General features: G+C 37.7%; 8 protein-coding genes across 12 annotated transcripts in view; 5 read left to right on the top strand and 3 right to left on the bottom strand.

Annotated features, from left to right (window-relative positions):
- Positions 1 to 4,147, top strand: part of LOC6648043 — a 15,654-nt gene extending 11,507 nt beyond the window's left edge. The window contains exons 2-4 of one of the 2 annotated variants that reach the window (XM_047013521.1): positions 3,497 to 3,579; positions 3,647 to 3,823; positions 3,878 to 4,147. In XM_047013521.1, the coding sequence (XP_046869477.1) occupies positions 3,499 to 3,579; positions 3,647 to 3,823; positions 3,878 to 4,054 (435 nt within the window). In that variant the 5' untranslated portion in view covers positions 3,497 to 3,498 and the 3' untranslated portion in view covers positions 4,055 to 4,147. Of the gene's footprint in view, positions 1 to 2,505; positions 3,580 to 3,646; positions 3,824 to 3,877 lie in introns of those variants that run through there. The other variant, XM_002070485.4, reaches the window with a different exon arrangement.
- A 7,550-nt stretch (positions 4,148 to 11,697) lies between these two features.
- On the top strand, positions 11,698 to 12,646 carry LOC26529513. Its single transcript, XM_023178251.2, has one exon. The coding sequence runs from the start codon at positions 11,711 to 11,713 to the stop codon at positions 12,614 to 12,616; it is 906 nt and encodes a 301-aa protein (XP_023034019.1). The 5' UTR covers positions 11,698 to 11,710; the 3' UTR covers positions 12,617 to 12,646.
- A 36-nt stretch (positions 12,647 to 12,682) lies between these two features.
- Positions 12,683 to 13,625, top strand: LOC26528976. Its single transcript, XM_015177456.3, has one exon. The coding sequence runs from the start codon at positions 12,719 to 12,721 to the stop codon at positions 13,595 to 13,597; it is 879 nt and encodes a 292-aa protein (XP_015032942.2). The 5' UTR covers positions 12,683 to 12,718; the 3' UTR covers positions 13,598 to 13,625.
- Positions 13,626 to 17,393: 3,768 nt separating this feature from the next.
- Positions 17,394 to 19,899, top strand: LOC6647963 (putative polypeptide N-acetylgalactosaminyltransferase 13). Its single transcript, XM_002070483.4, has 7 exons — positions 17,394 to 17,551; positions 17,607 to 17,758; positions 17,824 to 17,999; positions 18,052 to 18,521; positions 18,837 to 19,006; positions 19,234 to 19,419; positions 19,485 to 19,899. The coding sequence occupies exons 1-7, from the start codon at positions 17,420 to 17,422 to the stop codon at positions 19,882 to 19,884; spliced, it is 1,686 nt and encodes a 561-aa protein (XP_002070519.4). The 5' UTR covers positions 17,394 to 17,419; the 3' UTR covers positions 19,885 to 19,899.
- A 5,413-nt stretch (positions 19,900 to 25,312) lies between these two features.
- LOC6647962 (allatostatin-A receptor) lies at positions 25,313 to 33,252 on the top strand. Its single transcript, XM_002070482.3, has 4 exons — positions 25,313 to 25,946; positions 29,052 to 29,330; positions 29,394 to 29,552; positions 33,041 to 33,252. Exons 1-4 carry the CDS (start codon positions 25,365 to 25,367, stop codon positions 33,134 to 33,136), a joined length of 1,116 nt encoding a protein of 371 aa, XP_002070518.1. The 5' UTR covers positions 25,313 to 25,364; the 3' UTR covers positions 33,137 to 33,252.
- Positions 33,253 to 37,296: 4,044 nt separating this feature from the next.
- LOC6647961 lies at positions 37,297 to 75,425 on the bottom strand. Its single transcript, XM_023178758.2, has 29 exons — positions 75,295 to 75,425; positions 74,670 to 74,927; positions 74,395 to 74,611; positions 74,210 to 74,339; positions 70,178 to 70,897; positions 69,283 to 69,822; positions 65,439 to 65,765; positions 64,434 to 65,374; positions 62,187 to 62,864; positions 60,571 to 61,182; positions 60,248 to 60,431; positions 56,362 to 56,672; positions 55,348 to 55,905; positions 54,964 to 55,121; positions 54,276 to 54,903; positions 51,512 to 52,219; positions 51,144 to 51,311; positions 50,805 to 51,052; positions 50,640 to 50,718; positions 49,681 to 50,544; positions 49,395 to 49,576; positions 47,490 to 47,741; positions 46,385 to 46,727; positions 45,956 to 46,093; positions 45,603 to 45,865; positions 44,348 to 44,522; positions 43,012 to 43,234; positions 39,392 to 39,660; positions 37,297 to 38,534 (listed from the first exon to the last, which is right to left on the bottom strand). The coding sequence occupies exons 1-29, from the start codon at positions 75,360 to 75,362 to the stop codon at positions 38,118 to 38,120; spliced, it is 10,659 nt and encodes a 3,552-aa protein (XP_023034526.1). The 5' UTR covers positions 75,363 to 75,425; the 3' UTR covers positions 37,297 to 38,117.
- A 1,160-nt stretch (positions 75,426 to 76,585) lies between these two features.
- On the bottom strand, positions 76,586 to 99,294 carry LOC6647960 (ABC transporter G family member 20). 4 transcript variants are annotated; one of them, XM_002070480.4, is made up of 10 exons: positions 99,092 to 99,294; positions 81,350 to 81,559; positions 79,222 to 79,738; positions 79,015 to 79,163; positions 78,698 to 78,839; positions 78,350 to 78,631; positions 77,840 to 78,288; positions 77,722 to 77,782; positions 77,329 to 77,660; positions 76,586 to 77,262 (listed from the first exon to the last, which is right to left on the bottom strand). In XM_002070480.4, exons 1-10 carry the CDS (start codon positions 99,211 to 99,213, stop codon positions 77,088 to 77,090), a joined length of 2,439 nt encoding a protein of 812 aa, XP_002070516.1. In that variant the 5' UTR covers positions 99,214 to 99,294; the 3' UTR covers positions 76,586 to 77,087. The 4 variants fall into 4 exon arrangements, with proteins under 4 accessions (XP_002070516.1, XP_023034041.1, XP_015032904.1 ...); XM_023178273.2 differs by having other exon boundaries at positions 76,587 to 77,262; positions 78,698 to 78,803; positions 99,092 to 99,290; XM_015177418.3 differs by lacking the exon at positions 99,092 to 99,294 and adding an exon at positions 85,933 to 86,206 and having other exon boundaries at positions 76,587 to 77,262.
- Positions 99,295 to 103,006: 3,712 nt separating this feature from the next.
- On the bottom strand, positions 103,007 to 103,826 carry LOC6647959. Its single transcript, XM_023178776.2, has 3 exons — positions 103,567 to 103,826; positions 103,313 to 103,489; positions 103,007 to 103,260 (listed from the first exon to the last, which is right to left on the bottom strand). Exons 1-3 carry the CDS (start codon positions 103,819 to 103,821, stop codon positions 103,090 to 103,092), a joined length of 603 nt encoding a protein of 200 aa, XP_023034544.2. The 5' UTR covers positions 103,822 to 103,826; the 3' UTR covers positions 103,007 to 103,089.
- Between the last annotated feature and the right edge of the window lie 30,094 nt (positions 103,827 to 133,920).

The following is a 133,920-nucleotide window of genomic DNA, read 5'->3' on the forward strand; positions in this document are numbered from 1 at the left end:
TACAATCAAATTAGAAACGAAAACCACTGGAGAAACCATACACTAGATAGCGTCCAAGCGGTACTAACAATAAGTGAAGCAAATGCACTGCATGGCATTTCATTTCCATTTCAATTCAGTTTTCCTGCTGGAAGTTTTCCTGCCGGAATTGCACAAACACACAAAAAAAAAAAAGAAAGGTGTGCCTAGGCCAGTGGCAAAATCTGACGCTGTTTATCCTGGGATTGATTGTGTGGCATATATACACAACACACAATGGCAAATAATCAGATTTTTGTGAAATGCACGAGGCATGAACTAGGTGCTAATGTTATTTGATACACTTCCTTCGCTGTGTTTATTTGTCGTTACTGTACCAAAGCGAAAAGTAATGTTTTGGTAAGTGAGTTGAATTGTTGTTGCCTACTTTCGGGAGCTAGGCTGACATGAAACGGGTTAGACTTCAGGCTTAATCGAATGCAGACCAGGCCAGAACCGAAACCAGATCCATTGTACACCCCTCTCGTGTGCTGAGCCCACTGTGGTGGGCTGGGGCCTCACATTGCGCTGTGGCTGTGATTTATTTACCGTTGAAATTATCTTGTTTTGCGGTTTGATGCATCGCATTGCCAAAGTAACTTTATTTTGCACTCGAAAACCTTTTTGCACTGCACCGCGTAGAGATAAAAATTTACGTTTTCTTCTTCCATTTCGAATTCTTTTTTTTTTTTTCTACCTCTCCAAATTTTTCTGTTTTATTTTTTTTTCTTCTTCTTCTTGTTGCCACTCTTCTGTGTTTTTTGTCTCTCTCTCTCTCTGGGTGTGTGTGTGTGTGTGTATTCGTTGGCTTTTCGTGTGGCTGGTAACTTTTTAACTTGGGTGAAAATTGACTTTGGTTAGATAGTGAGAGAGATGGGATAGGCGTTCTTTTGTAGAGCATAAAACTTTTGTTTTAGACCATCAATATTTGCGTCTGTAGCAGTTGTAGTTGTAGCAGTATGGAAAGCTTAATGTTTATCTAGTTGCAGTTTGTGATGGAAGTTTCCTTCTGCATGCTGCATGAGGCGAATTGAGCCAAGGATTTAGTTTCGTTGCAACACTTTAGTTTAATTGGCAACCCACGCGAATTGTGTACACTTTTTAAGTAAGAGTTAATATTTAAGTGCTGCCTGTCTCTCTTTCCCTTTCGCCCTATCTCTTTCTCTTTCTGTTTACTTAAAGTTCTTTGCTAATCTGACACTTGAATTTTCCATCACCTGAGAGCTAAGCAAATTTTTAGCTTTTCTACATCGACGATTCCGTAAAAAAAAAAAAAATAAAGAAATTAGTTCATATTCTAGTTGGAGTTAATTTTTTTTGGTTAGGCCAAGTCATGGACATGAAAAACCAATTTCATAGCCAACCACATGTCACACACACACACAAACACAATGCCAACCATGAATTTTGCTGGCCGCATTGCGGGTACAGAAATGTTTATACACAATGGAACAAAATAAATTCAACTAAATTTTAGTAAATTTTTGTTTATTGTTCACGAAGTTTAGGCCCATGGTATTTAAGGTTTTGTTTGATAACTAGTATACTCTACTTAAAAGTATGCAATGCACTGTAAACCACATTTAATCGAAATGATCATGAGAAATTGTATGTTTTAACTACTTTAATGTAGTGTCTTAGCATGGGGAAAAAAGTCTAAAAATGTTCAATACTATAAGTCAATTATATATACATAGAGTATGTTATATTCGTTTTACTCAAAATAGATAAAGGCATTTGGTATCTTTTTTGCATTGTAATTCATTTGAAAATTGAATATAAATTATTTACAGAAAACTAAAGCAAAAAAAAAAGTACAAAAAGCACTAATAACAGATATGCATATAGACATGTCCCTGTGTAATTTTAATTAAAACAAACAGAAACCTTAGTGGGAGTTGTCAGCTATTGTGTGTGTGTGTGTGTGTGTATGTGGCTGTAAGTATATATGCTTGTCGAGCTGATTATGTTTAGTCCTACTCGCACAACTTTTGGCCATAATTGTAAGCCCTGCTTTGTTGGTGTTTATTTCAATGAGTTTCGGTTTGTATGTTTGTTTGTATATATGTTTCTGTGTGTGTGTGTGTGTATATCTTTATTGCACATATTATCTTTGTTGTAGCTGTCATTATAAATTTCATTTATGCCAAACGGAAGTACATATAAAACTCGACGCATTTCCACTTTTAATGAGGTGAAAACAGAAAATTTTTACACCCCTTTCACAAAAACCACTTCAAAACAAATACACACACACACACACATTTTGTGGGACAAATCAATATTGCAATTAAATTTCATTAAATTTCCCCATAGAATTTAGTAATTTAACAATTCTAGACATTGATTGACTTACAGGTGTAGTTTCATTATGATGATAATGATGATGATGATAATTATAATTTGTCGTTTACATGCATTAACATACATACTTATATGTATATGCATCGAATTGTAAGTATTTGCACATTAACCAAATTGTAATCATGAATTTATATGTGTTTAGTATATTAGGCAACACAAAACCAATTTGCAGTTCTGTAAATACATACGAATACTAAACGTTTATTAAGTTACCCAAATTGCAATCAGTTATTACAATGTATGCAGTTTCAGGTTAGCCAAAGGGCTTGCCAGAATATGAATCGGTTTTTGGCCTCTACACAAATGCAATTCAATTGGTCTATAAACAGCATAAAAACCACAAATGTTGAGTTAAATTTTGGTAATTTTGATGCCAAGTACTTTGGTTTGTTATTTCTGTTTCATTTAAGACACTTTTATTTTTAGAGCGCTCAAATATTGCTTAGTTATAGTTTGCAATCCATGAAGATAATAACTATCAGGCACTTTGATTACCGTATAAGAGATAATAAACAAAAAGATATGACCAAACTCGATGGTTTCATCCTTGTCCTATTCCGTCTTTCCTTTCCATCTTCTTATCACTACGTTTCTACCCTCTTAAGCCTCAATTGTAATCGAAATTGTAATTCAAGCTTATAGTTGTATTACCCAAAGGGCTATACTTATAGTTGTATAACCAAATACCGTTTGTGTTGCATGTAATCTTCTATATAAAATCTTTTATTCTCTGCTACACCTAGTAAATTAACCTAGTTAATAAATTGATTAATTAATTAACCAGTTTTTGAATTCATGAAAAACGTAACAGACATTATCTAACAATATACTTGGAAAACAATATTGTTAAGAATCTGAGGTACGCCCAAATATTGTTCGTTTTTATTCAACACGTTAAAAGGCGTTATAAATACCATTAGACCTGAAACCCATTTCATTTAGAAAGTCATGGATTACCTATCAGTAGTAACTTTTGTGCTGTTGTTTGGACAAAGTTTACAAACAGAATATGAATTTTTCTTCGAGGATCCAGATATATTCAGCGATTGTCGAAATCAACCAATTGATGTTATAAAATGGCGAGAAGAGTTCGACTTATCGGATCTTTTTACAGAAATGCACGACGATGTTATATCAGTTTCTGGAAATGTAACCGTAAATTCCATTTGGAAAATTGATCCATCTGATCGAATTGAGGTAGATACAAATATAATTCTAAAAAAACATTCAAATAAAGTGTCCAACTTCATTGTTAATAATATAGTTACATATCAATACATACCATTGGGAAATCGGCGTATGGCAACCAACCGTTTATAACTTAATCTATAAAGATTTCTGCCTCGCAATGTGGGACAATACAACCTACTTATACAACTTCTGGAGTCAGCATATAATCAATGTGGATGAAATCAAAGAGAAATGTTTCAAAGTTGCTGGTGTAAGTAGGACCAAAAGTCACAAAGAATTCACATAAATTTTTACTACATTTTAGACAATTATTTATTACGAGGATTGGGTTAATCAAATGGTTCTGGATGTTATTGGGCCAACATTATATGGGCGCTTTCAAATCGAACTAATACTTATGGCCTTTGATAACTTCGGAAAGCAGCGCCCGAGGAATGTATGTTTTCAGACTACTTGTGAATTTCGAAAAAAGAAGAGTTAAGTCTATCATTAGTTGGTAAACATTCCATAACACGACATATTCTTTAAGAGGTTTTTAATAAATTACTTCGTTTTGCTCGAAATTTTACTACAATTATTCATTTTTAAGATGTCTTTTATCTCTTGAGAATAATTTAGATATTCTTGATCAGAATCAACAGCCAAATGAAACACCAAGATTTCAAAAATTATTGTTTTGACTTTGCTTTAAATTTCCATGGTGGACATGTATATTCCATTCAAGCACAACTTATCTAGATAGCAAATAAAGAATACTCTACAAAACCAAGCAGATCAGATTTTATGTTAATCAATTTAATGTCACGGAATTTTGCAAAGTGTAAATATTTTTAGTTTGAAAAATAATGCCATTGCACTATTAGCTTCTAAATATCGTAACCACAAAAATGTAACTAGTTATACAAGCCCAGGTCCTCTAACTCACTTCTCTCGCTTTGCCTTGTTCATTTCATTTTGATATAATGAGTTTTTACCACCATAACCACGCCCCATGGGTGGACCAAGCCCAAAAGCTCATCATCAACTTGTCAGACCAGGGTTGACAGGGCGTCCATTCCCCCTTTGGATTCCGCTTCCAACTCTAGGACCACCCATTATCCATTACCCAGGAATGACTATTGAAAAACGGTTGACCAAAAATGACGCGCAAATGTTGGCAACATTAAATTAAAGCGTCGTAAACTGGCGCAAACCGCACGCGAAATTTATGCATATAAATCAGACCGCGCTGATTGACGTGTGCCAGAACCCGGTCAGAACAGGCAAACTACTGCTAATTTGTCGAAGGGGATGGGGGGGACGAGGGGCTTTATTGGTATGGGGACAGCAGCCCATGGCCAAAAGCGAATAGCCAACAGCCAACAGCCAATGTCCCCTCTTTCACTCTCTATGAGACGATAAAGAAGAAAAAAATGTGGAGAGAGAAAAAAAGTGGGGAAAAATTGTTGAAAAACACCAAAACAAGGCAAACCAAGTCAAGCCAAACCAAAGCAAACAACAACAACAACGGGAGCAACGAAATGTGCCGAAATTCCATCAAAGCGACGTTTTACGGATAAAACATTTGCATATTTTGATTGGACACGCCCAGTTTTGTGCGCATAGTGGGCGAACGTAAACAATATGAACCAACGGATGGTATACATACGTACGATTTCTATGTACATATACACATATACACTGAATGGGGTTGAGTTTTTGGGGATTGCAGATTGATGGAGGAATGGAGAGAAGGTTCGAGACTCGGGGGTTGGGGGATTGTTTTCGAGGTCTGCCATTTTGGCATGCTATGTGTACGCTAGGCTCAGACAACATCAAGCACAATTGCGAGCAACTATGACGATAAGGCTGCTCACGCCCCCTGACTAGACTGGACTGAACCAAATTGAACTCAACTTGTCCCCGGTCTCCGCCTAAGGTCCATCATCATACGGTTGAAATGGCGCGGTGACGCGACTTTACTCATTGTATTTACGTGGTTTTTTCTTTTTAATATTTTGTAGATACCCTTGAGAAAAATTAAAATGGACAGAATAGATTGATTGATATCTATTAAATTTCTTAATAAAAGTAGTTATAGTTATCTTTTTTTTCTTGGAACAAAAAACATATCCTTAAAACTGAAATAGATACCTATGATCCGATAATGCCAGCACTGCAGAACAGAATGTTTATCTTATCGTATAACCTTGTAGACAGCTAACGGCAGGCCAATCCGTTTGACTGTTTTATATTGGACCGCGGTAATGGTAACAGACCAATGATTTTTCCGGGGATTGCTTCTCTTCACGCAGCGAAATCAAAGAGCATTTGAATGCTGTTTACGGTGATTTGTGAGCTTCAATTGCTAGTATCAGATTTTGGTTAAAGAGATTTTAACGTAGCCGCACATCGTTTTTGGATGAGACGGGATAAAAGCCGGGAACCTCTAAATAAACAGGGTGGGGTTATTCTGCAGGAATTGTTGATGCGATAGTTGCTACGTTTATTCACTGTGGACAAGGATCAAGAAAAAATTGAAACAATTGACTTACCTAGCAAAACTGCTCTAAAAAAGGCCAAAAAGGGCAACTGGACTGGAGACTTTCCTTAATATAATAATATGGTTTGAAGAAAGATTTTTCTATAGATATATATCTATTTACTATTTTTCACAAAATTTATACTAATAATTTAGATTTTTAAAACACTTTTAAAGGGTACATTCTCTCTGTATCTCTCTCTCTCTCTTCGCATATCTGCCACCTTTTTGGATAGCCTTCTTTTATTGGATCATATGGGTTGTGTGGGTGAGTGTATTTTATTTTATTTTCGAACGCGCCTTTTTAGACTGAGCTTCTGAGTTTTTTGTGGCACATTTCCAACCAATGTCATCCGGCAATAAATCTTCATTTTCGCTATTAAAATGTTGTAATATTTTCAACGTTTTTGTTTTTTTTTTCGTCAGTTTTTTCTCTGTTTTTTGTTTTTTTTTTAATGCTTTGCTGATGTCCTTGTCAATGTGTGCGTGTGTATTTCTGTATTTTCTTTTTTTTTACGGCCCATAAATAAAAGAAAAATAAAAATTGAATTGCTTGCCTGCTTTTAGTTTTGCCTTTTATTTTATTTTGTAGAATTATTTTTTATTTGTGGGTGTGCGCTTAGATTTTGGTTTTTTCCTTTGGTCATCCTTAAACGGATTTATGTGTTTACGTAATTGATCCTTTAGTTGGGAATAGCCATAGCGATAAGTTTAAAGTTGGTTGGCTACTCAATTTTTATAGAGTCATTTATTGGGGCCGTATTGTTGGCGGTTGATGTCACCATGGCAACTCATATTACGTATACGCAGTGGGTTGTTGTCATATATTTATAATGGACCTTTATGCCGGGCCGTTGAATGCATTTTGTCAGTTTTTGTCAGATTTCACACTGTGAACTTTATTGAATTAAATGATTTGTCAAGCATTGAAAGCTATGTGGCAATTTGTAAATGGCGTTTGCCAGAGCTTAAATTCATGAACTGATGCTCGAGCATGCGGAGAGGATGGTTGGCCTTTGGCAGGTGTCCCATTGTGAGAGTTCTGGCATTTTGAATAATTTTCATATGCCAAATGCAACACGCATTTGTATCCCGCATCGCATGCAAGTCAATCATATGCATTTTACTTACTCTAACCATAATGGAAGGGGGAGAAATATTGAAAAATAATTTTCAATTTCTGTTAAAATTCACTCACATATTCACATTTGACGAAGCATTGCATTAATAATGGATTGGAAAAGTTTTCATACCTTTGATTAGGGTTAGTCAATGTTGAAAGTTCACATTTTTTTCTTTTCGATAAGACAATAATCAAATCTCATGGGGCCTTAAAGTTAACCTATCAACAGGTAAAGATTTATTTTAATTTCACACCTGTGAAATTCTTTCTGTATCTACCCAAGAGGCACCATGGCCTGATGTTTGAAATAACTTCGTTGAAACAGATTTTACAAGGACTAAATCTAAATCTGAATAGTTAAAATCATAACTATTCAGAAATCATAGTCTTATTTAAACAGTGACTTGACTATGTTGATTGAATTCAAGCTAAAGTTATGGTAAACGTGTTTTATTTTTATAACTTTCTTAGAAGTTTGGTCATGTCACAGTCAAAATTCGAGTGAGTCTTCAAGTTAAGTTTACAAAATCTTCAAAATACATATACAAATGTATAGGTAACTTGAAAATTAATAGTCCCTCTATGAAATGTTTTCTCATCTTAGTTGGTGTCAGTTTGACTAATGGAAGAGAAGAAAGATAAAGCAGAGCCTCTCCCAGAACAGGAACTAATGGTTATGTTTATTATTTTTAAGATTTAACTGGATATTTATATAAATTTGCATTTGACTTAAAGTCCATATATGTACAAAAGATGATGTAAAGGGGAAATAAAGTTGTGCAAAACTCAACTCATTTAAGTCGAGATCATAAATCAAAGTGTCGAAAATGGCATACATAAATTTTCATACTGAAAAAGGTATATTGCGATGAAATTAACACGCCAAGGCGTTAGGACTAGGCATACAATACACAAGCACAGACGCACACATACTTAATACATATACACATCAACACAAATGTGGGTGTGTGTGTGTGAGTGTGTGTGTATAATATTCTAAGTGTATCGTATGTTTTGTTGCTGTGATTAATGCAACGCGACTCGTATATATCGTAGATATATGTGCGGGATTGGGCTGTCTTTATTAATGGACGCTGATTTGCACATAAAGTAAAATACAAAATACATATGTACATACATACATATCTGTACATATACTTATATAGGTGTATGGGATACATGTATGTATGGTCTTAGGGTGGAAATTAAACTAGGCATGGCGGCTTCTTAGCTTCTGCTCTTTGACTTCTGGCTGTGTATGTAGCTGGAGCTGAAGTTGATGCTGAAAATGAAGCTACTGCTCCTTCATTTATTCCTTTGTGCTTAAAGAGCAGCCAGGGCATTGTTGTGTAGAGAGTCATTAAGGTGTAAATTGTACTACTAATTAGCCATTAAGTAGCAAAAAGGGAGAACTAGAAAATGCTAAAGAGAAAGAGCTTATGTGTGTGTGTGTTTGTGTGTCTTTATATAGCATGTGGATTTTACAAGAACAACAATATAATTTAATGATGCTCATATTAGATGGTAAAGTAATAAAAACTTTAAGTTGATCACGTTTTTCTCTTTAGTTTTTTTTTCTTTCTCTTTTATCGTTTTGTTGCCACTTAAAGGTGCAGGAAAATCAAATCAAAGATAGCCAGCAACAAATATGCGGGTTGAATGGGCATGGCCCGGTATTTCTATGTGTATGTGTGTGTGTGTGTGCATGTTTGTTGCATCCTTTTGGCCAGCATATATGGGGCAGCTAAAGAACAAATACAACAACAAGGAATGTGTGAGAAATAGTTTGCAAAAAAATATTGAATTCTTGAGAAATAAACAAAGGGAAGTGAGTCAAGCAAAAGATAGAGAAAGACACATAGAGAAAGCGAGAGAGAGAAAGAGAGAGACATAGAAAGAGGGACAGCGATCTAGCGAAACCCAAAGACTATTGAAGCAGAAAATCGAAAATTTATACAAATATGTTGAAAGAGCAGAGCGAAAAGCGCTGCGGAAATGTGCAACGGCAACGGCAGCAACAAAAGGAACAGCGCGCTTTCCTCTCTATGTGTGTGTGTGTGTGTGTGTGTGTGCTTCTGTGTGTTTGCCATGGCTAAATTTGCATTTATTTTCTGAGGGTATGTTCAAATGTGCAACGAACTGTGTTTGAGTGGAAGACAACTAAAGAGAGAGTCAGTGAGAAAGATGGAGAAACAGAGGCGGTTAGAGAGACAGAGAAATACGGATGGCGAGTGGAAGAGGTAGAGTAATCAAAGAAGCTGCCGCTGCCGCCGGCTCTCCGTGTCCATTGCAGTGCACTTGCACTTCTAAAGCCCGTGTGTCCATGTCCAAATAGCTTAAGACAAATGTGCAGATACATGGACACAGAGAGGGAGAGAGGGGGAGAGAGATGCAGAGCCTGCAGCCAAAACCTGTAACTGAGATGCATTCGAAACTGGCTTTAAACTTGAAACGTTTGGCCATGTGTTTGATGGGAAAATTGAATTTGCCATTAGCCCTTTTTGGATTAATATGAATGAATATTCGAAATGCCAGTAAATCAATTCAAGTCTCAGCGGCCACACCCAGACGCCCACCATAACCCACACATTGCCAGAGTAGTTCAACCTTTCGTGTGACACAAATACACACACACACACTTAGAGGGGTAAGAGGCTTGTGTTTTTGATTGCGTCATGTTGCATAATGAGCTCTAAAGTCTCTACGCTCGGATAACATGGCGTATGAGTGACATTTAATTTGCTGTCGACAACAAGGACATCATCTGACGGAGCATTCCTCTCTATGCATAAAAACAGTTGGGGGCAGACTTTCATGCAATCAAAACTGAATATAAAATGCTTTCTTCTGCAATATTAACCACAAAAATAATTTGAGAGCCACAAAAACAAAAACAAAAACAAAAACCAAAAAAAAAGATGGAAATCTCTCAAATATCAACTAAAGTGCAGGTCGAAAACTTTCACAAAACAAGACATTCTTTTACATACATATATATATCTAGGTAAACTATATTTACTTAGTTTGTGTCATCTCCATCTTATGGTCCTTTTTTTTGGGTCGTGGGTCTCATTTTTCTAGCATACAAATGGCAATTATTCATTTGATGGGGGCATATAAATTTCTCAAAGGAAGCTCCACTGAAAAAACCAAAACTAACATAATGCAGCAAGGAAAAGAGAAATTCAACTAGAGTGTTGAACTGGCTTTTTTGGGTTAGCCAGGCACGCATTTTACAGCTAATAATAAATGACCCAAGGTTGCTTGCCGTCGTCGGTTATGTTTCTGTTTTTGTGCGGCCGTTGGTTTTTTTTTCCTGCCACCCGTTTGCACGTACGCATAAATTTTCAGAAAGGACAGACTGCAACACGTGTGAGGATACCTTTTTAGCTGCTCCTGTTTTCTGGCTACTGCCAGGAGGCAGGTACCACTCCTGTGTTGGTGTGTGTGCAGTGATCCCTATGCGTTTGCCCATAAACATAATGACCAGCTATTAAGGCAACTGACTACTCAGCTTACAGGCAATCCTTGTTTGCTATAGCTCTTGTTGTTGCTACTGTTGTATGGCATATGTCAGCCAAGTTATGTGCCAAGTGTAACATATTTTAAATAATTGATGAGCGAATACGAACCCAACTGAAAAGAACGTTCCTTGGGTTCCTTGCGTAAAAGGGTCTCATCGTGGAGGGAGTGAGGTAAATATACGTCGAAAATGTAAAGAGAAATACGCAGAAAACATTTGCATGGTAAAGCCTTTGGCTGCCCATCAATTAGACGCACTCGTCGTCGCTGTCGACAACGATGGCAGTGATTCCTTATCCACGCATACATTACAAACACTTCAATTTCCGTCTGCCAGTCAGGAGCAGTAGCAGTAGCAGTAGTCGGCCATTTTGCAGGCAACTTTAATCAAAGCAAATTAATTATCTATGTTCCCTTTATACCCACAAGCCTTTCATGTCGGGACAATGTTGTCTGCTGCAGTCAGGCATCGTTGATGCCATTTGGTTTTCTCGTCTTTTTTTTCTTTTCTTCCCCGTCATCCTTCGTTCAATCTGAAGTATTGCTTATTCCTTTCACCTTCCACAGAGAATGAGAGACAGAGAGAGGGAGAGAGAGATAACTGTATGGCATAAAGCAAAAGAAACTAAGCGAATGATGAAAACAATGACCAAATGTCTTTCATAAGCCACACTCCGCATAAAGCAAAAAATAGTCGAGAGGTTTGCCTGCTAGTCACCAGAGTCCTTTTAATTATTCCTGTTCTTCTTTGGCATGACACTAATTTGCTTAGGTCTCACATACACACCATAGGAGTAAAATATTTCAAATGCCAATTGATTTAGGTGAACTTTAATAACTTTTTAAGCTTGTTCAGTTTATCACTTTACCCGACTGTATTTGTAGTGAGACAAATTGGAAAACTAAGGCTTGACTAATGAATTTCATTTGGCCGTTTAGCAAATAGTTAGTCAAAGAACTTAAGTCTAAGCATGAGGATGTCATTCTGTTTATTGGCGTTTTTTGTACCTATATTTGTTTTCGTTGTCGTTTCTGGCAGACAGCCTAATGAGCATTATCATCGCTATATGCTCTCCGATTATAGGCCACAGCATAATCCTAGAACCCAAATGGATTATAAACGTCATAAGGGTCCAGTTTATCCCACAGATGAAACGCATAATAAGAATATAAGCAACACCATGGGACCTTTAATTAAACTTGTCGCAAGTGAGCAAACAATTCCCCTAAAGGACCTGCTCGTTCGCATCTATATAAATGAGAAATTTCATTGCATGGGTGTTGTACTAACTGAAATGCTAGTACTATCAGCTGAAATCTGTTTTATAAACATGAGTCCAGAGAAATACATGGTTAAAACATCGGATGATAGACTGCACGAAGCTTTTAAATTAAATACTACTTTTTATTTTAGAAGAGATCTGGAACTTTTAACTGTGTTGCAATTTCGAGAGCCAGTCTTTTTTCCACAAATAGAAAATGGCCCTTTTAAAGCCATGATGTGTAACCATGTCTTGGAAGAAAACTCACGAGCCCTTCTAACAACCTACATACGTTGGCGTCGCAGTGTCTATACCCAGAGAACTGTGGTTCTTGCATTAGAGGAATGCCGCAGACGTATGCACGATCAGGTGGGTAAGGTATTCAACGAGACAATGTTTTGTGTGAAAAACCAAAAGTACACTGACGATTGCCAGCCAACATTTGGTAATCCACTGATCTATGAAGGCGCAATCTGTGGCATTAATGTCTTGGGTCATAATTGTCCAAAATACTTTGGCGTCGATGCCTATGTTCATGTTTATAATCCCGACGATTATATAATCAATAGAATCGAAGCCATTAGAAAATTAAGAATAGAGAACGCCATATTCTAAAATAAATGTGAAACGAATTTGGCAAATAAATTGATTCGTTTTATTTCACAGTCATCCAGGAAATGCAAATGATTGTTTTGCACATTCACTTAGAACGCTGAAATGCCAACATTTTGCGTTTTATTTTTACTAACTTTGGTTAGCTTCAACCATGCTGATGAATCAACTTCTACCAAGAATAAGAGCCATCGTCATCACAAGTTCAGATATGTTGTAGGGGACTGGAGGCCACATTTTGGTTACCATCCTAGCCACATGGCCAGTGATCATCTGTATCGTTATCAAAAAACCAAGCCAACCACCACACGCATTCCTCAAGTGTCTGCTATTCCAGAAGTTCCTCTGGATCACTACGTAGTGCGTTTGATGAAAGAGGATCAACTGGTCTGCAGTGGCATCATAGTCAACCAGCATCAGGTATTAACAGCGACAACATGTTCTGCAGTCACCTCGGGGCTTGTGGTAAAACTCTATGACGGCTCTACATATACTGTGACTGATCATATTCCTGGCAAAGGTTACAGTATTGGTGTGGGCGTAGAACTGCTAACGCTGCTAAATCTGAATACGACATTGGAGGATGCGTTTTCAAGGGCACCCTCGATTTGCTCCCATCGTCTGGCTATGGGAGAAATTGTTCAGCTTTGGACATGGAATTCACGCAAGACGGGTCTAAGGAAGAAACGAGTGTCGCAGATACCCGATCGCCGATGCAAACAGATAATCAATGATCCCGAAATGTTGGTCCTGAGCAATGCCACTAGCTGTTTATCAAACACTGCTTGGAGCAAGACATGCCAGCCAAATATTGGTCTACCCTATGTGTATAAGCAAAGTTTTTGCGGCCTAAATATTTTGGGGCACAATTGCCCAAAAGCTAGTGAGGCCGATGTCTATATACGTTTGCTTGATGAGAAACGTTTCATTAGTGAGAAAATGAATCAAGTTCGCTTGGCTCGCCTTGATAGGTTTCTAATTTAAATAAATATTCCAAAAAGACCAAATCAAATGACAAATATGAAATTAAATTTTTCTGCCTCATTTCCGCTATATACCTGCAATCAAATTAATGAAAAATCGTTCCTCCTGTGTTTTCATTGACAAAGCAAAATACGACAGCAAAAAAAAAAGAAGGAAAGAAAATACCATCGGATGAAAAAACAGAAAGAAAAACACAACTTGAAATGAAGTGCCCCAGCCACATTGACGACATAGGAGCCGAAAGAACCTTTTGTATATGACAGAGCATAGCGATAATGTCATCAACTAAAGTACTCCGTCGGGCATAGTGAAAAGTTCTAGTCAATCGCAATAAAGCACATAATGTGAGAGGCAGACAGACAGACGTACAGACGGACAGAGACGGGATAGACATGGGAAACTGTGTAAACATCATTAAAATGAATCTTTCTATTTCTTTTTTTTTTTTTTACATCGAAACACACAAAAAGTGGAAAATGAAAATGGAAAATCATTGAAATTATTTCTTGGCATGTGCTCTTTTTACTTTTTTATTTGCCACGTTTGTTTGTCCCAATGCTTTCAAGTTTAAGCGCATTTACAGATGAATATTTTGTTTGGCTTAATAATTGGGATGGTCTCCTTCCCGGCTAAACAGGTGCTGGGCAGACTTGAGCCAATTAGACAACTTGGCCCCAAAATTTGCAGTTGATGTGCGAGCACTTTAACAAATTAAACTAAATAATTCAATAACAAATTTTGTGGCTTGGCATATTTTAAACTGCACTTGGAGCAAAACAAAAGGCAAATAAAAACCGAAAGCAAAGCCAACTAAAGCAAGGCTAAGAAACGGGAAGAACAAAAAAACAAAGAAAAAATGTCCCACCAAAAAGCATTTATACATTGAGGGCACGTCCTTGGCGGCCCACTGTATATACCAACACACACATACATACAAATAAGCACATGTAAGTCTGGTGTGTGTGCGTGTGTGTGTACGCGTCTGAGTGTGCGTAAAATTTTATGATAATACGCAACAATTTCGAAATGAGTGCACCCTGCCAGGAGGCAGTTGGCTGCCAAGTAGAATTCCGAGTGCAAAGAAAGCAATTTCCTCAATATTCTTTATGACCAGCCAGAGGGGTAGAGAGATGAGGGGGAGAGTGAGGTAGTGTAGGGGATGGATAGGTGCCGGGGCCGGTGCTGGTGCCTCTGATGCTTTTGTTATTATTTTGCAAAGTTCCATAAGCCGGCTGCTAATAAAATTTTAGAAGCTTGGGCTGTTAACATTATCATAACACACACACACACAGACATACACACTCATCCAAAGACACTCTCATGTGTGTGTGCGCCCATGATTATTATATGGGCACTCACACTCATACAGAGACTCACATTTACATGCCACTTAGGCATTGTCGCAAGGCGCTTTTGACTAGCGTTGCGTATACGCCCGGTTGTGCGTGAGCCTTATAATTCATTTATTGGCATAATTTCATTTTATTTTTATTTGTTTTACGGCTTTAGCAATTGCCTTTGATGCCACAGCTAACAAAACGGCAAATTGAAAACATATTGAATATCGAATTTGTGTACCTACTTGAGGCTGCTTCTGCTGTCTCTCCCTTACAACCCTCACTTTCGTGCTCCTTTCCTTTTTCTGTTTAATTGCCCAACATGTCTGCATTCATTACAAAGTACTTTAATCCCCAGAGAGCATAGATCAAGTTCAGCTTAATAAATTCCCATGCTAAGCAACCCAAAAAAGAAAAAAAACGAAAACAAAATGGAAATAACAAAACAAATCTTGCCAATTTTTTGTGTGTTTTATTTTTGGCCACTCAGTTGGAGTTATATTTCTTACCTGTGGAACTGGCAGTGTCTGTTCTATTCTTCTGTTGTACCGTCTGTCTGTCTGGGTGTACGTCTGGTCGACTGGTGGCGACGTGACTGGGAAAATGCATTTCCGTTGCACGTAGAACTTGGGCAAACCAAAAAGCGAAGCAGCGTACCAATGAAACAAAACAGGGAAAAACGAGGGACACGTAAGTCAATCAGCAACTGAGTGGCCGAGCCAGCAGCACAGGCCCAGCCCAGGCCCAGCTACAACTATAGCTAAAAAAAAAAACAGACACACAAAACTAACTAAGTATAAACCTAATGCAATGCGGAAGTCACACTCCAATTTAGCAAAAAGTAGGAGGCGAAAACATGGCGTCTGATTTAGTTTCTAAGTGAATGAGTTACTTCCGTTTTGGGCCCTCCACCAACAATTTTCAAAATCAAATTGCAACACTGGAAAAAGCCACTGTGTGAATAGGTACAATTGTACAGGGTAGATAGAGTATGGCTATTTTGGAAAATGTTTCATATACTGTTTACAAATCGGTTTCAGTATATTAATCCTTGCCGATGTCAATTTATTTGCCATCAACTGATTGGCATAGATTGGCATTATTTATACTATTTGGCAAATTTTTGCATGACAGGCAAATAAAACAATTCGAAATGTGATTAAATTTCTGAGTGAGAGTGAGAATCCTCACTCACACACCTTCAGCAAATTGTGAATAACCACACGGCAAATAGTGCAAATCATTACAGTCAATTAAGTTTGCCAGCGAAAAAGAATAACACAAAATATACATACATATATACTTATCGGTCTACATATATAAAATTGTACGTATGTATATTTATGAATTGCATAATTTCAGTACACACAAATGAAAATAATGCAATTATAATGCAAAAATAATGTAAACATATGAGGCGAGCGGAGGAAAAATCAGAAGGCGAAAACAAAACAATTTAATTAATGAACTTTTACGGGCCATGAAATTGTGAAAAATAGAAAAGAAAAAAAGTACAATAAATGTATTACGCGAATAAAATGATTTTTGTTAATATATTAAGAAAATTTTTAATTAAGCCAAGTAAATATTATATGGGATATACTTCCAAAATAAGAAAAGAGCAAAGAATTATTTATTTTAATGTATACCATATAGGACAAATTTGTTATGCTTGGGACTCAAGAAAAGAAGTATATTCATTAAAACATTTCAAAATTTTATTATCATCTTTTAATGTATTAAAAATAAATATTAATAACATATTTGTTTACATTAAAAACTTTCATATATTTTGTTAAAAAGCAATACGATTTGGATCCATTAGGAAGTACTTTAAGTATGATATAAATATCGCAATTCATCTTCTTTTACTTTACGAAATTTGTGAAGTTTAGCATTGCTTTTCGATATGCTTATAAGTATCGAAATTTATTTCTAAAAACTCTGTCAATTACAAGTTTATTGGAATTAGAAATCCAAGCACAAATCTTTTTTTTCCATGAGACATTACATTCTAATTTCATCTGCGATATACATTTCCTTACACTTTTTTAATTACAAAGAACGATTTATCAAAATATAAGTCGATAAATTTTGGCTTCATTTTAGTTTTTTAATTCGTTTTTTTTGTTTGCGTTTATTTGCTTCAATAGAGAAGCAATCCACAAAATTTGACAGCTCATTGGTAAAAGATAGTTTCCATGTGCTGCAATTAACACCTTGCCAGCTGCAAACAAATATTTGCTAAACTTATCGAACATTTATCAAAATGACAAGTGCGACATATCAGTGAAAGAGAGAGACAGAGAGTTTCACAAATATATGTGGGTAGTTACTCAATCGCAGTGATAAACTTACAGTTCGAGTTGTTTAAAAACCCGTGAAGACTCAATATTCATGGTTTATTTAATTTAGTTTCGTTTCGATTTCACCATTTGCTTGTCGCTATGAATTCGAGGTGGCCCGAAATCAGTGTTTCTTTACCATGGCCAGAAATATGTTGCGGCTAGAACGAATGCATTGTTGCACTATTAGTATCTTGGCCTTTGTAATATCACAGATATTGTTTGTGTGGCTAGTGATGCGAAATAATCAAGTAGATCCATCTACAAGCAAGGTTAGTATTGAATCGAGATGGATTAAAGATTCATTAAAGTGTTTTTCGTTCTTAGCTTTTGTTTCATTACAATTTGATTGACAAAATGGGATGGCGTAAATTTATAGTCGGTACTCCCGATCATTCAAAAGAATTTTATCAATACAATGTTCAATTAAGCGATAAGACGAAAATTCTACGAAATTTGCCTGAAACAAGAGATAAGAGGTATTTATATGTGTGCCAAGTACTGAGAATATTCTTTAATTAACAATATCCTTTCATGGCCCTAGCTGCGGTAGTCGGACTTATAGTTTACCCCCCGCCTCACAGGCCAAAGTCAGCATTGTTATCAGCTATCACAATGAGGCACGTTCAATGTTATTGAGAACTGTGATATCTCTAGTTAGTCGCACGCCTGAGGACTATTTCCATGAGCTAATCCTTATCGATGATTTCAGTGAAGATGGTAAGACAGAGAGTCAGTGTATATTTATATCTAAATCTATGTGCAATTACAGTCAACTTGCTAAAAGAACTTGAACTATTAATGCATGAGATGTTTGCGGGAAGAAGGCGCAGTCCCACACTTATATTCCTACGCAATTCTCAACGAATGGGACTGATTTGGTCACGCAATAAGGGCGTCAGTGAGGCTAGCGGCCATTACTTGTTCTTTCTGGACAGTCATTGTGAGGTCAATGATGGCTGGCTGGAACCCCTGCTGGATCGATTGGCGTTGAACCCGACTCGAGCCGTTAGCCCGCTGGTGGACCCAATTGACCCATCGACCTTCGGCTATCAGCAGGCGGACAATGAGTTACTTAAGGGTGGCTTCGATTGGAGTCTGCACTTTCACTGGGTGCCCCGTCAGCTGGCCAAGGGGGAGCTGCCTCAGCAGGCCTATTCTAGTCCCACATTCGCCGGTGGCATTCTGATGATCTCACGTGAATGGCTGCTCAAGTTACAGGGTTTCAATCCACACTTGAAGGTGAGGTGAGGGAGAAGTGACTTAATTAACTTGTGTGCCAAGTGCGCTAATTGCTAATGTCAGGCCGTGACAACACAGAACACAACAAAGCACAACACAGAACACAACACAACCGCGAATAACAACAACACGAGCAAGAGTAGAGTTTTCATTTCATTTTCCATTTTGTCGCATTTTCTCAGTCATACCCTTTATCAGTGGGTAATTCATCTATCACAGATAAGTTGAAGTGAAGACATTATTTAGTATCTGGTAGGGTATATCGTTGTCGGTGTATTGCATAGCTATCATGAGTCCATTTCCTCTTTCTTGCAGATTTGGGGTGGCGAGTCCATTGAGCTTGCCATTAAATTGTGGCTTTGTGGCGGACAAATTGAGATCGTGCCCTGCAGTCGAATCGGACATATCTATCGCTCTCGCCATGCCTTTCGGTTCCCGTCACTATTCGAGGACCAATTGGTGGCCGCCCTGATGACACATTTGCTGTAGGTGGTCATAGTGGGAGAATGGGTCTTAGGTGTGAACTTTGGAATTTTTCAATTTATTTCTCTCCGTCGAGTTCCCTTTTTCTTGATTTTTTTTTTTTTGTTTTTTTTCTCATCCTTCTGTTGTTTAATATAAACATTCCTATCACGCAATGACCACATGTTGATAGTGGATTCATTCATACATTCTTTCACTGAATTTTTTCCTCGTTTTTCTATGCCGGCAGCAATTCAAAAATCATAGCTGAGTCTTGGCTGGATGAGTACAAATATTTGTTCTATTCGCTAAAACCAGATGCCATAGCAACCGTTATGAACTACACCGACCAGGGCTACGATGTGCTCTCCCTAAAGAAAAGACTGCAGTGCAAAACCTTCGATTGGTATCTGGACCATGTATATAAGGAGCTTAAGTAAGTTTCCCAAACAGAATGAGTGCGCATGTATGACTTTGTTTTCTTCTTGTAATCTCTTTTAGGCCAACAAATGCTGACTCAAGTGCCCTGGGCACCTTGCGTAATGGTGATCGGTGTGTACAGGATATTGATTTTTATCCAGTACTGGTTAGCTGCTATATGCAAAATATTAGCCATTGGGCTCTAGATCGTCACACTGGCAAGTTGAGTTCCACTGAAGGCTATTGCCTAGGCGGAGTGCTTGATGAGACGGAAAGAAAGACGATAGTACAAATAGATCCGTGTCTCGATGACAAATCTCAATATTGGCGGCGGCAAAGCACACAACTGGTACATGAGCAAACACAACTTTGCTTGGATAATACGATCCAGAATCAATTAGAGTTAAGCATTTGCCGGCAACGGCCAATCCCTGCCTCTCAATCATTTCAATTTGCATTGGAAATGGAGAGACAAACATAATCAAGCAAATGATAACAATAGCGTCTTATTGTGGGGAGGGTAAGGGAGGCAGTTGCTGGTAGCGACTAAATCACAATGTTGACATGTTGTGCTAATCTCTGTGAAATATTTCCGCTGCAACAGTAGCAAAGGGAAGCACTAAATTATGACAAAAGGTGTGGGCACTTTTGCCTGATTGTGCGTATTCTTTTGCTTCTTTTTGTTTTGTGTTTTTTTTTTTTGTTTCTTTTGGTTGGGGTAGTAGTGACTTGCTATCAAGTCTTGTTGTTGTGCATCCTGTCGCATCCGTCACACGCGACACAGGACACACAATGGACCATCCAGATAAAGGGCAACAGCAGCGGCAGCAACAGCAACAGCAACGACACGGCGCGTATTGTGTGTAGTCGCTTAGAGAAGGCCGAACAATGGCGGGGAGTTGCAAATGTAATTGAGTTGACGACAACGATGCCAACTACTGGCTCACTTACTGACTGACTGACTCACTGACTGACTGACTGTTGGCTGGCACAACAGGCTTCCGGGTAACTTTGATGGCCTCCGGATGCAAGGCAAAGCAAAAACGATGGCAACAATGCCAACACTATGCCCTTAGTACACAAAATGGTTTCGAAATTTTCATCAAGATGTCTTAATTAATGACGAAATTTTTAAGTTTTCAATTTATTGAATGATCTTAAAGTTGAAGCAAACAAGAACACAGAGAATAAAAATCTATAAGAGATTTGTTAATAATCAAATCAGCCAAATTGAAATTAAAGTGAGCTAAAATACATGGCGTATACTTGATATTATTAACACGAAAATCATTCTAAGTGAATTTGATACTACTTACATTGACTTATGTAAAATGACCAACAAGGCAAATGCGTTTTATTCTTAACAACTAAATTTGGGGGTCTTTAAATATTTGTAGTAAATATTTGCCTAATAAATATTAATTCATTTTTAAAGCAATTAAATATACTATACCTTTTGTGTACTCTACAGACGCATTTTCATCTGTGTTTTCTTTAACCAATTGAGCGGTAATAAAGCATTAAAACTAATTGTGGGTCTCTCTCAACAATGACCATAAGGCAACATGTCCAGAGGCTTGGCTACAAGTAGTCTCTCTCTCTCTCTCTGTGGCTATATTTACACATTTTCTATGGTACTTATATTTAAAAAAAACAACAATTTGTTTCCACCACAATGAATAGTAGCATCTAGTAATAGTTTATTCTGGCAGATGCATTGAAGTTAAGCTGATTTAACAAACTAAAACCCTGGCTAGGGTACTTGAGTCCTTGACATCATCGCTGTTATGGGCTGTTTGGTTAATTAAATGGACTGATTCAGCAAGAGTTAAGTTACTTCCAAGGACAAACCTTAATTATGAACAGCGACTGGGCACCAACCTCTTTTACAAAACCAAAATAAAAGCAGGGCGGCAAAAAACGGAAGAAAAAACTTGATTATTCATTTGAAGACTCATTTTATTATCTGCATAAATCTTTGCCATACCAACTTTCTGTTTACTTTTGCCTGGACGCGCGAGCGCTCTCTTAAAACATAAAACGAAACGAAAAGAGGGAAAACTGGACAAAAAAGAATCCATCATTCAGTGGCGTGGCCGCATTTAAAACATCTTGATTAAAAAACTAAAAAAAAAAAATTCTGGGAAAAGAAACGGGAGAGCCAAAGCAAAAGAAAAAAAAGAAGACCTCTCAGTAAAATGGTAAAATGAAAGCTAAATGCAAACTCAGCGCATTCTAAGTGAGCCAGCGGAAAAAACAAAAAGAAAATTGGTGGCTTGTGCGAGGAGAATGAGCAGCGGCTAAAACTTATAAGCCGCAAGCGTAAAGCAAAGTTGCGGGCTAAGCTCAGACGGTAGAAACGTGGGGGGGGACATGAGGATGCGTTTAAAAAAGGATTTCAAAATTAACGTCCATTGGGCGCAACGGACAACAAAAAGAAGAAAAAACCAGGCAAAAAAAGTCAATTTAAATGATTAAATAGCAAAAGCTGTGCAAAAGTTCCGCTCGGCCAACAGACACTGGCATAAAGAAAAAAAAAAGGCGATTAGCGTGCTCTTTTTCTGTGGCTTACGTATCGTGTCATTGTCCCTAACTGCCAACCTACATATCTACCTTTTGCTAGACCAGTCAGTCTCTTTGTCAATTTACATTTAATAATTTTCAACCCCGCCCCAAAAAAAAGAAACGACCCTAAATGAAATACATGCTACTAAATGATAATCCATCATTGTACGGACAAGTTGACAATTTTACCAATGGCAACGATGCCATTTTCTACCAATAAATGTCATACCTAGCTTAATGCCTCATCTCTTTCTCAAAAGTTGCCACACACACACACACACACACACACACACAAACACACAAAATGGTTGTAAGGTTAACCCACTGCCTACTAATTCTTCTTGACATAATAAAATGATTTTGTGTGTGTGTGTTTGGAAAATGAAAAAGCATTTCAATCATGGCAAAAGTCTTCTCCTAACGTAATCAACAGAAATTTTATTCGGCCAAACCTTTCTATCAGTGTCAAGGGCAAAGTTTTCACAAGCTCACCTTAAAAATCATATTCTAGAATTGAATTTTTGTATAAAAGGATGTGAAGCCTATACAAGTGTATAGAGTACTTCAATTCCGCCTGGCTGACAATTCAAGTATTCATATGTTAATTTGAAATGAAAATTTTTGATTTCATAAGTGGAGTCTATGTCAGGAACTAACAAATTACACTAGCCTACAGTTTTTGGTGTTCGGAAACCCCTTTTTGTGAACAATTGAGAGCGTACGAATCCCGCAGCTCAGATTCTGCCTTTTATATAAGACAGGTTTGATTTCATGGTCTGACTATTTGTGAAATGCTTGTCAAATAGTTTCTTTCTTTGGTTTTAACCATAAAGAAGATTTATACAAACTATTGTATTAGGAATAAAATTTATTTTTAAAGTCTCCAGATTCTTTCTCTAATTGTAAAAAGAAAAACCAAATCTTGTAGTAATGTGTAAAAATCTTAATTAATATGCATGTTTTGCAATAATCTGACAATTGTGAAACTATGGAAGCGTAAAATTAATTCAATTTTTTCACATTTCACTTTAAGCATCTGTGCAGAATGAAGCTAAATAAATACTGCAAATAGGTAGGTGGGCACATTTAATGGTCGGCCCATTCAAATAGTCAATGAACTAGCATTAAAAATTAAAGACTGTGTTAATCTTGCACATTAAATAAACATAATTCCATTTTCATTCCATGATCCTTGTTACTGGTGTTGCTATTGTTATTGTTGTTGTTGTTGTTGTTTCTGTCCCAGTAACTGGCAATGTCTTGGTCCACGATTTTTAACATTTCGTTTAATTTGCTTTTAATCTCATCAGGTTGTTGAGGCGTGTGGCCCCACATCAAGGTAACGTAAATGCTGAGCGACAGCTCGGCCGCAGGTTTGATGAGCCACAGGTCTGGCAATAAGGATATGGAAGTGACGTTGGCATCGCTGCCAACGCCACAACGTCTCTGTCTCTGTCTCAGTCTCTGTTTCTGTCTCGGTCTCTATCTCAGGAGCTGAGCTGAGCTGGGTCTGTGGGTGACAGGTGAGGTGGCATGTGGGGGCTGGCAATGGCAATAAAAACCATGTAAATGGGTTTTGCAGCTAGGCAAAGGCTGCTTGCGCTCTGGCACTGCGGTTATGTAATGTTGTGACATGACTGAGGCGCCCAAAGGTGTAAATGGTGTATTAACCAAGAGAGTGAGGAGGTAAGGGTATGGTGGGGGCCTACATTCATTGGCCCCCAGTCGAAGAAGGGAACGATAAGAGCATTGCGATAAGCACACCAGACAATAAACGTAGGCCGGACGCATAGAGGGTGGGTGGGTGTTTGGTTGCTTTGGTAGGGACGGCCTGGTGGGTTGGTGGGTGGATTGGGTGACTTAGAGGTTAACGGGAGGTGGGTAAATGCTTTATTGAGGCGTGAACCGAATGAGTGGGAAACTGAGCGCGTGCCAGGCAAATTGTCGTTGTGTTTGCGTTGTTTCGTTTTTTTTTTCTTTCAGTTTTTTTTTTGTTGTTACTTTGCTTTCTGCTTTTGTTTTGTTGTTGTTTTTGTTTTTTTTTTTTTTTTTGCACAAACAGTTAATCAGAGAAATTAAGCACAAAGCAGAGCAGCGACGCTGGCATCGACGTGGACGTCGACGTAGAAGTCGACGGCGGTAAGGACGTCAAGCTGTGCAACACAATGGCGACATTGACAGCGGGAGTAAACCAGAGAGCCATCCATTGGAGCAGGAGAAGATTGGCGACCAATTGTTGTTGCAATTGCTAAAGCTGGAGCTGGAGCAGTTGCCCGCCAGGTCAAAAAAAAAAAAAAACAACAACCATCAGCCAAGAAGATGGCGGCTACCCATGCTCTTGCCACATTGCTCATACGCAGCGTACGCCGCCTGTGTTTCTTGTTGTTGTTATTATTTTTGCTGCTGCTGCTTTAGTTGTGGTTGTTGGTGTTGTTGCCGGCTTCTCTGTTGCCGCTGCCGCTGGCATCGTCGTCATAGTCATCTGTAGCCTCAGCCAGCAATCAGTTGTTCACTGGAAACGAACGCGTGCAGTTTGAATGTTTTTTCCGATTCTTAGATTCTTAAAAAATATCAAATATATAGATACACACATACCTACATTTATGTATATACATATATCCATTCTATCTATATTTTTATGGAAACGTTGACTTCGTCAATCAAATTTTGTGCGCGAAATGAAATTAGGCAATGTGAAATGAAGGCGGCAACGGCAAATTTGTGACATTTACTTGGCGCAGAAAAAAGCAAACAAAATTATAAGATTTATGGCATGGGCGCGAGTGTATATGTGTGTGTGTGTGTGTGTGTGAGTGAGTAAGGAGCCAAAAAGGATATTGGATAGTCAGTGACACAGTGACAGGGAGTGGCCTGCCCAGAGGGCCCAGCCATTGGCCTTGTGTATCTTTCGAATTGTTGTCTTACCTTGTTACAATTACCTTTATCGTTTTGCCAGTGAGTGGTACACCCCCCACCCCACTTTTGCTCTGTCGGTGTGTCGGTCCTCTCAACCAAATTGCTTTCGTTCTCGTCCGGCTTGTGCATAACGATTTTTCTTTTTTTGTAGGATCCTTTACAGAGTGCCTTGAACACACGGACTTGTAGTCTGGGCCAATATTGTCGCCGTTCGTATCGTTCGATTATTGCGCATGATAATTGAATTGAATTTTTGTACATTCTTTTTCTGCGGCTGCTTTGTGGAAAATTCTTAATAGGAAATTTGTTATTTGGAAATCAATGAACTGAAAATATAAAGAAAAAACTTACAACAGCAAAAAGAAAATTGCAAAAACATCCAAATGAAAATGAGTGTGTGTTTGTGTGTGTGTGTGTGAAATGAAACAAATGCCGGTCAATTAAAAATTAATCGAAGCACCTGAAGAACTGTCACAAAACATGGAGAATACAACACTTAGCGCACTTGCCATCTGGACGACCAGCAACAGCCTGGACATAAATCTAACCAGTCTGGCCAATAGCAACAACAGCAGCAACGAAACCAGCTCCGAAATGACCTTGGAGGAGGAGATGGCCGTACAGAACGTTGTACGTTGGCTTGTGCCCTTCATTTTCGGCATCATTGCTTTAACCGGATTCTTTGGCAATCTATTGGTCATATTTGTTGTGCTGCTCAATAAAAATATGTACTCGACAACGAATCTATTGATTGTAAATTTAGCCGTGGCAGATTTGCTATTCGTCTGCTTTTGTGTGCCATTTACAGCAACCGATTATGTTACTCATCATTGGCCATTCGGAGCCATATGGTGCCGCAGTGTTCAATATTTAATTGTGGTCACGGCCTTTGCCTCGATCTATACTCTCGTCCTGATGTCCATCGATCGTTTTCTAGCCGTTGTTCATCCCATACGATCACGTATGCTGCGTACTGAGCATATTACAAAAATTGCCATTATAACACTTTGGACGGTTGTCTTGACCATCTCTTCGCCGGTGACCTTTACTCATGATGTGTTGGTAAGTCTTAGTCTAGCTGAGCGGGGATGGATTGGGAATGGGTAAAAATTAAGATTTCCGTAGCCCACTGTGCCGTAATGTGCTGCGAATAACACAGGCCAGGTCAATTTATTGCTTTCCATCATCCACACCTCGTTCAATCTATCGAGCCGCTTGAGCTACACGTCAATACTGCTGCTGTTTTTACCTCTGCCTCGTGTTCGATGCCCAATACATACATCTATAGAGAGATGGTCAGGTACATAGATGGTAGCCAAATCTCTCTTTATGTCTTCTTTTGTACGCATTGTGTTTACATATGGGGAAAATGTGGGTCTGGGGTTGTGTATCTGTTTTGTTTTTGTTACTAATTTGCTATTTTAAATGCATAAATTTTAATTATAGAGCAGAGAAGCAGCCAACGAAAATGCGAAACATTTGCCAATATATGCGTAGGATGGAAATTCACATTTCAGTTCCTACACGGTTCTGGCATAAATCAAAAGCAGCCAGTCAGCCAGCCAACCAACCAACTAGCCAGCCATTTAGCCTTTCAGTCGTAACAAGTGGTCATAATGGGAACTTTGCACTTGAAAACTTTTTAAATAAGTTGCCAGCATTCTGCTTATGATAAATGTATAGTCTACCCCATTTGCCGGCAAAATTTTGACTCTTTTTGGCCTTGATATATCAGTTGAAGACAAACAAGACGCAGTTGTGGGCTTCGATTGGCCAATGGCCATTCTCCATTAGGGTGCTAATGTTTTTATGATCAATGCACAGAGTGTGAAGAACAAGTTAATTGTTTAATAAGCGCCCCTTCAAAAACGAAACAAAAAAAAAAAAAAGAAAACAAAAGAAGGCAGCAATTCATGTGGGAATAAAACGTCTTGCAATTTGCGTATTTGCTGATCTTGTTCAACGATCTGTTTACTTAATTTGAAGCTGCCAACATTTGGCATAAATCATGAATCAAAATTCATATATCTAAAGATTGCCATCAAAATATATAATTCAAATTTGTTCTTCCATTATGAGAAATGTGTTATTAAGGCATTTAAAAGCACTTAAAAATAAATAGGATTTTGATTGAGAAATATATATATTTACATATGAAACCATGTCCTATCGGAGAAAAAGCCTTTAATTTTCCCAACTCTGAATTAAGTTAATTATTTATTATTATCTCTTGGCACTAAAATCCAGAAAATTGTCAACACAATTTAGTTTTATTTTAATGATGTAACATGTCATGTAATATGTGCTCTTCTGAATTGTTATTACCTTGGCCTTGACCTTGTAAATGGAATCACAATACTTTTAAAGTTCGTCTAGTCAAACTATTACACTCTTGTTTTTGAGTTCGAATTTCGTAGTTCGTTCTACATTTTGCCTATCCTTTTCTTTTTCTTTTTACCACACGTCTTCTTTAGCTTGCCAAAAATTACTTTGATGGCATAGGAAGAAGAAATTGATAATTGATTCCTTATGTGATCATTAAATTTTCTTCAAAATATTTAGTAATGTTATTAATATACTTAACTTAATACTTTGGTATTAAGTTAATACATAAATGTCTAAAGATACTTTTCGTTTTTTCTTTTTATAGACTTGTTAAATCTATATTTTATTTGCTTTGCCTAGAAGTTTAACACTCTTAACTTGGCATTGCTAAAATTTTCCACCCAACACAACTCACACACACACGTCAAGGAAAATTCTTGTTGTTTTCTTTTTGGCTATAGACATTCAATGGTTTCGCTCATAATGGCATTATAGTTGCTTGTAATTAAATGTATCTTATCTCGGCTTTTATCTTTGAGATGCTCCATTGGTTGTGTTAGATGAGTTTCAGTTGTTTTTGGTTGTTGTTGTTGTTGTAATCTAATACATATACACATGTACGTGTATGTGTATTATTAAATGGCATTTCACGCTTCTCTTTTGGGTCATTTTATTGTTTGGCAGTTTTGTGTTGTTTATTTATTTGTTTGCTTTTACTTTGTTTAAGGATTAAGCCCGAAAAATATCAGCCACAAATTGAATAGCTTGTTTGTGTGTATGCGTGTGTGCAAGAGTGTGTATTTGTGTATATAGATAACACGTATAAATACAAATATACACAGGGAATACAAAAGAAACGTACGACAAAATGACATAATTAACTCATGTTTGATCAACATATTACTTAATTAAGAGTTTCCTATTAATTATTTTCATATTACAATTGTTCCTACACACGTACATATGTACATATACATCTATATAGATATATGCAAATAATAAGTAATAAAAATAACAATAACAGACACCAATTATTATTATTTTTTTTTTTTGGTTTTGTCATTATCTTTCGTTATTAGAAATCGATAAGTCCATAATTTGAGCTGCGGCATATGTCGTTTGGTCGGCATCGTCTGTGCAAATCCCTCTAATTGTCTATGCTTGATATATAAATATATATATATAATATATATACAGATTGGCCAGACATGTCAAGGCTTTGATTTACAGCTGGTCGTGCGTTTGGTTTAAGTGAGAAAACTCTTGTACATGGCAAACGCATTAACATCTCTTTGTGTGGTACACAAGAACTCAATAAAATCATAAAAATATATATATACAATATATACGTATATATACATATATTAAGCACACATAAATCTGATTTGTCTACACTGAGCTGATGCTATACAGATTTTCAACTCAATTTTTGTTGGCTCAGTGTAACAACAAAAGAGGGCAATAAACAAACAATATTTCTGTAAGAATTTGCTCGCTTTTTAAACGAGCACGACAAAGAGGGACGATGGAAAAGAAAGAGAGAGAGAGCAAGAGCTATGATTGTAAACAAAATGGTAAACAAAATATATGGCTAAAGGCTGCAAAAATATTTTTACGATATATGAGACAAGCAGACAGACCGACCGCCAGACCGCCAGACCGCCAGACAGTGGATCGTTTTATGGCCTAGCCTCCTCCATTAGTGCGTCAGTGGGGCCCGTGCGGTCGCGTGATCTAAATAGTAACTTTAACTATTTTTTATAGAGTTGTAGTTGTAATTTATGTGTATTATCTGTCAAATACTTTGTCTCTATCATTTTGTGTATTTTTTTTTTTTAACAGGCCGGCTATGATAACAAAACGGACATCAGTTATTCCATGTGCATGTTCATTGAGAATCCCCTGTTGAAGAGAAGCACATTTCAGGTTAGTTTCTTCATCTCTGCGTATCTGCTGCCCCTGATGATCATCAGTGGTCTATATGTGCGCATGATAATGCGTCTCTGGCGTCAGGGCAGTGGCGTACGCATGTCCAAGGAATCGCAAAGGGGACGCAAACGGGTCACCAGACTTGTTGTTGTCGTGGTCATAGCTTTTGCCTCACTCTGGCTGCCAGTTCAGGTGAGTTAAACTCAATTGGAACGACGAACCATAGAACTAATTGAATGTATTTTCTATTTTCAGCTTATCCTGTTGCTGAAATCATTGAATTTATATCATGCCAATAGCATGTTCTTCGTCATATTGCAGATTGTGTCACAGACATTGGCCTATACCAGCTCGTGCATCAATCCCTTACTCTATGCATTTTTATCTGACAATTTTCGCAAGGCTTTCTACAAGGTGAGCTGAAGGGAGGGGAGCGCATTTGAAGGGCTCTTCAATTGCTGGCCTGCTGAGTGCTTGGTCAATATATTGATGTATTGACTGTTGGCAATTGTTTTTATTTTCTGTGGATGTGTTTTTTCTTCTTCCTTTTCTTGTCCTCGCCCCTTTTTAACCTGTTATATATATCGGAAGTGCCACAAATCCTTCATAACAAACATATACACACGTTTATTAAGCAAATAATTGCAAATTTTCCTACATCTCTATCTTCTCTCTCCCTCTCTCTCTCTCTCTCTGCATAAAGTAATTTTCCATGGCATTATAAAAACGTCAAGCAATTGCCTTAATTTCCGCTCGATAGCATTTTCAATTTTCCATTTCTAATGTTTTTTTTGTTGTTTTTTTTTTTTGAAATGAAATAATTTTTAATTTCAAATCAAAAATCTGAAATGCAATTAAATAATTTACGATAACAACAGACAAGCAAGCAAGCAACAAAACAAACACACAACAGCAAAAACTAAAAAATACAACATATGAATATAAGAAGAAAAATATATAATTATATATACACCTAGAAAAAAACAAAAAAAGAAAAGAAACAAAACAAAACTGGGCGCGTTTCCTCATTAATTTGTTTGGCGTGCAGGCGGGCCTGATTTTAATGAGTTAAGTGCGAAAAACGCGCATACGCCGCGTGGGCCGAATATGGATTCACATGAAACGCCAAAGCAAATAGCAACAAGAGATATCCAAATATATATAGATAGATATCTTTCTCTCTACATATATAAATAGGTAAATTTTACAGCGAAATTCCTATCAAATGGAAACAACAAGCCATGACCATCAAACCAAATGCCGTCAAAGCAGCACAGATCATCACTTGATCGGTCATCTAGGTATATAAGTCTATATGTACATATATTCGATTTAAACAATGGACAGCAGCTGCAACAAATCTGTTTAAGCATTTTCTATAATTTTATTTGCCTCTAATGGACAAATCACTAAAAATAGGAAGAAAAAAAAACACAGTGAACATTTTTTCATGTCGGCATTCTAGTTAAATGCCTTTAACTAGAACAACACTTAACTAAAGACTATTAAAACCAAGTCACGGCAATTTTTTCTGGTATGTAGTGCCACCTGGTGGACATTTCATTTTCCCTTGTATTCAGTTTATTACTCAGTCTACTTTTTGATTCTTGTTAATACTGAAAATAAATAACTTCCTTTATTATGGTCATACAGCTTAGAAATTGAAAGCAGGCAAAACAAAAAGATATTCAAAACTTGATGTCAGTTTTAGACATAATCCTGTAAAGATTTAAGTTTCAAATTTTAATTTTAAATCCTAGATTTTCAAATTTAATGGACTGTATAATATTAATATAAAAATTTGTTATACAAAAACATCTTTAATTTAAAGACAAAATAAGACTAACTTTCGAAGAGAAAATTTTCAATTGAATAATTACTCCTGAAATCACAGTCTGCTTGTTGAAATTTTTGTTGGATTTTACTTTTTTTTTATTTTCGTTTTTTTGTGATTATCATTTTTAGCATTGTGATTTTCACAAGACGACTTTTTCCAGTCTAACAAATTGTGGATACCTACTATCAAATTAGCAGGCACATTGAAGGAATAAGAAATTATAGCCTTTTCGACAACATTTTATGCAAATTCAATGAGGCCGTCGACATTGGCATTTGGTTCGGTGATGTTCGTGATGCCACGCCTACACAGTCGCAAGTCGAGACGCATTTTTTTGCCACAGCATCGGCTCATTCCAATTCAACTCACTTTCGGGACGCATTAATTCTTTTTGGTCAGCGTCCATTTACATAAACATTAAAAACACAAAGAAAAAATCGTCCAAAAATACACGAAAAACGTTGCGGAACGCAAATCACTGGACTTTGAATTCCTTTCCCCGAGTTGATGCCTTCACCCAAATCGCATTCCGGCAGGACGATTTTGGTTTACTTACTTTTAATTACTTTAGGGACAAAGCAAAAACAGACACAAAAACAGGTCGAAGAAAATAGGAAAGAGAAAGTCCTTCAATAGAGATGGAAAGAGAGGTTCTCCATTTTTTTTTTTTTGTTATATTTAACATTTCCTTTCAATCATTTTGTGGCTTAATTTTAATATTTTAATTTTGTTTTTCCTGCTGCTGCTGCCGCTGCTGCTGTTTCTGTTGCTGTGGTGCGTGAGTTGGCGTTTCTTTTTGCTATCTCAGTTTCAGTTTGAGGGAATATTTTCCATTTTGTGCAAAGTCTTTGGCACTTTGCATATAAATTGCGTTCCGGACTGGTCGTTCGCCTTTTGCTAATTGATGTGTTTGTCAAGTCATTAAATTAGATTAATTACATTAATTAAATTGCCATGCCATTGCTGTAGTTGCTGTTGTTGCTGTTGTATTGTTTATTCGGCCATGTTATGTTGTGCTAGAAGCGTGTGCTGAAAACCTTATTTCATTTTATTTTCCCAGAACTTTAGAAAGTTCCCCCAAAAAAAAAAAGGCGAAAAATTGGCGAATGAAAGAGAGTGTATATGTCAATTGTGACTAATTGCCTAGCTGACTGACCTGTCCATTATACAATTAGTCAAATATGTTTCACACATACACACACACACACTCACACTCACCTGACACCGCTGACATAATGTGATTTGAGTCAGTTAAGGCAGAGAAACGATGCCTCGTCTTTAATGTGGCACAGATAAATGGATATTTCTTTTTTTTTTTGTTCAATTATTTATCATACTTTTGCCCATGTAATGAAATTATAACAAAAAAGACATTTCGGGTAACGTTTCAACTCGCTGATGGTTGAAAAAAGGTTCATATCTCTGATGGACCTAAAATCGTATTTCATTTCCCTCGAGTCGCGTTCTATCTGCGACTGTATATGGTTTTGGTACAGTTGAGTTGATCCCGCAGGTCGATGCTGTCATTATTGTTGCTGTTCCTATGACGAGGCACTAATCAACAATTTCAGGCAGTTCAATCAAAACACAAATTCATAAATCATTTATATGCAAACGCCTCCATTCCCCCATACCAATGTGGCCAGCCACCCGTCCCCGATGGGTGGGTGGGCATTTTGCTTGGGTGGTGGTGACAGCAGTCTCTAAGCCGATGGCAGTTTATCTCTGCTGGCATTTCAACACCTCAAACCACTTAAATAATTGAATATTGAATCAAATCTAATCATTCGAATGCAAAGCTATGTACACACACACATACATACACAGACCAAAACAGAGAGCCAGAGTCAGAGCCAGGGCAAGACTCTTGGCCCCCTTGGAGAGTCAGGCAGCTAACGGCTGTGCAACAAAACACATCATTAATCAAACATTTTGGGACCATTGGCCGCAATTTAGTGTCTTTATTTGATCTACCTTCAGCATTAGTATTAATATTTAAATATCTAACTTGGGTTCAATTTGCTTATCTAAGAATTTGCCATATTTTATTTTTTATTTTTTGCAGGCTATAAACTGCTCGGATCGGTATAATAATTATACATCTGATTTGCCACCGCCACGAAAGACGTCCTGTGCCCGAACATCGACAACAGGATTTTGAAATATTTACGGATCATTTCCGTATTGTGTATATAGGAAAAGTAATTTGAAACATTTAATTGTAGTTAGTGATTAGTTTTTGTGTGTAAACTATTAAAGTATTAATAAAAACAAACCAAAAAACCAAAAAAAAAAAAACAAAAAACTGAAACTAAAAATTGAAAAATCAATCTCTTTTAAATTGACGCTGCCAGGGGTGGGTGGGTGTTGATGGAGCGACGGAGCGAGGGGGGCGGAGGGTGTTGGCGGTGACACACTTGAAGCGTTTTCCCAATATAGTTTGCGTTTGCCAAAAACTATTGCAATGCGCATATAAATTTCGCTGCTGGCATTTGAATGGGCGTTAAGTGATGCGTAAAACGTGAAATTGAAATACTTGTCATGGATATTGCAGTGCCTTATAGCCCCCTCCAGACAGCATGCAGCATACTTCATATCCTCCTGGTAGTCATCGTTGACGACGTCGTTGTAACCAGCACAAACATTTGGATTGCCATCGATGAGAGTGTACAGAGAGTAATGGAGAGAGAGAGAGAGAGACACAGAGAGAGTTGCAAGTGTGCATTCACTCGTACTTGCATTCATTTATACACTCACTCATGCATTTATTTATTCTAATATCCTGCCAGCAAGCACCTCAACCCTCCTTTTACCACAGACTCCCCCTCCTCCTGTCTCTGTGTCGTTTTCTGTCGTGGGAAAACCACTTGAGGCATTTGCCTTTGACTCTTGGTTAGCTCATTTTAGGTTATCAAGGCATCTCTCTCTCTCTCTCTCTCTCTTTCTGTCTCCTTTCGAGACTGCGGCACCTAAGCCTTGACTTTGGCCGAAAACCAAAGATGTTGATTGCATTGGCCGCCCAGCGGCTACATGGTATTAATTATGCCGTGTCCATCTTGTGGCTGTGCGCGTACTTTTGCATAATTTATTCAATTTTAATAAGCAGTCTTCAGTCTTCCTTAGTCCTTACACCTCTCCCTTGCCTGCCACCCACTCTGCCCAAGCCGACACTAGGTAACGCTGAATGTAATTAATGCGTATCACTCTAGCCGTGATCCGGTCGATGTCCTGGGCCATGTAATCAAAATTTCAAATTAGCTGCTAAAAGACCAGAAGCAATGGCCAAAACAGGTGTCGGCCATTCTCGGTGTTTTTTTTTCTATATGAAATGGAAATCAATGTTGTTGGTCAACTATTGGCGCCATAAAAACTCACGGTTCAGTGCTCTTAACTTCTTTGGTCCTCGAATCAGAACAACAACAACAGCAACAGCAAGTGCTGACATTATCATAATAACAATAATCATAAATATGAGTATAACATTTAAAGCACACACAAACAGACAGAATATCATTGAATGCGAGTGAAACGATATGGAATGGAACAAGGACTTTCACTACTGACCTATTACAAAAAAAGAGCCGAAGAGCAATACAGAGCGAGAGAGACTGCGAGAGAGCTCGACTTGTTTGAAGATTTAAGAGAGTCCAGACGCAAAGAGAATAACTCCGAAAAGTGGTGAGTTTCATATTTAACAGTGTCAAAGAGAAATCTAACGGTAAACGCTGTTAAGATGAAACAAAATGGAATTTGGTTCAGGTCATGGGCTCATCCACCTGAGCTCAGGTGGACAACAATCTGTGCTCCTTCTTGGCTGTGGCTATGGCTATGGCTGTATGGCATTTCGAGGCAAATGGAGCGTAACCAATAGCTGATAGCCGAAATGTTGCAGTTTATGGGCCAAAGCATTGGCCAAATTGCCACTCTTACCTCTTGGCGTGCGGCATAATGGCGCGACTATGACGATATTGTCTTGACACACACACACACACACACACACACATGGAAACACGGAGACACATGAACATGCACAGTTAGTTAGACGGATGGAGACAAGGACTTAGACTCGGACATTGACTTATACATACATATATATATATATATATGTTTATGTATAAGTCACACCCACCGCGTTTTGCGCTCGATTGCATAATGCGGTCGCGCCAGCCCAGAAAAACAACTTTCAACAGCTTTGCAGTCCATTTTCGGGGCTGGTTGTGTGTTTGTTTGTGTGAGTGTTGTAACTTTCTTTTTTTTTTAACCGTTCATTTTTGTTGTCGTTGTTGTTGTTGTTGTTTTGTGGATTTGCGTTGAACTGGCAAATTTTCGGTATGCTTTGTATGTACACAAAAGCCAGCACCATCCTGAGCTCCCACCTACCAACACATTCACATACGTCCCGCCCACACGCATGAAGCAAAAGTTTATCTGTCAATTTCAGCACACATACACTCTCTCACTCACACACACACACACACTCTTAGTCGGTATCCGCATATTTTTTCCTACTGCATTTTCTTTTTCGTGTAAGCCAGCAAGTTGTTGGAAATCGTTCATCGTTTTTCCTTCAAATTTTTTTTTCTCGTTACTCTGAAGGAAATGGATCCATTGGCTAACTGAGAAGCAGAAACTAACTGAATCAACGGTTTTTGCCATTAATTCATTAATTTGTATTGTTAACAACCCGATGTTGCAATAGAATATATGAACCTAAGCTGTGTTATTGGCGTATTACAAATGCATAAACCTATCTTTCATCCCAATACATATTTAAAATGTCAACCCAAATCCTTGTATGAAAAAATCTTAATTTGCTAGGGTCAACGCAAAATATATTGAGAAAATTATTTTGAATAAGAAAGTAATTAAGTTATAAAACTAAAATGAAAAGAAATTATGGAAATATCAAAGGACTTTACCGAACATGAACAGAAACAGGCAGACAGAAGGTTCGATCCTATATTAAGCCAAATAAGGAATAAGAAGGATAAATTGATTTGCTTTTGCTTTTTAGTTAGTTCATGTCATATTAAATAATCCATAAATTTAAAGTCATTTATAACAAACTGAAATAGCAAATCACATAGCCAGCAATTTATGTCATGGCTTTCAATAATGTAGAGTTTTTCAAATTGAAATATTGTGTAATTAAATGGAAATCGTAAATAACAGTTTAGAATTTGTTATTAATTAGTTTTAAATTATGTAGTAAATCAAGAAGTGATACATGTCAATGGTTCGCACTATAATTTTGTTTTTGTTTTATTATTCATTTTTTGATTAGACCTCTGTAGTAAATCTAGAAAAGCATTATATACAACCTGCACCCGCTTTTTACCATTAATTAAGAGATTATAAATATTCTATACTAATAATTTTGTAAAAGCATTTATGTATATAATTTGAATATTCTCTTTTCTCCGTTTTCGTTGCAGTGCTGGCAATTTAGCTAGTTTCAACGAATTTAGCGGGTTTCACCGGGTTGTAGCATCTGGCAACACTGTTCTTTTTATTTGGCACGAGACGTTTTGTATGTTTAAAAGTAAATAAAAAGGAAATAAATAAGATTGACATGAAAATAAAGGAATCGGCGTTTAAATGTTCCTATTCGCATTCATTTCAATGCAATGCTGCTTTTTTTGTAAGGAAAGTCAATATTTCGCGAACAAAAATGGGACAATTCTGGGGGCTCCGCTGGCCCCCGTAGAAGCCTCAAAAGGATGGCGATTATAGTGTTTGTATTTGTGACTTAAATTTTTAGTTTGAAGTTTTAAGTACATAAATTGCGTGAAGGAGAGTGTAAGCAATTACAAGGATTAAGTAACAGAAAAGCACCCAACATACATATGTAGGTACATATATACTTCTTAATGTAATATATGGATTTCATTCTTATTTTAAATGAACTACCTTTAAACACAAATAGAGTAACTAACTTTACTGCTTTAAAAAAAGTAAAAAATAAATAATATTACAAATTTCACTTGATGCAGTTTCATGTTGGCAATTTTCTTTAAAAAAAAGGAGTGGCAAGTGTATCTACTAGTCCCTCACAGTTTCTTTTAGCACTTGAAACTTTCGATACCAATTTCTTTTTTTTTAGGATGTGACATTTTGTCTATTTTAATGCGCTTTGTTGGCAAAGGGCCCAAAAAAAAAAGAACTGTTACCTGCAAGACCAGGTAAAAGTGCAAAAGTTTAAAAAGATTTGCAAATAGAGTTCAAAGACGATTATTGCCTTTTGTAGTTTTGGTTTGCTTTATGTTTAAGATTAAAAACCAGAAACAACTTACGTTTGTGAAGAAAAAATTTATAGTTTGATTAAGTGTTAATATGTTTTACTTTATTAAAATTGGAATAAACATGGGCATACATACATATAAATATAAGTGTGAGTGGAGTGTGGGTGTGTGTGTTGTTTGGAAGGTGTTTAATTTAATTTCGTATAATGGAATTTTTAAGTAAGTTTGTTTTAACAATTAACTAGCAATTGGTTAAGCAGCATACTAATGGCTACTTGCGACCCGAAGCCAAGTTCACTCTGTGTCCTTTTCTCGCTCACTCTCTTGGCTAACAAGCAACGTCATGATAAATAAATGATAAACTTTATGCGAAAACTGACAAGAACATAATTTCCGCATGCGGCTTTCCCTCTCTCTCTCTCTCATTCTGTGTGTCCGGGTCCGACTCAATGTTCGTGTGTCCGCATCCGTATACGGCTGAACCAACCGCAGGAATTAATTGCGGGTGGTCTCGTTAAACTTTCCACCAGATTACGAAGAAGTGCCAAATTGTAGAGGGTGTTGGAGTGGGTTGAGTAGTGGTTGCTGCTATTCGTTTGCAATAATTTAAATATTAGTTACACATAATGTAAAGCATAAATTAATTTTGTATTCGGCAACTATTAAAAAAGTTTTTTGTGCCAAAATCGGAGGATGCATCCGCTTGAACTTTTGCCGTTGGCAATTAGTTATTCACGCTTGCGCTTGTCTTAGGAACAAGTTTTCGTCCACGGTGCTTGTAGGAAATCCGCAAACGATGCAGCGATTGGAATTAAACGTAGTAGTAGTAGTAGTAGTATAAATAGCCAACAAGAAGAGTGAAGGCGGGAAGGGATAGTGATTATTAGGGGGCTATCACAATCAAAGGCTATGCAACATCCTGGCATAGACTTGACTCTGCTTAAAATTGCCAAAGGCATCGCGGAAACGTTGCCGCTGCTCGCCACTCAATTTCGCATGGAAATCTTGTGCAGCTGTCACGAACAATGCAATTTCGTGTTGACCCAATTTACGAGGTGGCAATGCTGCCGGCATCGCTGTTGCCGTAGCCGTAGCCGTTGCCGTCGAGTTACCGGCTGCTGCTGCCGCTGCTGGCCCAAAGCCCACAACCAACGGAAATAGTTTAATCAAATGCAGATTTATGGAGGCGGATAAAAAGATGACGCTGAGACCCCAGACACCTTGCTGCTCCGGCTGTGCCAGGAACGTTGGCAATGTGCAGATCAACCAGTCTTGCAGCATTTCCAGGTACGAAGAGTCAATAGCTGAGCGAAATACCTGCAAAAGAGTGAAAGCGAGGGAGAGAGAAAAGAGAAGGCGAGAAATGGGTTAGTTACTCTTACCAAAAAATATTTAACCAACAATAAGGAAATTAAATTCTATTGTACAACAAACTAGAGAGGGGTGGGTGTCTCGACTTTCTCGACCAGAAGGTGTCTGAATGGTTGGTTGGGTGGCACATTTTGTGGCAAAGAGTTGACTAATGAAATTCCTGTAGCATGGGATTCAGTTTGGTGGGGCTGCTGCTGCTGCTGTCTGAAAATGACTGTGCAAATTGCGTTGAGTTGGCTAGAGCGGCTTAGTGGTTTCATATTTCCACCGAGAGATGAGACAGTTCCTCTCCTTTGGGTTTGTTTACTAAATTATTTCCATGTACACGCGCCCGCCAACAGACTAGCGGGGGAGAGATGAAACAACCTTGAACCTAATGAAAAAATTTTATCGCTCTGCCAAAGGGCAGCAGCCCACAATTTCGCCTCTTATTGACCCACATACCAGGGACTGGACAGAGGCCAAAGCTGTAGCCATGAATTCCATTAATTTCTAAGCTGCCAAAAAATTCTCCAAGCACACACACACACACACACGAAGACAGACATGTGTGGCACCTATAGGGCCAAAAAGAAGCAGCTGGCCGAGTATTTTACCCTTTCGACTTGTGACCAAGGCAAACATTAGCGCTGCATTGGCCCCATTCCGTTCCGGTCTCCAGGCGCAAACAGAGGGACCATAAAATCAAAAGCATATGTGTGTGTGTGTGTGTGTGTGTGTGGGGGCGTGTGCTGGTGTATGTGGGCACGCACGACTAGCCCAAGACTTAGAGGAAAGTAGCCAAGATCTTGGCCACTACTCACCTGATATACAATCATGGCAATAACATCGCCATGCGGCTGATTTATGGCCAGAAACTCCTTTATGACCTTCGTCAATATTTCATTCGGTGGCACTAAATCACGAATAATTTGGCACAGCACTTGTCCATAAATCCAGGCGGCATCTCGACTCGATGATTTAATACAATGCAAAAGTATATCGACTTTATCATTCTGCTGGGCAATGATCTCTGGATCATCTTGAACAATGCCATTTGACAATTCGGTGGTCTCTAATTGTGTGGATGAGCCTGAAACGAAGAAGAAACCTCAATCTAATTAGTCATTTCATATAACAGGCAATGTCTATGAATAGAGAAAAACTCATGAAATTCGTGTGTTCGTTTCAGTTTCAGTCAGGTGCAAAAATAATGGCCACTCCCGGGGAGCTAAGGGTGGGGGGCTAAAGGAAAAGGTTGAAAGTGCCAAAAGCCACAGCCGCAGCTCAACTTTGACGGAAGTTTGGGGTCTGTATGCGGAGTAGACTGTGTTTGATGCATGCGAGTGTGTGTGTGTGTGTGTATGTGTGTGGTTAAGTAAAGCCATGGCTGCTTAATGTGGTTTAGCGGCGTCGAATTATTTACAATACGAACCAAATCCATTCCCCACGAAATCTCCTCGCCTTTAACCAGTTCTACCTCATCGCGCTAACTTTGGCCTTTGTTTTCCAGCTTAACATTGTTGGCCATGGCTGTTGGCCTGCGGGTAGCTTGTTTGGCCTGGCTGTTGCCAATTTGACCATTGTTGTTGCCAAAGTGTAGACTTGGGGAAGATGGAGATGTGGGTGAATGGTATCGGCCGGCGCCTGGCCACAATTATGCACGCCACAAATGCCGCTAGCAATGCCCAAACACACAGAGAGAAAGCGAGAGAGCGAAAAAAGGAAAAAACCTAACAAACTCTAAAATTCGTTTAAGCAAGCGCAAGAAGTGGCACAGAATAAAAAAAAATATCTGTGAAAGAGAGCTAAAATAACATAGATCCACAACTATAAGGAGCCTACTCCACCAAAATACAACGAATATTTAAGACCCTCTATTGTATTGGCAGGTCATACTTTTTGTCTGTTCAATAAAAACCACAAAAATTATCCACAAGTTTAAATTGTTCCCAATTTCAAAATACGATTGCTTTAATGTTGTAATGTTAAATTTTAATATTAAAAAATTTGTTTCAATATTTCAATTAAAATTTTTTAAGAAATCTATGTTGAATGCTAATTAAGTGTTCTTTATAATTAATGCCTATCCTAACATTTCCTCTTCCAAGGTATAGGGTATAAAAAAGGTTTTTGCAGTTCTTAGTATTAGGCTGCTTCGGTTGGGTCCTTAGAAAAGCCGCCGAAAAAACGGGTGCCCAATATTGCAGCAAATATTTATCATGGCCTTCTTGTGGCATTTTTGAAGGAAGGTTTTTTTTACTCCTTTTTCTTTTGTGTGCTCGTTGTTATGCTTTCTCCGCGATTTTTATTTTCACTGTTTTCTGTTTTCTTTGTCGGTCGATGGGCCGTGTATTGTCTTGGGCGACGTGGTTTATTAAAAGAGCTTGAAGGAAACGGTCGCCATACGCAATGGCCGACTTCCGTTTGGCTGCGTTTTGTCAAGAGCCTGGGCTACCATTTTTGAAATTTGTGTGTGTTTGCAAAGGAAAAAAAAAAGGGAAAACTTTGAAAAATGAAAAAACCCATGGATGACATTGGCCATCGCCATTGCCATCGCCATTTAGGAGGGTGCACAAAGTTAGCATCGTACAAACATTGACACTGCTCAAAGGATTTACGTGCTGTGGCAGTAGAGAAAAAGGGACACAGCTAGCCAATTCCAGAGACTGACAAAGTGCAAGGAAAATACAAACGTGCGTCCTGTGTGTAGTGCTGCGACATATTTGTGTCCGTTTTGCGAATGGCTTGCATAATTTCTGGCCGGCTGAAAGCTGTGCTTAGTTGGCCAACATTGAAAGTTGAATGGCCAAAAACTGTTTTCACAAAAACGAAAGGAGTCAACGATTGCAGATACACAACAGCGACAGAGCAATCATTTTTGCTTTCTCTTCTGTTGTTGGCCCACCATCCCATTCTCGCCTTTTGTTTTTTTGTTAATGGCTTAACCATCCATTGCCTGATTTGAGTTTGTTTTTTGCCCATGCGTGCGGCTATTGCAACTAAGCGGATTTCAGTTCAGTTCTATTGACCCGTTGACCAAGTCGGTTGCCCTTTAAATTTCAACCGATTTCAGTCAAATGAGCCCAAAATTGGCTGACCGGTCAAAAGGATTACATAAACAATACTAACCAGCAGACAAAATCCACTTCACTAGCATTCTCACTAAAAACAAAACAGAACAGCGAGAGGCGACAAAAAAATCTGCGTAAATGACATTTATTCTAGTCAGTGTGAAGACAACACTTGGCAAATGGTAATAATTGCCACGAAATGGCGCTAATAAAAGCAACAGGGATTATTGTTAGCCAGCAGAGAGCAACAGTCAGTCGAGAAATAGCAATTACCAAAACCCAAGGACTCGTACAGAGATATCTGCATATACATATATATGTACATATGTATGTATGGATACCTATACATATGTACATATACAAGTACATTGTGGTCCAACTACAATTATCAGGGACAAACCAGGTGACCTGAATAAGAGGAAACCCCTGGTCGAAATTAGCGAAATTGTAGATAATGTGAAAGAAGAAACTACAGTTAGTAATTATGTATTTGATCTATTTCAAAAAAGTTCAAGAGATTTAATGCCAAACATTACGACATTTGGCTTAAAGAATGGCAAACTCTCAGGTATGTATTTGCATAGAAAATGTTAACCAATGTTAACATGATATATCCTTTAATTGTTTTATATTGGAAACCTTCTAAGGGTGTTTAATCTTGACAAATAAAACCATTTAAGCAGGCCAGATTCTCTTATAGGGAAATCCTAATCAACATTAATTTGCTGTTAATGCCATCGAAAGAGCTTTTTGTATATATGTAGCAAACAATGTCCCTTAAGTTTGACTTTGACACAGGAAATTTTCAACAGTTTCTACATGCGATTTGCCATGAATGAAGGAAAAACTTTGTTCCAAATAAATAAACTTTGTAGAAAAGACAAGTCAAGTATACCCAAAAAGTGTTGGGTCAAACAAACGACTTCTTTTGAAATCTGAAAACTTTGATACTTAATATTTTAGTTAGTCTTTGCAAAAATTGATGATATGTGATGGATATTTCTAGAGCAAGTAAACAAAAGTTAATTAAAATGTAATCAAGTTGTTAATATATGTACTTATATTTATCAATTGTTTGATTATTGAGATTGCGAGGCATTCTGAACCATCTAAATTTAGTTTTTATCCCCACCCTAACAAAAAGCTTATAAACTGGTATTTGTTTGCGACATTAAATGAAATTACAAAATGTATACTTTTTGGGGTTCCCTCATTTATTTTGTTAGTTTCATTCAACAAACCCACCAATCCAATACTTACTAACTATAGAGCACCCCCAGTATTGTTTGTTTATCGTGATGCTATTTTTTGTTATTGGTATTCTTATTCTATTGTTGTTTTTTGTTGTTGTCCGTTCATTTTATACTCACCCACATAGATGCAGGACAAAAGCAATTTCAATGCCGGAATCGAAAATTTCTCATTTTCCATTTTCAGCGATTCGAGTGCAAGTTTTTCAATTTTATGTCGCAACTGCGGTGTGACCACGACTCCAGATGCAGCTCCAGTGGCTCCACTTTTGGCTAGGCTCCCATCATTCCCCAACGCTGCTGTGGGCCGACTTCCGCTATTGACCACCATGCGCTCTAGACCCTGTTTACAGGGGGGGAGGAACAAAAGAAAGTGCAAGAAGAGAAACAAATAAATACAATAAGCAAAATATTTAAGTCTGAACATAACACAGAGAAACAGAGAGAAAATGGGAAAATGTGCCTCCTAGATGTCTATGGGAGTTGGGTGGGGCGGACTACTTGGTTGGCCTTTTTTGGTTTGGCTTTCGTTGTTGCTCGATTCGCTTTTGAATTTTTATCATTGCATACTTAAGTGGGTTTTTCAGTAATGGCCACGCTAATTGAGTGGCAAATTGTTATTGTTATTGCCGCTGTTGCTGATGCTGTGCGCCATTGCGCTTTCACTTACTCTATGAGTGTATGTGTGTGTGTGAGAGTGTTTGTGTGGCTATCAAAGCAAAAAACCCAGTGACAACAATGACAACAAAATGGACGGAATTGAATTGCGTGCAAATTTTATAAATTGCTTAAAAAGTCGAATTTAATTTGCGTTCGCACACACTCACACATACATACATGGGAACTGAGTAAGTGAAAGCTAAATAAAGTTTTTAATTACAGTTAAAATGCAATTTAAATGCCTGAAATTATGTATGGCAAATTTATGGAATGTGATGCAATATTTAAGCTCAATTTTCTATACTTTTTCATTACGCCCAATTGACGATACACGACAATTGGCCAACAACAACAACAACAACAATGTTTATGTATGAGTGTGTGTGAGTGTGGCCAATAAACTTTTTGGCTGCTCCTCTGTCAGTTATGACAGCAAAGATACGTTTTTTGTCCTCTTTTTTTTTTTTTTTTTGGTTCTTCTTCCACGTTTTTCGTTTGCTTTTGGTTGCCATGCCGTTTTTGGAAAATTGTCAATCAAAAAACCAATTAAGCGCAACATGGCTGGTCTCTGGCTCTGGCTAAGCGCCGAACCAAGTCGTGGGGCGTTTAGACTCCTGTCAGTGGCCAATTTGCCAGTGGCAGCAGGAAACCGTCCGTCTCTCTGTCCCGTCTATTTTGACTGACTGCTAGATGGCGGCTAGACACTGCACTGATGACCACATAAATGGTCATGATCAAGATCCTATACCTACATATATGGGTATGTATGTATGTATATGTATGTTAGTTAACTCACATGCAGTACACACAAATAGAGCTCCTCATTGTGAGTTGTCTTTAGGAAATTATTGGCTGCAATGATTGCATTAGACAGCAAATGGCATTGCGGTACAAATTTCGAAGTCCATTCGATCAAGCTGTAATTGAGAGTCCAGACAAGTTTCGTATGCTCCTCGCTAAATTGTAATGGACTGAAAAGAGAAGGAAATACGTAACAAACAAGGGTATAAAAATATACATATGTATGTATGAATGGCCATGCAGTAAATGTTTTTTCGTATAAATTAATTAGAAGTTTTCTGATAGCCACACAAATGTGGTATATGATGTTAGCGTTTGGCTTCGAGTTGGCTAAAATTACAAAATAATTAGATCAGGCAATTGGTAGGTATCGAAATAGTTGGAAATTTACTAATTAGCAAAACTCTGCCTATGGAGGCTATTTTATTGGAATGGCATCCTCCTGTAGCTGAGGTTTTGTTTGGCATGATTTGGGTTTTTAGATGGGAGGCACACGTTGCGTATGCGTAATTTAAATTTAATACGAATTGTTGGTGCAGTTTACACTATTGTTTTGTTGGTTGCTTGTGCAGGTTGTTAGTTTTTGGCAAGTTATGCCATGCTATCGGTACAGTTAAAAAGCAACAACAATAGCATGAGCTGCTACAGTGCCCTGAGCAACTGAAGTGCTGCATATGAAATTCTCTCTATCAAAAGCCACAAGCGTGGAAATTGGGTAAGATAAAGATGGCAGGAAGCGGGTGAGAAAGTTGTCTAGCTGCCACCTGCAATGCCAATAATTAGAATTTTGCTAGAGTATATGCAACAACAACGTCGATCAAACTCAGCAGTAGAATTTTGTGGGCGAGGCAAAAACCCTATCGACAGGTTGAAACTTTTTGTGAATATACACTGCACGTTGCCGAGTTATGCCACCTGGAGGGCTGTGCATTCCTATACACTTCCGGCGCAGTCCTTGAAAACTTTTTTTGATCGAAAAAAAGTGCCCAGGCAGGTGGCCAGCCAAAACCAGACAAGACCAAGAACAAGGAAGTCGACCATCTGCTGATGAGACACCAGTAAACTAATGGGAAAATGAGAACTTTTGCCATTTTCAGGATATGTAGACACGAAAGGTTTTTTGTTTTTTGCGATTTGAAGTCAATGAATGGCAAGTATTTGCAACGATAGCAACAACAAAGGATATTAACAGCCAAGCCAAGTCAATTCCAACACTGATGTGGTTCATGATAATTTGCGGAGAGACTTACCTCTCATCAATGATGCCATGTCGATTGATGTAGCCCACAATTAGTGTACGCAACATGGCCAGCTCCTCGCTCAGCTTGCCCATGGCAGTGTTGGTTTTGCTGCAGCACTCCAATAGATAGAGCAGACCTCTTAATGTGGCCGTACGTATGAAGCAATGCGAGCTCTTCAGATAGACATTACCAATTAGGGAGCACAAGTGCTGCAGTTCACCCAGACTTGGTATCAAAAGGGCTTGCGTACGACACAGCAGGTAGATTATATGCTACATAGAACAATGAAAACATCTCATTCAAAGGAATTCAATAAGATAAAGAGGCGTAGTGGGAGAGATAGAAATGTTGTGTGCGTGTACCTGATGTGAAATGGTATCATCCATGGCCACTTGGTCCTGTAGCTTAAGAATTCGTTCTTTTATCCATTTGATTTGATCCCGACTTTCGCAGATTTCACAAAATTTTACCAGATTGGGCAGCACTAGAACGTGGTTAAGCTGTCGAGAATGAGAGCAGAATGCAGAACAAAGAATATGACTTGACAGTTTTCCAATTAGCTGCACAGATTCAATTTTTGAGGTCCACTTGGGATTCACTCAAACGAATTCTAGATTCGTTCGTTCGTTCGTTTTTGGACATGTAATGTCCGCTAAGGCAACTTGCAGCTTCTTGCATAATCAAATTAGATATAACCGACAGTTGCTGGCAATGCGTGATACGTGACAGTTGGCATAACAGTCTGCCTGCCATACATTTGGATGAGACAAGCAAGCCGAGACTACACTCACCTCGATCATTTGCTGCAGTACATCGAATACCAACTGGGTGCTGCTGCGAAAGTCAATGCCTGACAGCTGTGTGAAATGGCGATAGTTACGTATGGCCATGTCGGATGCAATATTGGACGATGGCTTTACATCTGGCGCTTCCCCTTCGGGTGTGGTAGCGGTAGATGAATTGCCTTCTGCGTATGCTTCCATTTGGGCCCAACAGAAATGTAGATCATATTGATTCGCAGCAAAGTTGCGTGTGCCAATCACATTGTCCCGGTCCAGCTGACGCTCTAGATTGGCCTGATAGAAGATATTGTATGCGTCGACCAACAGCTGCACTTTATGCAGTTTCTTCAAACTGCAAAATACACACACACACACAAACACACGCAGATATATGTATTATCAGTAGGTAGTTATACGCATATTGCGTATACGCCGGGTTGGTTGTAAAACAAAAACTAGTTGGCCATTGCCGCCATTAAAAACTAATTTATAAAATCAACAGCAGACAACAAACAAAACATTTATGTACCAGCCAGAGCTAATAACCAGGGGCGGCCCGAGGGTTTGACAAAAGAATATTTGTTACCACTTTTTAACTTTGCTGCTGAAGTTTTTACATTTCCATTGTGGCTGCCGGCAATTGAAATTGGTTGACCGCGCGACACACATAAAAAAAGGGTTTCCTGTTGGTTAACTTTTTTCAAATTATTTTCATAAATCACAAACATGCACACACGAGCACACACACACACACACACACATAAACAAAGTAAGTACTTTTTGCTCCACTTTAATTAAAAGCGCAGACATTGTAAAATCAACTGAAAAACTTGTTTTATCCAAAAAGTAGTTGTTTGCCCGCTCGTGTTAACAAATTAGTTGTACAATTTAAAAAACAAAAAAAAATGTTAAAGTCAAGTTGAGGAAATCAGAAACTACCCCAATCACACACACACACATAAACACACAACCAGAACTTTTGTATCTGGCATTTAATTTGTGAGGGTTTTTTTTTTTGTATTTTTGTTTTTGTTTTTTATGTATTACACATTAGAAAACTTTTTCATTTTAATTTTCCATCACAACATTTTCCCACACACACTTTTTTACTTACCTAATGCTGTCACAAGTTATGCGTTTCCAGCGTGTTGTATGATGAAACTGGCCAGTGGTTTGTAGGCCAACAATGGGAAAAGTTTTATGCGACATTAAAAGTTCCATAATGGCCAGCAGACAGACTTGCTTGATCTGATATTGCTCCTGATGATCGACCATATGCTCATCATACACTTTATTAATAAGCAACAGAAATGTCATGAAATATTCTTCAAATTGTTGCCTTGTTGTATAGCCAAAGATCGATAGTCTAACAAGAGAGAGGGAGAGAAAGAGAAAAGGGGAGAAAATCAGTTAGTTGGTGTTAATTAAATTACCAGACTGCTGTTAGGCAATCAGCTAGAAAATCAAATATATATATGTATATAGGTTGAACTCTAATGCTTGAAAATTTCATTTAATTAGTTGAACTCTTGAAATATGCAAAAATAAAATGCATTTGCAACGAATGACCAGAAAACTATTCAATTAGGTTTCGATTACTTTGATTATTTTTGGGCTAAAGGCCTGCAGGGAACTATGTGATTTTCCTATGATTTTCCAGCGTAAATTGATTTTCCAAATATGTGTGGGTGGGTGTGTGTGTGTGTGTGTGTGGGGGGGGGGGAAACATGTTGATGCCTAGTGCCAGTCACAGGCAAAGAGAAAGAGCAATCTGTTGTTGTTGTTGTTTTTGCTTTTCGGTGCTGCTTGGTGGCTTTCTGTGCAATTAGCAACAATGTAACTCAAGCTGCTTGGCAGAGATTGAGTCTGGTATAGGGATGCGCATCCTATTTTGCGATGATGTGGCTTTGTTTGTATATGTGCGTGCACACACAGACAGGCATTTATCTCACTTTGCTGCTCATAATTTGCTTATATCGTACGCTGACTATGTCCCAAAATGTTGCATGTTCCTCACTATGATCCTACCCCCCACCCTCTCGTATATGGTAGTCGCTCTCATCTCATCTAGTTGACTCGTAGTTGTTGTTGATGTTGCGCTCTGTCAGCCCTTTGGGGGATTTTGACGTTATCATCGTCGCTGTTGCCTTTGGCTTGGTTGCTTATGCCGCTGTTCCTGTTGCCGTTGCTTTTTCCATTTGCTGTTGGCAGCTCTGATGTGGTTTTGATGTTTTGTGCTTTTGTCAGGCAGCCTCATGTATGGTTTTTAGTTGGCGCGCCTTTAAGGATACTTAACTTTTAGGCTGGTCAGTTACAGACCACACACACACACACATTTATAGACTTTTGCAGACAGATAGATAGATATTCCGTCTTCGTCCTCGAGCCCGCCAATTCCTAGCGGATAACAATTCAACTGCTGACAGCGTAATGATGACGACTGCCATAGAAACAACAGTCAATGTGGAAGCTGTCAACCAACAAGGACGAGGCAAACAAGCAGAAACCCAAGCCAAGAACAAAGACGACTTACAACCGCCAGACGAAACATACATGCAATGGGCTCTAGGATTCTCTGTGTGTGTGTATGTGAGTGTACGAATGTTTGTAATAGAACAACAGGATGTTGATGTTTCCAGTTGCGGTTTAGCCATCATCGTCGGCATCGCTTCATGCGCTCGTCAACGCTGTCAGAGCATTGTCAGCAACTTTTGTTGTTGCCATTGCTGTTGCCGTTGTCGTTATTGTTGCTGGTGTTGCTGTTGCTGCTGTTGTTGATGTCAAACACAATGACATCTACATACAACAACAATGGCAGCAAACTAGTGTCTGTTGGCTTATTGATAATAGCTAGCCTAGCCAGGGACAATTGAAATATCCTGTTGATGTGTCCATGACCGAATTTTCCTTTCTCTCTCTTTAATTAGGTATATTTTGGGTTACACAACCTTTTATGTGTAATTTAATTCGTTAAAATATTTCCTGAGAAAGTTTCTTTTTGCTTTTTCATCACACTTACCGCTTGACAAATTGCCGCAGGACATCCACATCACTTAGACTGTCCACAGGAATGGTGGGCAGTTTGCCATCTGCCTGTTGCTGCTGCTCCTCTTGATGTTGCACCAGCTCATGAGGAGTCACCGCATAGGCATAGAACTGATGCGTGCGCAGCAAGGAGATACCAATGGACGCTACCAAAGACTGTGCCGAGAAAAAAAGGGGTAAGAGAGAAAGAGAGACGTAGGGAACATGTCGACACACAAGTCAGACTGATAAATGACTACCACAACGTGAATGTCACTTACCAACGGCACTTGGACTTGGGACTGGGCCAACTCATGACCGGCAAACTGCAAGCGTGCCTCGTTGCTACTGCTGCCTAAGGCGTCAGTATCAATTTGCGTTTCAATCAATTTGGCCAAGAAAATGGCCTGTGGAGCAGTTGTGTCCTTGTTCGTCGCACTCGTCGAATGGCGCTGATAGAATATTGTGTCCTGCAGCAGGCATCGTCCGGTCATGGTCAAGACCTCAAGCAGTTCACTACGTACGCCAGTTGTACTGGCGTTGACTTCACGCCAAATTCGTGGATGTTGCAGCAATGCATCAATGGTAGCCAATAGTATCCCCAAGGCATTACCATTGCCTTTTGTATGGTCGTGATTCCTGCTTGCTCTGGCCAGCCATCCCAGATAGGTGAGCAGTTCCGCCAAATGGTCTGGACGCAAGAAATGCTCCACCATAAATTTCTCAATCACCCTGGCCTCAATATAGATGAGAGCTGTTTGTTCAATATTCGTAATGGAAGCCAGCAATGTGGTCATAGCCTGAGCCACATGTAGATCCTCCAAACTGGCGTGGTTATCAAATCCACTGGATGTGGAGAAAGCCCTTACTCTGTCCATAAGTAAAGAATGGGATACCCGTGCCAGCGGTGGCAGTTGCATGTAGTTGATGTGTGGTGCATGTTGAATGCATTTTTGGCGAAATGCAACCAACATGGCATCCAGTGAACCGGCCAGAGCATGGCGCAGGAGTCGAGCTTCCTGTTCGGGCCCAAGACTATTTAAGAGTCGTTGCAATTTCGGCTCGGACTGAATTTCCAGTAAAAGATGCATCAGTTGTTGCTGCTGATGCGGTGCATCCGCATGTTGGGTGGCAAATTTGATTAACTTTAACCATGAGTAGAGAAAACGAACAGGTAGAAGAAAAGGACAAATTAGCTGGAACTGTGCCATTATGGCCAAGTGGTTTGGCCCCCACTTACCTGAGCAAAGAGCCAGCTCTCATCAATTATGCGCGGCGTTGCAGCCCCATTGTCCGCTGGACTCTCCAAGTCCTTCAATCTATAAAGGAATATAAATAAAAAGGAGAAAATGCCGTCAAGCCAAATACTAGCTACTCTTTTCCCATTTGCGTCGTTTTTACTTACAACATCTCTTGTAGCTTCTGCTCGCCTCCCATGAGCCGCAGATAGATATTATTCCTGGCTGCCGGTGCCATCTGGGAGATTAGACGACGCGCCAACCGTTCGAGGGGCAGTTGCACCGAACGCTTCTCATCATGTAGCTGATGCAATCGACTAAGCAGTTCGACTGTTTGCCATATGCAATCATCATTCTCGAAGTTATCCGTCTCCGAAAGACGGCTGAGAAGTCGCACAACAATGCGAATTGAGTGCTGGCAATTGAAGAAAACGAAAAAAAAAAAACAACCAAACAATATAATCGAACCTCTTTGGCTTTGTTATGCTAAATTTGTGTGTACTTACTCGATTCAAGCGATTGGCATGCCGATGCAAGGCTACGAGCAATAATGAGCTGCACTTAGGATGTCCTTGGGACAGCTCGCCAAGGAATTCCAAGTGGTCAGTAATTAGGAAATTCAGATACTTGCCAGCCAGCAGGCGTTCCACTTGTTGCGGACTCCAATCGAATGCCTGTAATTAGAGAGAGAGAGAGAGAGAGCGATAAAATCTCAACTGGAGTGGCCCTGCCATTAGGCAACAAGTGGCGCATGTTAAAGTGGCAATCAATTAAAATTATACGCAATCATGATGACCGTAAACGAAATCGAAGCATAGCCACTCTTCACGAATTCAAATTAAACTAATACATGGTAGGAGATATTACTACTTACCCCATTTGCTTGGCAAACCTCATGCAGCAGGGCACGCTTAAGGGTCCATTTCAGTGGCATTTGGACTGCCAGTTCCAGCAATATCAACGGTTCCACTAAACGCATCGACAACATCAATTGCAGGCATGCCAGTAGGACGCCTTCCAGGGACTCATGGCCAGCAGCACTCAGCAGTAGTAAATTGGAGTATTTACAGAGAAATTCAGATTCGGCCAAAACCAAACGGAATACTGATTGAAGTGCATCCTTGTGCCGCGAGCGACAGCAAACATTGTACAGAGCGTTAACGAATCGCCCGGCCAGGTGGCAATAGGCATTGCCCACTAAACACGGCTCTGCATCCGGATACGAGTGAGGGTCTAGACCATGCAGCAGAGCATCCAGACATCCAAGCAATTTTTCGCTTAAAACTTTGGCAAAATAGTTAATTTCGCTTATGGCCGGAGATTTGGTTACAGTGATACGGGCAGAGGCGGCAGCTCTGGCGGCAGCTGCTGCCGAAGATGTCGATGGGGCTTCATCCTGCCACTGCTGGAGATGGAGAGATGAGGCGATGCCGCCTGAAGACCGCAATAGACGCTGTTCGGCCGTTGGATTATTTTTCAAATAAAGTTTTATGTGATTCACTAAATAAATTTCCTCGGTTTTAAGGATTACATTTGCGAGCATAACCATTGCCAGAGCTAAATCACCAAAGTTGCCAACATCCTGCAGAGGAGAATCGAGAGAGAGAGAGAGAGAGTAATAGTAAGTAACAGTTAGGTTTAGCTAGTTGGGTGATGACTCCTTCAGTTGTTGGTCGCCAGTGCAGTAAAGTGTAAAACTTTTGCATAAATTTTGTCCCCTCTCTCTCTTACGTTCTCTCTCAAACAAAGTTACAGGCGACATCAACAGCAACATCAACATATTTTCCGACTGTAATTAGAAAGGATACCCGCCTAACAACCACACACCACCTTGCACACACACACACACACACACCCACATAGGAGGGTCTGCCCTGTTAAACCGGGGGTAAATTGTGGTAAATTTTAAATAAGCATTTTTCTGAACGCCTCTTGGTCTTCTTTCAGTTGAATATTTACACGCAAAATGTTATTTAAGTTGCGGCACATTTTCAATTTCAATTAAAATTTGACGTTGCAACTACTGAGAGTAGGGTGTAGATTGTTGCATCGACTTATACCCGACTTAATTACTCATGCCACGTGGATGGTAAAAAGTGCGTGTACTTTGTGCGAAAAATATACACTTTTTTCTATATACATACATATATAGTGGGTAGGTACATACATATATCAAAATTAAATAAACGATAATTAGTTAAAGTTTTTAAGCTGTGTGCATAAATTACAAGTTAAATGAAGTTGTATAGCCAAAGGGGGCAAAGGCAAAAAAAATAAACTCGACATTAATGCGACTCGAATGATGGCTCATGGCCAACGGCTAAGGCATCATCAGCATGAAGGGTTTTAGCCAGGTGAGATGAGGGTGCACCAGATGCAGCATGCCCCGACTCTCACTCAACTGACATGTGGGTGGGCAAGTGTGAGTATGTAATTAAGTTGGTTTTAACTGTAGCACAACGGTTGACTGATCTCAATGGTTTAAGGACGAACTGTTCGGGGGAAGTGGCTTGCTCTCGCCTAGAGGGAGGACGGGGACAGTTAATGTACGAGTGTGTGTGTGTGTGTGTGTGTGTGTGTGTGTGTATGAGTGTAGCTTAAATGTACACTAATAGTTGAAAATGTGCGGCGTTGAAGCGTAGGTATTAAAAATGTCACGTAGACGACATGTGCCACATTAACTACAACGCCACATGCATCACCAAGACCATACAGCAACAGTATGGGGCATGAAAGAGTATAAAAAAACCAACAACAGGAAAATGCATAGTAAGTGCAATCGTGTGTATGTAAATGTCTACAGGTGGACAGGCAATGACAAATCGCGCTGATGACGACATCAGAAAAATGCAACAAACTCCTGCCACATCAATAAAAAGGATCAAGCAACAAGCAAAGACAGAAAATGAATTGTCAAATAGAAGGGACTTAAAAATTTTGACCGAAAACAAAAGTGCTTTCTCATTTGAATAACTAAACTTATAAAAAATTTTTTCATAATTTTAATGCCCGAAATTTTAAAGTGAAATTTGTATTGATGATTGGTATTTGTAACGATATTTAATATCAATAAATTTGACAAAAGTATAAACCAACGTACATTATTAATTATTAATTACATCAAACATTTTTATTATACAAAAAATATGTATTAGAATAATTTCTCTTTATTGTTAAACTCAAGCAAAGAGGATCTAAGTAATTGAAACTTGTGGCATTATTTCAATTAGGACTTCAAGTGGATGCCAGACACGTTAGATAGGAGTAACGACACTTATTCACGATACACACACGCACACACACACACACACATATAGAGACATTCCTTCTTTCAATTGCCTGCCACACACTATTGATTTGCCATCATGATAGAATTGATATTGAGAGCTCAACTTGTTTCATTTTACATGCCATAGTCACATACTTGATTTCAAATTTTCATTTACATCTATAAATATTTCAAAATCACTTTGCACCTGAAACTCTCTATAAGCAAAAGGTTCACAGAGACAGACGGAGACAGAGACAGAGACTTAGACATCATGACAGCATAAGAGTTGGAAAATTTATGCAATAATTAATTCAGTTATCTGTCTGATATCTTCTTTGGTTAACTTTTTTATTGAATAATCACTCACCTGCTCGATAAAGAGTTGCAGCAATTGCAAAAAGTCTTTACTATCGGCCAGGACATAGTTGCCATTATTGCGAAAACAGCTCTCAACTAGGCGCAAATCTCTGGGCGTATGCACACGCAATTGTCGACCGTAGAGTGTACGACAGAGTAAACCATAGATGGCATCCGCATCATGAGCACTGCGATATGAAATCTTTGCCATATCCACATCCACCAGATGCTGACCACTGCGTTCGTAGAGCACTAAAAGTGCCAACACCTGTTGACTGGCTGTGGTATCAATAAATTTCTCCAGCATACCAAGGACAACTTCTTTTTGTGTGTCCAGTTCGCGTTGTTGGGCCAGCAGAGCTTCTCGTGTGTCCGCCGTTGGCTCTGCACTCAAAGGACTCGTTGAGTTATTATCGTCGCTGCCGCAAGTGATAGCCTCTGCGTTTTGGCTCTGCATGAAGAAGAGCTCGTAACTGAGAGTCTTGAGGGCAATTAAAGCCACTTCACGTACTGAACCATTGGCCAACAGATTATTGGTAATACTGATAATCTTTGGTATGGTTATCAATTGACGATCACTCTTGTGTGTTAGTTGCATCAGAAATTTCATCATATGCGGCACTATGATGCAGGCATTCCTGTAAAATAGTAATGTAAACAATATTCAAATTTCAAATTTATAGGATGAGTGTACCCACCTATCCATGCCATTTTCAATTAGCTCCAAATTGTTTAGTATTTGCTCGAAAATAACATTTTTCGAATCCAATATGCTATAGGTAACATTTAAATCCAATAGCTGTGATAGCAATTGCAATATTGGAGCCTGAACCAACGCATTGGATTTCATAAAAAGCTGCAGGTTAGAGAGACAGAGATAGTGAGTGTGAGGGGGCAAAATACAAGTGCTTGGCAAATGTTTGCCATAAATAAAATATCAGCAAATGCATCCTCCAACAGGATGGTCGGACGGTCGGGCTTCGTGTCTGTGCATTTTTAATCAAACAAATTGGCTACAACTAAAATTAATTAGCCATTGCTAGGTTACACCGATTCGTGTATGTCTGTGTGTGGTTACTCACCGTCAAACAGTAGATGACCAGCGGCTCAAATAGCTTTATAAGCCGTACACAGTCGCCTGATGGCGGTGTGGCTGGTGACAGGCCCTGAACAAACAGCATGCCCAGTGAATGTTGTTGCTGGTTACTGCTGGTATAGACTAGTGGAGAGGCTTCAATTAGTCCCTGAGTTGTTGTCACTGGAGATGCCTTTGAATTTATTGTTGGCAGCAATATGCTGCTGCTGCTGCTGCTGCTGGTGCTGCAGTTTGAGCCAGAGCATAAGCCCTTGGCCACAAAATAGGGTACTGTAAATGTGGCATGATATTGCCCATTTGCTTCACTTTGGACTCGGCTGGCATAATTTTGGGCAAATAAATATTTCAACAGTTGCCGCAGACATGCAACGCACTCGGCGGGCGCATAATTTATGAGTTTGGTCAAATAGCGGAGTATTTCTTCAATTAATTTCAACTCTGTTGGCATTGAAGGCTTCTTTGCATCCAGGCAAAAGCTCAACGCATTGAGGCAACTCTTTAGCAGGCAAATTAATAAGCTGCCTGCTTCGTGATTTATGGTTATCTGCAAAAAAGAACGAACAAAAATGACAGAGTTGCCTAAAAGCCAGCCACAAAACCAAATGGCTTGAACTCCCCAACTGCCAAGTCATAGTAGTGGGCGGAGTCTTGGGTGAGCAGAGAGAAAGGAGAATGCCTAATGCAATGCACACATTAAGTCACTCGCAGCCAACAACTTTGAGTGGCAAAAGTCAAGCGAAGATGCTACGTTGGCTGCATTTCGTCGCGGATTGCATTTTTACAACTCATTGCTAGCGCCAGCCCCGAAAGTGTTGCATACATATATATATACATATATAAAACGACGCAATGCACTGTACGTGCTGGTTTGGCAAATCTCAGTGCACGTGCCTCAGAACTTTTACCATTCTCTCTTAGCGACTTAATGGCCCCCGCTTGCTTGACTTTGGGTCCGTGGTCCCTGTTCCCTGGTCCGGGGTGTCCGTGTGGCTTGACTTACCTTGTAGCTGTCATTAGCACCTCTTAAAATGTTGTAAAGTTTCATGTAAACGTAATCGCCTCCAAAGTAACCTAGAGCCTGAAGCGCTACCAGTTCTCCAGTTCTCCCGCTACTGCTGGGCAACGTGAAGAATTCGCTTTTGTGACTCTTGGAGCTGGTGGTGGTGCTGCTGCTGGAGTGTGGTGGTTGTTGTTGCTGCTGCAACCGTTGATTGGTGACCAAGTGATAGTAGATGTTGAGCAATTTCATGCAGTGACGCAGCAAAAAGTCCAACTGGCTGTCATTTGTCTCACCGGTGGCAAGAATGGAACCTGTGTTCGTTGAGAATGGATTTGGTTATCAAGGCATATTAATAGCAAATTAATTGCTGATGCTGCTGATGCGGCTTTTGGCGGCTAATTGTGTTAAAATTAAAATGAGAGCACTTCAAATTATTATACAAATGCCTCACGTAATTGCAGATCACAAAATTAAAAACACATTTTAATGGATTTGCAATTTCAAAAAGTATTTAATAAAAAATCGCCAATGATTGCTATGGCAATCCAATATACGCTGCATATATGAATGCATCCTGAGTGTATATGTTTGTAAGTATATTTGCAAAAGGCAAACAAATAATGTGAAATTAAAACAAAAGTTGCATAGGTAACAAGCGGAAAACGCTTCAAAGTATGCTATGATTTATATGCATTTATTATTGCAATGTGTGCGTGGATCTCTGCATGTGTGATTCTGTATGTGTGTGTGTATGTTGCATGCAACATTTCAATTTATGTGTCAACAATGGCAATATAAATTTTTATTTACGCTCGCAAAAGAAAAATACTAGTGAAAAAATGATTATTTGCAAATAAATTAAATTGTCTGCGCATAAATATTTATAAAAATTAAGTGTTAAGGGAGCCATTTAAAAAAAAAAACCCTCCCACATAGCCCAACGCCTGGACCCCAAAACCCACCCAATTACCCATTCCACTATCGCTTCCCCAGCATAGTCGCGGCCATTCTGGGTATTGGAGATTGCATTACATTTGCTAATTAATTGAAAATTGTGCATAATGAGACGACGCCAAACTTCCCGTAGCCAATTTATAATTATTTATAGCATGATTTTTCGTTCACTATGGCGCCTAGGGCAATGTTCCATTCACTACTCCCGAAAAAAATTTCGTTAGGCAGCTATATTGCCCCTAACGTTGAGGGAAATATAATTTAATACCCATATTCAATTCAATAGAGACGAAACACAAGATTCGGAAACTAAAAAAAAGTCATCTTGTGAACCCAGAATCATTAAAATTGCAACATTGTCAGTTAATTATTACTTAAGCGCCTCGGGATTTTATATTAATGGAGGTATGTGGCACAACTGTTTTTAAATAGAGGAATACCAATTGAAAATGAAAAAACATATTTCTGATATTACTTTTTATAAATCTTTATTACATAGCGATTGGTAACTATTCCAGACAAGAAACTTATTTAAGTCAACAAATTGTTTTGTGGAACAGATTAAAGAAAGAAAGAAGCCACAAAATTTTCGCCTAGAGCAGCTGCTAACTTTATCATTTGATGCCAATTGATTAATTTTAAAATTAATAACCAAGAAACACCTCTCTATCCCAATGGACATCAGGCTTTATCTGATTGTTCGTTGTAGTTTTCCAGCACAACAAAAACTCTTTAAAAAAACAATCTAATGATTATAAAAAAAATGAGAATTATTCTATTATTTATTTGAACTTTAATTAAATATTGCACCAAATGGTAGTTTTGTTAATTAAAATTATCCTAAAGACTGCCGTCAACTGGCTGTCAAATATTTCAAAAACAATTTGCATGTTTAGAGGCAACTGTCAAAACTTATCAAAAGAGAAAAAAGCAAACCGAAAAATGTTGAGGCAAACATTTGGCGATTTTGTTTTCAAATGTTGATGCACATTGTACATAGATAAGCCTGTCGGCCGCCTACACATGACAAGGCTGACAGGGCACAGTTGGTAACCAGATGAAAGAGGTGCAAAAGTGCTTTAGGGCTAAAAAATGTTGAATAATTCCATGTGTAAATGCAAAATGTAACGATCTAACAACAGGAAGTGGGAATGAATAGGGGGGTGGCAGGGAGACAGCCAACCTGGCGACGTTACTGACACGAAAAGTTATTTAACATTTAATGGTTTATTAATAATTTAATTACTTTTTGATTATGGTGGATTACATTAGCGCATGGCAAATACGCGGCTGGCATAATAAATAAACTATAGGATACCATTGCCCGCCCCCTAAAATCGGTTTCTCCCCCGCCCACTTTGTCGAAAATCCAACTAAACCACCATTGCACCACCTTTAGCCATACAAAAATTGCCCACAAGAGCAAAGTTTTAAGTGTGAAATTCAATTGAAGTTTGGGTTTTGTTTAAATTTTTTTTGTTGGTTTTTGTTTTTAGACTGAACATGTAATTTTTCGTAAATTGAATTGAAATGTTTATTAGTGCAGTTATTGTTGTTGTTGTTGTTCGTATAATGTATACTAATATATGTATGTACATGTATCTATATATATTTTTTTTAATATCCCTTTTGGTGCACTTTGTTAATGATGCTGTTGAAAATGATTTAATTAAAAAACTGTTTCCATACTAAGTATGTAAAATAATATGTTTGAATGTAGTTTAGTATCCTGTTTCATTTAGCTTAACTTGGATATGCTGAGCATTAACGAATGCATGGTTATTATAATAAATATTTTGTTCAGGGTAAATGTATTATCCACTTAAGACACAAATTTCTAGACATTTTAAATTTAATCAAACGGTTAACTTTGTTGGATTGAAACGGAAAGTATTTGCTTCAATTGGCTTTTTGTTCTCTTAATGGGCATTTTATAAGTCGAGATTTTCAATTTCATATATTTATATTATTTTTTCAATTTCGCTGATTGCAAATTGAAATAAATGCACATTTTATGTTGTTATATTAGCACTTTTAGTGAGTGTGAAGTGTAACTAAAAATCAGCTAAAGTATCAAGGTTATGTAACAAAGAATATTTTTTTAATATTTTCCTTAATATATCTTAATCACATGACACTAATGTTTAAGATACTGTTAAAATTTAAGAATTTATTAAAACGGTGAAGTATAAAAGAAAGCCAAACGATTTTGGAAGTTGGAAGAGCAAGTTTTATTCGTTTATCCCTGACAATTTTTAACAACATAAAACGTAAACTTTCATACCAAATGGAAAAAAAAGAAATATTATGTATATGCTAATATTACATTTTGCCTGATTAAAATTATAATCAATGTAAATATAAAAAAAATAAACTATAGGAAAAAAAGGAAATTCAAAGCAAAAAAATGCAACGTTACATGCAGTTCGTTACTTATGTATATCGCAGTACGAAAATATTTATGCAAATCTATTTAATGACAAACAATTAATTAAAATGATTTATGCAAACGTTTTCCACAGCATTTATTACACCATAATGCAATTAAATATGCAATTTTTGGGTGCACACTCACAGTTAAATTTTTCATAATTTTACTAAAAAATTAAATTAACCAAAACTGACCACATTTGATGACTGAACTTGGACACTTGAACAATTTCAATAAATATCAGCATGAATGTCATCATAAATATTGAGAGGGCATTCAGGCACGCAAAAGCAATCATTAGGCCTATATGTATACAGACATAACTATGTAAATGGCATCCAAAATGGCTAGCAGTTGAAATATGCTAGACGGATATATAGTGAGGGAAATATCTGGACAAAACTCGCTTGTAGGAGGACGTAGGCGGAGGACTTGTGAACCCCTTAATAATGCGAATCGTTGAAATAGGAAGGGTGCTAAGGGGGGATTACTACTACTCACCTGCCATTAATTTGGCCATCACATCAATCAAATCATTCTGACAACTCAAGTCCGCAGCTGTTGCACTGTTGTAGTAGGCATAGCTCATGCAAATTTCAATGAAATTGAATTCCGTCCATGCCTGTTGATAGTCCACAAAATTGAAGTGCTTCAACAGCAGCCGTAGCGCGTAAATTATGCCAAACTGTAAGAAAATTGTGTAAGAGAGTGGGGGAGAGAACGAGTGTTGGAACGTCGTGATGAGTTGGGTCGATAGATAGATAGATAGATAGAATATTGTAGCATTTCTTTTGCCTTTTGCACAAACCAAAATAAATATTTACCTGCAAATTTTTATCATTCAGCGTCATCAATTTATTTGTCATGCGATACAAAACTTTGGCCAAAACTTTTTCCTCTTGCGCAATTTGACGTTGAAACGTTGTAGAGGCAAAAACATGGCCATCGGCAGTCGAAATGCCGCCGACGCCATAGTAACTGCCATCAAAGTAGGCCGACGCCGTTGAGGCTCCTCCACCACCCAGTCCTCCGCCACCAAAAGAATCAGAGGATGTTTCGTTGGCTGTAGCAAAAGAGGATACTGCATCTGGATCTGCCAATGGCGGGCCAATCGTCGAACTGGTCCGGAATAAATTACGCAACGTCACGGACATGCTGCCAAATATGCGATAGTCGAAAAAATCCCAAAGCAAATTGAAATTAGTTTGTTGAGCTTCGGTTTCATCGTTGATGTTGATGTTGCCCGCCATGGCACTGCCACCCATGGTTTTTTGAGGCGACTGCTGTTTCTGTTGCTGCTGCTGCTGCTGCTGCTTCTGCTGCCATTGATGGCGCGCCGTTTGCATTATAAAACGGCAGAGACAGCAGGCGGCATGCTCCCTTACTCGAACATCATCGTCGCCCAACAGATGCAAAAGTTCGGCCAGAAATTGCGTCTGTAAGGGATCACGAAAAAGCATTTGAGAGAGCGAATCGGACAGAGTTCAGCAGGAGTAACAACATGCTACTACCAACTGCAAGTTGTAAATCAAAAAGTGGAAGATGAAGTTTTCATTATGCACTTTTGGCAGGTTCTAGATGAGTTTTCGCGACCAAAAACTCTTTGAGCCATCATTATGCCAGATATATGTATGTATGTATGTATCTATTTCCGTTCATAACTTCCGATGGAGTTTGTTTGAAGTAAAAAGACCCTCAGACTAGGAATGCAATTAAAAACAGATGCCAAATACCTGATAGCAAGTCAATAGAAGTTACAAGTCTTAGGGTGAGTCATTTTCATGACAAAAATTTTGGGGTTTTATAGCATATTTGGGCTGGTTTTGACTAGATGCAAAATGCACTTATATTTGTTTTACTTTCTTCGATTAAAACTTGTTATTTTTTCTGCGTTATTCAATAGTTTTGCATTATTTGAATAAACAATAAAGTTGCTGCAGTGAATAAACTATTATATTTTTAATCAATTACTTTTACTGGCCGTATTCAATCAAAGGATCCTCAGTCTTTTGTCTGTTTGCAGGTCCTTGTCAATTGTTGTCTATTGTTTGTCTATTTTCAAGTATGTATTTATTTTTTTTTTTGTGTACATTTTTTCTTCTCCCTTTTGCCATTTAGTAAATTGCTTTGGCTTTGTCAAAATAATAAATAAACAAATCCACCATGTGAGTGAGATTGCAGATCGGGGCGGGCCGAATGCACAGGGAGATGGCGAGGAAAGTGAAGAGCCTGGCCACACTTGAGTGCACAAAAGTTCAATAAGAGAGAGTCTCCGGCTCTTGAATTGCTTTCGAGGCAAAGTGGAATAAAAGAAGCAGCAGTGAAAAACATGCTCGGAAAATAATCTGCACAATAAACAAACGCTCTGAATGTGGCGAAAGGAACAATGTCTGCTTGTACCTCTATCAGTTGCCTGTAATAAGAAGATTTAGCCATTTACCTCATAAGTGCAGGCAATGTCCTTGTCTCCATCGTTTTGCTGCTGCTCCTTGTCCTCATCGTCATTGTTAGCCAAGCCACAATCAAAATTTGCGTAGTAAGAACGTAGTAGCACGTAATTTAAATTCGAAATAACTTCGGCGTATTTATTCTGGACCAACCAATATTTATTGTGATGGCATAGTCGAAGTTTGCTCAAAAGCAATTTTGGGCAGATGGCAGCAGTAGCAGCAGCAACAGAAGGCTCATTACCCAGTTGGGTATGCTGCTCTACTTTGCCAGTCTCTTGTAAGCTGCTAGTCGATTGCAATTGGAAATCATTCAAAAGAGCAGCCAGTAGCTCATCATTATCAGTGGCCAAAGACCTGGCACACATCCTGCCTGGACAACCCAAGTTGTCATCGTTAGATGTCCTTTGTTGCTCGTGCTCATACTGCTCCTGCTGCTGACTGCTTAAGGCATTATCCTGGTCCTTTAGAAAAGTTTGGCCTGGCATCTTTTGTTGTCCACTTGGTTGCTGCTCTCCCTGCTGTTGCTGCTGCTGCTTCTTCTGCTGCTGCTGATGAGCTTGATAATGACATGGCGGCGATGTCAAATATTTGGACACCACATGCGGAAATATCTTATCGAATGCATTCAACGCTTGTATGGCCACTGTGTGTATGTCATCCTCAAGGCCCTGCAAAAGATGTGAAGGGAAGAAAAAAGTTGAGCTAAATATCTTCATATGTATGCACATGGCCTTAGGAGATAGTTTTTTTTTTTTCTTCCTCTAAGGACGAAGGGACAGAGAGACGTTAAACGAATTTGTGTCTTATTGTTTGCAGAAGTAAAAAAGTTTTTTCCACAATCACAACTGTCCGACCCCACATCGCCCGACTCCCGTACTCTGTCCATCCCTTGGTCTGCCCATCTGCCTGTAAGTGTGTGCATTTTTAACGAATCTCTAACAAGCTTTTCCTTACCCTAGTCCCAGTCTCAATTCCAGCCAAAAAGTGGTATTGTTATCAAAGTTGCTTTGGCCTGGCCAGTACCCTCACTACTCTATCTCTTTTTCGCCACTTCAATTCTGTGTGTGTGGGTGTGTGTGTGTGTGTGTGTGTGTGTTAGCCAAGTGCCATTGAGACGGATTTGCAGGCATTATACGGCAGGCATCTAATGTGATTTTCAGCTGGCACGTCCTCCACATATCCCCCCCGTTTTCTACTCTTTTTGCATTGCCATTGCATACCGTTAGAGGCAAGCGGAACAACATTGCATAATCAAATTGCACTTTTGGGGTGTGGGGTTGGTTAGGAAGTTTTGCCAAACAGCAATTTGAATGTTCGGAGCTTCGGCTGGCCACTAAATTATTGAATTCAATAAGAAACTCTCCATACGAATCCATGCAACATCCGCAGCATCCCATGTCCAATCCCCAAGAGTGAAATCAATGTGCAAGTTATGCGAGAACGTTCAGTTGGAGTTCGAAATGGGTTTTGAGAGAAAGTGAACTAGCTGGAATAGATGCGCGCCCAAACTCCCTTTGGGGGCATTTGCACTTGCACATTGCGAAGGCGATAAGAATTTTCCTTCTTTCGTTCGTTCTTATTTTCATATGAAAAACAACCCAACAACCCAAAGCTCACAAAATGCCGTTGGCTAAGCTGCCACCACAGCAAAGTTGAATGCAGAAAAATATTCAAAAGGCAGCGAGCGTTGCCATTGATATGGACACGTGTCCGTATCCCTGTGTGTAAATGCCAAGAGAGAGTGTGTGTGTGTGCGTGTGTGTGTGTGTTTGTGTTTGCCTGCATGTGTTAAAATATGTTAGCTTGTTGGCTTAACATAGAAAAAAGTACAGCAAAAAGGTGGGGGCCCCATATTTATAGAAAATGCATACTACTACTCTTCTAGTAAAGGAAGCCAACAAAAAAAAGTTATCTATAAAAAAAAAAAAAACTAGGGAAAGCGAAAAGAGAATGGGTTTTAGTCATGACACATCGTTACACCTAATACACTTTCTCAATCAGGTGAAGTAGATATTGTCAAGAACATTGAGTTTTATGTTTCGAATTAACATGTTTGAACTAGAGTATAGCAACAATGTGAGCCCAAGTGGCACCCTTTGTCTTTATTTCTTAGCCCAAAAAACTAATACTTTATGACCCTATCTGGGTCTCGAGATCACGAGCATCCTTTACTTTAGTCTACATATTGAGAGTTCACTCATATTATATTTCATAATCTTTATTTTTTTTACACTTACCTTTAGTAAAATGGCCAGCAAATGTTGTAAGCTGAGACTGCGTGTCAATTCTAGATATAATCCTGCTCGGCTTGCCTGCACAAAGTTGCCAACAATTTGCTGAACTCCGCCGCGCAGCATCGGGTCACTGTGCGTATAGAAGAGGAGGACATCTGATATGGCTTGGCTAGAGCCAGTTGTCGCTGGTGTCGAGTTGAGGCCAGCTGTGGGGCAAATACTGCTGCCAGTTCGACTACGCATTGATTTGGTACGTTTCGGTGGGCGTGGCGGTAGAGCAAGTGGCGGAGCATCCTCTGCTGCAATGGTCACAGAATAAGGACTAGAAATAATTTCGGATTTGGAAAGATGATTGTCCGTCTGAGTTTTGTTTGGCTGTGGCAAGGATGTTGTTCGTGCTTCAAGCTGTCGGCGCAGTAGAGCCGTGTCGGCACTACGGCTAAGATTAGGTGGACCCTGCTGGCAGTAGACCGGACAAGTACTGGGTCCAAAATGATCATCCTTGATGTCTAATAAGAGTTGGTTGTCCTGTAAGTCCGATTGGACAGTTGCAGTATCGGATATTCTCTTCTCCCCAGTATTCTGAGAGTCGTTGCTGCTCTGTGGACTGGAAAGTTCAGTGCTTTGGCCACTTTCCACTTCCATGGTTTGCTCAAGCAATCGTAGTTCTTGATCCGTGATTTCCAAGGGTAGCTGCAGCACTCGCGGTGCAAGTCGCACACATTGAGCAATCACCGTTAGGGACAGACTCTTAATGGACACGCGACTCACGTTGTCTGGCTGCAAACCTTTGGCCTGGCCGCTAAGCAAAAACCTGGCACCGACCAGACGAGCCGTATAATAAACTAGTGATTGCTCTAGAATTCCACCAATTTTCACACTGATTAGCACATGTCCCAAAACTGTTTGCTTAAGCGGCGAATTCTCCACTAGAAAAGGATTTGCTGTGAGGGTATAAAAAACTCTTAATTAGTTGTCCAAATGACAACATCTTTCTAAACACCTTACCGTTAGGTGTGCGTCGCAGTACTGGTTCTGCCTCAGGCTTTTCCACAGCCGGTGCATCCATCAACAAGGCGGTAGATGCAGTGTAAGAGGCCGTGACCGAACTGGTGGACTGGTCCTTAGCCGGTGTCGGCGTCGAGGTTATTGAAGTGGCATGGTCTGTTGATGGCGTTGCCGGCTCAATAATGCTGCTGCTGGCCATTGAGCTGAGAGAAAGCGTTAGCGATGCCGTCGAGACAGCATCCGATTTATCAGCCGCTGGAGCTGACTTCGAGGGCGTGGATTTAGAACCGCTTGATTGACGAAAGAGCTTACTGACCGACTCCGAAGCTGTAAGCACAAAAGAGCCGTCAAGTTAGTTCGAGTAGTCGTAACTTTAGCAGATAAGTTCCTCTGACACTAATGCCAGCGATGGCGTTGGCTAATTTGTGGTTGCCAGCAACCGCTCTGCCTCATTCCCCATTCCCCAACAGCTCTGAGCCAACATATATTCATTTCTAAACTGTTGTAGAAATAAAGCAAAAGAAAAATCAAAAAAGATGGCTAGGGAAAACCGCTTAAACTATTTTCCTTTGGGCTAACGATTTTTTCTCTATTGAAAATTAATTGAAAAGTTACATTTTATAACTAGTTAGCTCGCCCTTCGACCACTTAAGTGGGTTAAAAAATTGCTCCATCTTCTAAATGCACTTGTTGTGGTTTTTCTACTTTTTCCCCCCGCTCTCCTCCTTCCCATCACTACTAATGGATGGAAGACTAGCAAAACTTCCTCCTTAAAATCGAGGCGTAGGTTCACTGAACTAACTCTTGCTCTTAAAAATGTATCATAAAAAAAATAAAGGGTACAAAATTTCTCATGTTAATACTAGAAAATTAGTTAGATATTTTAGTGGCATTCCCAAATTACTCATTAGCAATTAGCCGAAACCTAATATCTGACAACTTCAACTTGCTAGCTGCTCGCTGCTGTTGCATGTAATTAAATATGCTTGGGGTAGCGTTTTATGCTTTAATAGTTTTGCCTTCACTAAAAATTTTACTCACTCGTTCTAAAATCATGGAGAGAATAACAGCAGAATACAGAAAAACAAAAATAAAACTCGTAACAACACAAAAAAAAAACCCATGGATAAAAACCAACAACAATTGCAAATAAACGACAACGAAAAACCGCGTAGGAAATGGGATGCGGGCAGGCAGTAAAGCCCAGCAGAAGCAGTGGGTTATTTGCTTTGGTAAGAGTAAGAGTAAGAGGACTTTGCTTGGTTGCTACTTTATGTTTAACACACAGACATATGGACACACACACACACACACGCATACACGCATATACACCCTCACACTAGCAAATGCATTTTAGTTATATGCATATACCACACAGAGGAAAAACCGACAGACAACGGCTGGCATAAAAAAATTGTTTATGAAAATACAGTAATATGTCATGGTGAATTAAGCCAATACAACAAACTGAATGCTCTATTACTAGCTAACAACTAATTAGTTTGTCCTCATAATTATGAAACTAATTATTTTTGATACACATACAAAAATAGATTTATTTCAATTGGAATTTGATTTCGTTGGAAAGTTGCTACAGAAGATTGTTATGGAAATGTCAGTGGAAAGTTATTGGATAAGAAGAGGGGAAAGAACAACCATTAATAATAATTAAAAAGAATCTAAAAAGTTTTGAAATTTTTGGCATTTTAATGTCTAAAAGATGTGATTATAACTGTTTGGTGTTTGCTGCAGTTTAAGTCATTATTACTTTTCAATAATTCATAATATAGTCTACAAGTTTGGAAGCGGTTATCAATAGAAGAAAGAAGAAGGAGAAAAACTACTTAACTGCCACAGAGAAACACACATCAAGGACATTCAGGAAAAAGCCAGAGTCTTTCTAATACAGGCTTTTAATAAATTCCACATTGATCTTTAATCTTAAGACAGGGTAACTATTATATGGGATGCTATATCAACAAATAGAGTATACAAATCAGCAGGGTTAGTAACACACGTTTTTGTTACTTATTTTCTTTTTGGCTAGGACTGAAGATGGGCGGCTGCTGATATAAAAGAAAAACAACAACAAGAGAGGTGGAGAGAGGAGATGGAGGTGAAAAGAACAACAAAAACTTGCAGCAAGCCAAAGGAGGAAGCAGCAAAACAAAAAGGCTGATAGCGCATAAGTGCACAAAAACAAAAAATAGAAAACAGAAACAACAACGAAACAAGAGCTAAATGCAGCCCACTGATGGCGGTTCTTCTCTCGATTTGGCTTGCTAAATAAACCCACACACACACACACTCACACTCTCACACTCACACCCTCTTCTGCACATACACAGACTGTGACACAACATGTAAGCTTGCATACATGCAATTTGAGTAACCGCATTTTATCACGTAACCCATTTGTCTTAACCACTTTGTTGCCAACTTGCAGTGTGTGATGCTTCGGCCAAGTGGCAGTGGCAGTGCCAGCGAAAGCGAGCCATGGGTGGAATGGAGTGAAGCAAATGCATTGCCATGTTTCAAGCTTAATCCTCAGTACACATACACACACACACACACACCCACGCACACACCCACACACAGTTGCAACAAAAAAAAAGAGCCGGATTTAAGCCCAACATTTACGTCAAGTGGCTGTGGGTTTTTATGCGCCATCACCATTCCACCATCTCTACCATATCCACCACTATGCCACATCTTCCACGCCCCCAACTCATTCGCTTAATTAGTACTTCCGGCTCAGTGCAGTACGTTTTCTTTGTTTATTACTCTCGCCAGTCTTCCCGTTCTTCTGGCATTTGCCCCTGCCACGGCCCAATAGAGGCAAAAGGACATACCAGGGATCTGGCTGGCATCATGTTTGTTATTTTTTCTTTCTTGTCTCTCTTTGTGACGGTTGCTCCTTAACTTTCTTTCTTCTCTTTTTTTTTTTTTGAGGTCAGAAGAATATGTCATTAAATTGAATTTAATAACCATAAAAAACCAAAACATAATTGAATCTTGTTCTAAATATGTAAGCATACAATGTGCTTCACATACATTTTAATTATGATATCTCTTGTCGAGAGACGTAGAGCTTTTATACTATCTAATTTGTACACCTAGAGAATCCATTTTACTCTTTCAAGTACCTTTCTTAAACCCTTTATCGTCTTGATTTAGCTATATGAAACAGATCTAAGCTAACGCCAAAAATAAATCAGGAGGAGAAATCATTAAACCTACTTGACATGCTTAATTGAATATGAATAAAATACATAAAAAATTGAGATTAGGTATATAGCAATACAAGTTTCGTGCCTCAAAGGCAAATTCTCCATTAAGTTGTTAACTCTTGATGCCGTCCAAAAACATGTATTGCATCTGTGCCAGCACAGGAGCGACTCCAGCCTTGAAAAAACTCTAGGCAAATATGTTGGCTTGGATGGGGACTCAAAATTTCAATTGGTTTCCGTGATGCCGTAGAGACTAACAACAGTAGAAACAACAATTACGCTTCATTAAATAGCAAGTGCAATTGGCAAGAGGCAACATGCAAACATGGCAAATTATTTGCTAGTGTCACGTCCGTTTCCCCCCTCTATTCGTTTGCCATTTACCCAGGCTCTGCCGCAATTATGCAAATAATTTGATTGCCATGTCCAAATATTGTAAATAAATGTGAAATACTTTGGGGTAGACATTGCCGAAAAAACAACAGACTCAAAATAGAAATTTTATGGTGGCGTCTGCGGTGGACCATGAAATGCAATAACATTAAATGAAAATTGTTGTTTTCAATTGGCAATGTTGCTAATAAAATGTTTATTGTTTGAAGGATTGTACCCACCTGCATTGGAATGCGACAGCAGATTGTTAAAAAATGTGCCAATAGTCGTTGCATCCGTCGTCGAATCATTCGTTTCAGTGGGATTTGCAGTTGCTTCGACGTGCTGCTGCTGCTGGTCGTTGTTGCTGCTGCCGTTGCCGCCAGCAATTGTTATTTCGGCCTCGAAATCGATGCTATTGAAGGATTCATTGTCGATATCACTTAAATTTTGGGATTTATCATCGGCAAGAAGATTCTGCATCGATGACTGTTGCTGCTGCTGATGCTGTGGGGAAAGTAACTCACTGCTGCTGCAGCCATCAATCAGTTTATCTTTCGTTGTTGTTGCTATTGCTGTCGGTGTTGTCTGTTGTGGTTCATTTAGTTGCGACAGCGTTGTAAAGTCATCGCACTCAGCATTCAGAAGCTCCATGTCGTCATCGTCATCCTCCGATTGCTCATGTTTCTTTACCTCCGCCTCATCATCCGAAATGATGGCAACGCATTCGCTAATGCTGCGCGCGGCATTTCTAATGTGACGACTCGACTTGATTTTTTTGTCTGCCAAGTCAGTGAGAGAGAGAGAGACAGGGTAAGGAATGAGATGGAAGATGGGTTTAGCTTTTGCAATTTGTGTAAATATTTGTGCAAGATTTGGTCTGACCTCGTTTTACCATATATGTATGTATGTACACCGCCTAGAAACATGCACTAATAATTTTCATATGTGCATTGTGTGGGCGTTTCCTCCACATCGTCCTGTGCAATTGCTCAATTTTCTTGATTTCGGCTTGGTCTGACTGTGTGTCTGTATGTGTGTCTATCTTTCGTCATGTCATACTGTCGCATGGCTGAACATCACCCAAAACCAAAAAAAAAAAAAGAAAAACCTACACTCAACCCTGATTTGCCTTACCTTCATCAGCAAGGGAAGTTGCATCTTCCTCCATAGTAATTCCCAGCGAGATGCTGCTGCTTCTGCTGTCAGCCTTCACTAGCTGGTCATGTTGTTGTTGTTGCTGTTGACACTTTTGCTGCTGCAGTTTTGCATTTGAATTCAAATTCTTTCGCATTTGCATAGTAGTTGTAGTTGTAGTTGTAGTAGTCATCATCGTTGTTACCCTCTCCAGTTGATTCTCCTCATCCTGGTCCTGGTGTTGTTGTTGACTTGCTGCCGCCACTTGGTAATTTTTCAATTGGAATATTTGATTTTTTAATGATTTCCTTCGCCGCAAATACTCATTGTGCTGTAGTTCTTGATTGCATAACAGTTGGCGCAAACTTTGAGCCAGTGAGTTCATCTCAACGACAGCTGCTGCTCCGCCTGCTCCACCATCCAGACTCTGAAGTATGCCATTGATGACCTCGAGGGCGGCATTTATAATAGCGTGATTCGTTGTATGCTGCGTGCTCAGCAGGTGCAAACAATAATCATAAATTTCAATAATTTGCCGACAGTCGGTTGTTACTTGTTGTTGTTGCTCCTGGTGCTGCTGCTGACCCACCGCCGCCAAGGATTCACCATCATCGGTATAATCAGCACAATAGCCGCGTATTAGTTGAGGCAAAAGTAGACGCAACAGACCCAAGGCACCTAGCACGCAACTGGTTTCTTGGCCATCGTTTAGCAAGAGTTCTGTAACAAAACAAAAAAAAAGAGAACTAAGTTAATGGAAGACGGGGGAAAGAACAAACTTATGGCTGGCTGTTGCCACAAATTAAAAACGCACTTGAAAAACTTTTTCGCACAGCATGCGTTAGCAATTTCAATTTTCCCAATAAGCTATCTAACAAACATCAATGGCTCGTGGCCGGTGGCTGCCAATTGCTGCAGTTCATACATCTTGCGTGTTGCCAGCGCAAGTTTTTCTTTTTTTTACACACACACACACGCACACACGTATGTTTGGCAGCAGCAAATTGCCTCCAATTAAATTTATCTCGTTGAAAACTTTTCATCTGATATTTATAGACTCACACACACACACTCACAGGCTTCGAGTTAGAGTTGTCTCTACTTATTTGTCGTTTCATTACGTATACGCCACCCAATCACAAACGCCATGTTGCAAGTTTGTTACTCAATTAGTTTTCATTTTCCAGAAAGAGGCTGAAGGGTGTTGGGAGGGGCAACAAAATTGAAAACACTTTTGCCATAGAGTAAGTTTTTACAAGCCCCTGACGGGAGACAGCAAGAGCAGCAGCAGTGGCCTGGCAAGTGGTGACTTTGCCGAGCAAAACTTACGGCCTGTGTTCATGTGTATCAATTAATTGCGCCAAAAGCCGCAAGAACTTTGTAAATGGAAGCAATGCCACCGCCTGCGGCAAAACGAGTCATTCTGGGCACGTTTAAAGAGTGCAATTAATAGGCCAATGCCAACACCCCCCAAACTACATACATACCATCAACTCTCTACTGATGTCTCTGACATATTTCATTTCAGTTGTTGCGGGAAATATGATTCATTTGATTTGGCTCACTTGAAATATAAATTTGAGTTTTTGTTTAGGTTCGCAGTGAACATAAATTTCATCATTTTTCCTGCTGGCGCTTGCATTTTTGTTTACAACGTTGATTATCCGTTTTTAAAGCTGCACAGAGGAATGAATATCTGATTCAATTTCGCATGAATTATTGCAGGGAAGTGTCCAAGTGCATAAATTTCATTTCGTCTACAGGCTGAGACAAACAAACAAACAGACAAAAACGAAAAGGAGAGACTGGGAGAGATGAAGAGACAGAGTAGTAGAGTTAAGGGTCGCACTTTGTGTCTGTTTGTTGGGGCATGGTAGGACACAAGTGCTGCCTTTTGCCATCATGATGGCGATGATGATGACGATGATTATGTTGATAATGATGATGATGATGACGATGATGGGTTGCCATAAAAAGAGGCGCTAGACTGTATAAGGATGCCGACTGCCTTCCATTGTCCTCTTCTGTCCTATGTCTTGTGTATGTATATGTATGTATGTGTGTGTGTGATGACGAGAAGTGGCATAAAGTTGACACAGGGCTAGGGACTAGCCAAGACCCTCCAACTACCAACTGAAGGAGTTGATTTGAAGGTAAACATTTGTGAGCCAAGCAAAAGAGCAAAAGTCAAAGCAAACGATGCATTTTGCCACCTGCAAATGTGCTAAGACCATTCACTAACTATATCTATTCCCTACAATTGATAAAGTTTTCTATCGTCTCTCTTAAATTAAATTATTACACAACTTGCTAAACTTATTCAACCTGCAAAGCAACTGACTGAAGTTTTATACCACAGCATAAAAAATACAAGAATGCCATAAACTATAGTGCATTTACCTTTTAACCCATCTACACTATACAGAGTACCCTGGCTGGTCCAGGTATGCCAATAATATTTTCATGAAAATTCAATAAAAAATGATTTGTGTTTGCATTTTTACAATGACTTTTGTTCTTCTTATTGCAGTTATTGCTGCGCAAATGGCAAAATAAAAACTGGTTCTCGAATATCGTTGTCTAAAATCAAAACAAATTCATATAAAAACAAAATATATTTAAACCGATTTTTTGAAGCCGATGCAGCGATTCCCTAGCTTTAAAGTTTGATCAACAATTTTTTTAAATAGAAAAGGTTTTCGAAGAGAATTTCAGTCCTTAATGAAAAATAATAACCAACAAAAAAAACATTTAAATTAACTAAAATGCAGAAGCATTGAATATTAATGTAGAATTTGGACAGCCTGTTTGATATATCTAGATGATAAAGGATAAAATCCTTAGGTTGTTCTTTATAAAACAGAAACAAACCTTGAAACTGATTTGTCATACACTTTGAAAGGGTATATTTTGCATTTATGTATGTAGAGGATGTTCCAACATTGATTGTTCGAAAGGTAACAATATAGAAATATAATTTATAACAAATGACCATTTGGTTTTATTGTGCCGCCAACTATGCAGCACCACCACCCATCAGACTACCATACTGACAGACAAACAAACTCCTGACTCTGTCTCCCTGAATCCGCGAACTCTGATTGCATTTACTTCACTTCTATGTGCATGAAGAGCGAACAGCCAACAGTGTGTGGAGGTATTTTGCATGGATTTGCGGCTTTTTAGAATATTAAAAAATATTTTTTATCCAATAAAGTGAATATATTTACATATAAACCTACTATGTACATATATGGGAATACATAATATATATGAATGTGTTGCTCTATATACCGATTCGAATGTATATAAATGTAGAAATGGCTTTGCAGTTGGTGCATTTGAACAGTTACACGCTATTTAAACATATCTTTCATTATTGATGGAAATAAAGCGCCTTTTTACGCTGACTGCCGCCTGCCTGCACGACACGCGAACGCGTCAAATAGCAAACACCAACAACAACAATTTATTTGTTACTGATATAGGGATTAGTTTACCAAAGAACAATAGACATTGAATGCAACACTAAGAACAGTGAAGGCTCGCTAATTGATGCAGTTATAATTTGTAATGCGATTACGAACATTTATAGAACCGATATGAAAAGGTCGCCGTAAGTTTTTAATACAATTTAATGCATCTTTAAATCGGTTTAATTGATTTTGGCTTTACCGGTTGGGTTTTTTGCCCAAAAGTTTCCTTATATTTGTTTTTTTTTTTTAGAATCCACAATTGGTTCAAAAATATTGGGATTATAACAACTTAAGGTTTAACTTTTTTACAATATGAACTATACCAAAACTATCTCTCAAAACTCATGATAGTCCTGAATCCCAACAAATGCCCACTATCGAGTATTGACTGTAACTAAATTTGGAATGAGCTAGCTCAACAAACAACTGCATTAAGTATTGATGGGAATGGAGCCTGGCTGACTGTGCATTTAGTGAAACATCGATGAGATTTTCGCATTCACGTCGGACGCTTTTCATATCCGGCATTTGCGGGTTACGCACGTTTTCGGCTTACCAATCACTTTGTTGAGTCCATGCCTGGCCATTAGGGTTCTATTGCGGGCATGCTCGATGAGGCTGATGCAATTTTGGGCAGAGCATCTTCGCTTTACGGCACAATCTGAGCTAATATTGCCAACAAATATCTGCAAGCAGGAAGGAATTAGTGGCATTTAAGACAATAGTTTAGGTGGAGCCAACCTCAAGCAACTTGCACGTTTCGCTGTCATTTAAACTCTGCTGCACATGGCGTCCAAAATGCTTAACAAAATCGGAGAGCGTTTCCTGTAATAGCGTTTCCTTGCGTTGGGATATTATGGACATGCATTGAAGTAGACGCACTGCATACCATTTTGTGTACTTCTCCTTGATTTGAGGTGCATAGTAGGAGAACAGATTCAAGCATATTCTTAAGGAACTAATAAAGAAAGTCATGTGTTAGTAAGCAAATTAAGGAATATATCAATTTAACTTACCGCTGATTACCATTTCGTTTAATTTCACCATATAAATCCATTAGAATCCGACTAACTCTCGTCTTTTCCAGTCCACGAAATATCTTATTCAAGTTCTCCTCGGCGCTCATACGGACCACCGAGTCCAGATCTTCACAGAATAGCAGGAGCACATTGGTGGCAGTTCCACAATGAGCCGCATAGTTTATGTGTCCTGCCAGTGACGATGATAAAATGCAATCAGCAATCTGCTGAAAGCAGACAATCTTCTGCTTCTGGCTGTAAATTAAATTATAATAATTAAATATGTAATAAATATTTAAATAATGGTGTCATAGAGGAAATGCCTATTAGTCAGTAATCTTTTGCGGTTTCTCTTTGGTCAAACTGCAAACCAACTGTTGATTTAGATAAAGAACTGTCAAAAACTTCCAGTTTATCGAATAGATGTGTCATAGGCAACAATCTATTCCATATTAATCTCTACATTGATGCAAATCCTCAATATATTTTGCATTTTTTTAAGAGGTAAACAAAACTAAATTCCCATAGTACAAGGTCATATGGTGAATTATTTTTTTTTAGCAGCGCAGCAAATCACTATGCCGGAATTTGGCACAAACATCGGTTATCCGGCAGTACCAACCTGCACTCCGTATTCCTGAGCTGGTCCACATAGCCAGTGAACTTCTCATAGGCACTTGATTTGTCCATTTTGTCGATTAAATCACATTTTTAATTAAAAACTAGAATTGGCAAATCTGAACTTCTTTGTTATTGTTTATATTATTTATAATCGAAATGCAGCCATGGGCTGAAATTTTTGCAGACTTTGCACTAGTTCAAGAACCAGCAGGGTTTTCGTTACATTATAAGTAAAGAATATATAAAAAATGTCTTTGCGAAACATTGCCTTATGAAATATAACTATATAAAAATAGTTAGGCTACTTCCGCTGACAATTCGTTATCTATTTAAATAGAACCAGTTCAAATTTCTGTGCTGGAATGGCATGGGTCCGATATCAACCTTCTGCTATCGATAGCCAACATAATATTTAAATGTTTGGCGGTCCTCGGTGAGATAAAATAAACCGTTACATGAAGAATTTATATACACTGGTCGGCATATATATTTTGACATAGCGTTGCCTTAGTTAATTTTTTTTTCAGCAGAAAGAACTGACAAAATATAATAGACAAAATATTTCGCCAATTTACAGTTATTAGTATGCACTTTATTTTGGCATTCATTTTTGCTGCGTTAAATGCAACGGTACTTGAAATGTGAAATGTAAATGATGTCAAAATATCAAAATGTCAAAACATTAAAACATGAATGTATTATCTTATTTTATATATATTTTACTGCACTTGCTTTGCTTTTATGCTTCTGCTTTAACAATTTTTACTTTATTCATCTTGCCTGCTACAAATATTTATCGATAATTTTGATAAATTCAAAACATTGGCGGGTTTGTGATTGGTAACAAAAAGAAATTAAATTCAAAAATTTATATTATTTTATTCACATTTTATTCGATATGTTCAATTTAACATAGATATGTGGTCACATATTTGTTGATTTTTTTCACTTAAGCTAGAAAGTTGTTTTAATTGTTCGTTGTTTATTTGATTTGATTTGTTCGTTGTGAAATCGTAATGATTCGGTTTTCACATACCTCAGTGTAGTGTAAATTTTTTGTATTTAATTACGTTTTAACTTAGAAAAACTTAAACCCATACAAAATGTGTTTTAAACTACTTAAATTGTTATTAACAAAACCCACCATTGTTCCTTTTTTTTGTTTGTATTATTTCTGTTGCTTGTTTTTTTTTTTTTGTGTTTTCTGTTTCTTTAGGTATGTGAAATATATATATTTATATAAAAAAAAAACACAATCACAGTCCATTGAAAATATATAAAATTAGTTTGCCCGTTTTTTTCTTTTCTTAGTTTTTTTCTTTTTTTTGAATAAAGAATAAGGTCGTGAAAATTGAATTGCAAATAATGGACGGTCTGTTGCGTCACGAAATTAACTTTTGTTTTGTTTTTTTTTTTTTTGATTTGTGATCATCTAAGATATTTACAACAATTCATTTAAGTACCTAAACCTTACAAATTATACTATAAAAATGTGCAAAAACCTAAATTATTGAATAGTTTTAAAGAGGCAATAGTAACAGAAAGGAAAGGAAGAAGTTGGTGCATGTGTGCTTAAATAATTTATGACGTTTCTGGGCAGATATAAAAAAACTATATATATAGAGATAGGGAAAGAGAGGGAGTGAAGAAACAGAAATTTCAGAAGATAGCGAAACTGAAAAGTTGCTAGGACCTTAAGCATCTTACGAACTAGAAAGGGACGACGAGGACGACGATGACGACTAAACTCAAAACTATACTATATATCTAGAATTATGGGCCCCTTTTTAAACTCTAGCCGCGTTTCGCGCGTAACACAAGCAGCGTCAGAATGAGGAAGCCCAAAATCCAAGAGAGCGTGCTCAGATAGCCAATATATACGTCAGATTCATATATCGCCCAGCCACGTGTCAATATCGAACGCAGCGATGAGGTGGCCAATGTCAAGGGCAGACACAGTGAAATGTATCTATAAAGAGAAAGAGAGAAGCAGTTAAATCATTTTCACTTTAGTTCATTCAGGGAAATAATTTACCTTAGCACCACTGGCATGCCTTCAATAGGCCAAATAACACCAGACAGCAAAAGTGTGGGATAGAAGGAGCCCAGGGCCAGTTGAATGGCATTACGTTCCAGCTCACAGACAGATGAGATGAGGAAACCGAAACACATGCCGCACATGCCTTGCAGCAGTGTCAGTACAATAACCCAAAATAGATCGCCATTGTTGGTCACTCCAAAGACCACCAGCATGAAGATGAGCACCAAAGCGGTCTGGCCACACATGACCACAAACTGGGTAACGACATGGGAGAAGAGAATTTCGCCCGGCGAGACGCCTGCAACCCAAGAACGATCCAATAGACCCTGCAAATATCAATGATAAGTAAAAAGACGTTTCACTTTCTGAATTAACTTAATTATTTACCTCGGTACGTTCAATGATAAGTGCCGATGACGTCAAAGCAACAGCCAAGAAGAACACAATGCTATAAACGAGTGGATTAATGATTTGTTTTGCATGTCACGAAATGAATTATACTTACGTCAAGATCACGCCAGGTGCTACGAAATCAGTGAAAGAAGGATTCATGGTGCCGTATATGGGATCTCTGAACTGAATAGGCACATCGCCCAATTTGGGATTATTGCCACACTGACCAAGCAGACCCATGGCAAAGTCACGATAAGCCAATTGTATGTCGCGGTTCAACATGACGCCAATCTGTTGGTTTGACATATCCAGCCAGACCTTGACCTCAGACTGTTCCAATGTCTCGTCATCAGAGTCGCGACCTAGGGCAGCACGTGCCGTAAAGGCATCGGTGAAATTCTCTGTTATATATAGAGCTCCCCATGCATCGCCGTTCCTTACTGCCGCCTTGGCATCCTCTATGTTCTCATAATACGTTTTCACCACCGTTGTATTGAGATGATTGAGATAGCGACAACCCAAATTGGCAAAGTGGCAACCATCCTCCCAAAAGCAAGTTTCCTTTTGAAGATTAATATTTTGTTTAGGCATTTACTATTGAAGGCAAATTGCTTTAGCTTACCGTATCGTTCATTTCTCCATTGACTATAGCCAGATTGAGGCCTTGCGGATCACGTCCTATGGCCAAACAGAAGAGTATCACCTGCATCACGGGCAAGGCAAAGATAAATAACATCACGCCAACATTGCGCCACATCCGCAACATATTCTTGGTCAATAGGGCACGAATCTTTCCTTTGGACGTGACTTTGCAGAGACTGGCATAGCAATCTTGGCAACTCTCTTCATCATTGGGATTGTTATTCCGTTTTGATGGCGGTGGATTATACGGTTCTTGATTTAACTATAATAAGCAAAATAACCATATATTATACGATGGAATTCCTTAAGGAATATGTAGCAAACAAACCGTGTAAATTGATCCATTGCTATCGTTGATCAACACCTCCTTGCTCTGGTGGAAGTTAAGGCCAACGACACCGCCTTCCTGGCTGGAACTTGGCTTGTCCATTTTACTGCCGAATGCCATGGCATGCAATGAGATGTTGTTACTGTTCCCAGAACAAACACGAGACACATACACACACACATATATGGATATAGATGATGAAAACAGAAATTGCAAGCATGCGAGTGCCATATGTGAGAAGATCATAAGGTTTTGGTGGTCAGATGGGTCTAACAGGTCAATGGATTAGCCACATGGAGCATGCTAGAGAGGCTTACCTGAAGTTCACATGCGTGACATCACCCTTTTGGCTCTGAATGCGTGAGAGCTTGAGGAACACCTCCTCGAGACTAATGCACTTGTACATGGTTAACAAAACGCTGGGCGACTCCTCGGCCAGCAAGTGTCCTGAGCGCATCAGACCAATCTGCGTGACAACAAATTAATTAAAAGGGATGAATTCATTGTTCTTTTGGACCACTCACCGTATGAGCTTGTCGCGCTTCTTCAATATAATGTGTAGTTATGATCACTGTCTTCTGTCCGGCCTTGGTAATGTGAACCAAATGATTCCAGATGCTTTGACGCAATAGAGGATCCACACCCACAGTTGGCTCATCAAGAATAAGTAGCTCGGGATCATGCATCAGGGCAACGGCGAAACTTACACGACGTTGCTGACCACCGCTGAGATTCTTAACCAAACGCTTCTCGGACGGCAAGTCCAGGAAATTAAGCAAAAATTGCAAACGTTCCAATATCTCTTTGGTTTCCATGCCAAATATCCAGCCAAAATACATCATGGTCTCTTGAATAGAGAACTCGCCATAGAGGGCAATCTCCTGCGGCATATAGCCCACACGTTTGCCAGGCACACCAGATCCTCGAGTACCGGGTTTGCCACCGAGCACAAAAATTTCGCCTGAATCCAAATACCGACGTCCCACGATGCAGGAGAGAAGTGTAGTCTTACCACAACCGGAGGCACCCAAAAGACCATAACTAACAATCAACAGAAAGAAAAAGACAGAGAGAGAGAGAGAGAGAGAGAGAGAGAGAGAGAGAGAGGTTAAACACCTTTCATTAGACCATCAAACGAACCATGACGAGAAAGAATTACAGATTTTAAAAACCTTCTAAAATGTTTTAAGCTATCGGCTTTCTTTGTCAAAATAAACTCCTCCCTAATATATAGATATATGTAGAGTTATGTTTCGTGTATGCCAACGACGATGTCAATGTTAATTTCGACAGTTCAAGTTGAATTATTTCGAAATGTTCACCTTGAAAAGTAAGAAATATTTTCGCATTCAGCTATCAAATGCCGCAACACGACTCCACCTCTTTATGGAGCCACTCACTATCATCATCATGATGATGATGATGATCATTATCATTATGATCATAGTTATTAACGCTTCGTTATTATTTCGTTGTTGTTGTTGTTGTCGTCGTCGTCTATTTTCGTTTACTCCGGCCTTTGACAAAATAAAATGTTGCAGCACGTAGGTCGCACGTTTTGGTCTGTTATTGGATTTATTATTATAATTAACACGCTGCGGCATTTAACCAATTTAACAAAATTTGATATTGCCTCGACTCGACATAAAATTCAAATTTCAGAGTTTTGAGTCGCGGTCTTTTAATTGAGACAACGACAGCGACTTTGAAACCGAAAACTGGTCATTGACTTGATGATAACTACTGACCTAGGTCACTGCAGAACGTATCGAAATTTGTTTTTAAATTAAAGTCTGACTTAGCCAGGTCAAGATTATTGCAACTGATGATGGAACTTAATTACTGGAACGATACTATGTTGTTGCTTTTTTTTTTTGGTTGTTTTGGTTTCTGTTTATTGCGCAATAAATTATAAGGAAGACAGACAAAAATTAAATGATTTACGATTTCGTTATGGCCTCTTAAAACAAAAATGTCTGCCAAAAAATCTAGAAAAACCATTAAAATACACAAGCTCCACGATAAGACAGATAAAATGAGGCTCATTAATTGTTTGTTTGCCATTTGAAATATCAAATTTGGAAAATAATTCGTCAAGCATATTTATAAATATCGCAAATGAAGGCAATACGTCTTGCATTTTAATTAAGCAAATGTTTAATTACATATTGAATCTCTCATTGACGTCAGTAGAAAATTAAGAAGGAACTGCTTGGCCGACCCTCGTCAGACGCTTTAAATTATAATGCAAAAATGTTGTTTTGTATTTACCTACATATACCAAGAGACTATAACTGAGACTAAAACTAGATTTTTGTAATTGCCGCAATTAAAGTCAAGCGTAGCGCAATCAACTGACCTCAAGTAGAGGAAATCGTTTAACTTTAACATTGCCCAATCATTCCTCACTAACTGATCTCCAATTTACCTACTCAAATCTTTGTATAAAGGTATGTATCTGTGTGTGTGTGTGTGTGTGTGTGTGTGTGCAGGCATATATAGTTTTTGTGATGTGTTAATTATTTACACTATATAGATACTTTCGCTATTTCGTTTCTATTTGATTTGTCTGCTAATTGAAACGGCAATCTAAAAGCCAAGCATTTCACTTTTTTTTTGTAATTTTTATTTTCATTTGATAACTCAACTCACATTGTTCCCTTGGGCACTGTCATATTGAGATTGTTTAACACCTGATTGGCATTCTTCTTTTTGCCATAGGCTTTGAACGCATGTCGCACTGAGACAGCTGCCTGTGTGTTACGTGGTCCGGCTGCTGGGGCGCCCCAAGTGGCCATTGCATTCGCATCGTGTGTGCCACCATCGTTGTTTGTGGCCGTCATAACGGAATCTGTAGATATGCTGCAATCGAAACAAAAGAGAAACAAAAAATCAGTAAAAACAAAAGTTTAATTACTATTAAATTTAACTTTTAAGCGCTCTTTTTTATCTGTCTTGTGCTGATTTTTATTCAACACTCTGTTCTTAATTATGTCATTTGACACTTCAAGGCTGATTTTGACGACTAATCGACCATTATTACTGCCTACTTTTCCGGTCATTAACCACTTTTCGTTACCTTTTGTGATACCGAGCAAGCCTTAAAGTTTTTTCATATAATATTCCAGCTGATATTAAATTTAAATTCAACTATTTCTCACAATCAGTACAAACAATGCTTAACAATCATTTATAGGATACAATTTTTAACAATAGTTCAGGCTCTTCTTTTAATAACGAACATTTTACTTTTCATTTTCACAACTTATTCGATTCATTAAAAACAAGTTAATCACTTAATTTATTTTTAATGAATGAATTAATAATATAACAATTACTAAGTCTCTTGCAATTTTCAAGTGATTTAATCATTATTGACTTTTCATTAATACTAATCTATTGTAGCCCCAATAATTATTAAAATAATTGTTGCCGGGTCACCTTAACTATGAATTTCTAGACCAAATAATATGTATTTGTTACTTTTAAACTGGTTTCAAGTTGGTTACCCAAGTCAAGTTAGTTTGAGCCTTAGAATTTCATTTGACTTTGCTTCCTGCTGTCGACGCATTTGCATAACGCTCAATATAAAAACTTGATTCACTATGCTTCATTGGCTGCGGCTCCGCATTGAAGAAAACTATGTCAGCGGCACATTGCAAAAAAAAAAAAAACCCGAACTGAGAAACAACAACACTTTTCTTTTTAAATAATAGTTATAGTTTGTTCAACAAAGACACCAACACTCACTCACTGACTGACTCAAACGCGTGCACTCGTCTCTTACTCAATGGATTTGATTTTTGTATGTCTATTTTACTTCTTTTTTCGTTTTGCCAACGATGTTTTTTTTTTTTTTTTTGTAGCTATTGGGCACTTGGTCAGTCTGTGTCCAACACTAGATGTGGACAAAGTGAATGCTCGCTGTGCGAAATAAAGTTGTTGGCCTGGTCTGGGCCTGGTCTGTATATGATTGCTTAACGTACGCGGCTCTCAAGTCGTTCAGCCATAAAGTAAATATATGCAAAATGTATTTTACACTTGCCTTGCCCATTATGCAATGCAATTTTCGCTTGCACTGCACTAATTGTGCAGAATGCCTCTCACCTGCCCCTAGGGGCCCCGAAATGGGCTAGTGAAATTGCATTTGGGTCAAGGTTAGTTAGCTATTCACATTTAATTACATATGTACATACACCTACTTAATTTGACATTGGCAAAAGAAAGTAATTAATCATTTCATATTTACACCTCTTTACATATCAACTTAATATACTATATTTTGTGGATCTTTTACATACATCATTAACAATGTTTTGTGCTATAAGCAAACAAGAGAAACGAGAAACGAAAAATAAAGCCGAAAAAAACCAAACAAAAAAAAACAAACTTTGTTGTATGGTGAATCTAGTTCAAGGTCATTGATTGAGCGCAGTTTAACGTTGTTGCTTTCAAAAAAAAACATTTTAGCTTTGGTTTCGGCTTTTTTCTCTCAGTCTTTGATTCTCTGCTTCTCTCTGCCTTTTCTTGATTTTGTGTTTTTGCTAATCGATTGCGTTGCCTGCTCGTTAAGTCAAAAAATTCAATTCAAATGGGAATAAATATTTGCATTTTTTATATCGAGGCACAAGACTGATTTGTGATTTGTGACGAGGGACGGTGGTGGGGTGACTGGTGATTGCTGCATGATTGCTGAACGGTTGCCCAATGATCGAGTGCCTAGCAAACATCCTCAAAATGAAAATGAAGTAGCTTCATTATGCGGCCTATCAAATATTTGCATAATGCGATCGAGACGACAACAGCGACGACAGCTGCTCGATTTCCCTGCCAAACCCATTTGACGACATTTTTAGGTTGACGTTTGTTTAAATCAATTCTCAATATGAAACGCATTTAGAAATGTCATGCTGCTGGTGCTGCAACGATACTGCCAACAACAGCGACAACAACACCAGCAATAACTTTCTGACGAAATGTTGTTCAAGTTCGTTGCCTGAGTCTTTCGATTTGCGTATTGTTGTTCAGGGGAGTTACTTAGTCACAAGCAAGCAGCAAATACAATCGCAAGTTGCGTAAATTTCTGTTTCTGTGCGTGTGAGTGTGTGTGTGTATGTGTGAGCACAGTCAACAATGGACAAGGTCAGGCCAAGTAGTTTTTTATAATGACAAGCCAAGTTTTTTGGTTGTTTATTTCTCGTCTTTTTGGGTGCGCTTGACATTTATGACTGGAAATTTGAGCATTTTGTTAGTGTGTGTGTGTGTGATTGTGTTTGCCCAGTGTATTTATGTATGCTTATTGATAATTTAATTAACTATTAGAGCGCCGTTTAGACATGGATGCATGCATGCCTGCTGTGCGATGTGCCCATTGATTGAACTGTGGTGCGGGAGTGAATATACATGATAAATACTTCGACACACAAATGCCAGTTAACAGGAATGTCTACATTGACAATCATGCTGGGCGATACCAGCTATATAGATGCAAATGATAATGGGCTTGCCACATCTATGGGATGACACTCACTTTGTCAGGGATTGAAGATTGTCTGGGAATCTAAATCAGTTTATGCATGTCTTTTTGAGAGGCTTGAGAAATATGCATTCAAATTTAGCTTCTTATTGTTTACTGAATTATGTAACTTGAAATTCTTGTAATCTTTGGCATTTCCTGCCTCTTTTTATTATTTTGTATTATTTTGTTATTGGGGCTTAGCTCTTCCGAGAATATGCATCTACAATAGCTGACACATTTCATAAATTTTTTTGCACTTTGCACCGTTTGTCACTTGCAAGTGTGAAATTTATGGACTTTAGCATGTAAATAAATAGGTTTTTGTTGCCAGCAAACACACTAAAACAAAGAAAACTCCCACTGCTAATGAGGTCATTCAAAGACATTGCTTATGAATATTGTGCAAAATTATTTCGTACTTTCTATGACGTCAGTTAGCTCTAGAAACTTATATAAGGCGAATGCAAATAACGGCTTTGAGTGCCTCTGAAAGGTTAGGTGGATGTTGTGGTTACCCTGTGCACATTTCGTGCTTCGATTTAACTGATGATTGAGCCGACTAATGATATATAATCGAGTTATGACAAAAAGCATGCAATATAAACAGGGTCCCCACCAATGCTATCTCTCTCTCTCTCTCTCTTGCTCGCTCTCGATCTGCCACGCCTCAATGGCAGAGTAATGAGTTGAATTATAAACAAGTTGTATACGAGGCTCAAAGAATGTGAAATAAGTTCTTCTGTCTGGGAATCCCAGTCGAAAATACTTGATAAGCAAAACATCATTTAACCATTTCCATGCCGAGTGAGAGAGAGAGACACGGAAGATGCAAATGCCTTGTAATTTACTTTTGTTGTCAATTGTATTGTATTATTAACATTTTGTTTTGCCTTTTCTCCATTTTGGCATATAATTATGAGCATTCTATTCTTTAAATGACTCACATACCACAAGCCCACCAGGAAGCCATAAATACAAAACATACAACAAAAAAACAAAAAAAAAATTAAAACAAAGCAAAAACTGTCAATAGTTAAATTGAATTATGGCCCAGAGAGGTAGCAAGATAGACAGGTAGACAAGATGCTTTCATTGCGGTGATGAGAAATGAATCGATATAGGTTGAGATTATGCAAGAAGCATTTAGTTTTTTTGTTTTTTTTTTGTTTTTTGGTATTTGACACAATTACAAACTTGTTCGCCCTGCTAAAAAATGCGGTCGGCTGGATTGGCTTTGGGGCTTGCAAATATGCAAAAAGAGATAAAACAAAAACAAAAAAATATGGCTAAAAGACAAGCTACAAAAGGGCGAAGCGTTGGAAAAGTCAAATCAACGTTGGAATTATGCAATGTTAATGGGGCGACAAGTGTAAAAAAGCAAGATGTAAAGAGGCGTTGACAGCAGGAAACAAACTGAAAGATCGACCGACCATAAGACAAAAAACAATCTCAATGACTGATAGACAGTCTCAACTGAACTGAGCTAGCGAGGCTCTATCTGAAGTGGGTCAACATCAGTGGGTCAAAAAAAAAAAAACACACGTAAATAAATAAATTTGGAAGTTGCTATTGCTTGCGTTTTGTTTCAAATGTTTACTATTTCTCTCCCTTTTGTTCGGGTCTATTTTGATTGCAATTTATTATGTCTTTTTCTTTTATTTTCTTTTTTTTTCTTTCTCATTTTAATGATTTTTGTGTGTTGTGTTCATTTACTTACGTTGATATCAGCATTTTGTTTGGCGGTCGTGATCTGTCTCTGCCTGTGGTGGGTGTTATTTGGCTCTAAGTTTACCTTTTGTTTGGCTTTATATGCTATTATTTAAATGTTAGTTTCTTTTACTTTTAAGACCAACAAACTATTAAACAACTTCACAAAACTGTATAGAGGTACATAAAAACAAAAAAAAAAACCAAACGCAACTGCAGCCAATCTTTTGCAATGCTCAAGTGGACGTGAAGTGGATTTCGGGCTTTTGTATGTCTGTTTTATGCACACAACATTGCTGAAATGTATAAATAATAATCATGTTTGAGCGTAAATTATTATTTGATTTATGCTGATGCTGGAGTTTCGCATTTTTGCGAGTTTTGGAGTTTGTCGAGTTGTCTCACACAATAAACGGCTTGTAATTGTTGCTTAAGGCATTTCATTCACATTGTATATACCCACATATAAATCTACACTATTGCGCATACGTCATGTTGTACTTTGACCATTTGGGCATTGCCCAAATAAGAGGATTGTGTTTTTGCAAAGAATGTTTTGATGAGAATGCCAAATGAAATATTTCTAAGCTGCTTACAAAAAACGGTTATTATTCAGGTGACTGATTACTTTTTTTTTTTCAATGTGTCATTGTGGCAATAGGAAAGAGAAAAAAACATCATTAACTGACTCTAGAAAGAATTCCTCTTGCTATACCCTGAGTATATACCGAAACCGGTCAATTGACACGCAAATATTATACAACTGAATTAACAATTAGATTTTACGCGATCATTATAAAAATAATGAGGGCAAAGTTATGATACTTTCGAATTTTTGCACTAAATTTGATTAAAAACCAGCTACTGCTATTTAAAGATTCACTAGGGCAAACCATAAGCCTCATCTTTAACTCTCTAAATCTTTGAATTTAATAGATTTCAAAGATCGATGTTCTTACTTGATATTTGCTATACATTTAGCTGCAAATCTAATTTGAAAAACACAATTTCTGGCTATTTTAATTATTTATTTCGATTCCTTTTTGGAAGTTTCAAAAAAGGCCATTTACCCTCCTTCCTTCTGAGTCAACATTCCCATTAGTCACTTTCAAGTCCAAGTTAAAAAGCAAAGACATTCGTGATTTGTGTGTTGATGGACCACAATTTAAAATGATCGGACAAGTGCATTGAATGTGCGGCCTCATCAAAATTGAATGATCCAACCATTATACAATCAACACCTTGCGGTATTTGCTGGCAGTTATTGTTAACATTGTTTCTTTAATTTCTTGTGTGTGTTTTTTTTTCTTTCTGTTGTATCAATGTGATATTATTTTCACTACTGTGGCGCATAGTTGTGTTTTGGATTTAATGCCAAGTCATGTGAGGTGGGCACAGCATTATTATTATTATTATTATTTTTCTGCTGCTTTAAACATTTTGTCATTCACCAAAAAAAAAGCTGCTTAAGTCAGCTCTAAAATGAAACAACAACAACAACAACACCTATAATGATAATTGAGTTAAAAAGCAAATGTACCTAGTTGACATTGGAGGGAATTGGGAATTTTTGTTTACTTTGGATGCTCTCCAAATAGGCTTAATAAAAGTTCTTAAAAGTCACAGGTGATTGTTGCTGCTGTTGTTGTTGTTGTTGTTGTTATTGCGTGCCAAGGTCAGCTAGTTGCTTTCCGGGCAAATGCAACGGAAACTTTTTCACATATACACAAATGTGCATGTGTGTGTATGTGCGTCATTACAACTGCAATCTGGTTAACTGCTTTGCCTGTATGAGTCATTTACATAACTGGCCAACTGGTCTGCAGCAGTTCAATGAATTTGCAGAATAAACAACTAAACGAGTTGGCTTCAAAGCACAAAAAAAAAAAAGAAATATTAAGCAATCAACTAAAAAGCGCTTAAGCATAAAAACACATACATATATACATACATATGTACAATTCAAGCAGCTGCAGCAGTTTAGAGTTGCTCACAAACACACAAACAGAGAAACACACGCAATGCATAAAATTATAAAATAGATATAGTTTAAATTTCAATGAGGCAATCTTAATGCAATAGCTGAACGTCTTTTAGGCTGGAAGCAAAGAGATCTCCCTCTCTCCTTCTCTCTCTCTCTGTCTCTATCTATCTATCTATCTATCTGTTTTGTAGACAGGAAAACCCCATTATGGTTTAATGTCTATTATATGCAGATGTCATACGTGACAAAAATTGTATGGTATAAGACAAACAAAAATTAAAGACATGTGCCACACATTAAATCGGGGCCCCCCCCCCCTCCAAAAAAGGGTCTGCCTAAGCACCATTAGAACTACCTGGCCAAAACAAATAAAAAATGGCCAACAAATGAGCTGCTGTTTGCCAAGTTATTGGAACTTGGCATGAAACTTTACTTTCGATCTCGTCAGGCCTGGTTTGGTTTGTTTTTTACTTCGGTTTTTTCGTTTTAAAAGTTTTCATTTTCATCGGCTGGCTTTTCCGATGACATAATTGTAAATGCAAGTGCTTGTGTGTGTGTCCGTGTGTGCATTTTGTTTCCATGTATGCGACACAGTTTCGGTGTCTGCAAATGCAACTTCTTCGGCCTGGACTGTAAATGGCAAACCAGTTGAGATGTTGAGCCATGGCTAGCAACTGGTTCTGCAACATGCAGCACATGTCTTTAGACTTTTCTGAAAAGAGGAAAATGCCTGCCCCCCATCACCCCCAGCACTTGCCCTTTGCACCGCAACCATTGATGACCATCTTTAAAAAAATCTTTAGTTAAAGCCTTTTGCTTACCAATTTGAAACTAAGTCAGTGGTAAATGGAATGGTTCTCACAATTTCTGCTGAAAGTTGTACAATTGTCGATAATTACAATATAATTATTACTTTTTTCAATTATAATTTGTCTCGCTAGACTTTTTCAGTTGGAAATTCCAGTACTAAAAGGTCGTCGGGAACCTGCACAAATGTCGCCAATGTCTGGTTTAATTATTTATTAGCTAGGCTCGTAAATTGTCCAACAGTATTCCAACATTATTAACTTGTTTAAGAATCTAATGGAATACATATGGGTTGATTATTAAGTTATTAAACTGAACACTCTCTAACTCTCTAAAGTTTTGTTCTAGAGTAAGCAGACATTGAAAACGGCAAAGATAAATATCTAGCACTTCAAATCAATTTAAATAATGCCAATAATCACTTAGTTTATAATTCTTGCTAGTGTTTATATAAAGCATTTTATGTTAATATAACAACAACCGCCTTGGTTTTAATTAAATGTCGCGGCAGTTATGGCAAAACATCTAGGTAGAGATACAGATACAAATACAAATACAAAAAGGTTCCCTCATGTGTGTGTGTGTGTGTGTGTGTATGAGGGCACCTTGAACTCTGCTCAAAAGCGTAGCACAGAGTCAGAGCGAGAAAGATGACTATAAAGATTGTGGTTATATGGAGAAAAACCGAAAGAAAAAACTGAAGTTAAAATCATTCCAGTTCAAGTTTACAAAAGATACATACATATATTTATAAAATAAAAAAAAAAACCCTACTTATAATGCTGCACGGTTCGGAAATGCACATAGCGAGAGTCGAAAGACAACCTTGACAACAAAATTTCAGGGCCTGCGGCGAAGGTCTTTAAGTGCACCAATTGTATAAAGCTTAAAGTACCATATTATTATTATTATTATTATTTTACGCTATACACAAGCAGCTGATGCAGTTATTATATCTATGTCTGTATCTGTGTACGCTTGTGCAATGAAAATGCGAAAAAGTCACAACGCTTAATTAAGCTGAACTTTGCTCGAAACTGCCAACAACAGCAAAAACATGGCCAACTAACAGCGCTAACTGTCTGACTAACTGACTAACTGATTGACTTACTAACAACTTAGTTCGGTTCTGTCGTTATACATATATATACCTAAATATATTATAGAATGCAATGCCGGCTGTATTGTTGCTGACCTCTTCTCTATGCACAAATGCATTCTAGATGTTTGTGTGTGTGTGAGTGTGAGCGCGTGTGCGATAGTGTGACGAAGCAAATCGGAAAATATCTAAGCCGATAGTATAAATGCTTTAACTAACTGCCTGCTAAATATAAGCACATTTTAATTATTCATAAGCCACTAAAATCTAACTGATTGAAAACTAAATTGGTGTTACATTGTATTATTCATTGCCATCGAGTAAGTTGTTTTTTAAATAAAAAAAAAAAACCCCTTCTTCAATCAAAATCCTACAACAAAACCTATAGGGTTACAGTTTTTTCTCTGCATAAAATTTCCCATTCAAGGCGATTATTGTTACCATTTCTTGGTCACTCGAACCAAGTCAGAGTCCTCGTTTTTTGACTACATACTTTGAAAATGTCTCTCGCAGTTTCGAGATGTTACAACTTTCAAACACAAATTTAATACATGACCACAATGCCTGCTTCTGATGAAAGTAATACTTAGATTCACTTAAGGTCAGATATAACCACAAGGAAATGAAATGGTCATAGCTTTTACCTCATATGAGATATAGAATTTCTTGGATGATTAAGTAACTCATAAAAACAAACATTTCTAGGGTGTTGAGCTTGCTGAACTTTCCTCGTGGCATTTTGGTTTTGCAGTAAAACGAATCAGTAAAATGGAAATTAAACTAAGTGCAACCAGTAAAGTGCAGTGTCGATAATATCAGACATCACCTAATGACATTTCAGAGTGCCAGAGTCCATGCATATATGGAGAAATGTGGTTAATGGGCTTAAATAATGGCCATATCTGTTGTTTTTTTTTTAGAGGAAAAACACTTTTGAATTAACCTAAAACGATATAAACTTGAATGGCGAAGCGAGCCTCTTGGGGCTTCTCCTCTCGGGCATTCTAACAACGTTTTGGCAATCAATTTGTATGCCAAACACGAAGCGCACACGTTTGAACATTTTCACAAAATGAACAGTAGTCATTCAGTTTGGTTTGCCCCGTTTCCCCTCCTGTTGGGTTAGTTTGATGATAGTGATGATGATGGTATGGGAGGGGTGGGGGGGTTGGGAAGCGATCACTTTTGTTATTGATGATGTGGAAGATGATGGAAGTTCGCTAACAAAGTAATTGTCGACTTTGAAGTAACAATAAACGGCAACAGCGGCAGCCATTTGTTTTTTTTTTTTTTTTTCTTAATAGAGAATAGAGATATTCGTATTTGTTTGTGTGTCTCTCTTTCTATTTGTTTGTGTATAATTTTTCTTTTGTGTATTCTTTTTAAGCATTTGTTTCTTTGTGTATTTGCCTGCCATTTGCCGATTTCCTGCCAACATTATGGTGGCCCTTGAGTGGTGCTGAAATACCTTCTATCCTCCTGCCTTTTGCTTTAAACTCAACAAACTCCAAAAATACACAAAAGCGAAATAAAAATTCTCAGCATCTTGGGGCTTTTGTTTAATAAGCAAATTTACACTTACAATAGGAGTGATGAATTGTTTAAATATTTGCAAAATATTATCGATGTCGAGATGTTGTTGTTGTTACTATATAAAATTCACAAGAAACTCTCCGAATATGATGAGAATTTAGGATAAACGCACAATGAATGACTTAAGGCACGAACTCGATCTTAATATTATATATTTATATATATATATAGGTATATCCAGGTGATCTCCTTTGGTTTTACAGCTTTTAATTGCTGTATATTGATGAACACTTTAGGCTTATGATAGAAAAGGGGATTTTTAATTGAATGGGTTGGTGTTTTGGGGGGGCGCACCAAATCACTTTTCAACCGAACCGTAAATCGAGACCAAGCTTTAAAGACACGTGCGTTGCTCGGAAAGGTACGACCAAGACTGACTTCAAGTCGATGGCCCAGCTAAAAGTCTGACTTCGGTTAAGCTTAATGCGAACGCGTTGACGTTGACGTCGCTGCCAACTTTGTTGGCTAGTTTTGCACTTTACACTTTGTCAGCAACAGATACGCTGGCGAACCGAGAGAGAGAGACTGTGTGAGATCCAAAGGCTGAGTGATAGAGAGACAAATGGCGTAGATGTTGCACTTTTGCACGTGTGTGTTTAAATGCGCGATTTTACACTCGAACTTGCGGCTACCTTGCTGACAGAAACACAACTGAAAGCTAAACTAAAAACACCTGTGTATGTTGCCATCGCAATGCCGCAAAAAACACTCAACTCAACATTTGAGTCAAAGTGTTTTTAGAAGGGGCTCGAGTAGTCTGGCAAAAGTTTGCTGAGCACAAGAGTTTGTTGGCTTCGCTCCTGACGCTCAAGTCAGAGACTCAGCTTCAGCTCGTTCACCTTCAAAGCGCAGACTTTGGGTTTTCGGAGTTTAAGTTGAAGTTGGAAGAGTTGGTAGAGAAGCACTATAAAAAAAGGGTCCAAGTTGTTGGGTTTTTTTTTTCTCTCCAGTACATACATTGACGCCGCTGTAGTGACGTTGCACATGCTTATGCAACTCGACCTTGAGAACTTGGCCGGTATTGATAGCTTCTTCTAGTTGCAAAACTTTTTACATTCACCTGGCTCGTCAAATAAGTACTTTTTTAGCTAGATTCAATGACGGCTAATGCCATAGATACAAAAAAATGAATCTAATATTCATAATTTATTTAATACATTTTTAATGCCAAATATGCGTGCTTCTATCACAGACTTTTGCTTCTTCTTCTCCTTTGTCTTTCCGGGCCTGTTTCGTCAAGGTAAAAACAAAATCAATTTAATTGTAATAATTAATGTAGCAAAGAATACTTCAAGACGTGGTTGGTTTGACGATGGCAAGAAAAATCAATAAACCAAATTCAAATTTGAATTTGGTCTGTTTGGTTTGAATATTGCACAATTTCAATGTCAGACCATAAATTAACAGGTTTCCAAGAAGGGCGTAAACTAAGGGCAGAGCAAGGTAAACTAAGGTGCAGAGGGGAATCAAAAATCCCAAAACCTATCAGCAGCTATCGGCATTTGCGCAATGATGACATTGAAAATGCACAGCTAGTCAGCCGATAGCCCCAGCTGTGGGTGTTGTTTACCCCTCCTCCCACCCTTTCGATTATTTTTTTTCTTTTATTTTTTGGACAAATGTGCCATCAAATTGGATTTGGCAACGAGACGCGCTTTAACATTTTAAATAGCTGACAAATGGCTGGACAAGGGACAGTGCACGCAAAAAAGAAGAAAGAAAAAAAAATACGCTCTGTGTGATATGAATGGAATGTTTTTAAGTAACGTTGTTAATATCATTATTATTGTATCTTTTGATCATCAATTAAGTGGCAAGGTCGGCTTACTATACACTTAATTTCTGTAAGCCTTCTCGCTTATCTAGCTACAATAATCGATATTTTTGTGCTTAAGCCTCAATTTGTTGTTTTAACTTCCTTTTAGATGTACATATATATATATTGTATAAGCCGCGTGCCCTGGCAATGCTTGTCAGATTTAATGTCTGGCATAAAACGCATTATTTTGCATGTAAACATCCTCGTAGATATTTAAATTATTTCCACTTTTTTTTTTAATGCTGCACTTGACATCGTTTTTGTTTTTTTTTTTTCTTTGTGGGTTGGAGAGCCAACCACAACGTGCTAATGGGCCCTGAAATTTGATTTCGGTGCCTGACTTATCATCATGAACTGGTCAGTGAGATTTTGCAATGGCCCTTATGAGTCATGAGCATGAGTTTCCAGCTAATTTAACAACTAATCTCTCAGCTCTCCTCATATCTGCATATTAGTTTAATTTCGTCTTTCTGTGTGTGCAGACAAAAGTCTGTTGTAAAGACCTTCACAAGATTTCGTAACTGTTGTTTTAGTTTGGATTAAAACATAAAAGTTGTAACGCCCACCACCAAAGTCAACAACATTAGACACCAATACATACACACAAACTAACTGGCTTGCAGTTTTTCTAACTCTTACGTTTAGGTTTGCTTATTTTTTTTTTTTGGCAAGTCACTGAGCTTGGGTAGCAGTGCCTTGGATAAGTTTATTGACTCGCCTGCAGTCGCCTGTGCAGGCAGGTAGACAACAACAAAAACAACTGGCCAAGTCAATCAAAGAAATTGGTTGACAACATTTTGCTTTTTGCCATGGCATCATTACTCTCTATTTTGGTCTTTCCTTTACGGCTTTTGTTTTTAGTATTGTATGTAGTTATTTTTTTGTTTTTACCACATCTGGTTTATGGCTGAGCCTCTTTAGGTTTTTAGCCGTTCCCATTCGTACTATTTTATCCAATGCTTATGCCCATTCATTCATTCATACTACCACAGACAATTTCATTTTTGGTTTCGTGGTGTTGAAAACGGGCACAAGGTCGCCACATTTCGACGAGGAAGTCGTCTCGATGTGGTGGAGGGAGCCGCTGGGAAGCTGTGAGAGATTGCCGACGAAAGAGTTGCTCCAAGTCGTTAAATTAATTGCAACGGCAATTGAAATTTTAACCATTGCATTGCATTTTACAATAGACAAAAACAATAAATTTTCCCTTTCGCTTGAAACTCGCTTTTTGCACTGTGTGTGTGAGTGCGTGTGTGTGTGTGTATGAATGTGTGTCCTAATCACCTATTTCTTTTATGTTGTTTTACAATTTCATTTAGACATAAAAATTATTACTTTGATGGTTTAAAATATATTAACGACGATCGGGATCATGAATAGAAATTTAGTCAATTTTGAACTGTAAAATTCTCTAGATTTCAATGGGAGAGCTTATAACCCTCAAGTGAGTTAGCTCATCCGATGGCTATATATGTGTATGATAAAGGGGTTTTAGAGTTAAGTTGTAAATTAAATGTTTGGTTTGATTTCACTCTCTTCGCTCATCACTCGAGTTGCAATATTTGCTCATTTTATTGCAGTTGCCACCACAAACTGAAAGAAAAGCTTGCGCAGCAGTTGCAAAGCTCTTTTGTTGGTTGTTTTAAAATCGCGGTCCGGTTGTGCTAGTTGTTGCTGTTGCTGCTGATGTTGTTTGCCAAATATTATGCAATTCTTACAACTTACATTCGAAGTCTGGTCTGGTCTGGTCTGGCGGACAGACCAGGGCTGAGCTAAGTTAAATTGAGTTGAATTGTTGGCCAAATGCAAAAGAGCTGCAAATGCAGGCAAACAAATTAATTTCAATTAAAAAACGTTGTCGTCTCGTAAACCCAAACTCACATATCTCAAAAGAAACAAATGAAATTGCCATCATTTTTATATCGCTTTTGTCTCGTCCGGTTGGTCCATTTTTTTTTTGAATTTGAAATTAGGTTTTGACTTTTGTCTTTTATAAAGATGCATACAATATCCACATATACTCATATACCCTTACCCCGTTTCAAATGTGTCAAGGTCTTCTTTAAACTAAACTGGCAAATGAGTAACAGAAACTAAAATGAAATGAAAAACTAAATGGCCGACTAGTCGAGCGTGGTCAGAGAATGGATATACATACGTATATGTATATCTAGGTATTCGCCTATAATTATCTAAGGAAAATATTTTTGGCACACAATGCACGGCATTTGAGCCAGATTTTCTGTTTTTTTTTTTCGCCAAGTTGATTGGCCGCATATTGTGCAATGCCCTCTTCTATATGTGTGACTGTGTGTGTGTGTGTGTGTTTAAATGTATAATGTATATCTCAATGTATCTTTGACGTTGGCCCACCTTTTCGACTATATTTTAAGCCAATTAGCAGGCAAACTAGTCAAATTGTTGTTAATGCCATGAACAAATAGACAACAAACCTTTTCATATATCAAATGTAAGACAATGCATAAAGGTAGCTTCTTGCAATCGTTGTGGAGTTTTGCAAAAGAAAGTATTAACTCATCCGATATGCATCATCAAAGCGAACAAATGAAAGGAAATGAAAAGAAAAGGCACTTCTTAAACAATCGGTGTTAATTTATGGGACAGGCCCTCGTGATATGGAAAATTCTGGGTAAAGACTACGTGATGTTCTTACAAAATGTTTTTTGTATGTATGTTGAAAACAAAATTGTGTTAATACTTTAAAAAAAAGTTCACATTTATGTGCGTTGTGAGAAAAGTTAGTCAGAAAAGGTTACAAAAGCCACCAGGAAATAAATCCTCTATTGTCAGGTCTTACGACAGACACTTAACTCCATTTTCGGGGGCTTTGTCCGATCATTTTGCAGTCATTTCTAAGACCTTCTAAAACACTAAAACCGTGAGCTCACACTCCGGAGTGTACATAAATATGTATCTATTAAGCCTAATGCTCTCTAATGGGCGTCATCGAGATCAACTCGACTACAAATGACCCGAAACATTTCCCTGAAATGCTTCTAAAGTAGCTTATCGCTTGATTGTTACTCGTACAATTATTATTAGTAAATTAATCGTAATTTACTTTAATATCGCCAGACAACAACGACTCTGATCTTTGGAGCCAATTAGAGTAGTAGCTGGTCGAACAGCTCTTTGCCTCAAAGTGTCTTATAGGGCAGGCGAAATGCGTAAATATGTGCTTTTCCTTACTGACTGAAATAACTTGAAGTTTCACAGCACTCAGCTTATAATCAGACACTAAGCTTTTTGCGACATTAACTTGAATTGAGCTTGAGCCAAGCTCAGGGCGAAAACTTGACTTAAAGCGATAAAGTCGAGAAATAGACTGAAAGCTTTTACAGTAGAAACATACTAAACAAAACCAAAAGCTCTTTTTTTAAATGTTTTATTTAAATGTTAATTATTGAAACGGTTTTTTAAAATATGCATTTCATAAAATGTTAAAAAAATTGATTTGAATGTGCAATGAGCTTTTATTTGTTTTCATGTTAAGCATTTTGTTAAATTTGGTATTGGTAGAAAATAATACTAATTTCGCTTCTGCATTATGCAAAAGTCCACATTTATATAATCGAGATTACTCACTTCATCATTCTCATTTCTAGAATATATGTTTATCTTTTTCAACCGCATAATACATGTTTTTGTGGATAGTAAATATATTTACATATTACTGTGTTAAAAATATATTAAAGTATATAAAAAATATACTCTTTGTTATTGAAACTACAATATTCTGGATTTCGTTGTTAGTTAATTATTGGATAATCAAGTTTGTGGGTAAACAAATAAAGAACAGATTCTAAAATAAACCGAATACACTGTTTGCGTATTATTGGGGAAGAGATTAGCTAACTCATTTTTTTAAATTTGTTAAATTATATTCTAAAAGAAGCCACAAACTACAACTACCACCAAACTTTATTGAGTCCTTTTTGCGGATACAAATTTCGCTCATCCCTTGAAGGTTCTGCAATCGATAGAGCTCAGTTAAGCTACAACCGAATTTATCCTAATTGCATTTGTTGCTCAGTTTCCATTTAGGGAAACGGTTTCATGCTATTGGAATTCGAACTATCTAGCAATTAGAATTTCTAAAATCATACGCGTGCTAAAATCAAACCACTATAACAGACATGTTTCGCATTGAAATAATCAGCAATCAGTTGGCCAGCTAAAAAACAGTTAATAAAAATAATAATTAAAGGCACGCCAGCAATAGCAGAGAATTTTGTTGTCAGAAAAACTAATACAATAAAATTTGAAATCAAAAGGAAACTGATTTGCAGATAATATCGAACTAGTTCAAGCGGAAATGACGTAGCCGATTGTTTGGATTGTATAATAAATGCCACCAAAAAAAAAAAAAAAAAGAAAATAAAAAATTACAAAGACAAAAAGCCGAATGGCTTGGCCACAGCCCCGACCTACAGTCAATCAGAAATCAGTTTGATTTCGTTTGCCATTTTTGTTTTTTGCTTTGGTTTTTGTTGTCTTTGATATCCATAGCATGTGGTTGATGTTTGACATTATGTCATGTTGCATAAATTAATTGCAAACACTGCCAGAGTGCGAGACTCGATTGATCTACACAATTGTATTGAATTATGGCCAAGTATTTTTCACACATTATGCCGGATGTTTTATAACTTTACCAGCAGCGATAACGATGTTCGCAGTGATAATGATGATGATGATGATGATGATGATTATGAAGAGAAGAGCGATGATAATGAGACTGCTGATGATGGACGTTAATTCGCATGAAAACTCATTATTTGTGTGTTATTCATTGTGATTAGGGTGCGCTTGGCAGTTTCTATTAGTGAAATTATTGAAATTTGCAATTAGTTAAACCCAAGTGCTGAAAGCCAACCAGCCGTTTGCCAAATACAGATTGACGGAACGACGAGCCGACCCTGGATTCTATTTTTATCCAGCGTAAAAAAAAAAATCTTCTCTCTTCAAAGGTGCTTTACCTGTGCCTAAGCGATTGTGTCATTATTTGCCATACATTTGTTTTTTTTTTCTCTTGTGTTTATATAATTGCAATAAAAAAGAAGCAAATTTCACTTGTCACTTTTTGTTGCAATTAAAACACAGCGCTTAATAAGCATGACGTGGAATTTGTGCAGACCAAAAGCGAAATACTCATATATATACATATACACATACAAAATATATATTTATTGTTGCAATTTATGTGAGTCATTCAGCCCATCCATATATGTATATTGACTATATAGGTGCTAATTCAAGTAAATATGAGATCATCGAAGAGTCGTCAAAAAATTCAAGCGATTAGAAAATTGAATCCTTGATGGATTTAAAAACGGGTTAAGTCATCTTTACCCAATCAAAGTGTCATTCACGTTTTTATACAAAATAAAACCAAATCTGCAAATACATCTGAATAAATTATTGTTTTCTCACTCGCTCTCTGGCACATTCCACTCATTCAATCGAAGTAATTAATTCATTCATTTGGCAGTGAAAAATTTCACTGCCGAAAAAAAAAACCAACAACAACAATTAACTAAAAATAATTCCAATTTCGGTAACTTGAAAACACGTGCAGTTGTGTTATATAACATAAATCAAAAGGTCTATTGATTCACAAACGGAAATTATAGTTCTTGACTTGGGCGCTCAAAGCCAACCGCTTTTTGTTGATTTGCCCATGGGCAGCAAAACAAAAGACTTAAGCAACGAACTTTTAATAATTGTGGGTAGAGAAGATTGTGCTGGTTAACAACTTTTGTTTTTGTTTTTTAAGCATTGTGTTTTTGTATATGTAGATTCGATTGGCTTTGTTTCGCTCATAAACATTGTAAATTTTGACTCACATGGCACTTGGATCCGACCAGCTGAAATGTCGTTTTATCCTTTCGAAATCCAAAACAGGCTGCTGCTGTTGTTGCTGCTGCTGCTGATGATGGCTCAAGGTTGACTCTTTCTTAGGTGCCATTTTGATATGCTTGTTTTACAAAAAGGGAACGGAGTTCGCCGGCACGGCACTAGCATCCACTGCACAAATTGCTGAACTACTACTAGTCAATGGTTGCTGAATATTCGACGAATTGTGTAGTTGCACAACTGGTTTCGGCTCTGTGGTTTGTTTTTTTTTTTTTTTCTTTTTGCTAGTAGTAAACAATCTTGTTTATTTCGTTTTTGATTTTCTTACACAGAAATTCGCGTGCGCTTCGCGTACCCTAACCGCTTGACTCGATGCAGAAACAGAAACAAAAGACTTAGGCAACGAACTTCATGTTAGTCGATTGTACGATTGGCGTTGCTTCTTCTTTTTCTGACAGCTGTGGACGCAAACAGCTGTTTTTTTTTTTCTTTTAATTTTTTTGTTAACTTGATTCCACTTTGGCACGAGGTTTTGGGCCAACAACGTGGACTGACGAAGCGACGGCAACGCAGCGATGACGATCGATTCAACAACAACAACACGAAATTTGTTTTATAATTTAACTTTATGTTTTTTGTGTGTGTAACGAAAACCTGCCACAAAAAACGTTGTTGTATTATAACAGCTGCTATTATTTTGCTGCCTAACTTGCCGAAGTCATAAACGAAACTGAAATCGCTTTGCGAGCACAACAAGCGTCAATGCTGGGAGAAATGCTCCCAACGATGAGCGAAATAGAGGCACAGTGAGAGAGAGAAAGAGATCTCTTAAAAGTTAGGGCGATCAAGAGCATTTGGCGTACCAAAAACAGAGAGTCAATAAGAGAAGATTGTTTAGTTTAGTTGATAGAAAAACAATCATGCAATGCAGTTGTACATGTACATGCATATGTACAAGCGTCGGTAAAAATTGCAATCCTCAGGCATCAAACTTACTGAAGAATGTAAATTGCTTAATACACCAAAAAGACATAACAATACCGTCAAGAAAAATATAATTTATGAGAAAACTTTGTAGCTGATTTACTCTTTAAGATTGCAACTATGACGAAATTGCACAATTTCGAATTTCGTTTTCAGGAAGAAACCACAAATATACCTTTTTTAAGGCGATAGTTGAATTTTATGCAGCATTCGCAAAATTTTTTATCCTTAATAGTTGAAAGAGGATACGAGTATCTGTAAAGTTAATTTAGTTCTGTATATACCAAATATAGAAATTATTTATCACCCAAAGAACACATTTTTTAAGCCATTTTTTATTTGTATTGAATTAATTTTGTTTCTCAGAGGGGTGTATCAAAAGAAATGCTAGACATATTTCAATTTTTCAAACTAATGTATAATATTTACAAACAAACTAATTAAAAATGTTGTCCATTAATAAGTAATTTTTTATTACTTTTATTATATTTTATATTACGCAAAACATTGTTTTGTTAATGACATCTTTCATGTTTTATTAATTGTAAGAATTAAGGTTTTTGTTCTGATTTTTGCTAATTTAAATATTAAATATATTGTTAATATTCACAAAAATAGCGTCCACTAAGTATAAATTCTTGATAATCAGCGGGAACAGTATTGGGTATTTAAAAACAAAATTCATGTTCTAAATAATTCGTGCTAATGGTAATTTAATCAGCATAAATGTAATGATAGCTGTCTCACGCTATATAAACACGAATTGCCATAATTACATTCATAAGCTTAACGAATAGTAATCATTTCATGTAAAAAGTTAAGTATATGGCGAGCTCCTAAAACGCCCACTCTGTGCTTCATTTAACAATTTATCACGGCATTTTGGGTAAAGTCTTAATTAAGGCATTACACGATGCCGTTAAGCGGCTTACATGGCCGGCAGAGAGTACAACCAGCAATATGAGGTATCGAATATAATCAACAAATGAAGAGTGATGAACTTTTAAACTGCTTATCGGACATGACAGCTGATGGTGATGATTGTACTGTATTGACTGTTGGTACCAAGCCGCAACAAAATTGACGTAGACTTGAAGATTTAGAAAACGCAACCGCAATAAACACTAAACGTTAATTTAAGACCGATTTAAATTGTTCATACGTATGAATGTGTGTGTTGATGGTGAAAACTGTAGTTTTGGTTGTTTTCTTCCGCCTTCTTCTTCAACATCTTCTTTCATATAATTCACACATTTCCGTCAACGTGACAAGCCACGCAAAGATCAAGCGAAATTAGAAAACATATTTGAATCGCAAAGCTGGTATTTTGGCAATAGAAACGATAGAGCCCATGGGCAACACTGAGGCGTGTCAGTTTGGTTAGTTATATAATTTACCAGAAAACCCAAAAAAAAAAAAACTGTTGCATTTGTAATGCACTTCGTTATGCTAACTAGATGGCCAACACAAATTAGCCAACAATAGTGAAAGCATTTAAACTGTCAAAAAACAAAAAAAATACTTTGTCCAAATATTTATTTTATTTACAATAGGCCAAATAATCAAATGCATTTTACATTCATATTATTAATTGGAATTGGTATGCAAATGGGGTAAACAAAGCATTAAGACTTTGCTGGCCAACAAAATGCAAATGCAAATGAAAATGAAAAGCACTCGATTCCAACTCTCTTAGGTGAAAAATTTAAAAAATCTCAGTGGTGCTCTTTCTCCGAGCTCTTTAGACCAACAGGCACTTTACATTTGTGGTTGCTGCTGGTTACCTCATCGTTGGCGTCGTTAAATTGCAACAATTACGAGACAGAGGTAAAGAAAGAGGTAAAGCCAATGTGGCTATCTGTAGTGTAAATGAAAATCAATGAAGCGGCTAACAACGAGGCGTAAAGCCAGAAAAACACAGAGAGAGAGAGAGAGACAGAGAGAGCGAGAGACGGAGAGGGAGTAGTCAAAGACAGAAACGTGAGAGACGATAACAAATGTTTGTCCATAGAAATGACAGTGTAAAGTGGCATATAAAAAGAAAGTTTAAAGCACATTTGCTTTGTTTTTGCTTTTTCTTGTATTTGTTTTTGTATTTTGGTTTTTGAGTCAATTTCGTTTGCTTTGAATTGGTTTTATGTATTTGTTAATTATTTATTTAGCTACCGCATTTGATTTTTTTTCTTTTAAATTTGTGCCACAAATTTTGCAATTTTAAGCAACATCACTGCAAAAAAAAACCTACTAGTTGACGGTGTCTGGCGGCCAAAGAAGTAAAACTGCAATTTGCAATCTGTTGCATAACACATGGCTATGAGACAACTCGACGGACCAAAATTTAACGGAAGTTTTAAGGCCAAAACAAACAACAACCAAAAACCGGCCAAATAATATTTTCCAAATTGCAAAACGACAAGGAAAGTGCGTACTAGTAGATCAGCCAAAATCAGAGTTAGTAAGCCAATAAGTAAATTGGACAAATCATTGCAGGTAATAAAAAAAGAAAGAGATAGAGAGAGTCATGGGAAACAAACAACTATAACAAAAGCGACAAGTTTTCAGACCATATAATGAACTAAGCTCGAGGTTATTAAACTGTGACTCAAAATATAACAGAAAACTTTATACGTAAATATCAACTGATAAATATATAGAATCTTTCAATTTAAAATCTATATAGAATAACATATAAAAAAAGAATGTGCATGTTGCAACGGATGTTCTTTAAATCCATGTTCGTCAAATCCAATTTAATGAATTTCCGATTGGAAATTTGCGGACTTGTGTTAATGGTGCCTTAAATTCTGGAGAGCGCCTAGAATAATAATAGCACCATGTGATCGTTATGAGCCACTATACGATACTACCGGCTCAAAAGCCATTCATACTAAGAGTAAATAGACTTTATTATGATAGTTTGAAACACATGGATAAACATGGACTTTTGTTGTATTAGTTCAGACACAAAATAAAGACAATAAGACATTTTCCAACTGCAAAATATTCACTGTTTAACTGCCTCGCCTGTATACATAAAGCAAATGCTAGTGGGGCGTTTCTTGTTCAAACCATCGTAGGCTTCAAAAATCATTTCAAACTTATAGCGACCACCAATACCGGGTCCACTAACATTAGAAACGAAATGAATATCATAGGGCTCTAATAAATATTTGGTCTGAAATAAAAATATTTAATATTTTATATATCGTGCCTCTGGATATACTTACACCAGGAACATTGATGCAATTCTGCTTCACTTCATTTACATTAGTTATATGTTTAGTCCAGATATTGTACCAGTATTGATTTCTATCATACATAACTTTGCAAAAATCCCTAGAGACTAAGTTAAACACAGTGGGCTGCCAGTTTCCAACTTCCCAATGGTATGTGTTAACCCTAAGCTATAAAAAATTATATAATTTGATTAATGAAATAATAAAATAAAGGGTAAAAAGAGTTTAATATGTATGTTTCTTACCATAATACGATCGGTTGGTTCGATTGCCCAGTTATTTAGTGTAGTAAAATTTCCCGATACATTTATTATATCATTATCCATGAGTGTCCTGATCTCCGAATTATCGAATAATTGCCAAAGACCGATTACATTTGATGGCTGATTGGTACAATTATTAAATATGTCCTGATCATCAAAAAGAAATTCGTATGTTGTTCCTTGTATTTTTTTTACGAAAAACAGGACTAAAAGGATGACCGGTGATGAGCGGGCCATGGCTTCAGAAGTATATTTCCACGTAAAATAATTTCTATAGATAGATGCAAATGGCTTTTATACACTTATTAATGTAACATCTAATTATAGTCATAGATTATCAGCCTCATTACTGGTATGAACATAACCCGATGAACATTATTTGGGCGAACCCATCGATAAGGATACTTATAATTAAATGATTTTTTTTTCAGTTTTAATTGGTGTCGAAACCTAGCAAAGAAATAAGATATATAATTAAAAAAGGCAACTCTTATACAATAAACTACGCTCTTAGTCATATTATTATAATATATTAATATACACTGACGAAGAGGGTTATATTAATATTAGTCAGAAGTGTGTTACGTACAGAAAAAAGTACTTTTTAATAGTATATCCGTGTCAGGATCAAGTCATAACTATTGGTGGGGACCTAAGCTAGCTCAGTCCTTTGTAGAGTTTATGAATATTCAGAAAAGGTTTTGAAATGTTCAATTATTTAAACATAAATTTAATTTTACATTTTAAAGGGCTATTAAAATAAAATAACATTTCTGCTTTGTTAGTTTTATTTAATAGCCAGTGCAGTGGTGCAACCATTATATAAAGCATTATATAAATTCTGTTTAAGCTAACACTTCTAAAACTTACCTACCTACCTACCTATAAAATTTGTGTGTAAATTTCCCTTTTTTAAATTACGCGCTTTTATTAATATAGTTGTTTCTTTTATTCATTTTCTGTTTCTCTCGCTCAAATTTGCTGTCTCTTTCTGTTACATACATTCAGCAATCTCTTAATATCTTCGCTAGATGGCTTCAATCATGCGAATTTCAAATATATATTTACTTCCTTAAAAGCACTTAATCAACTAGTGGTTAGTGTATAAACCATAGCCAACTAGTTTGCATTAAAATGAAACAAAATTTAAGAAGAGCAAAGTCAATATATTATATTCCTGATAGGGAGGAATTTAAATGAGAAATATTGTCCTTTCGAATTCCGCCATGCGCAGTAGTCATCATCCTTACGTGTGTTCTATTTCACTGCATAGTGGCGCCATCTCTTTAGTTTGCCAAGCATTTTCAACAAGGAGTCCTTGTCAAGGACATTCGTATGCCATTCGTTTGGCAATTTTCATTTAGTACATCTCAAAAAAGGATTATTGTTCTAAAATTGAAATCACTTATTTCACAATAATGCCGACGTTTTTGACCAATTTATGCACAAAATTTCCTTTTTTGAAAGGGCATTTCGGATAAAGAAAATTAGGCATAAATTAAGTGAAAATCTGTAATTTCCCTCGTAAAATGTTTCTTTTATGAATTGCCAGGGAATTTGTATTTTTTTGACCAATCTTCATAGAAAAGCGTTTGGAAAAAATTTCGCTAGAAGATAAATCAAATAATGTTATTTATGTTTCAATAAAGGGTTTTTGAGAGATTTTAAATTCTTTTTAGTTTCCAATTTTCTGAGTCTAGAATTGATTTATTGTAATAATTAAAATGAGTGCAAAAAATAACAAGAAATACTCACTCGATTTCAGTTTAGATTACCTAATTTTAAATTTTAACAAGCAGCATACACATACATACATACGTAGGTACACACAATTGCACTTTAAAATCAACAATCTAGTTTATCCAAGCAAGGGTCAAGCTTATCCTCTTAACAACTAGGGTACACAAACCACTTGAATTGCATTCGCTTTCTGGTCACTTGACCAAACACAGCGACATCAGCAGTGTGTTAATGTTGTTACAGCTCTTGTTGTCATTGTGTTTGTGTGCAACATCAATAACTTTAACTTATTGCATTATATGGCCGCCAGCTTGTGCAGCATTCATACTAACCACGGCGAGGCCGTAGACCAAAGCCTGTAGACAGAGACTGAGATGGAGTGGAGTGGTAACCAAGTCCATGGCAAACCAAACACCCGCATAAACATGACCTGATTGATGTTGGTTTTAGTTGGCCATTTATTTGTTATTTGCACGTTACATTGCCAACAAAACCGACAGCAGTTCAGACAGACGGACAGACGACTAATGGATGCTGGCACAACCTTTTTAAAGTTCTCGTCTTAAAAGCTTTAACCAAAATGCCAGAAACTGAATTCGGCCAATGGAATTGTTGGCCCATTTGGCCAACATAACGTAAACAATGTTTTCCGAATCTGTCACTAAAATTCTATACAAGAAAACACGCACGCAACCATGAATTATGTTTATCCACATGATGGACCACCCTCCTCCATTTCCAAAGCTGTGTATATATATGTACACATATTAATTTGCTGATTTATGAGCATCTACATTTTCCCCTTAGCAAGGCTCAACTATAAATTTTAATGAAAATTTAATAAAATCGCACATTTTTCTCTTTCATTGCCCCTGCCCTGGCGTCTGTTGTCCGTACATTGTTGTTGTTTGTATAAAACATTTCAAATATTTTGTAATAATTTAATGTTTGCTTTAAAAGTGTCTAATGAGAAAATTGGGAATGCAATTCTCTGTGCAACAATAGTGCAAATTATAAACATATAATACTTATGCATTACGAAACTAATGAGCACTCCTATAAATAAAAAGAAAACCCGAAAAAACCCAACTACAAGTTTAAACAAACCAATCTAAAGTTAAAGGAAAGTGTTGCATAGTTTATGAATCTGCTATTTTACGCTTGTAAATCACAGGCAAAGCCACAGACAGACAGACAGACAGGCAGATGGACGGACATGCAGACGCGCAAGGATGTTGTGTAAAAAATTCTTCATTCAGCCAGCTCCTTGTGCGGCTGGGCAAGGGAAGCTATTTTCAGTTGTGCTTCATTTGCTCTGCGGTCGAGATGGACCATGGAACAAACTGACAGCAGTTCAAACCACCAACACTCCTAACGGGATGGGGCTATAGTCCATATATTGCTGCTGTGTCCGGAAATGCCTGCATCTCAGACGTATTTAATATTTAAATCAAATTCCAGGTAATAAATTTCATTTTGGCAAATTTTCTAACGTCGACGACGACGACGACAACGACACCAACTAAGAGCAGCATCAATGGCATATGTACATATGTAAGTACTCAGTTGCTTTGTAAATAGCAATGCAACAAATTAGGAATCATAAATCACATTAACTACAATGCACTTGGATTTATAGTCTAATATAATAACATATTTAATTGTGACAATATGGAGAAAACATTTCGGTTTGTATTTTCGACAATCGGCTTTCGTTGTGTGGCAGATTTTAGTGATGGCTCGCAGGTGTAAATTGCCATAAGGTGTGTGTCTGTGTGTATGACATCGATACAAATCGACGAGGCCAAAGTGAAAAAGTAACGAAAACAGTCGCCACATAGATGTGTCCTGACAAACACAATATACGGTTGTGATTCCACTCGATGAAACAGATGTAGGGACATGCTTTTTTCGATTTTTCCTGGCTGGTCCACTTTTTTTACATACCCTAACCATAGCTAAAAGATTGGGCATATTTGACACTGCTAGATGAAAGGACTGAAAAGAAAGCAATACAAACATATTCTAGGGTATAAAGAAAACGACGTAGCCCCTTTTACAGAGGATTTAATTATACCCTTGCAAAAAGGGTATATTAATTTTGGTTAGAAGTGTGCAACGCATAGAAGGAAGCATTTCCGACCATATAAAGTATATATATTCTTGATCAGCACGACGAGACGAGTTCAAATAGCCATGTCCGTCCGTCCGTCTGGATCAACGCAAACTTCTCCTAGACCGTAAGAGCTACAGAGCTGAAATTTTGCATGTAGGCTTGTATATACTGCAGGCGTTGTATATCTCGGATTCAGCCGGATCGGATCACTATATCATATAGCTCCCATACAAAAGGCAAAGTCACGAACAGTGACTTTTCTTAATAACTTCGTTATTTCCTGAGCGATTGTCGTGAATTTTAATATTGGTGAGTTAATTACACATATAAACGACTATGCCAAATTTGATCAAGATCGGGTGACTATATCATATAGCTCCCATAGGAACGATCTTTCGAAAACAGTGACTTTGGTGAATAACTTCGTTACTTTTGACGCGATTGCTTTCAAATTAAACATTTATTAGTTTAATATATCTGTTAATGATTGTGCCAAATTTGATAAGGATCGGGTAACTATATCATATAGCTCCCATAGGAACGATCGGTGGAAAACAGTGACTTTCATCAATAACTCCGTTATTTCCTATGTAGGCCGTTCTTTCGCAAACATTAGCCTTTTTAGCTTAAACGTTTTTCCACTTTTGATGGCTATAGGTAAGGAAAGAGTTACCAAAAATGTTGCAAGGGTATACAAACTTTGACGCGGTCGAAGTTAGCCCCGGCCCTCTGGTTTTTATTTTGTTTTTTAGACCCGAAGGCTCTTAACCCTCCTGACCTGTTTAAATAAACACAAAGCTGACAAGCAACACCCGGGACTAAGTTGCTCTAGGCAAATGATTTCAACATTCTTGTTTTTTTTTTTACATTCGTTTATTATCTTTACCAGTGCTCGCGATATTGGAATGTTTTCATTGTGGCCCATTTTCATTTCATGAAGTAAACTTATCCCACGAGGAGCTTGGAATAGTTGACATGGTTAGCTCTTTGCATTTTGGGTCTTTTTTTGTAGCAAATTTAACAACAAATCAATTTATTTGCCAGATTACAATTTACGTGACTCAATTACAAATTGCTTTATTTACTGAACAGCAAACATAGTTTACAGGCAACACAGCAAGGATGGGATTGGGGAGGGAAAATTCGTGCTAAACAAAACGTTACCTGGCTAATGCAATGACTAATTGAGTACATGATAGGCCATCATGCAATCCTTGTACACTGTACTCGAATCAGCAATTAGAAACTTAATTTTGTTTCAGCATTTTGGGATTCATGTCCAGTATTGTAATGTGTTCTAAACATTCCTTAAATAGTGCATTGTTCTTTACACATCAATACTTAACCACTTTGCACGGCAGGACAGGCACTTTAATAAATTGTAAAGTCGAAATACTTTTTGGACCAAAGCCCGACAAAGTATGCTACGATAATTGGAAAATCACTTAGCTTTTTATTACTGATTCAAACAATGCAAATTTAATTACAAACACCCCCAACAACTACGAATTTCAATTCAATGAAATGTGGCACAAGTGGGCAGCAAAGCAGAATCAAACAAAAAAATTGAACCGACCAACAGAAACAACAACAACAACAACTAGAAAAGAATGGCGAATAATGAAGAAAATCAAAATAATAGATGAGAAGCCGACATTAAAATCAATCTCATTACTTAGCAGCGGTCAGCTGAACAAAGCTCGATGGAATGCTCGGCCAGCAAGCAAAAGTTTAATAACAAAATGCTTAAAAACATGAACTGAAAAAAAAAAACAAAACTTTCACCCTTAAAAAATGTCCGTTTCCAATAAAAAGGAACAAAACAAAAGCTCACGAAGAAATCAAAAGCAAAAGTCAATCAGGCATAAAACATTAACGTAGAGAAAATGGCACAGGAATGGCAAATGGAAAATAGAAAATCTACACTATACCTTGGCGCAAAACAGATCCAGACCAGACCATGCCAGGGCAAAGCAGACCTAAGGGAAACAGCGGAAACGGAAACAGTACAAGTTAAAGTTTGCTAGCCATGGAAGCCATCTTTGAAATAGTGAATTTCCGGTACCCATAACTAGTACTAGCAGAATAAAGAAAACTAAAAATGCTTCAAGTTTGTGCTTATTTTTTTCTTGTGTTTTACTTAACAATTGCTGGGGCCAAGAGAGTTATATTAAATACCTATCCCTAAGTTGGTGTTTATCTCTGTGTGTGTGTGTGTACTGTTGACTTTATATTGCTGTTTAAGTTGCATCTAAAGTTGTATCTTTCGGGATGAGTTTTCAGGGCAAAATTATTCTTAGCCACAAGTTTGGAACTTTGTACTTTTCATAATTTGCTTTAAACTTGTACTAGAATTAAAGTGAAACGAATTGTATACAGTGGTGTTTATGCCATATTAAGAATTTTAACTTAATAATATTAATGAATGCCCATAGTAAGTAATGGAATTTTGGTATTTAATGCATTTATATAAACTCTGTACACATCAAAAAGCAAACGAAAGCCACAAGTGGTGGGTGGTGAATGGGGGAGCCCTCATAACCGCATTTGTGTTCGATCGAACAGCATTAAAGACAGCCGCAGTCATCATGTTTGCCCACTGACGGCCACAAATCGATTAACTTTGACTTCTTAATTAACATCTTTTGTGGCTGTTGGCCATGTCAGTCCGCAATAAGTTTATCGCTACGTCAACATAGATTACATACCACTATGGGTTGTGGAGCCATTTTTTGAGCACTTTATTCAAAAATGTATGTTAAACAATAATTTTCAGTCTCATTGCATTGCGTGAGGTAATAAAGATATTTTGCAACTATTTTTAGAGAAAATGGGCGTGGCATCTCGCCTCCACGGCTAAAAAACCGTATTTTGCCCAAAAAAGTATGCTAAGTATCTCATTCAACATAATACTTTTCATACAACCGTTGTGATTCTAATATTTTCTTAAAATTTAGGGCCAAGAATCAAAGAAAAATCTAGAAAATGTCCTTAAAGTTGATCAATATCATTATCAGCATAAGTAATTTAGACACATTAAGCAAGCAACTGCTTCTGTCGTTCGTTGAATTAGAGAAATGCTTTTTTCTAGGCTTAAAGCGAAAATCAAGGGATCTGAACATCCACTTTTATACGGAAAGTGTTTTTAAAATATGCGATTCTGTTGTTCTTCTTGGCGTGACGTAGCAACCAGGAACTATATAGTGCTCCTTACCGCTTTCAGTAGCTAACATTATTTTCTGATTCGTTCTCCTCTTTGTGTATGCATAAATGAGACATTAAAGTCGCGCAATCGATTTTTGTGTTGTTATTGGAGCTATTCCCTATTATTCAAAAGTTCATTTGCATCTGCCATCTAAAAAAGCTGAACTTAAAAACATTCGAATTGCTTCTAAATGTTTTGGTGCAAAAATAAAAAAAAAACGCCCACTATTTACTTATAATTTTGCATCCAATACACCTGGAGCACTGTACACTACATGCGCCTGCAACCTATAAACATTAACTCCAAATACTTAATTCCTAATTCGTTGTTTTCTGCTATATTAAAATCTCGTCCATATGCAGGAATATGAGGTTATGTGCTAAAAAGTTAAATTGCAAAAAAAGTGGTTGCTTGTGGATATTGAGACTTTTATATTTTACAAAGAATTTATTATTCTATCCAATAGTAAAAGTTTTAGACTGGACACTGGTAGACATTTTTTTAAAACTCTTCCTAAAGTTGAGATTTCGTAACAAGTTTTGTCTTTGAGAGTCGCTCAGAATTAGCCAGATTTTAGGAAACACACCTACATTTATAACAAAACAAATCTACTAACACATAGTACAAATCCGACTTTTTCAATTGCATCTTCAGTTTTATCCATAACATCTTTCTTTTAAAAGTTATATACACTCAAAGTCAAGCAACAATTTGCACCAAATGAAAACAGTTTTGTTTTGTTCCCAACACTTGTTTTCGACAGCGTTATTCTCACCAGTGTTGAACAATTTTGAAAAACCTAGTAAGCAGAAATGTGATTTGATATTTTATATATAAATTGGCATCAAAATGTTTGGGTTTCAAAAACTTTTAAAAATTGACTTAAGTGCTCAAAAAATGCCTCCACAACCCATAGTGCATACGTACCACAAAATATACAAACACTTTGACTTAATATATACATCAATGTGGGTCAATGTGGAGAGCTCCACTAATGGTAAGTCCAATAATAATCTCAATAATTCGAAATAATGGAGAACATGATGCTTTCAATGGATGTCCATTAATGTATGCCATGATGGATATTATTCTTGTTGTCAACTGATGGATGCAGCTAACATAACATCAAACTACCATAAACTGATTAAGTCTCATTTCATGCAATTAAAGCATGCACTAATACAAATCAGTTAAACAGAAGTCAAATTTAATTTTATAATGGGAAACTCAGTTTAAGTTTTTTGAGAACTTGCTAGAAATAGCCAGAACCACTCGGTTGGCAGTGTGAGGGAAACTATAACATGATAATTACCATACTCTAATTACATTGAACTCATTTCCTGGCTACTTTGGACAGGTGAAATGATATTAATTACCAATTTCCATGATTTAAATCTATCTCCTTACATTTATCGTCTGCAAGGAGAGGTAACCTTTCAATTTGAGCTTGTTGTTAATTTGTAAACCATTTGTTCGCATTTAAGTAATACATTAAAATCGATGCTTGAATTGTTGGCAAATAGTTGCAAGGTAACAAAAATTGTTGCACACAAGTAAAACCACAAATTGCATACAAATGAAGCAATTTACACTTGATGCTGCTGCTGTTGCTGCAAGAGTGAAATCAATTTTCAATTAAAGAATTGCATATTTTTTGGCTCTGTGCATGTGTTTGCATGAGTGTGTTTATGTATGTATGTATTTGTGTGTATGTGCATCAGTATGAGTATGTGAGCTACTCGCTTGTAATTGGAAAATCAAATTAAATTTCGAGTCTTAAGCACATTACGTATACGCCATGTTGGTTCCACATAAAAGTTCGACTCAGCGAGAGAGAGAGAGAGTAAAGGAATTTGTGCACAGTTACTTTTTGTTTGCCAGCGGCTCTAAAAGCTTTGCGCCATTTGTGCAACAACAGGGAAAGGCAGCCACAACAACAACAACAACGAGAACAGTAGCAACAACAGTACCAAATGAAGAAGCAGCAGCAATAATAATGGCATGCCAAACAGATAAAAAGATAATATCCATTCGTTTTTGCCAGTTTGCTGTTGTTGTTATTATTGTTGTTGTTGTTCTTCCTGTTGTTGGCAAACAAACAACATTTAACATTTAAGCGGATTTTATGCCTGCTTCTGTCAACTTTTAGCCAACATTGACAACAATTGGCATTTTAATTGATTCGCCCAAAAGAGTTTGACGCACTTAACTTTTCGGCTTACCATTTTGCATTTGCATAGCATTTTCGTATAATTTGTTGAATCAGCATTACAAATTCTACAATCAAAGAGGAAAACTCTAGATTTAACCCCTGAATGAGAATGAGTCTGTTAATTGAAATTCGATGTTAAATGTCATAACCAATTTAGAAATTTTGGACCTACTTCTGGAAAATAGAATAGACAAAGACAATGTATTTTCTATTTAAAATACTCATTTTAGAATCTGTTTTAGTTAATATCAAGTTATGCAAATCTAAAACATGTTATAGAGTTTAATAGAAAGCTACCACGAAAAGATTATTAAAGGAAGTAATAACGAATAAATTGATGTTTTCATTTACATAATAACATACTCACTTTCCATTCCACTTGCCTTACATTTTTTTCTTATTAAAATGTCACCGTGGCTTAAAACGAAAGCCAATAAAAACAAACATCATCTATTTACATTGACTCTTTGTTCTTTCCACAAATTGACAGTAGCATAAATAAAAAAAAAAAGAAGAAAATCAAGAGAAAAATTCACATCGTTAAAAATTTGCGCCAGCGATATTGACGACATATTGGCTAAAGTATTTCATCAAATTGAATTCAATCACGTGCCAATGATCAATCGATACTGTCAACGCAAAATACAATGCCGCTGCCAACGAAACCATGAATGAAACATGGAGACAGACTAGAAATCGATTGGAACGATAAGGTGGGTGGAATCCATGGATGTCCATGCTGTAGCTGGGTGAAGTTGGGTTGGTTTGGGCTGATTGAATGACTTTTGACATTAGTGCACAATATCGTTAATCAAAGTGGTATCGAGTCTAAGGCAAAAACTGAAGGCCTGACACAAAACATGTGTGTGTTTGTGTGTATATGTGTATGTGGTGATGCGTATTTGATGGACTGAGATGTTGGCCTTGAACTGATTTTCGTTCTAAGCCAAAATGTTTGAATGTTTGTTTGACCAGTTCATTGAAATTTTGTCTGTTCGTGCTGCAAGTTAATTTTAGCACAATAAAAATCTGTTTTATGACTACCAAGCCCACAAACATAAAAAGACAGAGGGAATAGAGGGAGAGCAATGTGTGCTCATTAAGCGCCTTCCGCTGGCAAACAGCTGCCTCATTCTATGTGTGTGTTTGTGTGTGTGTGTGTGAACACACTTATGTAAATGTTACCAGGCACGAACTGGGTAAACGGGCAGCATGGAATACAGGGCGGGCCACTGCTCTTGCTGTTGCCCTAACTGACTGTTTGTCTATTTGTCTGGCCAGGCTGGCTGTCAGTCTGCACGTTTTGCATGGCGCATGCATTTCAGAGTAAATGTGTAAACAACCTCACATACTCACACATACACACACACATATACATTAACACGTATACGCATGGACTTTTACGAGGACTACACAGCAAACAGCACTCAGCTCAGACACTCCCAGGCGGGCCATATGGCAGCCCAACAACTGCTTGTCTGTTCGGTTGCAATTCTTGTTGTTGTTGTTGTTGTTGGAGTTTTCATCTTAGTCAAACGCATAATTATGTCACGTAAGTTTAGAGCAGTTAACTCTGATGTTGCAATTTAGTAGCAATTCACGCTCAAGATTGTAGAGTAGCTGAAATAGCAATAGCACCTACAACAACAACAACAACATTCAACGACTCGCAAGTGGCCTTTAGTGTTTTATGGCCTAGCAGTTCTGTCAGCCTGTCATTCTGTCGTTCTCATAGGCCTGACTTTGGAGTTTTCTGTTCAAGAGCACCCACTTGTCGACCTCTGCGGAGTCTGTTTATACGACAACACTTTCTTGCTGCGGCCGTGTGTGTCTGCGTGGAGACTTCAAGTGAGAGTACTCATACGCCCCATTGGCGAACATTTTGCTTTTTCTTTTGCATTGTTAATTGAGCTGAAAATCACTTAACTTACTTAAAAGCTGCACCAACACCTAGCAAAAGTGCAAAAACGGACTATCAGCAGGTACTATAGCTAAAGAAAAGTTTAACATTGTTGCGGACACAAGAGATATGCAGCATAAAACGTACCTACTACCAACTATTATGGTAGTCATTATAAACGTGGGCCAAACACGAAAGAGGGTACAAAAAGAGAGTGAGGGGAGAGTGCGGAGGCTGACGGCAGTCTTTCAGAGTTTAAGAGCATCACAAAAACCACAAACCATGTGCATTTGTGGGGTAATTTCGGTAAATTCATTTCATTCGGCCGTTGCATTTTCATTCGGACACATGTTCATTTAAATCGCTTCGACAGAAAGGAGGAAAAACACATTTGAGAATTTAGCATTGTAGAAAAGTTGTTGTTTTTACAAAATAATTATACTATTACAAAGGAATTAAACTACATCCCCACAATAATTTGCATTCATATTAGGTAGGGGTAGGTAGGTAGGTATCCAGTTGTGACTCAGGCCCAGTTGTGACATTCTCAAATATTTTTGAAATGCGGTATTGAATGACAGTTTGAGCCCTGTAAATCATGTTTGTTAGACGTTCTGCAGCTTTTGGACAGACCCCAACGTTAATAATCGTATTGTATATACGCGTACCAAACATCGTGTTGAAAATCGTGCGAAAAAGTTTTTTTCCATTTATTTCAAAGTACCAAAATTTTGTGAAATCAACAGTGAAAAGGTGAGTGCAATGCATCAAAGTATTGTATTTGCCGTATATTTTGTGATTCTATAAAAATTTATGTGATTATGTAGTGTCTATAAAAAATATAGATATAAACTTTAAACTATAAAAAGGCCCGGTTATGACTCAGCTGGGGTGCCCAGTTATGTCCCATTTTTTTTTGCACTCGGATTATGTAAAATTATCAAATTCCAACATTTTTGTTGTTGTTTAACAACAAGGAAAGGGAATTTACATATTGAGACCAGTTTGTCCAAGAATATTCTGGAAGATCTCGATCGGGAATGTTCATTCGAAGTGCGCTAATATGCAAGCAAGTTATTTCGCTTGCAAAAACTGCGAAAGTGACATGGACGACGAGGGCTTAAAATCGTTCTCATTTATGGCCATTTTCTTTTGGGTTTTTCATTGTTTTTGGCTTTGAAGCCTTTCAAAATAAGTAAACCATTAAATCACAACAATTCGTGTGACATTCCTTTCATATTTTCTAATTTTCAGTGAATTTCTTAAGTTGAGTCATAACTGGGGTTTTTGGGTTATAAAAAGTTATCCAAATTAAATCTGTTCCAAAATTTTTTGAGTAACTCAAATAAACATACATTCTTTGGAAAAAAGTTGCGTTTGGTTAATATTTAAATGTTAAACTTCTTAATTTTTCATTTTCCCGAACTGAAGAAAAAATTTCGAGTTTTCTCAAAACCCGGGTCATAACTGGGCCCTCTCCCCTACTTTTCCAGATTCTCAGTTTGCTTGATTCAAATTTAATTTCTACATTTTCAAAATGCTGTCAAAAACATTGCAATACTTTTATTCTCTTTAGCATTTTGTAATATTTCTTTGTTTTGATAACTGCCTTTGGCTGTACCATTCAATTACACAAAAGTCCTCACCCAGCAACAAGGAATTGAGAGCTACCAAAATAACAAAAAATTTGTTCAGTTAGTTGTCCAAGTTCATTGCACTATATTTCATTCTGTTCTTCAACTAGGTTGTGCTCAATTTATGCAGAAGTCGGCGGAAAATGTTGGATTGTTTATGTAGGAGGAGACGATAGAGACGAAAACGAACGTCTTCCGCTATATATCTGTGTGTTTCACATTGTTTTGTGTGCCATCTTTTTAGCTACTTGCAATAAAACATGCTCAACTTTTTTCATTTATTCCTTCATTCTTTGCTCTCTCCATAACTCTCTCTCCCTGTCTCTTTCACTCTGTGTCCCATTTGTCGTGAATAATTTATGAAAAACTAGTGAAAAATATATTCACATTGTTTTGCCAGCAGCACGGCATTGTCTCAGGCTCACTAATAGCTCAAAATATGCATCTCAAAGCTTTGTGCAAAAATGAAAAGAAATTGAAAGTCTTCACGGAACCAAAAACTGCTGCTAATTTCATCTACAAGTGGAATTGAAGAAGACGCCAATGCTCATCAAAAGCACAAAACTTGGCTCAAGACATCTTCATCTCCATGGCTATATCCCCATTATTATCCCCCCGATTCATTCATCCAGTCATTGTGTATCTCCATTGTGCCAGTCAAAAACATTTAAAACATTTAGAAGCGATAGAGATACGAACAGAGACAGAGAGCTGAAGAGAGAAAGAGATTGGGTACTAGAAGGGAGAAGTAGCAGTAGCAACTATACACTAGAAAATTTTTGCAAAACTGCCGCAGGGAAATGGCTTCTATGATAAAGTTTGGCAACTGTTTGTCAGATTAGACTAACATACATATACAGCGATCTGTGTTTTTTCTCCAGTTGTTTTTTTTGTTTTCTAAGGAAGATAAAGACCACTTATGGAAGGCGGCACACACACTCACACAGACTCAAAACCAATGTCTGTACAATCCTTGCGGCCATGAGTAGTTTATGTAAGCAAAACAAAAACATAAAAGGGAACAAATAGGAAAAAGGCAATTGACCAAATGCTTAAGAACTTTAGGCCGGAGTGTGCCAATTAAGCTGAAAGTGGCTGATGGCATTTCCTTAATAATTTCGTCAATGAATTATGACAAGAAATTGCTAGTTAGGTGAAAGGCAGCAACCATCAGCCAAACGGAGAGAGAAAGGGAAAAAAACGCCATATGGCACATAAATTCTAAAGCAAATTATAGAGCCAGTGTAAATACAGGAGAAGTAGTAAAAGAATGGAGGTAGATATAGGAGGGGGTTAGTAGAGACTTACAAATTTATGAGAGCCACTCAACCGAAATTTCAAAAGGGTTTTTCTTAGCCCCAAAACCAAAAACCAGTCAACGATGGCAAAGGCGGAGCTTAGTCTTTGGGCGGATATCCGCAAATTTTTGTGAAATAAATATGTTAAAAGTATGTACATGTTGTTGAAATATCCAAATCACTTTAAAGGCATATCTGTGTGTTTCTGTGTGTGTGTATGTGCATATTCAACTTGAGTCAAAAGTCGAATTTTTGCATTTAACTCAAAGCTCACAAGTAGATTACAAATTCTTAGCAATGCCCAAAAGGTGTACAAAAGGTCAGAAAGTATATGTAAATGCATACGTGTAAAATTTATTTGAACCTAGTATACCAAACAACACGAATATCAAAAGATTTCAAAAGAAGTGGGCCACAGAGATGCAGAGAGAAGGAGAGAGAGGCGGAGATTCTTGTAATATGTAAGCGAAACTAAAACGTAACCGAAAGGCATTGTTACCTTCTAATCGAATTTAAATATTCAAATGCCTGGAGCCTCAAAAGTTGATTTGAGTTCCTGGCATACCAAAAATGCAATGTTTGAACATTTTTTGTAATTTGGCAGATACCAAACACAGCCACACGACCAACTACAGCTTCAGATACTGAATGCAGATACAGATAGCAGATGTAGATAGAGGCAAACTGAGTACACAAACTGATTGCATTTTCATTTACATTCACATATCCATTGTTTGCCCAGACACATGTGCGTGTGCTTTATTAAGAAAACTTCACCAGATAAATGACAACATTTTTGCATTCTGCAAGTTAGTCAAAATGTAAATTATAAATTGTGCGTGCCAGTCAGGGATGAGATGTGATGGGTTCGGTTGCGATGGGTTGAAGAGGGGAGAGATCTGCCCTGGCATTCTGATTGTTTGCCTGCCTGCGCCTCGAGTCATTTGTCAGAATTGTTTGACATCTCTCAGGGCAAATGCAAGCATCTTCCAAAAACAAAAACAAAAAATGATTATGAGGAATAACAAGTCTTGTCAGAAGCACAGCTCTTGTATACAAGAGTAATGAGCTGGGTATGAAATGTTCTTTTCATTTTTCCAGCGATATTATATAATCTTTAATTTAAGTCATATTTAAATTTAAATTTGTTTCCTCGGGATAATCAATCAAATTTTTATCATTTTTTAAAGTTCTAATAACCAACTTGTTTTTTTATTTAAGGTAGATCTGAAAAGTCCACTAAATAATTTGTTGAGCACTAATAAGATTATCTCTTTGGGTCAGAAATATTTATATTATTTTTTCAAGTTTATACTTGAACTGCTTGAGCCGAAAGTAGCTAATTAATTAGACCAAAAGAATAATTTACGTCTAGACATTGAACATAATTATATGAACATATCAATCAATGTCAATACTCATCTCTTGTCTCACTATTATAAGAGCAAAGTATTATTTAAATTACATTTTGATATCTGAATATTGCAGGCAGGAAAAATAATATTTATGTTGATTTTTCCACATAACGCTGCAAATCAGTTTCAATGGTTCACCACAGTAGACACGTCATTGTCTCAGTTCAGCTCAGTTAGCCGTAGTCAGATTCAGATGCACATCATTTCCTGGCAGGTTGTCTGTCAGTGTGGTAACTAACCATGACAATCGGCTTTTGGAAGTGTGACAGATGAGCGGTATCGGTTGAATAGAGGTAGAATTCATTTATTAACTCTAATCAGCATTGAAAGTTTAAAAACTCGAATTTGCCTACATAAATAGAAATATACATAGATAAGAAGAGGCAAAACTTTAAGTACCAATTTCTTTACAGTAGACATTTAGAATATTTCCAGTAATGAAATCACTGCCCGTTGGCTATGAAGCATGGCAAACACGTTTCACTTAAAAATGCCCAAGAGGAGATAAACGTAAAGATAAACGTAACGAAAAGCAAACGATAGAAGAGAAAGAGAGATTAAGAGAAAGAGAGGGAAAAAGAAATAGGTTTCGTTTAACAAAATTTATTAGTCATAATCAATTGATTGAAAACGTTTTGATTTTCTTTAAAAGAAACATGCGACGTATACGCAATATGGCAAGAAATATTTAGGCCAAGAGTCAAGGACGGTAGACAATTGGCTTAAAATTCTGCAAGTAACTGAGCGTATAATTGTGTGACTGTGTGTGTTTTTTAATGCACTTTTGCCTGGAGAGACATCATGACTTGAAGTTTCATTAACTTTTGTGCCCGTCCATTACTTGGAAATTACGGCAGCCAGCCATCGAAGTTTGCCCTGGCACACAATAAGAGGAAAAACAAAAAGCCTTGTCGCCTAACCAATCAACTGTGGCTAACTTTTGGCCACAGAACTTGAATTACAACACAAACTCACAGCAGACGCAGACACACATAGACACACACATACTGACATAGACTCATTGTCAGACAAACACACAAAAAGAGAAAGCCAAAAGTGGCCAAGAAACTTGCACAGCAATGCGAGAAAATCAACACAGAGAAAGAGCAAGAAATCGAAGAAGAGGATAGAAAAGCACAAGGTAAAAAATAGTCAGCTGGCAGACACAAATGAGAAATCAAATAAATACTCAATCGAGCGTAAAGCATTCTATGTGACAAGCGTGCCAAGAAATAGCAACTACAACGTGGCAGCAACAAATGGGTCGTGCCCCAAAGCTGGTCAATGGGTTAAATGCCGGACAAAACAGAAGAGGGGGGAGTTAAAGCAAAGGTTAAGTATACGTCATGGTTGCCTTTGAGACTTGTGCACTAAATGTGAAACGCATCAATGTTATTGCTGCGTTTAAGCTGTCAATTTACCACCCACACATTTGTCCCTTTGAAACCAATTCCCTTTTCCCTTTTGTGAAACATTTTGTGTCACTGTTCCCCCACTCACTTTTGCAATTGTTTTCTATTTTCTTTTAGGACAAAGTGCTTATAGGAAGTCGAAACTTGCTATACTTTTGTAAACGTGATCTGGTTTTTGAAATTTTTCCTCTGGCGTCTTTAAGCGATTTTCCAACCGAGATTTATGAGCCGATATACAATAGCAACAGAAAAAAAAATTAAGCCACTAAAAGAGCAATAAGGAAGCTTAACTAACCAAGGACACTCTGCTTGTTGTGGGTGAGGATGCTTAAACTAATTTCCAATAAACAGTTTGCAAGTTTTAGCGACGCGCGTGCTAAAACAGTGCACAAAATTGCTCAATGTGTTGTCTATATAGAGAATTGGGCGTTCAGTGGGTGGGTGTAAGGCTTGTGCGTGTGTACATCCTTGTGTGTTAAGTATGCGTGTGTCAGTGCGTGAGTGTGTGCTGCTCATTGGCGCGTGTGTTTGCGTGCTTGAAATTCATTTAGGGGATTTATACGCAAGCACTGTCTTGCATATTTAATATAATTTACAATACAAAATCGCAACTGCTGCTCTTACTGCTGCCGCTGCTGCTGATGTTGCTCCCTTCAATCCCAGAATCCAAATCCGCGACCAGAGCAAGCAGGCAACAAAGGCATGACATACAATTTATTATACTAAATGTCAATTTAGTATCGACTTTGCTTTAGCAAACAACAGACAACATCCCTTTTCTTGGCATGCGATGCTTTGCATGGTGTATGCAAATGATTCAGTCTCCTCATCATCACATAGTAATTTTGGGTATATCAGCGGATCACAAATCATACAAAATATTGACACACTTTGTGGTAACTTTAGACTCAAATCATTTGACATTTAACCAAATCATTCCACAATGCAATTAAACCAATTACCTGTTAATGATGCATATTGATATACAAATCCACAAATGCCACTATTGTCAATAGATTTCAATCAATTGGAAATTTAAAATTGGCTTTACACTTAATAGTATGGAAATAAAATTATATTGCATACTTTTAAGGGGCAAAACTAAAGGAGATTTTAAATGGATAGCTTGACTTTGCTGATATATGATTTTGATAACAATTTAAAAATTGGCTTTCACAGAAAAAAATAATACATTTATTTATTAATAATACTGATGCATTGGTCAAGTGCTTAATAATAAAAGGAAACTTTTAAATAATATTTAACTTAGGTATGTACATTATCCAACATTTTATAACATTTATGAAATATTAACTTGTTTTTAGAATTGAACCATTGTAGGGTATCGCATGGTCGATTTATTTTTAATTCGACTGCCTTGTAGTTGTATCATATGTATTATGGCATCAGCTTATCTGCTTGTTTACAGCAAGATTTTTTGTTTTCTCTATGTTGATTTTGCAAGCAACCAAGCCAAGTCAACACCAGCTGAAATTTCATTTTCCAATTTTTCTCAACCCCAGTCGCCGCCATTTTCAGCACTTGTTGAACTTTTAGCCTATCATGGTCGTGTACATACATATGTATGTACATATCTTCACCCATTCACATTCTGTATATGTGGTTTTATGATACTGCACATATGGACTTGGGCCAATTAATGAATTGACCTTATAAATTATTCAAATGAAATTGAAATGCCACTTTCAGTAGCAATAGCAATAGCAGTGAGTCACACTCTAATGACATATCATCATTAGCACGGATAACTGCCAAGATACAATTCACTTATAGCCTGAAAATTGACAAATCACTTTGACTGTGTTAATTAAATGAGGCCTGACATATGATAGATATTAAACCTTATCAGATTTCAAGGCAACTTGGACAAAGATTTTAGCATATTGACATACTAATTATACGAGAACTCACTTAACTGTCTCACTGATTGACTTTCTGGCTTAACTGCTGAGCATTTGCTGAATGTCACTGATAAACTTTTTGCTTGTGAAAATCATTAATTTCAAACTCGGTAAACTTTTAATGCAAAAAAAAAAAAAAAGCCCCAATGAAAAGTTGCAACTTTAGCAATTTGCCGAATGAATTTCGAACTCGTCGCTGTGGCATTTTCAAACAATTGATCGCAATGTGCATCTTAATTCATTACCTAATACAGTCAGAGTCCAGGAGACCGCCAGTGACTCAGAGACAAAGACGGACAATCGTGGACAAAATTGTAGACAGGGATGGTAGATAGAGCAAAGTTTGCATTGGTTTTAGGTTTTGGGCGAACGTTGATTACATTTGAGATTCAAATGGAATGTGAGATAAGGAGCAACTTTGCATTGTGTCATTTGCATGCGGTTGGTTATATGCAAATTGCAAGTAATTGGTGTGAAATGTCCGTCTTGAGCGTGACCAATGTGAGAGCAACTCACAGTCACAGGACGCCCCCTGAAGAGGGAAAGTTAGTTGCTGTCTGTATGTAAATATTTATTATTTATAACCAGCATATCTAAGCAAAAGACAGATAAACCAACTTGACTGAACTGAGAGAGCAGGGAATGAGATGCTGGCCAACAGCATATTCGTCACGTGCCGAGAATAAAAATAGTTCATGTCGAGGGGCAACAAACAAAATGAATGATTTAGTTTCAGCAACAGTTAAAGAAACGTGTACTTGGCTTTCGGGTCATTTTTAAACTAAATAAATCCAGAAGCACAGTTAACGCATTAAGTTTCTCAGTTCATATATTTTTAGTACGATGTTTCTATGCTCTTTTCAATCGGTCAAAACATAGGTACTTTTAAAAATCTGTGTTTCTTTTTTTCATTTAAAGGAAATTTTAAGTAAACTAACTTTTTATTATAAATCGATTGTTTCAATGTGGGCTTGATAGCCCACATTTGATAATATATGTAGTAGGAGATGCATCCAAATTTAATATACCCTACTTGTGAGGGTATAAAAACAAACTCCTAGAACGTGTTACACACACAGCCCCTGTTAAGGATACGTCACAGGCGAAAGGCAACTGAACTGTCGTTGGCCTAGGTTCACTTCGGTATTCGGTATGGTAAAACGATAAAATACGAGTAAAGTGTTTGCAAGAGAGAAGTCCTGCCTCTCTCTCCCTGGCGCTATTTCTCTCTCTGTAAAAACGAGAGCGAGCTTTTTGCCGTGGTCTGTACTAAAAGCCTTAACTTAAGAGAAATATGGATGGTCAACTTACGATATTCGATATTCGTGTTTTATACATGTAAGCCCAAAATTGGTGTCTGCTTGTTTAGTGTAAATGCAGCAACAACCACAACAATAAGAACAACAACTACTGGAACATGGGTAACAACTGCAGAAGTTTCAATAGTTACACAAGTGCGTTGTTTAACAAGCCATGCAATTTCCATTAGCAATTAACCACAAAAAAAAAAAATACATTTGGTTTTCGCCAATTCCCTTACAGATAACATTTGAGTTTTCAGTTTGGGGTTCCCTCGCTCGATTTTTCATAGCATTTTTCGTTTTGTCTAATTAGGAAAAACAACAAAGAGGCAGATCCCACACATAAATTAACAAAACATACAGTCAATACATCACAGGCTATCAATATGAAATTGATGTCAATTTTAAAATGATTTGCATACAAAATAAGCACACACACACACACACATACACAGAGGGAGACACACAACTCGTAAGTACATTTCCATATCAGAGCTCACACTGCGTATACGTATTTCTTGTCAGACACCATTTCTGCCGCATTTGTTCATAGTTTTTTGTTTTTGGGGGAGTGGGAGTTAATTAATGTGTGGTCAAGAAAGGTTTTTGTGGTTTGCAGCTGCTACATCTCTGTTGATGTTTATGTGGCAAGTATGTTTCGTATTATTGTGGCCAAACACACTGTTTATGTTGTTGTTGTTGTTCTTGGTCAGAGAGCCATATCATTTAATAAGAATTTTAATGCAAAATGCCAAATGCCAAATGCAAGAGAATGCACTCTCCTTACATCGTATGTATACGTACATGTATGCAGGAAATTGAATTCTTGTCTCATTGCTAGTTAAATTTATACATTATGTGGCTTAAATGAAATTAGCCATCAAGTGTGACAAGTGAAATATATGGATTCCAGTTGGTTGAACCACAATTAAGTTTAAGCAAAGATCGACAAGAATTAATTCTCCAAAATTATTAGGAAAACCCACGTTAAATAGCTTGTAAATGAAATATTATAGAGTAGAATAATGCATATTTCAGATTCAATACAAAACCACTCCACATAAGCTTCAAATTGTTAAATGTAGCCAAAGACTATAAATTTCGTTTGACATTTACATATTCAATTATTTTAAGTATTTGGTAATATTTATTTAATGTTGGTTTTCAGTATTGAGCTTATGTTCATGTCATTTCAGATGTTTGGAGCTATTTTTGGATTTAATTCTAATCAAAACCAAGTTACCCAGGCAATTAAATCGAGCATAAAGTAAGAGTAAAGAAAGAAAATTCCTTCTCTTAGTTTCCTTTTGTGTCGGTTGGCATGGCCCTATTCATAATCATTAGCTTTGACACTCTCACAAACAGGTGAAAGGTAATAGGGGAAAAAGTCAAGGTCGCATTCTTTTTGGTCCTGTTGGCATTAACACTTGGCATATTTCTCTCACGTCTCCATGTCTGGCAAGTTAACAATTAACATGAATAAATATGACACTCCAGTGACGAACAAGAAAAACCACCAAACATGACGGGCTACACAACAAACAGCAAACAACAGCAACAACTACTTAACATAGACATCCAGCTTATTTGCCTGGCAATGGTCAGCATATAATTAAATTTGGCATATCCTTGAGCCTGGGTGGCTAATTAAAATGTATTGCATTTGGTCGTTGTTGTTTTTAGGCCAAAGCCAATTCAGCTGGGATAAATTTAATTGGTAGGCTGTTGTAAGAGACCTCCCACTCACTCCTCCCAGAAAACTCTGGTGATAAGGCAAATCCTCTAGGTGGCTCTCAGCATCATTATTCAAACGAGAGGAGCAGAGGCGTTGGAAGCAAACACAACAGACCCTTGACAAGAAAAAAAAAGTGTACATATTCAGCGTGGGCGCTAACGATCTGCCAAAGTTGAGCCAAAGCAGAAGTTGGCACTGAATGTTATACTATGAGCCCGTACCCATGGACCATTAACGATAACATCATCAAAGAAAATCCTTTACGACTATGTGTCACGTCAATACACACACACACACACACTTAGAAACAGAGATACACTGACTTGAAGGCTCGCTTTATAAGCCTATGCCTATGCTTCCTGTCACAAGGCAAAACGCACAGCAGCAAATTGGCAACAGAAGGAGGCAAAAAAGACTGCCGCCAAGAAAAGCAGCAGCAGTAGCAGCAGCACCAACAGCAGCAGCAGGAACGCACGTCGGCTAAGCTCAACTGCACACACATCAAAAATAAACCATCATGGGCAAAAAAAAAAAAAGTAAAAAAAGAAAAAGGAGAACGATGCTGACAACATATCAACATTAGTCAATGTCGTGTAACCCAAGTATCCTAGACAGGCGTCCTCCCTGTTTACCTACCCACCTACTCTCACACAGACACTCCTCCTTCTGTCTAAGAGGGAATGTGTGTGTGCTGGTGTTTGTGTGTGTGTGTAACTGCTTTGAATAATTGAGCAACGCTTTGTTGTGTAAAGTATGAAAAATATGCGTGTCTCACTTAGATACGCGCAAAAAACGAGAGAGCACTAATAAAGTGCTCGAGCCACCAAAAATGAATTGCCTCTGTGTGTTAGCTTAGTCTCAAGAGTGATATTTGTGGGATAATTAAAAACTCGCCTACCTTTCCAAAGTATGCAACGAAAATTTTAACAGAACATACATTGCCATAAGGTAAGAAACATCCTCAATCCGATTGCCAGTACAGACTACTACTTTTTGTGTGAATGCCCTAACCTAAGGCACAGACACAAGCAAACTATCATACTGTTTTTAGACAGATTTCCTTTGCCCCATTGCAATTAGGTCCAAAGTTGAAAATCGGCCAACAGAAAAAACAAAGCATTTTGGAAGAAGTGAATCGGTTTTTTTTTCGGGTCAGAAAGCAGATATCAGCACAAAAATGTTCTATTTTCGGAGTATTGTCTGTCCGTAAAGTACTAGATGTTAGAGCAAATGAGTCCATAGTACAAAAATTGTTGTCTTTTCTTCTCTGTATTCGGGCATTTTATGTCCAGCCAGAATGAAAATGAAAATCAATTTTAGCAAACAGCAAAAATTTGAGAGAAATAGTAGTAAGTAATAGAAAGCCCTTTTTCTTGTTGTCTTCTAATACTCTGTGACGTGTGTGGGTGTTTGACTTTAAAGTACAATTATTTTTACCAGCCTTTGTTTGTAAGAGTTTCCGAGTGGCTTAAAGTTGTGGATTTGCAGCTTAAATTGGTGAACAAATGTGAGACTTTCAAAGCAAAACCTTGAGGGCTATAAAAGTTGTTTGCTGGCAATCTTTAAACAAACATGCAATTCTACTTGAATCGAAATGGTTTTTCCTTTTAGAGTCTTTGCCATTATGCGGTTGCCTAACGTCTGTTGTTACATGTATTTGCACGAACTTGTCATTTATCAGTGGCTCAGCGATTTGAATTCGAATGCAGTTTATGCCACTTTGGCTACAGTTTGCATAAAAGCCACAGAACTTTTTGCAAGATTCCGCTTCTGCATGTTTGCATTGCCATTGAAATTCTCACCGAGAAAAGGAGAAGGAGAGAGATAGAGACACGCACGCATGGCATGGATTGGCAGGCAAATGGATTGAAAGAAGCTGCAATGCCTGGATCTGGCTGTGTTTTATATTGACTTGCACTTTGTGTACCGTCTTTGTGGTGAAACGTGGCGCATAACGCATACAAAATGCCTGCAAGGCAATTCCAGAATGAGCAAAAAGAAAAGTGCGCCAAGAAAACGATTTTCACTATTTTCCCTCTGTCGAGTAGACACGGCCACAGCCTTTGATGTTGAAAATTTGGTAACTTTGCTGCCAATTGCACAATTTTACACAAACGATAGGCAAAAATCACAGGCCTATGTGGCGTATACGTAGTGCAAACAATACGTGACATGTAACAGGTGATTGGAGCTAAACAAAGACATGGTACACGCATAGGCATACACACACATACCAATAGACAACAGAAACCGATAACGATAACTTTATCCCAAGATCTTTTGACATGAGCAAACAAATAAACAGAACAGAAGAAAAAAAAACAGAAAAAGTTACAAAAAACAAAAAAATGGCAGGAAAAGAATGTGGAAAAATACAAAGTACTGTCATTCATTGTGCTCAGCTATTTGCCAAGGCACTGGTATTCGCTCCGTAGTCCCCTCAATCTGCTAATCCCCCCTGCGCTCTATCCATTCGTTTTGTCTTCTTTTATTTTACGCACAGACAGAGAGACAGACAGACGAGGCACAGAGACGCAGTGTGTAAAGACATTGCGTAGCATGTGTGTGTGTATCTGTTTCTTTGTGTGCGTGTGACATTTTATCTCTGTCACTAAATTGACACTTTAGTTAATGGATTTTGTATGTGTGAGTGTGTCTGCCATTTTGTGGCGTTTGCTGTTTTCTTTTTCCTTCATTCGTTCGTTTGTTTGTTTGTTTGTTGTTTTTTATCTTCACTTTGCATTGCCACTGTTGCTCTCTAACAACAATACTATCCAACACGCACTTGCCCGGGACATTGCCCTCAATTCCATTCATCCTCCCGCCTCCGCCATTGACTCCAAGTGTAAGTACTTTGAATAATAAGAATGCTCACTTTGATGGATGCTAAGCAAATCTCTTTAGGTTTATCAGTGAAACGATGACGTTGAAATTCATAATCCTTGACAACAATTGACGAGACTGGAATGTGTGCTTCTGTTCACGCACGATTTGTCGAGCATTTTGTGTCAAATCCTACACATCGCACACACACATTTAAACAAACGAACAGTTCGATTCCTGTAGTTGTTCACGTTCTATTTTACTAAGAAAAAAATGCCCCGACGCAAGCGTAAACATTGCGCCGCATACGCTGACGGCATTCAAGTCGAACAGATTCGTTTGGGTAAGTTACAATCGAGCAATGGCTTACATGGGTCCTTGTAACATAAATCTCCCCGTCAGATAACCCACATTGTCAGCTAGAAACCAAAGTGAAACGCTGTAAATTCATTAATCTACGATCACAGCCACAATCGGCTGTCAATGGGAAAGCTATTGAAATACCCCATGGCCACGACGATTATAATGATAATAATGATGAGATTGTGTTGCATTGGTCTCGAGCCAACCGACATGAATTTCCGCCTATCAAATTACTTCCTCCTTGGTAGATCTTTCTAAGCCAAAAATTTAACAAACAATATATTCGAATTTTAAATTCAAGTAATTTGACTCAATAAAGCTGGACATGAATATTGGAATAATCTACAAAAGTGGTTTGACTCTTATCAACAAAGTTTACTTATCTATACCCATAAAGATATGATTTCTTCTCCCTTTTTTATAACGATTAGTGATGCCTTTTAATTGCAGTTACTGCTAATTATTTAATTGGATCAGCTTTTAGTTACTTAACGACAAATTTTCTCTCAGTGCATTGATATAAATAAATACCTGAATGTCATATAGATTGCCAGATGTTTCTGCAGCTGATTTCCTCATAGGCTTGTTGTAAAGCAGATTATGGAAACAAAAGTTGAAAGATGTCAAAAGAAGCGACCCAAACCTGCCATCAACAATTTCACTTTACAAGTATTCTGCACCCGAAAACGTGGCAAAGGGATTTCTTTTTCACTTTGGCAAAGACTTTAAAATAAAATATTTAAAGCTTCAACTTCAGGTTGTCTTCCGTCAGATGCATGTAAGTATGTATGTGTTTGTGTGTGTGTGTGGCTTTGTATGTCTGTATGACACATATAGTAGGTCTTAAACCGGCTTTTACAGCTGGCATAAGCTTCAATTTAATGAAATAATTTATATGTTTGCTACACCCAAGGGGAATTATAAGTTCTGCTGACAAATCAGAAAAAATAATAAATTACAAAAAAAGTTGCCAACACGCGCGAACTTCAATCTGGGATTTACTTAATCGAATATGAGAGAGACAAGGACAAGCCCCAATGGCCATTTGGGCAATTCACTAGGCTAACAGTCTGGTCGACAGACAAACTTCATTCCATCACCTGCTCTTGACATTAATTGGCCAACAAGTACAGGGTAAAATTGTCGGCACCATTTGAAAATATGAATTTTCAATTTACATCATAAGGGCACAGGTGCATGATTCTCCTTTGGCCAACCAAAGTGGTAAACTTTTCTCTGAATGTGGCACATGATGCGAGTTGTTGGTTGCAAGTTGCCACTTTGCCAGTAAAGTGAAAACTTTCGCTGCATTTGAAGGGCGGGCTTTAACAATGTTTGCCATGAAAGTTCCAGCAACCAACTGGCAGTAGGTTGTTGCTTAAGCTTATTATGCCCGAATGGTGGACATTGCATTAAGAGGCTCTTTGCACTGAGAGAGGCAAACTAAATGAATGAATGAATGAATGTGAATGCCTTAAAACCCAAAAGGATTAAATATTTGCCAAACACACACACACACAGAGAAACTGAGCAAGGGAGAAAGAAGCGCACAAAGGCGGCAGGTTGCCAGCCACCGCATTATAAAACAACTCATTTATCATAAGAGTGCCGCAGTGGTGATGCCAGCGACATTGCTACAATGGGGCAAGTGCGGAGCGGCTTATGACAAAAGTAACTGACAACTGCAGATGAAATGTTGAAAGTGCGAAATGAATGGTATTTACACACACAAACGCAACAATTAATTGTCGTCTGCATTCATTCCTTTTTCGCAAAGGAAATCCAAATGCTTGGGTGAGGCATGTGACATTCGCGAAGAGGCCACAGCACAAAGCGGCAGCGGCAAGGGCAAGACGGCTGCTGTGGCACGCAATAATCACCCGGCATTTGTATTTAATTAATGGATGTCGCGTAAAAGTAATAAACGATTTTTAAAAGGGGAAAATTCCATTATTTACTTATTTTGTAATTGAAACCAGACGCGGCAGCCATTTCATATTTCATTTGTGTTTATCGTTGAAAGCACCAAAGGATTTTTTTTTGTTTGTTGTTTACTTTGGCCCAACCACTAAATAAAAATTTATTTAATTAAGTGAATAGCCTTAACATGCAATGCAGGCATTTGGTTTAATTAAAATACATATTCCTTAATCAATTGTCAGCGGCTTTGACGTAAAACGAACAAGTTAGATTGAAAGATGATAAATCATGTGCGATGAATGATGACAGCTTTAGTCAGAGATATATCTGGGCATGTGAAAGACAAAAGCCAAACAACAACTTCATTCAAGGCAAAGGCATAACCTCATTAGAGGAATGATAAAGAAAATGCAAACAATATGTCTAAGAAATCTACAAAAATTGCTTGAGTCCGACAAATATCCAAAGTATAAAAAGATTTGAAGTCTTCTCAGTTAATGAGCAAAGTCTTGCAGAAATATATGAAAGATTTGTCTTGTACATTCTCAATGCAAAAACATTATCGGGTTTTTCGTTCTTTAGCATAAATTTACAGATTTTGCAAATCTATTTATAAAATGTCGAAAAGTTCAATAGTCGACGCTCAAATGTATGCTATAAAATATAATGGAAGCAATTTACCAACAGCACCCACACACATGCACAGAAACACCAACGCACAGCAATATAAGGGTAAGCGCATGACCATTCATTTTCAGCAGCCACAACAATGTAATTAATTTGTAACAAAATAATTTATTAATTAGGACGTCAATGTCAGAGATTTTTTGGGCAAATGTTGATCATTAAGCGAAAGAAATACGAATGGCCAAGAGATAGTACGTAGATATGTATGAGGTAAATGGGGTAGGCATGGCAATTAATCTGGCTCAACTGTGGACAGGTGTGCGCGTAAATCCTACACATAGGACCATAACATACAGCATTCAAGTGTTAATAGAATCGAGGCGCAGCAACAACAAAAACATCGACAATTAATTATTAATTTAACAGACACGCAATGCACATAGAGTTGCCTCCATTACGATTGCGATTCTCTCTGCTGGGTCCAACGTAAAAATTGGTGGGCGAATGTGATGTGCGTCATCATGGGAAGTAATACGGATTCCAATTTTTGTACATTCCACTGCAGTCTGGCTGCATTTTCTCTCCTTTATTTCTCTGTCGTGCCTACCCGTGTTCGTAATGCCATGACTGCGTATGTGAGCATTAAGGATTCATGATGTGCATGTCAGCGTCAGGCAGATTGCAAGTGCAACTGAGTCCGCTGGGCAGGCTCAGGACATGGCCGGTGCATTGATTTCCCAGGCGAGCATCGCCGAGGATGAGCTTAACAGCTGTTTAACAGTGGAAATCATTCCCAGCTTGGCTAGCCTTAAAGCGAATGTAATGACAAGAGCAGGCTGAAATTAAACTGGGTGAGATTGGGAGGAATCGAAGAATGTTGCCGGCTTAAGACCAGTGCCACATTTTAAAGACAATTAATCAATTGACAGCTGAAGCAAAACCAATTGCTCTGTAGTCAGCGGAATCAAATGACTTTTGGCATGTTAAAATGCATGACACGTCCATAAATGAAAAGCTAAGGAGAGCACAAGTCGACAAACAAAAAGTGGAGAATGGGAAAAGCGATTTGGTTCATGCCATGATTGAGTATTTAAGCCAAAAGAAAATGAAAATTTCAATTTTTGACTCTCTAGAGTCTATTTTTCCAACAGCAAGCTTCATTTCGGTAGGATTTTGTGGTTAAAGGTTTCCTTACGATGGCCTCCAGGACACGTTTGTAAGCAAATTGCAGGAAAACATTTATCCAAGCCGCAACTGAAATGAAAACTAAAAACGTCGCTGCATTTTAGTCTGGGTCAGCACTTTCTGTGTGTATGTGTGTGTGTATTTGGTTTTTAGAAAGTTTCTGGCAAGTGAAAATGAAAGCCCTTACAAATGTTCTGCTGTGTGTGTGTGCTTGTATGTGAGTCTGTATGTGTGTGTTTGTGTGTGTGTATATGCAACGGAAGTGGGTAAACAGTGCAAAAAGGAAATGTACAAATAAATATTTGCAAATGAAAATGAACAAGGAAATGGAAGCACTAGTCGCCATGGCAGCGACAAGTGCTAAAACGTTTTCCGCAAAACAAAATTTCATTTTCACAATATTATTTGAATCCCTTCGTCATTTAACTAAACAGAAGTCTTATGTTTAAGTTTTAACTCAAAAACGATTTTATGGCAATAAACAGATTAAAAAAATAAGCAAATGAAAATAAATATTAACTAATGCTCCACCATGGTTGAAATTGATTTCAATTGAAATTTAAGACTTGAATCAATTTGATTGCCAAATGTAAAATGGTGCATTATAAAAACCAAGAGATTATCGCCAGCAAATCAAATTAGTTGAATTGCCAATAAAAAATTCTTAAAAGCAAGAAAAGAGAATGAGAGAGAGAGAGAGGAAAATGCTAACCAACTGAATTATTTTCAAATCATGCTAGGCAAAAGCAATTTGCATCTCAATTGGTACTCCAACAGAAGGGAAACACGAAAGGCACATGAAAGAAGACACAAAATGCTCCTCATTGTAGTTGTTGTTGTTGTTGGTATTTGTGCTGCCGTTGTGGCATGCCACAAAGCGGCAATCAGTAACAGTTATAGCGGAAAATGGATATAATATGTATAGAACTGATATGAATATCTAACCCAAAACAGGCAGAAAATTGCTAAAAACTGCCTAAAAAGAAAATTTTGTATAGCAATAGCAAAAAGTATGGCACGGGCCGAAGCTAGGCAGCTGCACACATGACTGAAATTAAAATAGCAACAACAAGAAGAGCAACAGCCAAAACGAATACCAACAAGAAGGCCAGCAACCACACAAAAGCAATTTCGATCAGGCACTGAGATAAAAAACAAAAAAAAAACCAAAGAACGAACGAACCAAGGAAAGAATACAAGAAGAGTGGATTCAAAGCAGCACCAAGCCAACGCAGCACATCAGTTACAAGAATGTAGGCTACTGTTTCATACTCATTCCCCTCATCACACCACAGCACAGAACACCGCCATCGCCACCATTATGGCCACCACCATGCCTCAACAAAGGCAAAGGCAAAGAAGATAAAGGCAAGTCAAAAGAAAAGGGCCCAAAAAAAAAAAGACGCGCAAGGAGGACCCAACTCTGTGGTTTAGTCCCCACTCAGCGGCTGCTGTAGCTTTAGGTGTGCTAAAATTATGCAAATCATCGTAATACTTTCACAACGAAAGCAAAGAGGAAGGAAATTGT

Source organism: Drosophila willistoni, chromosome 3R (genome assembly GCF_018902025.1).
Source record: "Drosophila willistoni isolate 14030-0811.24 chromosome 3R, UCI_dwil_1.1, whole genome shotgun sequence".
Lineage (NCBI taxonomy): Eukaryota > Metazoa > Arthropoda > Insecta > Diptera > Drosophilidae > Drosophila > Drosophila willistoni.

Excerpts from the sequence above, each read along its gene's own strand:
- LOC6647963 (XM_002070483.4), top strand. The coding sequence starts at position 17,420 with ATGGCCAGAAATATGTTGCGGCTAGAACGAATGCATTGTTGCACTATT. Across the intron at positions 18,000-18,051 it reads CGATGATTTCAGTGAAGATG|TCAACTTGCTAAAAGAACTT; the intron begins GTAAGACAGAGA and ends GTGCAATTACAG. Across the intron at positions 19,420-19,484 it reads CATGTATATAAGGAGCTTAA|GCCAACAAATGCTGACTCAA; the intron begins GTAAGTTTCCCA and ends AATCTCTTTTAG.
- LOC6647962 (XM_002070482.3), top strand. The coding sequence starts at position 25,365 with ATGGAGAATACAACACTTAGCGCACTTGCCATCTGGACGACCAGCAAC. Across the intron at positions 25,947-29,051 it reads CCTTTACTCATGATGTGTTG|GCCGGCTATGATAACAAAAC; the intron begins GTAAGTCTTAGT and ends TTTTTTTAACAG. Across the intron at positions 29,553-33,040 it reads TTCGCAAGGCTTTCTACAAG|GCTATAAACTGCTCGGATCG; the intron begins GTGAGCTGAAGG and ends TATTTTTTGCAG.
- LOC6647959 (XM_023178776.2), bottom strand. The coding sequence starts at position 103,821 with ATGGCCCGCTCATCACCGGTCATCCTTTTAGTCCTGTTTTTCGTAAAA. Across the intron at positions 103,490-103,566 it reads AACCAACCGATCGTATTATG|CTTAGGGTTAACACATACCA; the intron begins GTAAGAAACATA and ends AATTTTTTATAG. Across the intron at positions 103,261-103,312 it reads ATTGCATCAATGTTCCTGGT|ACCAAATATTTATTAGAGCC; the intron begins GTAAGTATATCC and ends TTTTTATTTCAG.
- LOC6647961 (XM_023178758.2), bottom strand. The coding sequence starts at position 75,362 with ATGGACAAATCAAGTGCCTATGAGAAGTTCACTGGCTATGTGGACCAG. Across the intron at positions 74,928-75,294 it reads CTCAGGAATACGGAGTGCAG|CCAGAAGCAGAAGATTGTCT; the intron begins GTTGGTACTGCC and ends TTTAATTTACAG. Across the intron at positions 50,719-50,804 it reads CAGAAGCTACAAGAGATGTT|ATTGAAGGACTTGGAGAGTC; the intron begins GTAAGTAAAAAC and ends ATTCCTTTATAG.
- LOC6647960 (XM_002070480.4), bottom strand. The coding sequence starts at position 99,213 with ATGGCACCTAAGAAAGAGTCAACCTTGAGCCATCATCAGCAGCAGCAG. Across the intron at positions 81,560-99,091 it reads TGGTCGGATCCAAGTGCCAT|CATATCTACAGATTCCGTTA; the intron begins GTGAGTCAAAAT and ends TTTCGATTGCAG. Across the intron at positions 77,661-77,721 it reads TTATCATTGAACGTACCGAG|GGTCTATTGGATCGTTCTTG; the intron begins GTAAATAATTAA and ends TGATATTTGCAG.
- LOC26528976 (XM_015177456.3), top strand. The coding sequence starts at position 12,719 with ATGCCAACATTTTGCGTTTTATTTTTACTAACTTTGGTTAGCTTCAAC.
- LOC26529513 (XM_023178251.2), top strand. The coding sequence starts at position 11,711 with ATGAGGATGTCATTCTGTTTATTGGCGTTTTTTGTACCTATATTTGTT.